The sequence below is a fragment of the Strix uralensis genome, chromosome 4 (genome assembly GCF_047716275.1).
Source record: "Strix uralensis isolate ZFMK-TIS-50842 chromosome 4, bStrUra1, whole genome shotgun sequence".
Lineage (NCBI taxonomy): Eukaryota > Metazoa > Chordata > Aves > Strigiformes > Strigidae > Strix > Strix uralensis.
The window spans coordinates 124,415,391-124,558,648 of NC_133975.1; the positions used below are offsets into that span (position 1 = coordinate 124,415,391).

The 143,258-nt window shown below is 45.6% G+C and overlaps 1 protein-coding gene across 1 annotated transcript; it reads left to right on the top strand.

The window, feature by feature from the left end:
- The first annotated feature begins 1,780 nt into the window (after positions 1-1,780).
- On the top strand, positions 1,781-121,410 carry PRKCH (protein kinase C eta). The gene is made up of 14 exons (XM_074869003.1): positions 1,781-2,277; positions 30,763-30,826; positions 52,225-52,375; positions 53,183-53,217; positions 54,703-54,791; positions 56,443-56,572; positions 57,488-57,615; positions 59,883-60,026; positions 60,767-60,940; positions 74,918-75,072; positions 100,518-100,656; positions 101,614-101,802; positions 118,843-118,986; positions 120,394-121,410. Exons 1-14 carry the CDS (start codon positions 1,918-1,920, stop codon positions 120,538-120,540), a joined length of 2,049 nt encoding a protein of 682 aa, XP_074725104.1. The 5' UTR covers positions 1,781-1,917; the 3' UTR covers positions 120,541-121,410.
- The last annotated feature ends 21,848 nt before the right edge of the window (positions 121,411-143,258 follow it).

Consider the following 143,258-nt stretch of genomic DNA (forward strand, 5'->3'; position numbering starts at 1 on the left):
AGATATGCAGCTGATAAAAATAAATGCTTATTTCTGACAAGCTCACTGCTGTGGGATGGAGGAATCTAAAAAGCTATGAAGATTATAAACAGGGTATCTGTAGGGAAAAGAAAACTACCCAGAATGACCATAGCTAATGCTAAAATGCATTTCAGAAGGAACATCAACCCAACAAAAAAAATTCCTAAATCTTGAAGTCTTTTATAGGAATAGACTAGTCTGTGTGTGCTTGGCCATACCTTCTGTTAAAAGGCCTGGAGCTGGTCACTCCTGGAGACAAGATCCCAGACCCTGTGGTAGCTGGATTTTGTGCAGTTTGGCAATTTCTAAGATTAAGCCTGTGTTCCTTCCTCCCCAGAATGAACCGTCCTAACCAAGCTCAAGAAATTCTTAAACACTTAATTTCTCCAGCTAATAGTGACAGATCAAGGAACTTAAAAGCCTTGGAAAGAGACCTGTCAAAAGTCTGATTTAAGGGTCTACGAGTTTTTCTGGCAGAACTGTTGCTTCCATGTGAGGAATGATCACATTACTGAACCTGTTCCACCTGCTCTCTCCTGAGGAGGCAATAGGAGCCCTGCTCTGTCTGAGGCTGGAAGGAGCCTTCACTTGGTGCTCCTGCAAAATGTGGAGTGTCCAGAAGGAGAAAAGGGCGTGGGGAGGAGGACAAAGAGGAAAGGGAGTGGGAAACCTGAGGTGGTCTGCTAGGCAATGGGTAGAATGTGAAAGATGAAGGGCTGAGAGAAACAGGCTGGAAAAGTAAACAAGAATAAATTATAGAAACACACAAAAAGAGGCTGCACGCTCTCAGCCAGCCTTGGCACCATTGGGTGGTGGTGACCTTCAAATGACCACATCTTCCACTGCGGGGATTGCAACCTAATTCTGACAACGTCGGCCAAACAGTATCACCAGGAAGGCAGAATTTCGCTGCTCCCCTACCCAGTCCACACCGTTTCGCTGTGAACTTGGGAAAAGTAATTAAGAGTATTTAAATTCTGACTTTATTAAGGGCAATGAAAAACCAAAAGAAATCCACCCCAAAACAAACCCGTCACGCCGAGTGCCAAGAATGTTAATTGTATGTAATTAATGCCAAACGGCAGAGTTGTAACAATAAACTTTTCAATAGCAAAATCAACATATCTTTATGTTCCCGGCACACGTCCTCCCAGTTAAATGCGCTGCCCCAGTGTTAGGGCGCTGTCAAACGCCTGCCCGGAGAGCCGAGGCACGATGGCTGGGGGGGTGCTGGGCGGCCTGCCACCTCCCCAGGCACTTGTACCCTCCATACACCGCAGGTAGGACCGGGTGCAGCCTCGGCCCCTCCCCGGGGGTGTGAGGCGGGGCGGGAAGGGGCTGCGGCAGCGCGGGGGGGTGTTTGGGAGCCCCGGGGGGGCCGCGCCGCTGTCCTGCCGGGGAAGGGCGGTGTTTTCCCCGCCGCGCTTCTCACGGCTCGGCCGGGCTCTGCCGGCGGGGGCTGCGGGCTGCTCCCGGCCGCACCTGTGCGAACGGCGGGGGGGCACCGCCCGGCACCGAGCCGAGCCGAGTCTTGCGAGCGCCCGTCCCGCCCGCTCCCCACCCCGAGCCCGCCCTCGCAGCGCGGGTTCGCGGCTCCTCCCCGCCCGGCGCCGTCCCACGCCCCAGGTGTCCCCCGCCGAGCCGAGCCGAGCCGCTCCCTCCCGGCAGGAGAGGCCCGGGCCGGGCGCTGCGGTGGCGGAGCGGCTGCCCGCTGCCGCGGGAGGTGGGCGGTGCGCGGGGGGGCGGCGGTTCCGGGGCCCCGGCATGGCCCGGGGGCGGGCGCGCCGCTGCCGCCCGGCCCCCTGAAGAGGCGCGGCGGGGCTGGCTGCCGGCCCGGCTCCGCGGGAGAGGGGTCTGGCTCTCCTCCGGGCTCCCGGGCGCCCCGGGGGGGCGGTCATGTCCGGAGCCATGAAGTTCAACGGGTACCTGAAGGTGCGGATTGGGGAGGCGGTGGGCCTGCAGCCCACCCGCTGGTCCCTCCGGCACTCGCTCTTCCGCAAGGGCTACCAGCTCTTGGACCCTTATGTCACCGTCAGCGTGGACCAGGTGCGCGTTGGGCAGACCAGCACCAAGCAGAAAACCAACAAACCCACCTACAACGAGGAGTTCTCCGCCACGGTCACCGACGGGCATCAGATCGAGCTGTCCGTCTTCCACGACACCCCCATCGGCTACGATGACTTCGTGGCCAACTGCACCTTGCACTTCCAGGACCTCCTGCGCTCCGCGGGCCCCAGCGACAGCTTCGAAGGCTGGGTGAGTAGCCGTCTCCAGGAGAAGCTGGAGCCGGGCTCTTCTCTGAATGAATGAAGGTGCTCGAAGGTACTTGCGGAGCTGGGGCTTGTCCTTGCACGCCTGTGCTGCAGACGCACGCAGCCCAGCGTGTGTGTCTGTGTTACACAGGTGTAGCTTCATGCATCTGTTTACGCCCCTGTGCTTTAGATTTGCTTAGACTGCTGGTTCAACTGATGCATTTTGGGACTCTAAGAACAAAAAGCCTCAGCTGAGGGTCCAGACGCTGTAGGTGAGGGCTGTGAAGTCTCCTCTTGTAGACTAGCAGAGAAAAGACTTGCGACACACAACCAGCACAGTACACCTGCAGACTCACACAATCGTGCACCATCCTTCTTTTGCTTTGTGCACAGAGACATACTTGGAAACTTGGATACCTGGGGTTGGCTGTATTTCTGCTCAAATCTACACATGCTTGCACAATTGTTTGATGTGTGCATGCAAATGTCTTTGACTTCTTAACAGAATGGCAGGACTAGTCTTGTGTCTATTATGTACGCTGCTGTGCTGGTTTAACACAGTTTCACTCACAGCAAATTCTAGGTTATTTCCAAGTAGATGTCACTTGCATCCGGCCCAGAGAACCTCATTTATACCTTAGTCCTAATGGTAAATTAAAGGAATAGTACAGGCTCTGAAGTTGTGCTTTTGCTTCCAGTACTGTAAAGGAGGAGGAAGTGACTGTATTGATCCAGACAGTAGTTTGCTTGTAAGTGTTAGGTTAAAAAAGAAAAGAGAAGGAAAAAGAGGCATTTCTTCTGCGTAGAGGAGGTGCAGAAGAGCTGAGAATTTCCGAGGTTAAGGTAGGTATGAACTTTTTGAGGCCAGAAGTTCAGCACGCGTGGTCAGGTAGCCACCACAATGAAATCAGACGTGGAGGAAAGAGAGCTGACACTGTAGAGAACAGATAAGCATCTCGATCGATCGTATCGCTGGGGAGAATGCTGGTCCTTTCTGTTCTCAGCCAGTGTCAGTGACTGACATGTGAGACTATACCTCTGGGGTAATTACCGGGAAATACCAGTCACAGGACTGATTAATATGTGTATATTGGTATTATTTTTTTTTTCTTCTTATGGTGTACTTAGGTACCCTATGGATAGGCTTGAGGTTCATGTAGTAAAGGTGGTCTCTCTGACAATCACTGATTTTTGTGTCAGGCAGAGGGATCCAAGCTAGCCTCAAATGAGTTAGCTCAGGTATTGCTGCTGACAGCACAAGCAGAGCAGAGTTCACAGGGGTTTGCTCAGTGGGTGCGTACCCAGCTGTCCAGGCTGGCTGTGCTGCTGGAGAGAAACTGCTCCTGGGACTTGTGCTAAACCAGTTTTAAATACAGAATGGACCCCTGTGGGCCAGGGCAAGGAGCGAGCTCCGGATAGAGAGCTGTGGTTTTGAGGGTTTTCTCTGTGTTTGATTTGCTGGGGGTGTTTCCTCTTGGCTGTTGAAGGGAGCCCTATCCTCTCAGGAGGCTGGAGTCCCAGTCACACTGGGTCTGGCTACACGTGGGATTGGATTGCTCAGTTGCAAAGGTGGTGGCCTTATTTACATTATGAAAATATCTATAATAATACTGCCTCCAGTGTGGATGCATGCATGGCCAGGGGCCCACTGTTTCTTTCATTTCGTCCATCTGGCAGTGCTGAGTTTTTAGGACCAATGCAGTCTGTGGCCTGAAATGCTTGTTTGGTCTTTGGAGAGGGAAAAGTTTCATATCCCTGCTGGGTAGGCATGTGTTTTATGAACTCCCGTACCTGTGTGTTGATGGGTGCAATGGGGTGGGAAATCAGTGAGTTTTTTAACTAGTCTGATGTAAACTGATGTTATATCTGGGCATGTAGACAGAGACTAAGAGCTGCTGCTCTCCTTTTCAGTTAATGTCTAAAAATTACAACTGGGATGGATTTAGCAGGGAGCAAGCAAGTGTTCGTCTTCTGTTCCCTTTCTCCTCTCCCCTCCCTTTTGACTTGCTTTGTTAGCATCTCGCATAGCGTGCAGCCAGGATCACGTGATGACAGGGAACAGCATCTTGCCCTGATAATTTAATATGTCTTGATAAATTCAGCAAGGCTGTCACGGGGTTTTGTGTAATCAGAAGGATCGGAAATGCTGGTTTGTACTAACACAAGGTCCATGAACTGCTGGCACGATACAAGACACCACAAGGGATTTGTAGATGATTTGCAACACCTCCACTTTGAAATCCTTCAAATTGCCCTTTTCCCCTTCCCCAGAGCAAAAGCACATATAGGCAAGGAAGGAGTGAATGGAGTGAGGGGAAAGTTGGTGAATCCTCAAAGTTTAACCTGGCTTACACTTTTGCTTGGCTGTGCACAGTTTTTCATTTTGATTTGAAATAGAATTTTTACATTCACTTTTTGGAGACAAGGCCAGCAATATATTGGTAAACTCCAAATGCTCCTTGGATTGCTAACAGCCGAACAGGGCAGGGCAGCTGGCTGCCTCTGCTCCCTGAGCTCTCCGGAGAGCCAAGCTGCTGGGGTTTACCTGGGACAGTCCCTCAGCTCATGTGCTGGCTTACAAGTTTCAGCATGAGCTCTCAGGCTCATGCTGTTATGTTTATAAACGTGGGTTTTCTCCTGCTGAAAAAAAAAGTGTTTAGTTGTAACATTGGTCACCACCTCTTTGTGAGAACTGTAGGAAGTGTCAGCGAGAGGCAAGTAGGAGCAGTTGGTGTGTAAGCATTGGTGCTTCCCAGATGACTTGCAGGTACATCACTGCAATTATGACCCCAAACACTTATGCAGATGAGTAAGCGTATGGACATGAACTGTCTCATCAGTAATGCTTACACATCTGAGTCATCCCACTGGGTACTGGGACAGAGTTCTCTATTCATGGCTTGCATTAAAATCCGTGTTCCAGAAACTCTTCAAAACTGACCCTTTCTCCTCTAACCATTTTGATTATTTTTGGAAGTCTTTCTAGTAAACACATTGGTATGGTCTGGATATTTTTTTAATTTCCATATTGGTTGTTAAACATATTTGACTAATTTTACACAGATCACATCTGTAAGAGTTTGTTAACTTCAAGACCCTTCTCTCTGTTGCTCATTTCTTATATTTACTTGTCAAGTTGCGGAGCAGTAGTTTTTATTAATATTGTCAGTTAAACGCAGTCTTGCCTTCAGCATGCTTTAATGTAGTTAAAACTGGGCGCGATCTTTCCTGTACCATGTTCTTTCTGGTAGGCATTTTCCTGTGTGGGTGTGAAATTGTGCAAACCTGAATGGTAGCATTTTACACAGGTGCACATGACCCTGCCAGGTGCAACGCAGTAGAGAATTAAACTGGCTGCTATCCGAAAGTTGTTATGATTTACATCAGGACTGAAACTTGTCTTTTAAAGCATTTGATTTTGCACTAGCATGTGCTATGATATTTTTACTCAGCATATGAACCTTTAAAAGGTAGTGTCTGCTCTTTAACTGTCTCTGAGTGCAGTGTGGGAAGCAGTCATATGTCAGGGAAACAACAGAAATAATTTGGAGTACTGAGTTGCAGCTGAAAGGGGCGATGTTTACAATACATAGGATTATTCCTGTGAGTTTTATGTAGTAGTTGAAGTAACTTTTAAGCTTGGGGAAACACTATTTACAGATACTGAATTGCATTGTTACTAGGGAATTATTTAATTACGATTGTAAAAATTGTTAGTCCCTGGGTAGAGATGTCATAATTTCTAGAACTTTAAGAAGGAGTTAAAATTAAACCTTGATCTTGAAGTAGCAAATTATCAGAGTATACCAAAGGAAATTAGATAACAGATGGACTATAAGATTAATGAGCCAGTTGCAACTTCCTGATGAGTTTGTTACCATTTGCTCACGTGTGCAGGAAGAGATTAAAACAATTCTCATGCATTCCTTAGCTTGAGCTCTTTCACCTGTGTATATTTTTTATGAATTTTATTCTTTAAGGCAAAAAGAATTACATTTTACCCATGTTTATATGCAATTGTATTTATTGAATGTTAAATTGAAGAGGTAAAGGAGAATGCAGCTTCTTCCCCATAGCATCATGACCTTGGCAGAGAGCCAGGGTGCTGGAAGTCAAATAGGATATGGTTGATTTTTGTTTTGACTCCCACTTTACTGCAGAGTGTTCTCCAGGTGGGCAAAACTTGTATCAGGAAGCCAAAAATACTTTATAGCTGTTGGCAGGATTTTGCGATGCAGTATTTTGTGTCTGCATCAGCCTATGCCCACCTGTAGTGATGGACTGCAGCTTGTGGAGTGGAAGTAAATGGTGTTTTCTTCCATAGGACATAGCAGGCTGAGATAAAGAGCAATAGCAATCTGTCCACGTGATTTCTGTTTCCATGCACATGGCAACCATGTACATAGCACAGATCTGTGATCTGTGTGAAAGTCATGCTGCACATTAACTGCAAACTAGACTTGAATAAATGAGTGCACCCTCAGTAAGTTTGCAGACGACACCGAGTTGGGTGGGAGTGTTGATCTGCTCGAGGGTAGGGAGGCTCTGCAGAGAGACCTGGACAGGCTGGAGCGATGGGCTAAGGCCAGCTGTAGGAGTTTCAATAAGGCCAAATGCCGGGTGCTGCACTTGGGCCACAACAACCCCCAGCAGTGCTACAGGCTTGGGGAGGAGTGGCTGGAGAGCTGCCAGTCAGAGAGGGACCTGGGGGTGTTGATTGACAGCTGGCTGAACATGAGCCAGCAGTGTGCCCAGGTGGCCAAGAAGGCCAATGGCATCCTGGCTTGTATCAGAAATAGCGTGGCCAGCAGGGACAGGGAAGGGATCTTACCCCTGTACTTGGCACAATCGAGGTGAGGCCGCACCTCGATTACTGTGTTCAGTTTTGGGCCCCTCACTACAAAAAGGACATTGAATTACTTGAGCGTGTCCAGAGAAGGGCAACGAAGCTGGTGAAGGGTCTGGAGCACATGTCGTACGAGGAGCGGCTGAGGGAACTGGGGTTGTTTAGTCTGGAGAAGAGGAGGCTGAGGGGAGACCTCATCACCCTCTACAGCTACCTGAAAGGAGGTTGCAGAGAGCTGGGGATGAGTCTCTTTAACTGAGTAACAAGTGATAGGACAAGAGGTAATGGCCTCAAGTTGCGCCAGGGAAGGTTTAGACTAGATATTAAGAAGTATTTCTTTCCAGAACAGGTTGTTAGGTGTTGGAATGGGCTGCCCAGGGCAGTGGTGGAGTCCCCATCCCTGGAGGGGTTTAAGAATTGGGTTGACATAGCACTTAGGGATATGGTGTAGTTGAGAACTGTCAGTGTGAGGTTAATGGTTGGACTGGATGATCTTCAAGGTCTTTTCCAACCTAGATGATTCCGTGATTCTCTAAGCTCCTTCCCTATTTCTTGATAAGTTTTAAGTAATTTCTGTAATTATTATTACTGATATGCAGTTACTATGTTGAATGGGAATAGAGGAGAGAAACACCCACTGCAGAAGGTAAGATGGCTTTTGAAAGCTACCAGAATTTTGACTTCTGTGTCTTTCCTTTAGCATAGAGCTATCTGTTGGCTCTACGAACAAACCATTCAAAATGCCAGCAGAGTCCCATGCACCAAGGCTACTGAAAAGTGCCCTGCAGCCTAAAACAAAGGCTGTAATAAATAAATAAAGGAAAAATTGGTTGCTATTTGTCAGGTATTAAATAATCCTGGGGCGTGTGATGCTAATAACAGTTTTGCTGATCAAGGCAGTTGAGAACGACTGTGTCACGAAGAGCTGCACAGTTACCTCCCTGTTTCAGCATCTGAAGTTGAGCTAGTTAGGAGTCCTATTTCTCACTCATCCATGAGCTCCTCCCCAGTAAATGGCCTATCTGGCAAGTGTGAGCATCCTTGCAGACAACATAAGCATTTTGCTAAAGAGTGTGTTAGGCTGGAAAGATTTGATCAAAGCATGGGAAGAGCCAATTTCCAGTGGTCAGAGCCACTGGGATGCCAGTAGTGGTCTGTGGGACTGGAGTTCATGCCCTGTCTTCGAACTGGGTACAGCAGAATATGTGTTTGGCTGTCCTTCACGCAGCTGCGTGCCTGGTCCTGCTGCAGTACCGTCTTTCTAGTGTGTTGCTTGGTTTGTTTTTCCACAGCTATGTCTTGAGAACTGTTGCTTTGATGCTGTTGGAGTTGGGAAGGCCTCTGGGATTGCCAGAGAGGTGAGCGGGAGAGGAGCATGCTTTCCCACCCATGGCAGTTTGGCTGGGATAGGCTGTGGAAGTATCACTGCTTCTCTTTCCCTGGCTGCAAGCAGCTGCTGAGCCAAAAGACCCCACTGAAGGTACCCAAGCCTTCTGGTTCCACAACACAGTGGGCACATAGGTTTCTAGCTGGAGCCTGGTCCGCTCCCTGCACAGTTGGCTTGTCAGCCTGCGCTGCCTTTGCCTGCCAGCCCATGCACCAGCGCTTTGGCTCTCTGGCTTGGTGGCAACTTCTTGGCATGGGGTGAAGCGGGCAGCTGGGAGAGGCCCCAGCTCGTATAGTCACACGAGGTTTTCTGGAGTTGTTTGTTGAAGCCATTGCTGATGTGGCTGCTGGGGTGTGGGGTTGACTTTGATGCTAGGGTTAGCTTTCTGTTTCTGCTGCTGCCTGTTGCTCAGCTGGTGGTGTTGCCACTGAATTACCGACAAGCCCTGGTAAGAGGAAGAGGGGGCAGGACAAGGGTTGATGCCTGTGTCTCCTTCAGCAGTGTTAATCATGGCAGAAGAAGCTCCTGAGGGTGTTTGCAGACCCATGGCCCCAGCCCTCGGGTTGTTCTTTTTCCGAGAGATTGCGTGCGAAGGAGGAGGAGGAGTGGGCCAGTGAGGTGACCGCAGCACAAGTGAGCCCAGCACCCCAGGAAGCTCTGTCCCCAGCTCTGCTCTCTGCACCCTGTGGGCCTCACCTCACTCTGTTCATATTTTATATTTAGCTTTTACCACAGGTCTTTCTGTAAAAATGCATTTCATCCAGACTGTCTGAGGCTTTCTGTTTGGAGTATTTTCTGAGTAATGATTTGGTTTCTGGCCATTTTGAGCTTATAGGCAATAAACTGCAGAAAAGATTGTCAAGGGGGCTGTTTAAGCTATTGAAATGCCATTAGAAAGTCTACTGATTTACAGTGTAATTCAATATGAAAGCATATCCCTTACTGAAGTGAATAAGACTCCCACCCTTTCTTTGCAAACTATTAAAGCTCCTTTGATGGTTTAGGCTTGATTGTAGCTATTGTGCTTTGCTAATACAATCAAGAAATTGGGGACCTTTTGCGTAACCATGGAGAAAAAGACGAACAGAAGAGTTATCAAGTGAAATGAGGTTTTGGCAGCTTTTGTAAAGAATCCTGGATTGGGCATTGCACCTTCTTGCCTCCCAAATCTCAGCCTATTTAGGCACGAAGTTAATTTATGTCAAACCATGCTGCAGACTTAATTTCTTCTGGAGACAGTGAGCAATCTTTGTTCTGATTGCTTATTCCACCCCTGCATTATTTGTGGGGCCATGCAGTGAACAAGGCTGGAGTCCTGGATAACTAACCTGGCGTTGTGTCCTGATGGAGCTCACCAGGTGGTTGTTCCTCTCCCGAGCCATGCCCTTGGTTGTGCTGGTACAAGAGGCCCTGGCTGGTTGCGAGGGAAAGACTTGCTTTATAATTATATCAAAGATAGCAAATGTATGTCTAAAACAAAGTGCATCCTGAAGCGTCCAATTAATGTTGCTAAGCCAGTTAGGGTAAGCCAGACAAATGACTTAAATTTCTGCAATGCCTATGACAATTTTTAATTCTTTGATGTCATGAGATGTTCTTATCACTCAGGGAAGTCAATTGCTGAGGAAACCATCATGCTTTATTTTGAAAGCCAGCACAATGAACAGATGTAAGCCAGGTTTCGTTGCGTTAGTGCAGTGCTGTGCAAGAGCAGTGCTACTGATATTCAGTGCTAAAATCTCAGCATTTGTGCTGGGCCCAAGGTGATGGAAGAAACTGCTTTTTCACCGCCTCTCTGAGGCCTTGTGTGCCCTTGTGCTCTTGTTACGCTAGACCAGAGGCATCTAATCGGTGACCAAATCTATCCCACAGGCCTGCCAGAGCAGTTTTACCAGCTGATGGCCTGCTCCCTGCTTTTCTCTTTCCTGGGGGTCCTCAGGTGTGGGGCAGGGGACAGGTTGCAGGCAGAGGAGTTGCTCTGGCAGCTGCCAGCTTGGTTTTGGCTACCGTTTTCCTTGTGGGACCCACTGCATCTCCAGAAGGCCTCGTGCTCTCTAGCCCACCGGTAATCTGTGTCCTGATGGAGGGGTGCAGCCCTCAAGATGGAGAGGTGCATCTGCAGCAGACAGGGGATGTGTCTTGTCTGTGTGACAGATGGATGTCGCACCCAGGGTTGTCTCCTCTGAGTGCCACCTTGCAAAGCAATGAAGCCCAACCTGGGAAGGATGGCAGCCCTGGGCTGCACAGACACAGGGTATTTGTGACTTCAGGTCTGGGATAAGATTTCAGCTTTGTCCACTGTCCCTCCTTGTTGCTGGATGGGAATTTCTGTGCGCCATTATACAGTGTAGACCTGCCCTTCGTGTTGGCACAGCTTGAACTGGAATGAGAGCGTGCTGCTATGACTGCAGATACCCGTGAGCTTTGCCAATACAGAAAAATGTGGACAGGGGAGGAGGGAAGGGAGTGCAAACCTGTAGATGACATTACATAAAGACTTTTTCTTGGTGTTCACCTGCCAAGTTTCGTAAGTATTGAGTTTCATGAGTGAGTTGATTGTATTTGTATCAGTGATACGGTGGCAGCTCTCCAGACTCCTTCCAGGAGAGGTCTCCTTGCTGTTGAACAGACAGGAGATGAAGTACTGGTGCAGAAACAAAAGTTGGGCAGCTTTGGTAGCTGACTTCAGTTCGTGAGATGGGAGATAGATTACTTATTCTATTTTTTTAATGAACATGACAATGCTCTGTAGGCCTTAGTGGAATCTTTTTTGACTTTTTTTTTTTTTACTTTTTATTGCAATACAGATATGTCTGTCAAAAGGAGGAGAGGAGGAAAATACATCCATGCAAGACGTGTTTCTAAACGTGTGATTTGGTGCATAAGTATTACATGTCTGCTGTGCATTTAAAAAAAAAATAAATTGATAAAATCATTTGCAGTGTGAAATCACTTGACGGATCAGCAGAGCCCTGTAACCTCTCAGATGGAGGGGAGTGAGGGAGAGGATGTGAGAATCAGGCTGCGTATCTGTGCTGTCCCAGGACATTACACATAGTAAGAATTACACTGACAGTCTGACAGTGTGCACCTAGGGGCTGAGGAGAGGTTTGAGGTGGTAGCTCCATATCTGAACACTAAGATGTTTTTCCTGCCTTTGTCTCGTATGTTTAGTATCAGCTATCCTCAGAGGCAGGAGTTTGACTTGTCAGCTGGTCTGATTTGATCTGAAAAAGCAGCTCATACTTTCCTACAGCACTTCTGGTTTCTAGCCTTCTCTTTGGTCTGCTCTGTGGTTTCTGTTTTTCCTTTGCTTGTTTCTTATTTTTTTCCTTAGGTCTTTGTCATTAGTCTCCATTTTAGCAAAGTACTGTATTTTGTGTTTTTCTCTTAAGTAAATTTAATTTTACCCTGTCATGTAAGACATCACTTGTAAATTAAAGTCTTCATGTACATCTCCACTTGCTTTAGTATCTTAAACCTCCTGTGGTAGCAATGGGGTCTTAGTTTGGGAATCTTTTTATTGCTTTTGGATAGAAAATATTTGCCATAATTCACAGTTTTATAGATGCTGTAGTAAGTTCAAGCAGTGACCAGTCATAACTATGCCAAGTGCTGTAGGTATGAGTCAGAGAGAGACGTGCACTGTCAGAAAGATCATTTAGGGTTGTGTCAGTCCGCTGGAGCTGGCTGGCTCTATGGTCTGGATAGGAAAGAGGGTGACAGTTTTACTATGACAGTAAAAATCAGCATGGGATGTCTGTAAGTATCTGTAAGTTGCAAATAAATGCTGTCTCTGATAGCATTGGAGTTGGCTTGTCTATGTGTGAGTTAGTTTCTAGAGTGGTTCTCTCCACCTAGACTGGTCAGTGTGCTCATCCTGTACTAAATGTATTAATTCTGGGCTAAGATCCTTCAGAATAACGACAGTCTTCTAGATCAAGAACAATTAATGAAAGACTAACTTAACCTCTTCGAATTCCTACTTTGTCCTGCATTTATTTTCCTTGGTAAATAAGGCCATATAGCTTGTTTTTTTTTCCCGGGATTGGGAAAATGTGTTGTTCGAAGTGGTGAAATTCAGAGATTGATTTACTGAATGTTTTCTTCTATCTCGTGTCCTTTAATTCTTTTAAATTTTTAAAATTTAAATGCCTTAAATCTGAAAAAGAGAGGGAGAAACTTTTCACGCAATGGGGCCCAATTCTTGTCCTTCCCTCACATGTCAACTCTGGCACACTCTGTGTGAAGCTGCTCTCCATACTTCACTTCTTTCTGGCATCTATTTTTAATAACATTGATGTGGAAGTTGTCTTCCTCCTTTCTTACTTGTTGTAGAATGTCACTCTGTAAAAAGTGTGTCTTCTGTGAGAATTCAGCAGAATAAGAGCCTGGTGCTTGCCTCTGCTTTTGCTTGCCAGGTTTACATCAGTGGATTCCCAACAGCATTGATGGAGTTACACTGCCAGCTCTGCACTGGTCTAATTGGGAGAAGAACTGGACACATTTCTTCCCCCCTTCTTGCACGCAAAAAGGGTTTATAATGATGGCTGGGTTGTACATTATTTATTGAGCACAGTGAGTGCTCATGGAGCTCCGAGAAAGAGGAAGGAATTGGCTTCTGCGCAATGAGTTTATTATCTAGGTCATTCACAGACTGAGGCATCTAACATTAATATATTCAATGAAAATTTATTCTGTAAGGCAGTTTGCTCCTGAGACTGGAAGAAAATATAACCATGTGAGGAAAATGTTGCTGTGCGGTCCATATCCATGGTGGGATTTCTTGTCAAAGCTACTCAGTTGGAACACACTATTTAATACAAAAGCTACAGTGGTGTCAAATGTTTAGGGTGATCCTCTATCTCCTAATAGGGCTTTGTGGGAGTATTGCTGTTGATAATCAGTTTGCAAGATGGAGCCCCACGCCTATCACTTCATTATCTGTTTACTTAATAACAGTAAAAAGTAAAAAGGAGCTTTGGGTAGTCCCACAAGAATTGTTCACAAGACTGGCTTGTGAGGGAAGGCGACTTATTGGAGATTGTTGGAAATGACCCTACAGTCAGTTTCCTTTCTTAGAAGTTTCAGCCTCTTATTCCTGCCAGGGACTGATGATAGCTTACAGAACTATGCTAAGAAAAAATACTGGTTTATTAAGTATTTCTTAACATAGTGGGATGTAATTGTGGTGGTTTAGTAGCTACTATACAAGCAACTAAGCCATCTTCCTCTCAAAAATTAGCCCCTATTATAATAACCCCATCAGTACTTAATGATAATAACTCATTTTGACCACATTTGCAAATAATTATCTCAAGTAACATCTCAAGTAACATTTGCCAATAAAGATGAGAAAATCTTTCCCCATTTTCTTGGTTCTAGGAAGGAACATATTTCAGTTTCCTTTGTAAAATCATGCTGAATGGTTTTTGGTCTGAGCCTAGAAGAGCATCAAGTTCATTGTGCTCATGTCCAAGAAAGGAGCAAGTCCTAGAGCTGCGCTAGTGAGCCCAGACAGTAGGGCCTTATTCTTTCCTTTTGAGGGACAAAAGGGGTATGGTGCAGGCAAAAGAAATGGGCAGCAATGTTACAGAAGCAGATGTTGCTTCTCTTGTTCCAGATCTCTGTAGGTTGAGGCTAAGATCTCTAGCTCTCCCTGAAGGACAGTGGGACCCCCACATTTACTGTTATGGTGCTGTCTCTGCAGGCCAGGTCTTGCTGTATCCAAATCCTTAGGGTTTGTCATCATCTTGGAGTGACAGTGTTGAAATGGTGAGGAAACTTGGATTCTGGAGTGTCTGGCAGGCTCTGGAATAACGCATCAAAAAATCAGGGTATGTTGCACATCCTCACAGAATGGTTTTCAGCCCCTTGTAGACAAAATACATTCATGTGCTAGTACAGATGAAACCCTTTTCATTTGGGCTAATGCTTACAAAGTCATCCAGACTAGGAATGGGGTTTGTGTTTAACCACAGCAGGCTTGTGACTTGTGAGCTCTAGCAGCTTGTACAGGGCAGATCTAGGAGGATACCCAGCAGGTTTTTGTCCTTCTCTGTCCCATGGACAGTTGCTGTGCAGCAGGAGAGGTAGAGTGCTTCCTGCTCATGTCTCTGCTTCTCGCCTACCCCATTTCACAGCCAAGCATCCTAAATAAAACATCACTCAAAGACTGAAGGAGTTAATGTGGTGGGCTGTGAACTGTGGTTTTGGAGTCGTGCGAAAGCAGCGTCCATTCTGCTGCGTTTGCAGAGGAGTGGTGATGCCTGGAAGAAAAGTGGGGGGAAGCTTGGGCGGGCGGGGGGGGCTAGGTACAGTAATCTCATTTTGATCAAAGCTTGATACCAAGATGGCTTTTTCCTGTATTTTGTATCTACTGAAGAACTTGGTTAATGATTTATCAGTTCATAACCAATTGTACGCTCTTCCCAGCAGTTAACTACAACCACTGTTGGACATACACAGAACCCCTCTCTGATGTTACCTAAGCTCCACCGAAAGGGTATTGAAAGCTGTGTCTTTTAGCTTGTCTTGGCTGAGCAGTTGCTGCATGTGGCTGCACATCTGCAGGAGTGCAGGATGTTAATGCTCGTGGTGTAGAAATGGCTGTGAACACGTGCATGTTGTAGGACAGACGACATAATGCACACTCAGTTCTCGCTTAGCGCTGTGTGTAATGAGGATAAATCCCTTTAGCTGGTTGTGTTTCCTCTGGTTACTGCTTTGTTGGGTAAAACTTAGAATTAAGAACTTTAGGGCTCCAGAATTTTAGAAGAACCTTAGAATGGAGAATTGTAGCTATATCCAAAATCATCAGGTGGTTCATTTTAGAATTGCACTCTTCTGACTTTATCAAGAATAAAATTGTAGGGTCTGGGTGGATATCTTCAAAGAGAAGCAATGATTGTTCAAGTTGTCACATGTTTTGGCTTATGTGGATGCAATCTCAGAAGGTTTCTGATGTGTCCTTGCAAGCTTGTCATTTCCCTTTGTCATAGAGAAAGGAGTGTGATTAATACGAGGTCAGTGGATTTACTTCTATATATAAATAAGCTTACTGCAAAGAAACTTGCCTCAGCAATGGATGTGCCGTACTCATTGTTTTTAAGCAATTCCACTTCTTATTTTAGTAACATTTTGGAAGCGCCTGTTCCTGTTTTGAACATGAACCTTAGGTGAGAAAAGAGTAACTGAGGCTTGCTGGTTTTAAACAACCTTTGGTGCCCCTGTGCTTGGCTCCTGAAAGTTTGTTCTGAAAGAATCTTCCTGACCTCGAAAAAGCTCATTAACATTTTCTCAGTATAAGTTTTATGGTTCATTTCTAGATTGACTAAACAGTCTTCTTATGTTAATAGTCCTGGGCATATGAAATTTTATTGGCAGAGAAATGTGGGTTTGTTGTTTTTTTTTTTTTTTTAAATTAGTCCAGCTGCACAAAAATACTCTTTAGCCGTGCCTGATAATTTTTTTCACTGTCAACAATTAGAACAGAACCCTTTTTTTTTTCTTTTAAATATATATTTTTTTAGCCAGTAAATGGGTAGTTGCAAAACCCTGTACACCTATAGTATTTATTCTTACTCCATCTCTAACAATATTAAGCAACTATTTCCACAGAAACAGTGCTCTTTACAATAGACAGTGTTGTGGCTTGCTTCAAAGCCACAGTCGGAACATGTAGGTGTTTGAAGAGTACCAGATCTTTCCATCTGTCACTATGAATTTTCCAGTGGGTCATTACTTGTTCAGACTTTCTATCTCAGTATCCGAAACCACCCCAGTGCTTCATATTACCGTGTGTGGTAATGTTGCAGAAGCCTTTCAAGTGCTACTGGGCTGCAAGAGGAGTCTTTTGAATTCATAAATAGCCGAAACTGATGGTGCAGTTGTGGTAATGATCTAGCCAGCAGCTTCAATGCAGTTTAGGATCTAACTCTTCACTTCTGTAATTGTATCTAGGGCTCTTTCAATATCATGCATATTAGGAGAGAACAGCTTTAGGTGTTTTATTATCTTTCCTAGGGGACTGCCTTTGTAAGGGTTCAGTTAATTGGATGTATGGCAGTTATGAGAGGGACTACATCTCTTTCATTTTCTTCCCCCCAAGGTTGTTACTGAGCATCCTGCTTGTACAGAGGAGAGGAACTCTTTGACTGGCTTCTTGGCTTTATATTACAGGGCTTGGTAAACCTTAAAGAAGGGAAGTTATTTGATTTTATTTTGAAAGAAGATAAATGCTATCCAGGGGATTTCAGTCCTTGGCTGGTGAAAACTTTCTGGTTAAGGTTATAAGACGAAAATTGACTAAAAAGACTAAAATTGATGTGACTTTTCCTGGAATGAATAAAATTCTGCTTTGGAAAGTAAGATAGCATATCCCCTGTCAGCAAGGGCTGTTTGTCAACAGGAAGAGGAGCATAAAGTCCACATTAGCAGTACCACCCAGGTAGAGAAGCACTTTTCTCCAGAAGGGAATTTATACTTTTAGGCGTATTAGTTAGTGGATTGGAGTTAAAAGCATGTGTGTTTGTAATATAAAGCACATGCAACACTGGCTGTGGCACAGATGAAATGCCAGGCCAGGCCTTCCATTCACAAAGAAACAAATTATTTATCAACGAGGGAACATGACAGCAGTTGTCCTAAATATGATGGCCTTGTAACAGAGCCTGTCCTGCTCTTGGCTTACCTAGGATTGTCATGTGCTTGGACTTGCACTGATCCCCAGCAAAATCTCTGTTTGAAAAGAACATTTATCTGCAGCTTTGCAGATGTTGATGTTGAGCTTTGGATGGGAAATGTGGTCAGCATCAGGTAACGCTGTCAATTGACATGTGAACAAAACCACTCCAACCATGTTCTGACCTTTTCCTCTACAGACCCTTTCAGGATCCACACTCCCCCCTCCCCACCCACTCTACCCCCCCCGCCCTTTTTTTTTTTTTTTTAATTCAAGGTACATCTTGGCCACATTGGTTAAGAAGTGCTTCTTCATCTTGAAACCACACTTTGGAAGGGGAAAAAGAAATATTAAAAGGGGAAATACGTGACAACGTACTGTTGGTAGATGCCAGCAAGCTGCCTGTCAGCTTGCAGTTGCACGCAAACCCCAGAAGTGCCTTCTCCTTCAGATGGAGGCAGATAGCTGGGTCAGCTGAACAGCATACCCCAGTGGCACGGCATCTTGTCACCCATCCGGTGGACTGGAGAAGGCTGGAGACTGATGTTTTTCAGCTCCTTCCTGTCTCAACTCAATTGCTGGAATCACAGCTATGATTTTATTGTCACAAGCGGGTAGTGAGATCATCTCTCTCATGAGGTAGATGAGGAAAACTGTAATCACAGATTTGGTGGGACTAAAAATTACTTGGTCTTGGACAGTCTGTCTCTTATTGCAGTGCTTGGCTTCAGGATTTTGGGACTTTTTTTTTTCCCTAATCCTTTCTCTAAATATACAACCCAGAGTCCTTCACTATGAAGAACCTCATCTATGCACCCTTTTTTTAAACTGCTGTTTTACAGAAATATTTTTATTGTACTCTGTCCCCTCCCCCCCACCAAAAAACCCCAACCCCCAAACAAAAACAAACCCACAAACAAAAACCACTATACAAATAGGATATGATCTAACTTGGCAAAGCGAGTGTTGGCAATGGGTACTGGGTGTTGTCAGCTGCGTACTGGATCCCAACCTACATTCTTTGTGCTTCATGAAGACTTGACTGTGACTCCCAGCACTGGACCTTGTGGGATTAGAGCGGAGACATGAGCGGTAACATCTGGAGACCAGGAGTAAGCATCATACCTTTAGGAATGCTGGGGGTGTGCATGCCTTGGCACTCCTTTTTTTTTTTGTACCTTTAGAAACATCTAATTGGCTATGTGGCCAGAAACTGCTACTGCTTTTAAATGATGTTCTGGGATGTGTGTACCAGGGATGTTAAACCAATCCCATAAGGTGTTGGCAGGGAATGGGAGAGGGGTTAGTGTGTTGGCTAAAGGACTTTTAACCTTCCTCTCTATCTTTCCCCGTGTCCCAAGCAGATTCTTTCCTGTGAGACAGCACCCATATTTGATAGTTCGCTTTTCATCCTTCAGTCTCAAATAATTTGACAGATCATCTTGCAACATGCAGTGTGAGAGATGCGGTAGATTAATACTGGCTGGATATAAGTGTTAGTCCTTAATAGTTTCAGTGTTAAAGAACTGCCAGGTGAGGAAGTGAGAGTAGGAGGAAAGAAGTCACAGTGATTGATTCAAGATCTGGAAAGAATGGTCAGAGCATAGGTGCTTAGCCTTCTCTGTGGTGTTACAGCCCATGCCAGGATCTGAGTTTCGAAAGTTGCTGGAATTGGTCCCTCCTTTTTGTATCCTCACTAAGGATGAGTAATGCAGTTAAGGCTTTAAATGGGGATATCCATGATGGGAGCTGTAGTTCTAAAGACTGGCATGCCACTGAGACATGTCAGAAATATTGCCAATACTTGATTTTGTGCATAAATTAATTCATTGTGATACTGACAGGAGTGTTTGTGGTGTGTGCACCCCCACCCCTCCATGCACTTGGTGCGAGGTTTTCTAGTCACTGAAAACAACGATGGGTTCTGGTGCAGTGGAGCAATTGACTCTTCTTGATGTCTGGACCACTGTGCAGCCCCAGCATGTGTTGCTTTCATGGGTACTGCAGAGTCCTCCTTGCACTTTTTCAAGGTGGTGTGCCTGCTGTGCTGTGTGCTAGGCCGGGCTTTTGAAGACTACGAGCACTGTTTCTAGCTCTGCTCCTGCCATCCCTATGCTTTCCTTGTCTATAAAATTGATGGTGTAAGGTTTCCTCAGCATCCCAAGGGGCTTTGGGGTCTTTGGTTGAAAAGGTGGAGATGTGTGCGATCTCATATATGCAGATCCTTTCATATGTCACGTTGCCTTTAGGGAAAATACAGCAACACCACTGTAGGAAAGTGATACCAGGGTTGCAACAAAGGGATGGCAGCCTGTGTGGGAAGTTTCCCTGGGTGAAAGCAAGCACTGTGGGCCTTCCTGGCATGGAGTTTCCCTTAGCCCTACCATCCGTGATTTCGGGTTCCAGCTATTCCCAGTGTAGTGTTACAGCAGCTCTGGAAGTCAGGCTGAGATGGGTGAGTGATGATCAGGACAAATAGCTGTTGGCCCCTCATGCAACAAACAAAACATTTGCCAACAGAACAGCATAGCATTGGGTATTGCAAGGCCCTCTACTAAGTACAGATCTTTTTGGCACTCGGTGTCGAAGGGAAGAAGAGAGTAGGTATCTGCAAATCAAGCCCTCTGCAGAGTTTTTGGTTTGCATTTGAATCTCCGTATCACGGAACCCCAGCTTCCTGCCGTCAGGCTGCAGGCATCAAGATGCTTAGTGCATCTCACTCTGGGATCCTTTTTTTTTATTTTACAGCACCCATTAGTAGTGATTAAGCATCATAAATAGCTGGACTCTTCCAGCAGGTTGCCTTTCGCTATACCACCAGAACTTAACTTTTTAACTGTTGTTAAAGAGATGGGATTCAGCTCTTCAAAAGTGAATCTCAGACAGAAATGGTTGGAGTAGCAGAAAGTTGTGACCTTTCCCCTTTCTACCTGGAGTGCTGAGAAATTTGATGGATTATATTTGGAAGACTAATGGATTTTAATGGTTCATGATCTCATCAGCTGTGGCCTGGTTTTAGAAAGAAGAAAGAGCTGTTGGACAAAAATGGAAAAGCAGCAGTACACCAAATGAATTATATGTAGTAGGAAGATATTTTAGAAATAGTGACATACCTAATGGAGACTTGAATAAGAATTTCACAGAAATTTAAGATTATGCTATAAAACCTATGAATAACAAGGAAATATTTCCCAGCACTGAATACTGGAGAACAGTGCAAGTATGTAAATGAGCAAGCTGCTGGGGAGACAACTGCAGCAGGGTTCTTTGCAGAGTATTGCAGCTGGTTTAGGGGTGCACAATTCTGTGGGTTGGATCTATGAACAGGATATTGAGGGCCCTGTCTGACGTTGTACAACCCAGTGGATTTCCCCTAAGTTACATCGTGCTCTCCTGTTGTAGCTGAGCAGTTGACAGTCCTTGGGTGACCAACAAGAGTGTCTTGACCACAGAACCTCAGACAGCAATGCAGACTTTGCTGCTTAATGTGAAGTCATGCATGATTCATAAGTCTGCCTAGATTTGTTAATAAGGTTAATTAAAACTGCAGGTGAATGCTGCGCCTTGGAAGACTTCTGAAGACCAAGAGCATTGTTACTGCTTCTCTGCCTAATCTTTTTGTTTCTCCTTCTGTGTTTCTGCCTGCTGCCTGTTCTGTTCCTCTCTGGGCAAAACTCAGGTCTCTGGTGTACACTGGCTGGTACATGGGCTACCTGGGCTTGCTCACTTGCTAGCACTCACCTGCCCTTTCCTTGTCGGGGAATACTGCATCAGTGTGAAGCCCAGTTATGTCAGTGTTTTACTTTGAGAAAAATCTGCTCACCAACTCATTACTATGGCCCTTGGAGCGTTTTCAAACAGGAAGTGCCACCAACTTGCCTGCTTGGCACCCCTCAGTGATTTATTTCTTTATGACTATAAACAGCAAACCTGGCAAAACTTCCTGGTTTTTCTGCCAAGTTATATTGAGTTAATATATGTGATGGAAAAATATGTTTGTTGATCATCTCCAGAACCTGGAGACAGAAAATGGCATTTCCTGCATTGTATACTTGGTGAGAGACCTAAAATGTGAGCTGTGAGGATCATCCCTTCGCAAGTCATGTGTCCAGAGTGTAATAGCTAAAGTGGTGTCCCAGGGCTTTATAGCTGTTGGAAGATTTTTGTTTTGTTGGTAATAACTGGATGTTGAGGTTTATTGACCTGTTGTTACTGTTCATTGAATGGAAATAGAAAATTTTTATTTATTTGTTTGTCAAAGCTCTAAGTCCTCTCAAGAGCAGAGACCTTGTCCCACCTTCAGCTTCTTTTACCTGCAGTTGCATATATAGGTGTTTGCAGGCAGATTTCCATACATTGCATATGTAAAACCGATAGCTTGATACCAGCTACCAAATGTGTACATGGGCATATTTGCTGTAATTAAATGTTCAAACAGCTGAAAATGAAGCCCTGCATTTGCCATCCTTTAATTTAGTGGTCCTACACTGATGTCCGTATCTGCCTGTTAGAAACTGAGTAATTTGTGATTTTTTTATTTTTTTTTTTTTCCCCCCAATCCTTTAAAAAAAAAAAAATAGCTGTAGGAGGAAGGCAAGAGGAGCTGGGAGGTGAATCGAGTGATGGACTGGCTATGGTGGTGGTATTTGTCATGGTGTTGCAAAGTAAGATACACGTTTAATAACTTGTGTGCAGCAGAGCTAAAGCTCTGCTTGTATGTGCATGTGGTAGGGAAAGGCAGAATGCGTCCTGCCCACGCGATTTTGGTTTCACATAGGCTATGGTGGTACAGGCTGTGGGAGGGAGTCGGGGGAGGTGACACGAAGGTGTCAAGAGGCCACCTGGGGAGTGGTGTCCTGCCCCTGCTCTCTGCAGTTAGCTGGGTTGCAGAGGCTCTTCAGGGAGGCACAGAGCAGCCCTTGCTCTCAGCCTGACGTTTCCCCTGGCTGCCATGTACAGTCACTAGAGAAAATGAGATGCTGTTTGTCAGCCAGGTGGGAAAGCGGAGCCACGGAGCCGAGTTGCCTGCAACTTGATGTCTCCTGGGTGCGAAGCTGGTTCAGAGCAGGCTTTTTGTCGCCTTGCTCCTATCCGTTCCCCAAGGCTTTGCCCAAAAGGGGAGACCTTGGCCTTCCAGGGCTCTGTATCCCAGCAGCACTGCTCCACCAGCTCAGCCCATCTGGCTGTACAGCCCATCTGCTCTGCAGCAGTGGGGGCGGCTGCAGGAGCCACGTAGGACAGGAAGCCATGCACCGCAGCGTGGCTGCGCCCCGGCGATTGCAGAGCCGCCTGCGGTAAGCTCAGGCTCCACGCGCTGCTTCGAGAGCTGCCGACAGCGAGCTGGCAGCAGCCTGCGAGACCACCTTCCTCCCCTGACCGTGGGGAGGGTTGACAACAAACCGCCTCGTTGAAGCTGAGGCGGGAGTTTCAGCACCTGCTTTGCTGTTCGTGGCCAGTGTGCAGAGTTGTCCCACGCTTGGCATGTTCTGTGCCCTCAGAGATTGAACCCTCGCTGCTAGGGTCTGGTCATCTTTCATGTCTTCTTCTCTGCCTGTTTACCACCCTAGCCCTTTCTAGACCCCCGCTTGTCATGGGGTTGTGGATGAAAGCCCCTCCCCTGTTGCAGACGTCGGTGTGTGCATGGGATTCTTAGACTCTCCCCCATCCCCTGTTTCATTCTGAGTTTCACTGACATTTCTGAAGGAATGGGTTCTTGCTCAGCGGTGGTACTGTTGGGGTCAATACTTGGTCTTCGAGAAACTTCAGTACTGTGGGACTGATAAACTGGGCAATTGGATTCCCTCCCTCTGCCACATAACTCAGGAAAGAGAGATCAGAAATCCCTTCAGAGAGTGTTTTTCTTTAAAAATATAAGGAGAACAAAAATACAACATTCCTTGAACCAACTGTGTGTGTGTCTTTTCAGCTTTATAACCCTACAATTTTTTTCAAATATACTAAAGAGCAGCCACCTGCAACTATTACTTATAAATCATTCATTATTTTAGAGGTGGGATTTCTCAAAAGTAATATAAATTGGTGTAACTCCAGTGGAGCAGGCTTTGGCTCATGCTTTTGAAAATTTTATTTTTTGAAAATTTGAAACCTCCTTTTTTTATCTCTATTTTATTTTTTGCCCTTCAAGCAAGTTTTCTTGGTAGAAATTTTCATGGGATAGATAAATTTTGTTGCAGCCCTTGCTCTTCCTATGTGAGCAAATCTGTTGAGGTGGGTAATCTCTTGGATTAAACTAGGTTTAAATTGATTAAAGAGTCCAGGATTGGCTGAGAGTCATTAGTTATGCATGATTGTTCATGGCTGGCGCACAGTTTATAATTATGCTGCTTGACTGAAAACAAAAGTAATATTTTAAACAGCTGTCCTGGAACAAAAAATTAGAATGACAATATTATAGTAATAGCTGGAATAACTGGTTATAGGAGTTGAGAGAGACTAGCTTTCCACCCATTTGTGGGTTTACCTCCAGAGTGTTAAACATACGGCAGTAACAGTTGTTGAAAAGGTTTCTTTTTCCCTTTGAAACTTTGACAGTTACTGTCGGTTGCAGGAGGCAGAAGTTTTGAGCCTTTGTCCCTTAGCAGGGGGTGACCAGGCTGCCCCACAAGGGACCAGGTATCGTTTATAGGTCTAATGGTGCATCTACTGCAGCTGGAATCAGTGAGTTGCGAGGGCTTCAACACTCTGTGAATTCAGCACAGTGCGTGGACCTGCCAGTTAGAGGTGGGATTGGCAGCCTTCACGCAGTGCTGTGTCACCCTGTGCTTGCTCTTTGTTTTGAGAGCTGGCATCAAAATTAGGTATCGATGGGAGCAGGGAAATGCTGCTGTTTGGCAGCATCATATTCAAAGCTTGGGTGGAACAAGAGCTGGGGCCGCTGCTGTTCACCAAATGGCATCTTCTAGGGCCTCTCCTGCACAGAACTTACCATGGGTCATGGAGAAACTGTCCATGTCTGCCCTTGGCATCTGCCGTGGAAATTACTGCCCTAAGCACTTGCTGGCCTTTGCAGGAATGAGAAGATACTTGGGTTTTTTTTTTTAGTCACACAGATTTGAATCTTAAAAATTGCATGCTGTGCATCTGTAGGAAAAATACTTTAATCTGTTGGTCTGGAAATGCAAAATCCCCTTTATACTAGGAAGCCCTAAGGATTTTCCAAAGGTGCTTGACTTGATAAACAAGTGTCTGTCAGCCTCAAAATGTACAAGAGGGACTGATTAATCCAGACACCATGTATTGGCTGAGAAAGTTGCTACTTGACCTGTCCAACAAAGGCATGCTCAGGTGGAGGTGCTACCTTATTAAAATGAAGAAAGATTTGACATTCCATAGGCATGATCTGTTAGGAGCTTTAACAAGAAAGATTAAAAGAAATAACTAGAGGCATGTGAAAAAACAGCTTTAGCTTAACCCAGACTTTCAGCTCTTTTGACTGAACAGAGCCTTGGGAATTGCCTCTACAAATGACTGATTATATGTGCAGTTCTGTTAATTAAATTTAAAAATTGTGTAGGAAGTCAAAAGATATAGCTACTTGTTTAATTAAGCTAATTAAGTCCCCAGGTAGCTTTTATATTTGCTTTATTCACTGCAAGTGTCTGGCTTGTTCTGGTTTTGAAGCCACGTCAGCATTGACATGGCTTAGAAAAAGGTTGTACTTTTAGGATGCTTAGTAATTGTGCCTGTGGGGAAGGAAGGACGGAGCAGCAATGGGAGAAATGATGTTCTGGGCTCCAGGGTAAATGCAGTCGTCTTTTGCATCTGATCCAAAGACAATAAAAAGATTCCCGCTGATTTCAGAATACTTCAGATCAGGCTTCTCAGACTGGATAGGGGAGGGAGGGAAGAAAAAATTTTCTAAACTTGTGTTTGCAAGAATTAATGCTCATGCAGTGTTGAAGATGTCTCTTCATCCTGGAGGTCCACCTTGTCTCCATTTTGGAGAGTGAGCAACTCACAGGCAGGCAGCCACCCTTCGAATCTGCCTCTTCCCATCCACAGTGACTTTTTCAGAGACTTGCCTGGCTCTCTGAGGCTGGCTGACTATACCTGCTCTTCAAGTTCAGTGGATGCTTCAGCTGGGTGTTGATATGTTGCCTGAGAGATTACCCTCCTTCTGAATTTGTTTTCCAAACCTCTTCCATTGATGAATCACGCGTGACCAGTTTTTATTATATGTGTGAAGGCATATGATTAAGGATCCCTGTTTCAGTCTCCCTGAATCTGTTCTCTCATTCACTCCTGGACTATTTTTTTTTTTTGTAACGCAGAGAAGGGGAGTTAATAACGCTTGCCTAGTTGTTGGGAGCAGTGTTAGTACAGTCTTTTTCTGAAGAAGGTGTGTGAGGTTGTTGACTGGGGCCTCTTCTTGTGGGAAACCAATCCCTTGCAGCTCCCTTTGAAGTCACGTGGGAGCTGTGCGATCTCAGCAAGTTCAGGCATGGGGCACCATGTGAGTGGTTTGAATTAGGAGTGAAGTCCTCCTCCGTCCTGTGTTCAGCCTCACTGCCAAAGTGTTGCATCTCACAATGGAAGGGTAATGAAACCGTGGCTGAACTCATCAGTCCTTGCTCATTTCCAACGTGCTTGCCAAAATCCTCCAGTGCTTGTTTTCTCTTAGATACGGCTATGAAGTTCAACAGAAGTTAAAGTGTATGCTTAGCTGTGGGCCAAAATCCTGTATTGTTCTTACAGATACAAAGGGGGTTCCTGAGCTCCTACAGTTGATCTTATCCACCCTTTGTGCTGTGGAGGCACGTGCTGTCTTCCATTTCCTTGAACTAGAAGAGAGCGGCGATTAAAGGCTTTACTACGCTGATAAGCACACTTTCCTCTCCCAGTTAGCTAAAACTTGGCCAAGTCACCTCTAAACGAGCCGGAAAGTCTATGTTTTTCCTCCTAGTTGTTGTCTGGGGGACCAGGGTGAGGATGAAAGTGCTGGAGAGTGAGGAGGGTGATTACTGTTTACAGCTATGCGTGCCAATGGTGTGATGCAGCATGCCACCAGTTTAGTTTGATTTATTCGCAGATCAGTGTACCTCATAGCATTCACAATATCATGCATGCATAAAAATTCAGACTTCTCCTTTGCCTCTCCCAATACAACAGGACTTTTCCCACTGCGGTGCATCTCCTGCTCTGATACTAAACCTTCCAGGCAGAATTCTGCAATTCCCTAAAAGATGTTATCCAGTGCCAAATAGATCTTGGCATTAGGAAACTTTTCTCTGTACTTATTACTATTTGAATATTTTTCTCAAATACATACACATGGTTACATTCCTGTATCATTGATCTCCTATATTACAATATAGGAGTTCTCCCTTAGCATCAGGCTGTTGAGTTTCTCCGAGCTTCTCTTGCATTCTTTGAGAAAGAAGATCAGCATCAGCTGCATTGTTGACCCAAACTGATTTGGTCTGCTTTGGACCTTAATAATTCTGTCAAGAATAATACCGTGGCCCCTGCTTCTCTCTAAAAACATAGTTTTTTGCCTTTAAGCAGCCATGGTCAGTTGTGGGAAGAAAAGAAATGAGAAGCAAAACTTGGCATATGCGTGATACTTGTGTTACACCCGCGCTGGTGTTGTGAGGCTGGATCCCAAGGGTGTTCACTGGGAGGTACTGACGTTGCCGGAGCCTTGCCGGCATGCCGTCAGGGCCTGGGCTGCCAGCCAGCCGTTGCTAGATAAGGTTATTCCTTCCATGGCTGGAGGGCCAGTCCTTTGGCAGCTGCTTCCTTTTCACGTACTCAAATCTTATTAAATAACAGAGCTTAGTGAGAAGTCCTCAGTCTGTGAAAGTAGGTGCTTGTGATATAAGTTCTTTAGAGACTGAAGAGATTGAAGGAGGGCTTATATTCAGAGTTCCTCTTTTGGAGGAGGAAGTAGGGTACCACAGTCCTCATTTGTGGGCATCTGGTTTCAGATGGTTATGGGCATATTTCTGTGTGCCCAAATGTGGCTGCAGTTGCTTGTTGGGTTGGTAAAGCTATCCCGAAGCACATGCTGTTTCTGTAGCTGCACCACAAAGTGTGAAGGCAGTACTGAAGGTGTAAAGCAGTGGCAGGAACGTGGGTAACTGAGCTGCAAGGATGGCTGAGGTTAGCTCCGGGGCCTGGGCTTAGCAACCCGTTGGCTGTGCATGCCAGCGCAGCATGTGAGCATCTCTCTGGCTGCACGGGCATCGCAAGTTGTGGTCCAGCAAATGTGAGGAGCTCACAGGAGTTAACTACCACCAACATGAGGGCCCTCCATGTTGTGTGGCTGTTGTACTGGGGGGCTGTGCTATGGCAAGAGGAAGCAGGTGGGTGTTGGTGTCCGGGAGCTGCTCGATCGTCTGATCTCAGGCAGGCTCATGGGAGGGCAGGTCTGTGGTCAGACATTTTGCTTTCAGTTTTCTAGGTCAGAGATTATTTTCTGTTTCAGGCACATTCCACGTATCTGGGAGTTGATCTCTGATATTGTGTTGGCTGCTACTTAACTGGTCAAATTTCATATTTAAAGGAGATCATAGCAGGTCCAAAAGCCAGACTTTTACCAATGGTCTATTAATTTTAATTACTTAATTTCATTGTATCTTAGCTTTTGTTGTTGCTGTTGCTATCAATTTAAGACCAGAGAAACTCTTAAGACTGTCTGGTTTAACCTCTTGTATAGGACAAGATTTCACTATCAGTCCTGCATCCAGTGAGGTGCCAGTGTGCCAAAGTTTCAGCAGCTCCTGGCATGCTGGGGCTTCAGTCCTCATTTTAGAGCCTTTCAACTGTAACTTTTCATTAGACCCTGCTACCATGTGCTGTGAGATGATCTTGAGTGTAGTTAGATCCTCTTTATTGAGTGCTCTAGAACTTTATAATATGAGCATGGCTGCTTAGTATAGAGGATTTGACTGGTCTTTAGTCTTGGAGTCTGGAGGGGAGAGGGATTGTTTTATAACTCTCATAAATATCCTGCTATTAATTTCAGAATTATTTTGTTTCTGTTTTGTAAGACTATGCTACTCTGGGCAGAGGAATCTCATTTGCAGTGATAGAGAGCAAGGTGTGTCACAGAGTTGGGACCAATTTTTGTTTGTTTCCTGTGTTGAAGATGGGTGATGCTTCTGTTGCGTCTCCTGTTCTCAGCCCAGCTGCTTGCATCTTGACAAGCCTTTGCTTTTAAGACTAAACAAGGAGTGCAGGGTTCGTTCCGTATCCCACCAAAGACCGTGTGTGTTGGAAGAAGGGAAGAAGGATCCTCTTTGTGAATGTGAAAGCAGGAGTCTAACGTATCACTGTGTATGGAGACTGGCAGAAAAATGATAAGCACTGAAGAATGATTTTGGAAACCTAAGTAAGGATTTTCCCATAAAATCTAAAGTTTTGATATCCCCAAAATCCATTTGGGTGACTGTATATGTATATATATTATAGATATTACATATTTTTGAAACAACCATTTCTTTACAAAGCTGCATATCTCATCGGTGAACTGAAATTTAGGAAAAAATGATGCATGCTATAGCTGGAGTTGAAGTTTACTTGGCGAATGTCTTTCATATTAACAGAGGGCTGTTCAAACACAGCTTCCTAAAGCCAGTGTAGTAAGCAGCCCAAGCAAATGCAAAAATTAATATTGAGTCAAAGCTAAATATTTAATTTAAATTTTCCCAGTGAGATTGATTTTTTAAATTTTTAAGTGGAAAATATAGTGACTATAAAATAAACATTTTGGTAGGATTTTCCTAAGCAATTCTAACTTCCCTGTTTTGTATCCTGTTGATAGAGCTGTGTCACTTCTGGACTGTAGCTGGAGTCGTGTGAATAGGATGTTCTCTTGTCCTTTCTCTGAAAATATTTGCTGTGCTCATCCTAATGAATTCCCAACAGTTTAAAAAACAATTTCTCTACCTCTACAACACATTGTAGGCTAGGGAGATGTATGGTGATGGTGTGTGCTGTCTCTGCTTCCCCCTCACTTACCCCAGCAATTGTTTTCTCTCGGCTCATGTTAGTGAAGCTGCAGTTAGCATCCCTAGGAGTGGAGGTGCCAGCAGAAAGCGCTGCTCTACCTTAATGCTGCAGAGCCAGTCCGGCTTGGACACCTTCTTCACCCACCCTGCAGCCCTCTCTGTCCATTTGTAGCATGGCTGTTTGGCTCCTCTGTTAGATACGTAGAGTTCAACTTTCTCTTTCACCTGTATCTTAATGTTATTCCCTTAAAAGGACCAGCTGGTGCATGGCAGGGTTTTGCATGCCACCAACAAATGTTGGCTGGATTAGTGGTGGTGTATACGCTGTTGCTCTGAAAGTTTAGGCTTATGGTTAGAGGTTTATTTGAATGATGTGATGTGTGTTAACACTGGAGAGGAATCAAACTGTTGGCAGGATACATTGTGTATTGCCCAAGAAAAAAGAGGGAGCCTAGGCTCATCATTCTTTGTTGCAGGACTGGGAAATACTTTTCTAATCCACAATGCGCACCAAGGTGTATTAATTCTGGGCACCTCCATGATGAAACTTGGTGCTACTGATGTAGAAGACATGCTTCTATTTCTGCTAGACCAAGGAAAGGTGGCTGTACAAGAGTGGAGAGGGGTTGAACAGTCGTGTTTAGTCATTCCTCCAGAGACCTCTATTTTCAGAATTTCTGTTACGTGCAGATTATCGATACCCACAAGGTGTGAAGCTCCTCTTTGCCAATTTTTACCTAGCAAATTTTGGGGTGTATGGGGGTTGCCTTCTTTTTTTTTTTTTTTAATGTGAGATTTCTGTGTGATAGCCTGGCTTAAACTTCAGGGATCCTTAGCTGTGATTTTTGCTAAAAACTAGCTGGTAAACAAAAAAAAAACCTCACCCCAAAACCAGAAGCAAGACCTTAATTAAAAATGTAACTAAAAAATGTAATGAAAAATCTACTCACCTAAAAATAAATACCTTCTTTCAAGGACAGGTTGACCGACACTGGGATTGAATCTCTGATCCCTAAAATTATGTTCTGTATCTCTATCTAATTTAGATTAAATGACAAGTCCTTAGGTAACAACACTAACAGTTTCCTGTTTTCTATAGTTTAAGGTCAAAAGGTGATTTATGTAAGAAATCAGCATTTACCCCAGCACTGATGGCCTTTTGAGAGACTGAAACAATTTCAATGGGATAAGATATAACAGGGAGGAAATATTCATCTAATTCACCAAACAGATATGCATGGGTCTTTCAAGAGAATTGCATGTGTTAAATGTTACTCCCACTTCATTTATCTGACAAACTGGAACACTATTAACCATATTTTATTTTATTTTTCTTTAATCTCCATTTCTTCTAGCAAGGTTGAGATTGTTCAGCACTTCTAGGAAAAAGAAGGAATCAAGTTCCTTATTTTTTATGGGGCCCTGAATGTTGAACAATTTGAGCCCTGGATGCTTGATTTTTTTTGTAAAATTACGGGTGTGCATGAGAATATATATAGAGCTTCAGATATTATCAAATGTTAGCAAGATTTATCATGCAAAATCCCGAGAAGAGTCTTTGCTTGAAAAACAATCTTCTAACATTTCCTTTACTTTTTCAGGTGGATTTGGAGCCAGAAGGCAAAGTGTTTGTTGTCATAACTCTTACAGGCAGCTTCACAGAAGGTAAGGGTATTATTCTGGCTTGTTTCTGTTAAGAACTGGACTCTGGTGTATATTCTTGCCATCAGTTACCAAGCGATATATATAAGTGGATGGCATTCTTCATGCAGGCCACGTGCTGTTCCATGATTTCTTGAACGATGGGGGAAATCTGGAAGGGGCTGTTCGTAATGGCTCACTGTGTGTGTGTGCCCTCTGCTCCGCTGGTGCTCTGATCCTGGATCCAGGGAGCTGATTTGTGCTTTATCTGGCTTATTTATCTGAAGTTGTCCTTCAGACAGATTGTTTCTGTCACCTGTACTTTTCACCTGGGTGCCTCTTGAAGGGCAAGCTAAGGAGCATGTAGAGCATGTTTAAAATAGAACATGTTTAAAACATCTGGATGATTTTTATTCCATAATGAGTCCCATCTACTTCATGTGCATTTCTGTTTCCCAAGTTCACTTTGCACAGGAAACTTAGAAGTTTTTAGTGTGACAGCTGCCCTAAAAAAGTATCTGGACAGATTTTTTTTTTTTCTTTCTGGAATTATATTTTATAGTGTGATGTTTTTAATTTCCCTGTTGTTTATTGTGATACCAGCTATGAATATGGATGTGAGCTGTGCTGGAGTAACCCAGGAAATCTGCGAGGTGGCACAGAAAAAGCTTATTTTCTTCAGACCTACACCATGGTTCTTATTAGTTTTAGCTGTGGCCTCAAACTACGTTTGTTGGGGAGGTGTTTTCTGTACAGAAGCCAATAATTGAATCAGAATCTGCTCTGCTGTTACCTGCAGCCCGGGGGAGCTGGATTTTTAATGCTTTCTCTTGTTCTGCCCCAGAAAATGATTACTCGGCGCATAGGCTGTGCCTGGGGGCTGCAGCATGGGCAGCCCACCCTGCCATGCTCTGTCTTGGACACAAGGAGGGTGCAAGCTGGAGGGGTGCTTGCTTCAAGGGTTATGGGGGAGCTCTGCTCTCCTGCCTAGCTGTTCCCCTAGCTCCTGCCTTGTGGTGGGTGCCCAGACCTCTCAGTGCCCCTGACTTTTTCAAATACAGGTTTCAAGTACTGGATGCTTTTGGGGAGCTGTCTTGCTCTTGCTGAGCCTGCAGCCTGGTGTGTGCTGGGGCCTGGGAAGTTGCTTGATGGGGAGCTGCTGCATCAGAGGAGCTGGTGAAGCTTTTGGTTTTCTTTGGGTGGTTTACAACCCAGGAGTGCTCTGCTCCTGGCAGGATGGCTGGGGCCTTTTAAAGCATTTGAACTGATCACAGAAGTGATCAGCTGAGCCACACCTGAGGGCCCAGCAAGAGATATGTCCTTCTCCACAGCAACACCCCAAGCCTGTGGCGTGGAAGTGGTGGCAGGGTTTGCAGACATCCTTCCCTGTGTGCCGCTGGGGCTGCTCTTACCCCTAGGGACCATGGGCAGGGCATAGTCCCATTTTCAGAAGGTATGTTAGGAGGGCAACATGAACAGAAAGCCTGACTTTGACTCCTAAAGAAATATATGGTCCTGGAGTCATGGAGAAGATGAGGAGTATCACACCCTGGCACTGCAGCAGGGCAGAGAGGACCAGAATTCCCTTTTCCAGTGACGATCACTTGCCATGTAAAGCTAGGCAGGCCATATAGCATCTCTACAACTTTCAGTTCTTTATCTGTCAAGTAGAAATGCATGTTTTTCTCTGCCCAGGTGTCAACTTTGTAGTCTAGGAATGGCTCTCTCACTTATCCATGCTTAAAAAGATCATTTACCCTTTCTCCTCTAGGGAGATGCTCCCTACAACTGTTCTTTGACAGGGAGACATGAAGATTACTTTTTCAAGTCAATTTGGGAAAAGCTTTCTATTTACGACCAGAGAACAGGGACAGTGCAAAGGTGTGCTAGGAAGGCCTGGAAGACTTTTTTGCAGGCCCAGAGGCCATGGCTCTTGGGGGTGAAAAGGATATTAGAAATAGGCTTTAATTGCCTGTGACAGAGCTGATGATGGAAAGAGGGAAGAAACTAGAGCGCTTTTACTGACCTGCATCCCAGTTTGTATCTGCGTGCAAGTGTGTCGTGCTTGGACATTTAAAGCAGGGTTGAGCAGGGATGGTGGTCTGGAGCATAAATCCAGAGTGTGCTTCAAACTTGCGCTGGTGGCTAAGATGTTAAGGCATGTTGCTAATGAGGTCTCAAAGACGAGAGATGGAGAACTCAAATGTTTGTACTGCTGCTGCTTTCCGAGGAAAATGGGAAATGTTGAAAATAGTTTACTTCTCTTTCCTCTGTCATTTATTGAGGATGTGTGGACTTACAGAACAGGAAGATCAAAGACAGCTCTTGGGGGTTTTTTCTTGACTGGTTAGTCCCATGTGTGGTGACATTTAGAGTTTCCAATAATAGACATAATCCAGGGCAAGCCTGATTGCAGATACTGACTTCTTGCAGTTGTTGGATAGTGGAGGCATCCATCAGGGAGGGGTTTCCTTCTGAAAAATGGTGAGATCTCTTTCATAACATCATGTTTTATTCTATTTTTCTCTCTTTTTGTACTGGACATGTGAAGGCTCAGAACTGTATTTGAAATTTATGTTTTTTTGAAAGAAGCCTGAGAATAACTCACAATTTGAAAGCACAAAAAGTGGCTTCCCACTTGTTTACCCTAATCTGAAGGGCAGCCTCTACCACATCCTCCCTGCTAGTTACGACTGATGTGGCAGAGACCACTTGAAGCCTGTGTGTGTCTATAGGTACACAGAGAACCCAACTATTAGCACATGTTAGACCCCATCAGGGTAGCACATAGACCCACATGGAGTTTCAAGTAATATGATGTTTAGGACTTTTAATCATTTTCTTGTGACTTATGAATGGTTAAGTGTGTAACTCTGGGGTATTTCCTGCTCTGGAAGAGATCAAGCAGTGGTAACATGGTGATGGAAAAAAAAGCCAGACTCCAGCAAGTAAAAAGAGTAACATGGTAGTGTCCATAGACTGACTCTTCAGCCACCCACATGCTTTTTTTTAGCAGTTTTTGCCTCTCCACTTTCAGTAGACCATGGGGACAGAAGGGTAACATAATGGAGTCGGTCTGAACCATGGGGAGCATCTTCCTTTAAAAGGCTTCTGAGAGCTCCACTGAGCAAAGGTGGAGGGTCAGTGCCTACTGCTGGTCTTCACACTGCTGACATGTCATTCATCTCAGAGAGGTTTTATTCCAAGCTAGTTGTTTTGTTTATGGAAATAGCAAAATTCACTGGGTCTCAGCCACCATCGTCTAACTCCAGTAAAGTAAAAGCCCAAAAAGTGGCCAAAGAGGGGGAGGAGAGAGTGGGGATAAAAAGGAAAAAAAATCCCAAAAAAACCCAAAACCAAACCAAGAAAAAGAGACTGAAATGTTAGGTCCACCTGAGACTGTATTATTTTGTTGTCCTAGAAAGCTTACCCAAAATAGACAGCCTCAGTGGTGTTGGCAGCTTGTACTTTCTTTAGCTTCAGGAGTGGTTGTTTTTTTTTTGTTTGATCAAAAGTTCTTTTGACCAAAAATTTAATTTGGTTCTGCTTACCTATGGTGAGGATGGGGAAAAAAGGGTGGCACTCCTGCGAGAGGTGCAGCATGTCCAACAGAAGCACTCGTGTACTGTCAGGATGAGGGCAGTATAGAAAACGTACATCTGGAAAGAGGTTAGTCCTTTGTAGGTTCCCATATGGCTCTTCTGTCCATCAGTGTTAACCTGCTCTTTTGAAGGAGGGAAATATGCCTATTCATGTGTTAAAAATACATGTAATTTTTCAGGAAGAGAAAGGAATGGAGCAATAGGAAGCAAAGGAGATCTAGTGAAATTATCCCTGCCTATATTTTCTCTGCTGGATGTATTTGTTGCTGTGCTAAGCTATATCTGATTATATTAACTCCCTTCATTCAGCTGACATTTCCTCTGTAAAGCGACCAGTGCAAAATTAAAATGAAAATCTCCTTACGTCGGGATGAGATTACCTCTCCAAGCGTGACCGTGTCTCTGCTGGCCCTGCTGGGTCCTGGTGGCCCTGGCACCTGCCTGGCGTGGAGGGAAACACCCTCTCCTCCAGCCAGCTCCCTTGTTGACCCAAGCGCTGTTTCACTCCAGGCTGCTTTATAGAGAAGGTGAGGACTGACTTCCGCCTGCCAGACTTCAGGCATTGCTTAGGGATTGATTTTTCCCCAACACCTCCTTCCCTCCATCAAATGAATTTATTTACTTCGTCCTGGGTTTTCTTTGTTTCACCCTGCCAGATAATAGGATTTTTTTCAAGTGATCAAAATTATGATTTATTTTAAAATTTCCTTATTCTTTTTACTCTGGATATTAATACATTTGTTTTTTCCCCCAGTGGTGTGTTTTGCATTTCTTATGTCTCTCTGTCTCTCTTTGTGTTTCCTTGCACCTTTCTCTCTTAAAAATAAATGTGCCTTCTCTGAGAGGCCTGTCTTTGCCATGGACATGCCTCATCCATGGATGTGAGGCACGTTGTCAGCTGGAGATGGAAGGAGGATGCAGCGTGCTGTGTGTGGGACCAAGCAAAGCCGTAGCTGTCAGAAGGCAGCTCAGCCCTGCCCAGCCCTGGGAACCACAGGAGCTGTGTTTTAGCTGAACCGTTAGTGTCCTGCCTCCCTCCCTCTTTGTGATGATCCATGTGTGTGCCAGGATCTCTGAGATAATCCACAACATCTCAACTCTGTTTTAAGCCTCTTCTAAAGGAAGATTTCTGCTTTATTGCTCTCTAAAACAGGTAGTGATGTGTAGGGTGTAAAGCTCCCTAATGTTGTTCCTCTTCCACACCTTGGCTGCTTCCAGGTGGGCAGCTTCCAAGTAGGGTCATCTTCCTCACCACTCCTGGAAAACACCTGGGAGCACCCTGGCAGGAAGACACCATTGACTGGGGGCCACTGTGGTTCTCCAGCACGCTTTTCTCTGTGCTCTCCTGGGGTGTCATCTAGGTCCCGCTGGCTCTGGTTGAAGGGGAGCTGGTGCTTCTGAGGAGACTGTCTTTGGGGCTTGTGGTGTTCATAGCAAGTGACTCTGATGCTATTGGGGTGCCCCATCAGGTGTTGCACGGTTGGTGTTGGTGGCATGAATTCAGACCTACTCTGCATTACTTGTAGCCCTTTGCTACTGAATACCAGCTTCAGCTGTGAAAGGGCAAGCCATGAATTATTTTCTTCTTGGACAGGGAGTGATTGATTTGAAATAAAAAGCCTTGCAATGAGTGTGGGTCAACTACTCCCATTATTGGTGCTTCTGGACACTTGTGAGAAGTTAGTAGAGATACTCAAGAGCAGATGATTGTGCGTGGGTCAGGGTGTTTGGCTGAAGCGAGGTCAGACTGCATGCTGAGAGGCCCCAGGTATGCGCCTGAAGGGTGGCATGAACCTCTCTTCCTTGCAACACTGGAGTCCCAGAGCAAGCTGAGTCCCCTCCCAGCTTTGCCTGCAAGGTGTGTTGCTCTGCCCTCAGTTTGCCACTCTCCTGCTATTTGGTCTTTTTAATTTTGAGCAAAGCTAATGAAATTAATGCAAATAAATTATTTGACTGAATTAATGAATGAAGCAAGCCCTGTAGAAACTGAAGTGCTTATATTTTTTAGTGCTTCAAACTCTTGCAATTTGCCTTTTTTTTTTTTTTTTTTTTTTACATTGTCACTTAAAGTGATAATTCTATCTTGAAGTTCAATTTTAATTTTGTCATTGTGAGGTAAGTAATGGTTGTTTCTTTTCTTTCAGTGTCAGGAAAGACAAAGACAAATTTGAGTTCTGGGCAAGAAATAGAACAATGAGAATATTGAAAAGCCAAGTGACTTGGTAGAGCAGATATAGCACCCATTGCTAAATATTTAATGCTGGTAGGCTTTGCAGCAGCAAGGAAGCCTGAACTCTAGAGCAGGAAATGCTACTTTAATTAGCAGCTGTCACATCGTGAGTTTGGGGTGGTTTGTTCTCAAGCACAAAGACTCTGAGTCTTTTGCTGTTGTTTTTCTTAGAATACATTTTTCTAACGTGAAGTGACTTTTGTCTTAGGAAATAGCACCAGTAAAGATCTGCAGCCTTAAAGTCTTAAATGATACATAGGCTTTGTGCTAAGAAGATCCTTGTTCTGTACTGTAACATAGCTTCTCAGCCCCACAAAACTTCTATTTGCAGATACGTTACTAGGTTCTTGCATGAGAGTGAGAAAAAGGTGTTTACCAGTACTCTGTAGACTACAATAATGATGTTTTCAGCCTGTTTTTTTATAGTTAAGTGAATAATTATTAGAAAATAGGAACCAGGAATGAAAAATGCCCTCTTCTCATTCCCTGGCTAGTTGGGCCACTCTTCTGTTTTGGGTTACTAGCCCAAGCAGGAGAATTTAAGACACGTAGTAGACATCATTCAGAGAACATTCTGATCTGAATAGGCAGTATCAGTGCAGAAAAGGATAAAGAAAGTTTTTCTATTTGTCGTTCATAGTCTGAGAACATGGAAGTCTTTAATGTCTAGTCCAAAGTTTTATGTGGCAGAGAGCAGCAGGAGATGTGTTTTTCTGTACCCCTGTATTTTTTTTCAATGCTTATGCTTTTTCCAGTGCTTGACACTTGTCACACATGTGCATGCTGCAGGCAAGGGATTTTCAGACACACTCCATGTTGGTTCAACTCTGTATTTCCAGATGGAAATAGATCAAAACAATGACAGGTCCCATGGGGGAGAAAATACACTGTAAATGCACCCTGGAGAAGATTGAGTCCTTGAAGAGACCAGGAATGTCATTCACAGATGTTGTGCATCTCTGCGTGGGAGGCAGGTGAACTTCACTGGATCCCCAACCTTGCTGGAAGATGTCAATCAAGTTAAAAAGTAAAAGGCAATTCTGGAAACTGATCTTGAAGTCCTGATCAGGCATGGCTCTCCTGGAGGACAGACTCTGCAACCCTGCACTCCAATGGAGATGTGTCAGCCAAGCCAATGGGAACAAGAGCGGCTCTATCCTTGTTATGAATCCTCTGTGAGTTAAGCACAAGGATGGTAAAGCTTCTCTGTGACACTGAAGATCTCAGGAGATAATTTAATAAAGAACCTCTTGGAGATCCTTTTCACAGGGAGGATCCTTTGGGTGTTCTGAGAAATGTCCTTTGGGCTAAGAGTTGCCTTTAGGAGAAGGGGCTGTACTGCATCTTCCTGAGCGCTGCCTTTCACTTGCCCTGTTCAAGCTGTCAGTGGCATGAGAAGGGGCCACTGTAGTGAGAGGCAGCCCAACCTTGCAAGATAGACAAAGTGGATGAACTTGGGGATAATGAATAATTTTTACTGTTTGTGGTGGGAGGATAGTGTGAGCAATTTTTTTTTAAAGTGAAGCCTTCAAAATTTATATATTGCATTTCACATTTGAATATTGCAGACATAACCCAAGTATTTTTGCACCCTGGCACTCATATCTCACATATGCCTCTCCTCCATTAAAAAAAAAAAAAAAAAAGAAAAAGAAAAAGAAAGAAATGGCAAGTTTGGTAAATTCTGAATTTTCACAGGAAAAAAGGATTTCAACAGGGAAAACCAAACAAATAAACAAAACTGTTTATTCCTGATAAGATCTAGACCCTGGGAAATGGTTTGCTTTGTGTTATGGAGGGTCTCTAATGCAAAGCCAGGAGATGAACATCCCACTACACATCCACAAGACCACCTTTTATTTCTTGGAAAACCATCCATTTAAGCTCCACAGCTATTGCAGCATGTCTAATACTGAAAGGTTTTTGGCAGTAATTCGTTACTTGCCAAGATCTGCCAACTGCTTAGATATCCAGACGCCGTAAAAATCCAACAAACAGCAATATCAGGGTTAACTTTACTTCCTCAGTGGCCTGTGTTTTGTCTGGGCTCTGAAACCTAGATATAAATATGCAAGCTTGCAATCTGCTCTGGGATTTCAGTGTTCCTGGCTGTAATGAGGAACAGAGATTTTTACTTTATTTTAATGTGATTCCTGGAAGAAATGACGTTGGTTCCAGAGGAGGTTGAATGTATCTACTTTGTCCTTGGAGGACAGCACTGCAGGTGTTCGTGCTGCAGCGAAGCAGGGTGACAAATGTGGCCTGGAAGGAGCAGAGCATGTAGCTGTTAGAAGCCACTGTGAGCCTGTGGCCAGGGATGATGACAGCCCTGTCTCCAGCTGCTGCGCCCTGTGCTGGGGGATGCTGTTTCATGGCCATCTCCCTCTGCACCCATTGTGGTCAAGGGCACCTGGATGATACTCTGACTGGGATGAAGAGGGGGTGCCCCACACACCAGCACACCTCGTGGCTGCGCTTGAATTTCCCCAGACCACAATTTGTGAGGTACCTGACTGATGAAATAGGTGAATTGCTATCCAAAAGCCTCGGTAGTTTAACTAGGGTCATCCTGTAAATCTGTAGGAGAAACTGGAGGAAAAAAATGCCAACAAAACCACATGCTTTTTTTTTTTTTAACCTCACCTCCACCAACTATCAAATTAGGCTGTGTCCCATTTAATATCCAGGTCTGTCAACGCTGGCTGCTGGAGGAGACTCCCAATTTAGGCAGTACCACCACGGGCAAGGGTTTTCCTGGTGTCCCTGTAACCTGGCTGCTGTATGGGGCCGTGCCGGACTCAGTGCATGAGTGGATCTGCTGGGCCTGTTGTCATGAGAGGGTGCACAAGGTAATAAGATGCTGTTGTGTCACAGTGCTTAATTACCTCAATTCACCTGCAAAGTATTCATGCATAGTTAAGTGCTTGTGAGGGGCAAAGTTCCCTCTGGCCCTGCAGACACAAGAAGGACCAGCAGCATCGGTCTGCTCTGTGTTGTGGATGTTGTGGCAGTCGATTCCTGCACCTCACTGGAGTGGGCTAATATGTCAATGATGGCCAAGCAGAATGGGGTTTTCAGCCTTAGGCAAGCTAGCACAGTAAGAAGCAGAGCTTGTCTTCTAGTGGTGCTTCCAGAGGCAAATCCTCATGCTTGCAGTTTATATGCCCCTGTTTTGGGCTGTTCCTGAGTGTGTCCAACATAAAATGCTAAGTTTCCTGCTCTTCAGTGCCAGCTGAAAAAGTTTTTTTTATTTTTGGGAGTGCTTCAGCTGAAATGGTTTGGTTCTTTTCCAGAATGAGATGCTGAATCAAAATACAGCTTTGAACAAAGAGATCCTGATGTTTTTTTGCTAGGGCGACCTCAAGTTTGACAGAGGAGAGGGTGGGAGGGATGAGAGCCTCTGCCAACTCTGTCTGCCTTTTGCTGTCTTTGGGAAAATTTACCCATTTGTGATCTTCTGGGAGAAACTGCATGAGATCAGCCTGGCTTTGAGGGCTGTGGATACCACCTGCACTGAGCAGGTTCCCCTCGGTGACTGTTCCTCCTGAGACTGCTGGCCACTGCAGATATGGGAATGAGGCGGTTTCATAATTGAGGGTAAATCTGTCTGAAAAGGATGCTCTTGGGATTCCCTTGGGCTGGCCTTGCGTGGGGTCAGTTCTGCACTGGCTGGCTGGACTGAGGAGCTGAGCAAATCTGGAGCAGGGGTGTGGGTTGGTTTTTGGGCCAAATTTATCCTCTGGCTGAGCTCAGTGTGGGCTTGGGGTGCTGTGGCAGGGCAGCAGGGAGGAAGACAGGAGGTCTGGCTGAGTGCATGTCCTGCTTTCCGTGCCCTGTCTGCTGGGACACAGGGCAAGGACAGTGAACAGTGAAAACACTGGGAAAACTCCCTTGAGGGGGGTATAGAGCTGTAAGAGTCTGGAAGGAGGACAGAGAAGAAATATAAGGAGAGGTAGAAGGAATTAGGAGACTGGGCTGGGGAGTGGCAATGGGTGGGTGTGGGCAGGAGCTATAAGGAAGAAGCAGCTTAAAGAAGCTCAAAGGGTTAAAGAAGGTGGGAAGGGAAGAATATGGACAGATGGATGATAGAGGGGCTGCAGATGACGAGGAAAGGCTGCAGTAGAAGAGTTGTGATCAGCAAAACCCATTTCTTGCTAGAATCTGGGACTAAGTTTTCAATCCCAGAATCTCAGCTCTTTCCTGCCGTCTAGCTGTCAAACTTGTTGAGCAAGTGTGTTGGTCTGTCGCTACTACTGGATCTGCACAGCAGAGCGTAGTCCTTTTCTGTGAAGTATTCCCCTGTTAGTGCTACCCTCTCTCCCTGGCCCTGTGTGTTTGAGACCACCAGCTGTGCCGGCCAACCAGGACCATGGAGGGGGAAGGCTGCTCCAGTTCCAGTGGATGAACTTATTTCCAATTATAGTTTTCTTTATTTAGAAAACTTAAGAAATTGTCTTAAAACCAGAAACCTTTTCATTTGAAAGATATCGCTAATATTTGAAAATCAAACTCTCAAGAGTTAGGAAATGCTGAATTTTTGTGTCTAAAATTTGTCCTTCCTATATGTTCATGATACAGACTTACAGATCAACAAAAACAGAGGCAGAAAGACTTTTTTTTCTTCCAGTCTGCCCAGCTCAGAGTACTTAAGTGGTAGATGAGGAATCTGGGGCCTCAGTCTGGTCCTATGCAGGTTTTTACCTGCATTGTCTCTGGTCCTGTATTTCACTTGTGAATATGAGGTAAGGCAAGAAAAACAAGTCCTTTCTCTAAAGGCCCCAATGTTGCATCCAAAAGGGCTGATGATAACTTGCACATTAGCCTTACCTTAGTTATAGAGGCACCCTGTGTCCCATGCGGTGGGCACTCAGGGCTGAGTCCGGCAGCACACACAGCTTCGTCCGTGCTGTAAGGAGGAGTGCAGAGCCTGGATGCTAAGGACACAGACACAGCAGATGGCACAAGGAAGTCTGGCTGATTTTTTTTTCCCCCCAGATTGCTTTCATGCCCCCCATTGTGCTAACACAGTTGTTTGTGGGGTGCGTGGCAAACCAGATTAGGGAGCTGGAAAATGGCTGGAAAATGACTGTGTGGAAGGGAGTGCTGGAAGAAAGGCAGGGTGCCTGGTGGGGGTAGAACTGCTTAAATCTGCGCAAGGGCTGTTCTGAGCATCAAACCACAGGCTGGCTTTCATCTTCTGTCATTTGAGCCTAAACAAATTCCCTCCCCCGTGTGTTCCTTCTCCATTGAGGGACTGGGAAAAAAGATGAAAAGAAGTGCAGGTTTTAGGTGTCTCTCACAAGCTGTTGGAGAAAGTGACTTTCTTCCCTCTCACCCACCTCTGCTTGTTCATTAATTGAGAGGAGTGAGATGGAAGAGCCCGCAGGGAGGAGAATACGTAGTTATTACTGCTGCTCTTACACCTGGTGGAAAGGGCCACTTGTTTGCAAGAATCAAATTGGTTGGTGGTGCTGGTGGCCGTTACAGAGCTGGTGAAACCAGTAGGGTCCTTCCTTCTCTCTGCGTATAAAGAGATACTGAGCCAAGGCAAACAACACCCTCTCCATGTGGCACCCGGTGTTTTCAAAGCTGTATTTGTATTGATTTGGGACATCTACTTTTGAAATCATCTCAGAAATGGAGAAATATGTATTGCAGGGTGAAAACGCTGTTGGGGAAAAGATGGGGAAGGGGGATAGATCAGGTCTAGCTGTGTTAGCTGCATGGGAAGCTGTCAGGGACAGCTGTCTTTTCTGAACGTGCCACTCCTCCTGGCCTGCAGCCCTTGGGAAATCCCTCTGGGAAATAATTATAGTCTGCCAGCAGTGGGAGGGGTGCATGGCAGAGCAGTAATGGTCCGTGCCATCCGCGGAAGTGTTTTAGGATGGGCTGTGCAATGAAGCCAAGTGCAACTGCTAGCCTGAGTGCTTGAGCAGTGAGTATTTCCTAGCTGCATTACCAAGGTGGGGACTGTCTTGAGAAGTGCTGCTTTTTTGGCAGATGTCTTCATGGTAGCAATAAGCTTGGAATACAAGAGGCTGAATTTATTTTTTTTGACAGATGCTTTGCTGTGGCAGCGTCTTGCTCAGCCCATGGTGTGTGGGAATCTGCGTGGGAGAGCGACATGGTAAACAACCTGCTTTTTAAGGCTGTTGCAATTAGAGAACTTATTAGCAAGCTGCCACATGGAAATCTCACGAGTACTGGGGATCGGCTGTGTAATCAGAGCTGAGTATGTGGCCGGACTACTTGGACTGGGTCTGTGCAACTGTTGGGTGACCAGTCGACCAGGAGAATCCAGGTGTTACAGGGTGGTGATTCAGGTGTTGGTCATCCTCCCAGGTGAGCACAAGGCCAGTGAGCCTCTAGGGCCTGGGGAAAGGCTAAGGCATTGCACGACAGCAGTCGGAGGCCCTGACAGCAGAAAAAGGGGATTGTTTAACTTGTCCTACTTAATTAGCTCTCCCAATTAATTTGTTCCTGACTAGATTCCTGTTGTGCTTTGGGTTACAATTTGCTTTCCCACTGAGAGGTGCAGTGCCCCTGGTGAGGAAGGCTTAAGGTTTTGTTCTAGGGATGGCTGCTGTGTTGAGGAACATGGTTGCCATTTGTGGAAATTCTGTAAAACTTTGGGTCCCTCTGGACACAAGCTGCTTGATACTCTCATTTCAACTGGCTTTCTGTCGATCCTGGTTTCTTTGTGTGTTTTGTCTCATGTTACATAAAGAATATATTCCTGGCCCTCCTTCGTTGAGACAGATGTTAAGCCCATATCTCTGGAAAATTGCACTGCCTAAACATACAGGTGTGAATTTTAAGCAGATTTAGTTGAGTGTAAAACCTTGTGTGGACACTCTTGTTTTAATACCGAAGTGGCCAATTTTAATTCTGAAGCTGGCCACGTAGCCTAAAAGAAGGATGTCCCTAGAGCATCTACTTAAAAATAGCTTTAAACTGCATCTGGTTAAAAATAGGTTTAACTTGGAGCTTGTGCTTCCCTGTGTGGGTAGGGCCTCCTAATAGATACCCACTACGGAGCCACCTACGAGCATGCGAGTTGCTGATGGTTACAACACACATGAGCCCCAGGCATCAGGAGCAGGGGAGGGTTCAGGATCTCCCTGCTGTTTGCTCAGCCTGCCAATTCTGCTTTTCTCAAGGATTTTGCACAAGTACTGGTAGCTTTGACCTATAAATGCTGTTACTCTGTTAGTGCTAGTTCTGCTCTGTAGCCAGCGTAGTTCAAAATCTTCTAAAACTTTCGGTGCAGAGGGCTTCTGGCGCATGAATTAATCATGGAAAAGATCAAAGTTGCTTTGTTAGTTTTATTTTCCTGTTTTTAATGAATAATGTATTTAAATGGTTTCCTTCCCTAATAAATCACATCTCAACATTTTTCTCTTTAGTTTAATAGGTGGGAAGGACTAACAGGAGGTTTTACAATGGAAATTCACTTGCCTAAGCACAAGGAAATAATAATGATTATAATTGGCAAGGGGAGGAGGGAGAGGAATCAGTTCATTAAGGCTTTAATGAGCAATGCAGTAAGAAGTACGAGGTACTAGTATTATTTGCACATATTAAAGTAAGGAGGAGGATTGTCCCCATCTTATGATAAAATTGAGACTGTAAGCAGATGTGCCGTTCTGCCTGAAGCTGAGGAGGGGAGGCAGTTATTGCTGCCTGTTTCTCACTCTTTGTGTGGGTCAACTTAAATTTTTAATAATAAGGGGTTTCTGTTTTGGGTGGTTTTTGTTGTTGTTGTTGCCTGTCATACACCAGATCAATGTGACAGGAGTGGGTTATGGAGCAGTTGCAGATGGAGTCATGATGGCAGGTCTGAGATGGTAGGGAGGGGACTCCATCATGAGGAGGGAGTAGTAGGGCTGGGATGTCTTTTTGGATCTCTTCTGCTGCTGGAAGCCCATGTTCAGCTACAGCCGAAGGGAAGCACGTATCTGTTATCTCGTTGGTTATGGCCTGACTTATTTATCTTGCTTATCCAAACTGCATGAGTATCGTGTGTCTCCTGCTGGGTATGGGACAGATACAAGGTGGCCTTCCAGTTACAGTGCCAGTCTGGGGCTCTGAAGGGCTCAGTTCAGTGCTCAGGTTTCTGCTGCCTCCCTCAAGTCCCTCCTCTAATTTTAAATATAATGCTTCTCTCTTGGCATCTCCTCTTTGTGCAAGCTGAGACAGTTCTCTGCCATTATCACCCCAGCCTGGTCTCTCTTGCAAGCAGAAGTATCATGAGGTTACCATCTCCAAATGAATGCAAAAACTTGCGTAGATAGAATGATAAAATGAAGCGCAGGTAAAACCTTTCTTGCTTTTGGCAGAGAAACTAGCAGAGGGTGAAAAATGGGGCTGTCCCCTTTCTTCTCTCACAGTGGTGTGGCTGTTAAGAGAAGGGAGAGGGAAGTGCAGGGAAGTGGCTGTTGCCTTCAAACACATCCTTCTTGGCAGCCAGCAGCATTTCTGCAGCCTGTGGCCTGGAAAGCACAACTGGGCTGGCATGCAACATGCTTTGTGTGAGAATCTGGTCTCTTATGGCATGGGGTTGCTCATGTTCACTGAAGTCTTTTGTTATCCTCAGTAACCCATTTGCTCAGTTCATTGTTACTCACTACAGAAATGAATGGAAAGGCGTTTCCATTCATATTCCTCAGCCTTGCGCAACATGCTGCAGTGCCTTGCTTCATAGCTGTCAACATCCACAAGCAGACATCTAAAAAAGTTTTCCCAGAAATAACTTGTAAAAACAGATGTGGGGAATAATATTTGTAAGCTGCCCTGTACTTGTCTGAAAACCTGTGTGACAACCTTAATTAAAACTCTATGCAAAATAACCTGTATGGTATTCACAACTGGTCGGTAGACTGGAAGTGGCAGCAGAATATCTGTTTTAAGAGTTTCTCAAGCTGCCGCCTTCCTCCTCTCTCATGTTCTCATAGACCTTATGCAAACAGATAAAAAGCAGCTACTCCTCTTCAGCCAGAGCACTAGGCTCTACCCTCTGCTTTGCAGCCCTCTTCCCTCCTGCTCACGTGGATGGCTCCCAGCAGCCACGTACTGGTCACTCCAGCTCTGCAGAGCTGTCCTGCTGTCCCTGGCACTGCTGCATCCAAGGGCAAGAGACTGTGAGTGAAGAAAACTGAACCCCCAAAAGGTCCTGGACCCCAGTTCCACACTGGTGAGGTGAATGGTGAGGTTAGCAGTGATGGATGGAGCAGAGCTGTAGGTGGTAAGCCTGGGAAACATGGAGACATGTCCTCTCAGCTTTGCTATCTCACGTCCTGGTGCCACCACAGCTTTGGCATCATTGTGTAATTCTAGAAATAAGCCTATGATGGACTTTTGTAGCAATAGCTGAGCACTGTTATGCTCACTAATACTGTTGTGTGAACTTCATTGATCCTGTTCTTTCTGCTGCTGCACTGAAACATCATTGTCCAGCCTCAGTGCTGCTAAACACTGAGAGCTGAGGGTGACAGCTGAGATGAATTTATGTCCTAGACCTGGCAGGAAAACAAGGAAGATGGATCTGCCCTACTTCAGCACTTGGATGAGAAACGGAGACCTTGCCTCAAGTACGAAGTTCTGTGTGATTTGATGCAGGGCTGATTACATGTTTTTGCATTTCCAAGACTGCTGATAATGCTGATTCATACTCATGGGTAGGAAAACTATTTTTTTTTTGATTCAGAGCATCATTGTTCCTTATTCTTTCAGACAACATTGATGTGTTGGCATCTTAAAAGATGAACTGCCCGTTAACATGGGTTTTCTGTGAAGTCCTAGAAGACAACCTAGTGCTGCCAGCACTAGCTGGCTCTTTTTCTGGTCTTCGTACAAAACTTTATCCAGTTTCAGAGGGGAAAATGGCAACTGGATCAAACATAAGTCCCAGCCTGTGTTTGATGTGCCACATGTTTCCTTTGCAATGAGCCTCTCCTGGGTTTTGAACTACTCTGGTTTCATGCACAGACTGGCAAAAGCAGCAGAAGGACAGAAACTTCAACAGACGTGAAGTGGGAGACAAACCCCATGTGATTAACGTGATCTCTGTGGGTATGGCTGTTTTCCAGCTGGCTGATCCATGCATCTAACTGACTTTTGAGGGGAATTGAAGAAAAAACTTCGCAGTAATTAGGAAAGGCAAGGCTTTCCCTCTTCAGTGCTGATACTAGGGAAGCAGAACAGTCAGCAATGGAAATACCGTTTTGGGTCGTAGTCTTTAAATCCTTTTCCCTTTTCAGAGTCAGGCTGGCAGCCTCTTTTTCAATGCTGTGTTGGGTTTATAATGTTTTAATTAGTCAGGCTTCCTGTGGTTTTGACCATCTGCGGGATTACGGTGATAAAACTCTTGGTTAAAAGATACCAAGCCTTTGTAAGGGATTTTTGTCATAACATACATGTTTTCCAGCTTGGAAAATAAACATCTTGGTGCATCTTGGTTTAGCCTCTGTTTATATTCAGTAGATGTGAGGAAGCCCAATGTTGGGTAAATATTGAGAGAACACCTATATACTGATGGCTGGAGCCAGGGGTGTGTGTGTATTCATTCCCCCACATTTACTTGATTTGTTTTATATACTCTCTTCCTAAAATACCCACCACTACTCACTGTTAGGGCATGGGCTAGATGAGCATTTAACCTGATCTGAAATCGTTGTTCAGTGCTGCGATGCCTGTGAGAGGCGAGGGGTCTGTCTATCCGCTATCTTGCTTTTCACAGTCTGATAAATTCAGTGGTTGGTCTCTGCTCTGAGCCTGTGTATCACTCAGTACAATGGGATCTTGCTTGCTGTGCTCCCAGGGGAGCATGGGAGAACATGTATACTGTTACTGCTACTAATAAAAAAAGGCTTAATTAAATTTTAATCTGTTAGCATTATTGCCTTAAGGCGTTTTACATTGCTTTTTAAATATCTGTATTTCTTTCAAAGGAAAACTCCATTGATGTGTATGGGAGTATACCCCTAGAAAAGGTCATGTATCAGGATGTACCTGAATGACCTTTGCTGTGCTGGTGTTATAGCAGCAGTTGGTAGCACGACGGTGAGATTGATTTCCAATAGATGAGACCTGACAGGCTTTACCTACTTGAGGCAAACAGTTACACGCACATCATCCTGCAGCCATTCCTCTTGTCTTACTGCTGTAGTTATGCCACCACTGTAAAGACCTACCTGAAATTACCCCCCAGAATAAAAACCAGGGGGAGAGAAAGGGGGGATCTCTGGCTGTGAAGGGCAGGATCAGGTAAGCTCAGGGGGCAGGTGTAATCAGTGTAATGAGGCTGTGGAGTGGGTGACTAGTGTACTAGTGCATGCAGATGTCCTCAGATGACTTGGTGGGTTATTTATTCTCCTCTCCCTCAGCGTGCATAATTTCCACTGCCATAAACACGTGTTAGGCATGAGTGGAGAGGAGGAAAGGGGAAGAGGCTTTTTAGTATTTAATTTTGTAGTTACTTTTGCACATAGCCAGGCACAGTAAATACCCCATAGTTACAGACGTCCAAATTTAACCACGGATGTGGAAACTCCCTTCACTGAACAATTGCTTGCCTGTTTTTATAGCAGTATTTGGACATTTGAACCATTCATGGTGGTTGTTGCTTTACCAGAGATTAGAGGCTTTTAAAAGTCTGGATCTCCTGAAGTGGTCTAGAGCTGCTTTGTTTTGTAAAATGCTCTCCACATGCAGAAGGAAAATATATATTCTGTAGGAAACTGGCCAGAATGCAGGACGTGAGCAGGGAAAATGTCTATGTCGACTTTACATCCTCTGACACTAAAGGTGAGAGGCGTGAGGGGCTGCTGCGTTGGCCACCCTGTCCACTAGCAGACTTCAGCCTGCGTTGATGGTTTCTGCACACAACCTCTCACGCAGCAGTGCTGGGAGCCGTTTAGCAGATGTGATGGGTGTGAGCTGAGGAGCTGCTGTCTTGGTGGTTGGGGAGACTGGTGGTTGGGAGGAAGGTGGTTTTGGTAGTGATATGTTCCACCATTTCAAAATCACTTGTGCCTTGTTGAAGGGTTGAACTAGCTTGCTCCATGGTGTGGTGCGTGGGATGGGTGAGCGCCCAAGCCCTCTGAAAGAGGGATTTATTCTGTGGGATATGGCTGTATATGTAGATCCACCAGATCATGTGGTAGATGGTCTCCTGCAGCTATGCCTGGGCCTGAGGTGTGACTGAAGTGGTGCTGTGCACTCTCTCTCTTCTTTTCACTTAAGACAGCATCAGGAAATGGGAAAAGCAGTGCCCAAAAGAGCTGTTTGCTTGTGAAAAGTAATCCAGGCCTTGCTGAAGTCAGTCTCCTGCTTAGTAACACTTAGATTTGTTATAGTGCAATGTGAGGTGAATGTAAGCATGGGTGAGCATATGGAGAAAGTTAGCAGGGTAGTGCAGCCAAGTAGTGTGGGAAAATGTGAAATTTGAGGAATGTTTTAAATATGAATTGTGTTTTTAGGAAAAAAAAAAAAAAAGGACAAAAAGCTTGTGGCATGTGTTTTAATGAAAAGTGGGTCTGTAAGACAGAAGTCGTTGTGCTGTGTGAGATGTCAGTGGCTGGAGAACAGGAGATGGAGGCCAAGTACAGCTCAGAGGAGAAGGCTCAAGGCTGGCTGTGGATGTGATCCACCAGTGCAGGCAGCATGGAGACTTCCCCTACTGCCTATGAAAAAACGAGTGCCTGTCACTTTTTGGTCTTCCTGAACCATTTCAAAACCACAGTCTTTCTGAAGCCAGGCAAACCACAGGGATACCCAGCAGCATCCCACTCTGTGGCTTTGTGGGCTACCTTCAGGTGTCCCCTACTCCTGGTGCAGACGATGGGTTTGCTCATGGCTGCATGTGGGCTTCTCGCTGCATGGGAGAGCACCAGGGAGGCAATTACCCTATGCTGATCCTTCAGGGGAAACCATGACAAAACCAGGAGCTGCATGAGCTAAATTGGGAACATACACTCGAACTCTGGTAAATGTGAGTGCATGAACTTAAAGGGCATCAGCATCAGCTGTTGGGCTTCTAATGGAGCAGCTGGTATGAAGCAAGCTGGTAACCGAACTGCTTCTTTAGGTGATTTACTTATGTGCTCATCACCCACTCACAAACCCTGCTCTTCCCTTTCCATGTCTTGGAAGTTCTCCTGTACACCAAGACAGGATACTTTGCCAGTTGAGGTGTTTGGCCCTGATCCAGGAAAACACTTAAGTATGTGCTTAAACCTAGATCAAGATGTTCTCTTGAATTTAAAGGTGGGCAAATTCTATACTATATACTAATACTATAAGGAATTCTTTTTTTTAATTCTCTAAATTAGTTATTTAATTTTTAATTCCTGTGAAGTTGCAGGAGGCTTGGGCTCAGTGAAGCAACTGGCTCTTGATCTTTCTTTTGGGGAAGAAGCATGAACTGGTTGACCTCTTGAAGTTCTTCTCAGCCATGTTTCCTTTGGTTGATAATGAGACTATTGAAACTGTGCGATGATGATTGAATGTTTGGAAGGGATATTAAACCTCCGCACATCAGCTCTCACTTCTGGAGATCAAAATGACATCTCGTGTGTGGGAAAGAGGCAAATTAGCTCCCAGCTGCAGGGTTCCTCCATCTTGCTGTCATGTGTTTCTGGTTGTCCACTGACAGAGGCAGGATGCTGAACTAGATGGACCAATGTTCTGATTCAGTCTGGCAACTCTATGGTCCCCTGAGTCCTGTTGACTTCAGTGAGAATTAAACACATGTTTAAGCACTTTCCTAGAAAGTCAGGCTTTTCTGTGCCAGTCTCTCTGCCCAGCTGCTTGAAGCTCTGCAGTGAAGGCAGGTTTCTGTTAAGTGCTTGGATCAGCCCTACCACATCCTTTTCTCTGTTTTAATGGGATAATACTAATTTATAGGGTGCACTTCAATTTTAAAAATAAATGCAAGCTTTCTTAAAGTCAAGCCGTGCTCCATGTTGCAGTCATGCCATCGGGTAAGAGGTTTCCATTAGTGCCTGTGGAGGAGATGCATACACAAATGGCTGGGAGAGCACAGCAGAAAAAAAAATAAACCTTGAGCTTTATGACCAGCTTTGCTTCTAAACCTGTGTGGCAAGAGTACTGAGAAGGATACATCGTGTGGCTTGTGGCACTTTGAAGTGGCTGGGTTCAGTACTGACAGGATGGCTTCCCTTATCTCCACTCCTACAAAGGGCACTGGAAGATACGCCTGTGATGTGGGACTCTTACATTTCAAGCCTTGATCAGGTTGACAGCTTTTTCCCCTTTTTTTTTTTTCCCCGCAGCAGTTAATCAACAAAGCTAGTTGAAAGTCAGGAAATGCTCTGCCCCCTTTTTATGGGTAAATGAAGTGGGATGGTAACAGCTGTGTTTGGGTACTGCTGCTGATCCACTGCTTCAGGATGATCGGATGGGTGGGGAGTTTACAGACCGCCTGTCCCTTCCTGTGTCATTATATCTGTGCAGAGGGTTTGGCAATAGCTGGCGTTTGTCTTGCATCCAGTCCACGCTCAAAACAAGAGTCCTGAGTACATACATCAGTGCACAGTCACCTCTAGCAAACTCCAGTGTGTGTCCCCAAATGCATTTGTTAGCAGGGCCTTTACTTTGCAAAGCAACTAACTTGAAAACTGCAAATATCATTTCTTTCTTCTGAGCTGAGTGTGCCCCAGATGAGGCTTTGATCTGGGAAGCTCAGCTGAGTCTGACCTGGTCTGTGCAAGAATCCCAGAGACCAGCTGGCTGTGATTTGCAAGTCAGATGGCTGCTGCTATATGGGAATGGCTTTCTTGATCTAGAGCTCAGTTCTGTCTTTTAAGAATGACTTGTGTGAATTGAACTTTGCTAGGAAACTGTTATATGGCTGAACTAAACTCAGTTAAAGAAAAAAAAATTAATCTTGAGACAATTCAGATTTGAATGCCAGCAATTCTAGGGTTCCTGCTTACCAGAACTTTAAAATATTATCTACCCTTTGAAAAATGAGCCCTTTAAAGAAAACGGAGTGGCACATACCAAAACACTGGCAGTCCCTGAAAAATTAGGCTGTACCTTCTTGTCCAATACAAGAAACAAAATTGCTACAGGTGTGATACAAAGTGTAGCATGAGAATACTGAAGGTGGATAAGCACTATTCACTGAGCAAGGCAACTGCTGTGGCTCAGCAACTGGGGTGCTGGTCAGTTGGTTGCATGCATTCATGTTTTCAGGAGTTACTGCCCAAAAAGCTGTGAGTTGTAAAAACTCATTAGCCTTGAGCTTCTGGTCTGTTTACAGCTTGTGAATTAATGGGTTAGTGACATGTCTCAACGTGGGAGAGGAGCGAGAGGAAGATGGGAAGAGGCAGTTATTTCTAGATGAAGAATGTAATTTTGAGCTAAAGGGGCCTTTGCAATTAACTTCTTTGCCTGTCCCAGGTGCCATTCTCTTTCTTGACCATGGTCCCATGACTCCTAAACCGAGAATGTAATTGTGGCCTTCGAAAGTATTTTGTGCCATAGCAAAAGCAGGAGTAATAATTGTGCTTGATAATGTTAATGTTTTGTTGCTCTTTTTTTTTTTTTCCCTACCCCCTGCACAGGGACCCTCCAGAGGGATCGAATTTTTAAGAACCTCACTCGGAAACGCCAGCGGGCAATGCGAAGGCGAGTGCATCAGGTGAACGGGCACAAATTCATGGCTACCTACCTGCGACAGCCTACGTACTGCTCACACTGCAGGGAGTTCATCTGGTAAGAATGGCTTGAACATGATGGTGTGGAGCTTCCTGTCCCTTTGTGGTTTGAGGACTGACATGCCATCCCCAAACCTGAATCAGTCACCCAGCACTTTACCAAGGGCCAAGGATGGGATTCCCTTTGGCTGTCGGATGTAGCAGGGTATATTTATGCTGCAAACTGGAGTCTACTGCAGAGAGGCCAGAGGTGGTGTGTATCTTGGATGCTGGAAACAATGTGGGATGGTGTGGGGGTGAGGCAATGTTCCTCACTTATAAGCACAGATGTTATTTCGGGGTGGGGGAAAAGTAACTCAGGCAATCTGAAGAAAGACCCCAGATATTAACTTGAGTGGAACTTTGAGATTACAGTGAGAACAAACAGTTGCTTGAAACTAGAGAAAATGCCTGAGAACAGAAAAGCCATCTCAGAGGTGTGAGGTGATACACGTGGGGGAGTAGGCAGAGCAGAGAGAAAAACTTAGATATGTCTCAAAAGAGCATGAAGTGGGAGAGGTAATAACAGGGTGTGGGCTGCTGGGATCAGTCTAATAAGTGTGGTGTGTGTTGTAATAAAACGAGGTATTTCAGAAACTAGAGTGAGGGGGAACATGGGGAATAACGTGCATGTTGACAGCCTGCCCTATAAGCTACTTACGCTCTCACACCCCTGTGCTGAATTGCACCATTATTGCTGGGTAGTTTTGCCCCAGGGATCTGGTCATTTGGGATCCTCTTGCATATTGGCTCTCTCCTCTGCAAACAATCTGCAAGAGGACTGGCTTTCTGATGTTAAATTATGTTCATATTTTGTTTTGGACAGGGGCGTGTTTGGGAAGCAGGGATACCAGTGCCAAGGTAAGGTGCTCTGCTCCTGCGTGGTGTGTCTGTAGGATGTGTTGTTTTGGGAGTGCTTTCCTGTACTGCTGGGACATCCTGCGGTTACAAGTTTCTCTGAAGTCAACGCTTCTCTTCCTCCCCAGCCAGCCAAAGCTGTGCATTTGAGCAGCCGTCAGGCTGACGGCTTGCATGCGTGCGGGAGCGACCACCTACATTCATACAAATACCGAGGGGTCCAGTTGCTGTGCTTCACCCTTTGCAGATCCACTGAATTGTTGAGTACATGCAACTCCCAGCTAGACTTGAGACATCCAGGTCCCTTCAGGACAGTGTTCAGCTGGTATTGGAACACAAAGTACCCTGCTGGAATGGCCACCCTCTTCCTTTCTCTCCCTGTGAAGTTAAAAAAAAATGAAATAAGGGATGTGACTTCAAAGGGCAGCCTTGTGGGCTGGCGCAGCACTTTTGTCTGAATGCGTGTTTTGGCTGAATGGCTGTATAGATGTATGTGGTGCTTGTTTGCACTTAATTATTGTTCTGCCTTTCCCTTTTTCTGTGGTAAGATGACAGAATTACTTGCTTCGCAGGTGCATGGTCATTCAGTATAGCCGCCTAACACAGCCTGTTTCTTGTGCAATATAATAGGGCACTGGTGTCCTCAAATGAAAGGAAGCTGCATGTAAACTAAATGGATATCCTGCATAAAATTTCTGGGTGAAAGTGGACGTTATTGATAGCCCTTCATGAGTACAAGCTTAAGTCAGCAACAAACAGCATAGTGTGGGACCCTGCAACGTATTTGCAGCTTGCAATTTCCATTACAAAAATCTCCTTATGTAGACAGTGGCTACAGCCCTTAGTGGTGTCCACCGTGCACACTGGGTTATGGAGTGGAGGAATCAAAGTTCATTCCAGCCAATACAGCTTCAGACCTGGAGAGAGCCCAGCCCTGCTTTAGGGCTGATTATTCCCCTTGATGGGGACTCACTAATTAGCCTAGACACAGCACAGTATTGCTGCACTTATTCAGTTTCCCAGATGCAGGCATTGCACTGGGCCTTAGTGACAAACTAACCTGGGCAGGACTCACTTGGATATCCAGTGTAAGAAACGTTCTGACACTGAGATGACTCAGACCTGTGTTTTCTAATGTTGTTTGTATATATGTTGTGCGAAATACTCTTCACTGGGTAATTATTTCAACAACAGTTTTTTTAGCTCATTTGAGAAGTTGCACTGTTGTTTCTGTGTGCATCACACATATTTTATATAGGTAGCTGTTTTCCAGGCTATATGAATGGTCCAGTGCAGAATTTCTGTTGCAATGGGTTGGAGATACCTCTCCAGATCTGTTATGAGATTTTGGAAATCTCAAGCCACCAATTATTTTTCACATCTTTACTGTGTCCTGATGGTACATCTGAGCCTTGAAGGACCCAGCTGATGGGTTGATTTGTTCAGTCTTTGAAGAGCTCTTTTCAGCATGCCTTTTTTATTTCCTAGTATGCACCTGTGTTGTACACAAGCGCTGCCATCATCTAATTGTTACAGCTTGCACGTGCCAAAACAATACTAACAAGACCGATCTCAAGGTAAAGTCGTGTTAGTTATTTTGGGTCATCATAATTTGTGAATCTCCAGGGTTGGCTGGGTTGCTGGGGGATGTCCTATAACAATTTATTCTGTTATGTTTATTCATGGATTTAAAAGTGAGAGCGTGATAAGGACGTGTATAAAGGTCATGCAATGTCATCTGGTTGTTCTTCTGTTAATACCAATAACTGTTTGGACTAGCACATAGTTTAGGAAGGCAGGGTGTCTTCATTGAAAGTCATCAAGAAATAGTAAAACCACTGTTTTCCTTGGTAATTTTCTTGTGTGATTAACTGTGTTGTCATCAAAATTTGGTGCCTGGTTCTTAATGTGGATTTCTCTGGCTTTAAAGTCAAACTACTGGTCTTTGTTATGCCTCTTTTTTCTCTTCTGGTAACTTAAAGTGCCCATTTAGTCATTGCTCCACACCTTCACTCCATGAAATTATTTCTGTTGTAATAAAGAACCCTTGCATAACTTGTGTTTCTGAAGGTTTTCTTTCTTGCTAGTTTTGACTGTATTTGATGGGAGTAGCATCCCCACCTAAAACTGCCCTGTGCATTGCATGTCTCATTTCTATAACTGGAAATTGTTTAATAACTGCAAGGAAAATTCAATTGAAATATTTTTAATTGGGATGTAGCTTTTTATGGTGTGCCATACAGAAACCTTCTTTCCAGTGCAGATAAACAATTGCCTTTTCTCGTTATTTCTTGCCTCCAAACTTCTGAGCTAGACTTCTTAAAATGACCCCTTGCCAAACCAGATGAAAATAAGTGCTTAAGGCTAAAGTGCAAGTTAAATGGTGAGTCTCCTCACACCTCTTAGGATTGTGAAGGGTTTATAACACCTCTAAGCTACTTTAAAAGAAGACAAAGGTGAGGAAGTACTGCTCAGTTTAAACTCATTGTTTCAGTTCACCTCTGACTTTTCTTTGTAAAGTGGTGGGTTCCCCCTCAGTCTTCCAGGATCTGCATGTTGAGACACAAAATGGAAAGTAATGAGGAGGTTCAATGGGGATGGGTTTCGTCAGCCGATGTAACATTTTCTGTGGTGTCTTTGAGGTTTGAATGATTCACAGTTGGAAAAGAACAAGGTTAAAAAGGGGATGAGAGCAAGTGATAAAGCAAAACCTGGGCCTGAAATGAAAGACTGTTAATAACAAGGAGGGTGAGAAGAGGAATGAGAATTTTGGGAGGAGCTGGGAAAAGTATTCTATATTAAATTTAGTAAAATCAACAGTTTGACCTAAAGTTACATCTTTGCACATAGTATGCAAGTTAATAATTTGAAAACTGTAGCTGACATAATTTATATGTGGCACTTCAGTGTGATAAGTTTGTGGTGAGGTAATCCACATTTCTAATTCTAACTTGGTTTTAAGAATTTAAAATTGGCTAGGCAGTCTTTTTTTAAAATCTGCTTTGTCAGGTAGTTCAGCCTGCCCATCAAGGAAACCAGAGCAGGCTTGCAGCAGGTGAGGTTGGTCACTGTTCACTTGCAGTAAACCTCAGTGAGGTGATGGATTGGGACATTTTCTGATTGGAATTATTTTCATAGTTCTGCACTTAAATGCCTGTATGTAAATGAACATCAGCTTTTATATATGTATAAGAATTTTAAATCTGTGCTTTTCTTTTGGTGCCTCAGGTGACTGAACAGAGGTTTGGAATCAACATTCCTCATAAGTTCAGCGTCCACAACTACAAAGTCCCGACTTTCTGTGACCACTGCGGTTCCTTGCTCTGGGGAATCATGCGACAGGGCCTACAGTGTAAAAGTGAGCAGCTTCTTTCTGTAGCCTTTTCACAAAATACATATATTTTTAGACTCTTGATGCACTGTGTGGGCTTGATTTGTGCAACCCTCAAGAGAAAACCACACAATGAATATTCATCTTTGCAAGAGTTAAAAAAACCACTGATCTACTTTTTAATCTCTGGCTTCCAGAGGACTCTACTTTGTGCTCTCAGCACAGCTTTGTTTAACTTGCATTATTGAAAATATTCTTGGGTATCTCTGCTTCCTGCATTCATTTTTCCCTTTACCTGAAGGTTTTTCCTTGGCTAATGAGATAAGGCAATGAAAAGGCATCCAAGGGCAAAAGAAGGTCATTGCTTTAGGTTGACTACCCTGTCTGTCATGCTGCTAATTGATGACAAAGCATGTCCTGGTGTTATGATTTTGTTTCAGTGATCCAGACTGTAAAATCGTAACAGTCTCCGTTTGCCTTCATCTCCCACAAGAGGGGGTGTGTGTGTCCATGAGTGAGAGCAAGGAAGATTTTAGTTTCCTACTGAACAATGTCTTTAAAATTAGATGCCTGCAAATGCAGGGGAAGTTTGTTGCAAATTCTGTGGCACTATAAATGCTAATTTTATCTGCAGGCATAGCTGCAATGGTATTTATATACATGACAAGCATGCTAATGAATAGCTTCAGGCAATGTGACATCCTACTTGGAGAGTTTGGGGTATATTCCTGATTTTCAGGAGTTTATTCTCTTATGAGGGTCCTAATTTTGTTTGCTGAGATCAGTGGCAAAAATCTCTCTAGTTTAAAGATGCAGAGTAGATATGGATGGGTATATTTCCTGAAGCAGAATTGCTAAATTATTTCTCAGCAACAAATCCCTCCAAGTTATTTTAATTGTTACTTTGCTTTTACTTTCCATCCTTACCATCACCCCTGTCAGTCTGTAAAATGAATGTCCACATCCGATGCCAAGCAAATGTTGCACCGAACTGTGGGGTGAACTCAGCAGAGCTTGCTAAAACCTTGGCATGCATGGGTCTGCAACCAGGAAGCATTTCCCCAAATTCGGTGAGTCTTTTCTCTCTTTTTTTTTTTTTTTTTCCCCCTCATCTATTTAAAACATTTACAACTGAATCTTTATATGGGTGCAGAAAAAGTCAGAGACTTCAGTTATAGCAGATGACGTTGGGTGGTGGACTGCATGAGTAGGCTGTTGCTGTCTTTGGCTTGTGGCAAAGACTTCACCTGGAAAATGGATGTCTTATATCCAGGTTTACCCTGACAGAGGCTTTAGTCTATAAGTGTTGCTTTGCTGTCCACTTATGTTTCACAGTGGTGTGACTCCATTGACTCTTATCTGTGTGACTCCATTGACTCTTATCTGTGTGACTCCATTGACTCTTATCTGTGTGACTCCATTGACTCTTATCTGTTTGGCATGAATGAGAGGAGAGTAAGAACCCAAACTAATTAATGGTCAATATAATTCATGCCATACCTTTTTTTTTTTTCCTACCTTTCCTGCAAACACAAATGCACTGTCTGCACACATGACTTGGAATAGAGCATAAGAAGAGCTCAGCAAGAGGCCTAGGTTCTCTTCCCCACTTTGTCACTGTTCCTGAGTGATTTTGGGGAAACTGTTTCCGTACAGTTTTCCCAGCTCAACAGGGCCCAGGTCCCTGTCAACACAACATCATCTCTAGTCTGTGCTGAGACAGGGTCCCAGTGAGATTGTTGCCAGGGTTGGGACATGTGTGTACAATTTCTGCTTGTCAGTACCTAAGGCATCCTAAAAATCCAGCTGTTGTATATCTGAGTCTATTCAGACAGTTTAAAACACACTGCAAGAGCTTGAGTGAAAATGCCCGTAAAGGGTAATGAAAATCAGAGCTGTCATTTGATAACAAGTTTTCATCACGTTTCCTTTGTGAGCAGTTTTGAAAAGTGAGTTTGCTTGAAACCACAATAACCCATAATAAAATATTGGTCTATTTACTTTTAATTGACCAAAAAGAAAATATTAAAACCCAAAACATACTTGCCCAGACGTGGTAAATCTTGTCACACAGTTACTCAGCTACATGGGTTGACCTCATGATACTGTATCAGCCTTGCCTGCAAGTTAGACTGTGCTGCCCCTTTTGATTTCAGTTGGTTTGTAGCAAATGAGACTTTCTTATCTTTGCTCTTCATGCTGTAGCAGCAGTTCAGGAGGACAGTTGTCCTGGGAGTTATAGGAAAACACAAGTCCCAGATTCCCTTCTCAGTTCTGTAAAAATCAGCACTTGTTAGCATTTGTTGTCTGCGTAATCTGCACGTCAAAAGGAGATGGAACCAGGAAAATACAAATCTCTGCTTGGTGTTTAACGGTTTCTTCTCGTTATTCATGAACTAAAGGCTCTAGGTAAGTGTTCATACTGTGCTGTAAGCTTAAATCTGTTGGGAGTTTTACTGGGTGCTGTCCTGAATGCTCTTGGTTCTTTCCCCATGGCTGGGATTGCCATTTCTGTGGCAGTCAGACAAGTCTTGTGTGCAGGAAGGATTTTGCTTTACACCAAAGTAGTCACAAGGTGGAGCTCAAGAAGTCCGTGTGACTTTGTTCGGGCTAATAAACTGAATAAAAGTACTCGTGGTTTGTATGCATACTCATGCCTGGAGAGCTGCGAACAGGGGGCACTAGAGGTTTACTTGATCATTCTATACTGCAAATATAGCTCTAGAAATGTGTGCGAATAGTGGTAAAATGCAGACACCTCACCGCTGGCGTGGGAATGAACAGCCTTCCTTACAGCAGTGGAAGAAGCTAGCAGCCCAGTCGTGGGAAAGAAAAATGTTTTGAAGTTTGGGTCCCACTGAACTGGGTTTTGAGTAAGAGTCTTAAAATCAGTCAGAAACCGAAGAGATTCAGATGAAAGCTGCTTGGGTTCTAGATCTCATCAGTACTTCACATATTGCAGAAATGATGCAGTTCTCTTTGCACTGATGTTAGATAGGAGGCTTGGATTTCCACACTCATTGTCTTATTTTTCTGGGAAGTGAGGATGGAGAGAGGCAGGCTTGCCTCTTGGATCTGCTGGGTTTACAGCTTAAAATGCCCAGGTCAGGAACCAGCGATGACATCTCAGCACAGCTCCGTGCAGTGCCGAGGTTGGCCGGTCACACGTAACAGCTATGTGGGGTGGTGGTACCAATGTTCTTTCTGTTCCAGTGGCCCTACAGTGCATCTGAACAGGTCCTAAATGCCCAGGTTGGTAGGTTGACTACTTGTGTACACTTCTGAGGCAAAAGTACAATTTCTATGCAGACTGATACTTATTTACTTTCCTCCACAGAAACTGGTTTCAAGATCTACTTTGAGACATCAGGGAAAAGGCAGCCTTAAAGATGTCAACAATGTTAGTGAAAGTTCAGCAAGCAAACTTGGGATCAAAGACTTAACCTTCCTTCGTGTATTGGGAAAGGGCAGTTTTGGAAAGGTGAGAGTTATTCGTGGCTCTTTTGGGGAAAACCGCATTCCTCATTTAAGAAGCTCCAAGGTAGATGAAGTTATTCTATAACGTGGTACACAGGCTGTCCAGTGGAGTATGCTTTGTGCAGCAAGGCTGGTTACAGAGAGCAGGGCGAAAAGGGAAGAGAAAGAAAGCTGACAGCAAAGTGAAGAATTGGATATCACAAAAAAAGAAAAACATTAGCAACCAGAGGAATAGCTGCATGCCAGGGCCCATACCAGAAATTGCGAGTGTGTGCATTAGCACTCATTTGGGCAGCATCTCTTGGAGCATGTAAAGACTTTTCCTTTAAAGGAAACAAGGCAGTGGTTTTAAATGCAGTGAGATGGGGATTTCGTTTCTCTGCTTTGCCACAAAGCCAATGTGAAATGGTGCGTTTGGATTCGGTCACCGAGGAGGGAAGTGGGATGGATGGCAGCTCAGGGGGTTTGCCCTGACGCAGTGGATGAGCTTTGATCAGCTAGCTCCACAGCAGACGTTGGAGCAATGTGTGGGGGTATTTCTATCTGGAGAAGCCTGCTGCAGGCAGTAACATATGTGTCATCTATTGTACACTGATGCCCATGCTAACAGGCTGACTCACCTGCATCCACAAGCCTGGTCATGAGATAACTGACCTTTCTAGTGTGAGAAGGTGCGAGACATTCTGTGTTGCTCATAGAGACTGAGGGCTCAACACTTGCGATTCATCCTCCCCTTTGATTTAGGTGATGCTTGCCAAGATGAAAGAGAGTGGGCAGCTCTATGCAGTGAAGGTGTTGAAGAAGGACGTCATTCTTCAAGATGACGATGTTGAATGCACCATGACTGAGAAACGCATCCTTTCTTTAGCAAGGAACCACCCGTTCCTCACCAAGCTCTACTGTTGCTTCCAGACTCCTGTAAGTATAGCCCAGGTAGTGGACAGCCTTCCTCCTGACACTGGCTGGCATGTTCAGGACAGAGAGGCGCTCTCCTGTGTATTTGCTCCCTGGCCTGTTATAAATATCTACCTTAGGCACAGGAGAAACCTCTCAGCTCAAGGTTGAACAGAGCACTCTGCTATAATCCACCTCTAACATCTGCTGGCCATTTGGCAAACAAAATCCTGCCTTGTTCTAGGCTCCCTAACAAAATGGTAGTAACAGGGAAGCCTTTCTTTGTGTCTTCCCTAGAAAAATCTTTGTGCCAGTGAACATTTCCAAATGCATGTGCACAAATGTCTACAGACCTGCAGTGTCCTCCAGCTGGTGTGGGATCTCAGGCGCTGCTGTCTGGTTACCTGAATTTTAAAAGGACTGTATTTGCATTGAGTTATCTGCAAACTTAATGAATTGTACTTGGAAGCAAGAGTAGCCTCCTCTATCTACCAGCCATTGTATACTGCTCAGAACTGAATGAAAGATCATTCTGGGGTTACTGGAAAGGATCTTACTGATGTGTGCGGACACTGAATCAGATCTATATACAGTTGGCATTTCTTCTCATGTAGATAAGACAAATGATAGCATTGCTGTCACTTGTGGTATGTACACCTCAGCACATGCGCTGCCTGTCCAGGACTGCACATGCGCTGCCTGTCCAGCTTAGAGCCTCCTCTGGTGTGTGCATGTGGGTGGGAGCTTGTTGCTGATGTGGGTCATGGAGGGAGTAGTGGCTGTGATGGAGGCAGTGACCACAGCCGTGTCCCAGCAAGGTAAGTTTGGGAGTCCCTGAGCTAAGCTGTTGTTAGGAGTAAAGCATTTTCTGCAGCGTAGCTCTTCCAAACTGCCTGGGCTCCTTTCCAGTTGCTTTTTGTCCATTGCTAAATGGTAATAGAGCTTGTTTTCCTCTTCTAAGAGGCAGGAGAAACTTGCCCTTTTAACTGTGGCTTCAGTCCTCCTACATGAGCCCAAAATACTGAAGAAGAAAAAAAAAAAAAGCATCTAGCCACCTACCCATTTCTCTTCTCACTGGGCTGATGCAACAGCCAGCTATGGAGTTTAAGAATTGTGCTCGTTTAGGGTGGAACCCTTGAGTAGACTCACGTAATAGAAATGAGGTGGTTTGGTTTTGTGGGTTTTTTATATACAGCTTACATGGTTCACAGAGCAGCTGTGCTGTATAGAAGAAACAAAACTTAAAGCTCACTGTTGTCACTAGTAACAAAGGAAACTCCTTTTTTATTTCATAATATGAGGACACAGGGCCTGAATTTGAGTGGACTTACTGAAGTTCTCATGTAAAATATCAAAAATGTCCCGTACTGATGTGTGCTGTTTGAGGTCAGATGCGGGATAGCAGTGGTTTTTGTCACTCATTGCTATGTTCTTTGTTATGATTTTGCTTACTGAATTGCAGTGTAGATGTGAAAATAGCAGTTGTGCTCTTCTGGGCTTTGTAGAGTATTTCCCATGAATTTAGGGAAGATTTAAGGTCACCGTGCTAGTACCGTCCATCATGTTCAAAACATGAATGCAATCTACTATGGGTGCAGATGAGGTCTTCTGGGCTCATGAAGTAATTGCAGTCTTTTGCAAAGGGCAAAAAAAGGGAAGAACTTGGCCTGTTTAGACTAGCAAATTGAAAGCAAAAAGAGGATCTGATTGATGTCTGCAGATGTTGAACACTGAGGAGGGAAACAAAACTGTCAAGATGCTGGCTAAGATTAAATGAGTCTAGACTGGCCATGGATACAGTTAGACTGGAAATGAAAAGGAGGTTGCTAAACAGTAGAGCAGCCTGGAACAGGAATTTCTGGACCAGCTTGTCAGAGGAGCGGAGGGAAGAACCCCGCAGCCTTTGCTGCCCTGAACACAGAGCTGGTCAGTCTCTGGAAGGGTGCCAAGGGAGTGGTGCTTGTCATAGGAGGACCCTGCTATTTCCAGTCTTTCCCAGGTTCCTCTTTTACTTGAATCCCACTTTGCTTCATTATCTGGATTGTCAGTAACATAACACCACTTCAATAATAAACAAAACCAAAAAGGGAAGTGTTTACAAAAGAAAAAGTAGATTTCAGCCTAATGTGGTTCATCATGTCTTTTGCCCATGTTCTGCACTCAGTGACACCCACTTCAATCCAGAATAACCAGATTTAAATTGCTTATAAAAGCATAATTAAATCCCTTTGCTATAGTAGAGGAATGATTGCAACAGCAGGGTATTCATTGGACAGAGCCCTTCCAGGAGGGCTTAACCAGGCTGATACAGTACTTAGGGTCTCATTCTTTACATGGCATTGGGTTATCCCCTCCATTAACACAAACTTGACAGAAAAGAATATATATATAAAATGAGTAACCACTTACTCAAAATGTCGGCCTGCAGCCATATTTTAAAATGTTACTTATGTTTGGAGTTGGGGGCAAGGTTACACCAAACAATACCTAGTTTCACAGTTACATGGAAACCACATTTTATGTATTACGCAGCCCACACTCTGAAAATGTGGTTTATGTTATAAAAAACAAAGCATGATTCCAGTCTGCTGTGGAGATCTTGGATAAATAATGTCCTACTGGGCCTGCCTTTAGGAATTTTTCAAGAACTAGTCATTTTGAGGCTTCTTACCATTTGTCAAAGCAAAGTCAGAGCCTGATCCCATAAGATGCATCAAGACAGGCTGGGACTGACTGTCAGGGTAGTAGCCCAGCTGGGAGGTACCTGGGGCTTATGGTAGGTGCCACCAGTACCGTCTCATTGCATGTAAGTTAAATTATGTACTGGGCTGCTTCAGGAGCTCATGGGAAGTCATTATCCCCTCTGCTTGGCATTGGTGAGGCTGCACCTAGAATAGAGGTGTCCAGTTATGGGCCCCGCTCCAGTTTAAGAGGAAATTGTGAAAACTGGAGAGGAAGGACCTTGGAAGTACCTGAAATGCTGCAACAGTTTGAGGACAGAGTGCTCAAAGGGTTTGAGGGTTTGGCTGGATCTAGAACCATTTGAATTCTGACTCTTGTATAGTATTCCACCCAAACCAGCAAACTCTTCCCCTGCCTTAAGCAGCCTGGGGGTAACTTAAACAGCCTGGGGCACGTCTGTGCTGCATGGTGCGATGTTCTGTAGTGCATTAGCTAATGTTAGCTGAGCTGGCACAAGTACAGAAACAGCAGTGCGTTACCTGAGTTCATCTATATTGCTGCTACTTTTGTTTTAGAGCTAGCTGAGGTTTTTCTGTACTTACATTAGTTGCTGATGGTTTTCATAAAGGTTTTCTGTTCTCTTGTGCTGCCTCTGTGCTCAGTGTGGTCCTAATTTAGTCTCACCTGCAGCATAAGTGATACCCGCTAGCAAGGGCTGCTTTATTTGTCCAGGGTGGGCTGAGGCTGCCTGACCTCCAAACAGCCTCCTTGCTCTGTCGCAGAGAAATACTGCAGCCACTAGGTGGTAGGAGCTGCAAGGGTTGTCTCTGCCTGGTATGGGTCACAGTTTTCAGAGCCTAAAGAGGAAATATTAGCTGCACAGCAGGCTGGCAGAGGATGGACCATGGCCCTCTGCGTGCCCGGCGCTGGGCTGGGCAGTTTTAGACTTGCACCTCCAGATTCCTTTCCTGTGAAAGGCAAGGAAGGAGTCCTGCTGCTCCCTTGCGGGGGGGGGGGGTGTGTGGTGTGTGTGTGTGTGCAGTTTAAGTCCCGTTCCAGCTGCATCTGTGTGAGGTCTTCCTTGCTCACCACATCTTTAATTTTTTTTTGTTTGTTTTAAATTGAAAGCCTTGCCTTGGGAACTTTACGCTTTGCCTAAGCCATTTACCTCTGCTTTTTCTAGGGCCTGAGACTCATCCTTTAGTGTCAGAGAGGATTATGCTCCCGCTCCAGTAATCTGTGAGTTGCTGACAGGTGCTGGAGCTGACCTACGGGTAATCGTGGATCCTGCGTTAGGGGTCACAAGCACCAAAAAATGCTTGTTTCCATTTACCTGATCACCTGATCACACCTGAGGTGTGATCCAACACCTCAACAATACTGTCCTAGAATGGGTGAAAGAGGCTATATGTATAAATAGCTAAATCAGTAATTTAATCCTGGGGAATGTGGATCCTGGAATGTTTTAATTAAAATGAGTTTGCAGTAAGTAGGTCCTGTCTTCTTTGGAGTTTAGGAACCATCCTTCCTGCACAGGTGGTTTGCTTTTAAATCCTTTTGTCTCCACTCGTATGCATGAGAATGAAAAGGGCTGGGGGAGATCATCTTCCCATGCAAATAGTGTCAAATAGCTTCTGGGTTTTATGTTTATTGCCCTTATCCTTTTCTCATGACTGCAGGGTGCTTCCAGGGGATTGTCCCCCAGGCAATGCTGTTTCCAGCACTGTCCCTGCTAACCTGATCGTTATATGGATTTGCTTTCCGTGTGGCTCTGCTGACAGTTGCTGAGGCACAGAGCCTAACCATGTTGTTCCAAAAATAGTGAGACACGAGAACTTGGCAGAGGGGGCGTGATTTTCTATAACAAGCGTCCTTCCAAGATAATAGCTAGCAGGGGTGCTACTGAAGCCATTGGGGACTGGCCCAGGGACTCCAGGGCAGCATAATCATTGAACTGGTCCCGTTTTACAAGGACAACCTGCTGTCCGGCACGCAGCTTTCCGCTCCCTTTACAAGCTGCAGGCTGATGTCATGCTCTTGACGTGGAAGGGGGAGGCTTCTCCACGTCTCTGCTGGCTCTTGGGGCACTCAAGCAATTCTCCCAGGGTCAGCATGGGCACTCTATCATGGATCACCCAGGTGGTTAGAGAGATGAGCCTGTAGAAGTGTTAGAGCTAACCTGGAGCCTTTGATGAAGACATAAGTTTCAAGTGAGGGCCCACCAGCCAAAGTGGTGGGACTGAGCAGTGGCAGCTGGCTGGCTGCTTAACCACCCATTGGTCCCCAGATGCCAAAGGAGAGGTCTAGGTGCCCTTGTATGTCCAGGGAAGTCCCTCAGTCAGGGTCCCCCCAGGGGATCTCCAGCATCAGCCTGGTTGTCCATCAACCACTCCACTGTCACCAAATGGGTAGAGCACAGGGCAGCCCTGGGGCAGAGCCTGGCATGGTGGAGGTGAGGAAGGCTGGAAAGGCAGTGGCAGCTTTCCCGGGGCTCTGCTTAGATGAACAAGCATCCTGACACAGGCCTTGGAGACTGCTGGTGGGCGGTAAGGAAGCAGTGAAGCCTCTTTGATGTTCTCTTTGAAAGACGCTGAGAGGGAGCCCTTTGAGAGCAGAGAGGACAGCTTTGATCATCTCCCAGGCTCTAAACCCCCAGCCCTCCCTCTCTGGCATGTCGGGGAGGCATAACTCCATACGTGCTTACACCCGACAGACGAGTGCAATTCTCGGATGCTTTTCTGCAAGCACTGAGACTCCTTCCCCTGTTCTTGAGTGTTGAGACTTGCTAGCCCCAAGCCACCGTGCTGGAAGATCGGTGCACACTTCAGTTTTGTTGCTGCCAGTCAAAATCAAGCAAACATGTTGATGGGGACATCCTGTTTCTAGGCCTGGCATTTTCCAAAGAGCTTGGTACAGTCTAGCATGCCTTCTGGACATAAACACAGGTGCCCTCCTGGGGGCTTGCTGCAGAGTCCTTCCAAAGTCAGGCTTGAAGGACCTTGAGTTGTGCTTTACCTGGGGCCCTGAGGCAGTGAGTTAGGGTTTTTGGGGGGCTGTTGGACAGGGAGGTACAGGGGAATTTCCTTTCCTCACCTTCCCTCTCCGGTGCGGCTTCTGCAGGTGTGTGTCACGGTGCCCTCACGTTGGCTTTGCAACCACGGGAGGGGCAGTCAGTCTCTGCCTTTCTCTGACTCCTGTCCTGTATAACACCAAATAAAGGCAGACTGGTCAAAACCTTGTTTTTCTGTGGTTTTGCAGTGTTCACATCCACCAAAACCCCATGACATCTTTGCTGGCACAAGTTGCCGGTAAACCAGATGTGTGAGGCCTCCAAAGCCCAGTCTGAAAGGCTCGGCTTTTCTCTGACGTGCATACCTTGCGGTGGTCTCTTCATTGCAGGAACATACGGGGTCAGGGTTTTTTTGTAGCCAGAGTGGTTTCACTTGCAGAAGATGAAACAAGATCAGACTGACATTTCTGATTTTATCTGTAAACACTGGGTGCCCACACTTAGGCTGCACATTGAGGTGATATGAGCTGAAGTGAAAATACGAACCAAAGGGTTAGCTGCCATCATCTTCTTGTAGCCCCTGAGCATAACTTTCCCACCCCTGGTTGTTGAGGGACTTTAGATACTTGCATTTTTATGAAGCTGAGAAAATGCCTGTCTCCATCTGCAGTGGCTTATGAGAGAGATCGTAACTGTTAAGCAAAATTATCAAGTTTAGTGCACGGGTAGCTGAAGGAGATGCTGTTGCTTATGGTTAGCCACAGTATGTGAAACTATTTTTCTTTGGACTTCAAATAGGGGAAATTGTGACGTAAAAAGGGGTCAAAGTGGAACCAAGTCACAAACAGCCTGAGCAAGCAGGTGCCAGTCATTATTGGGGGGAGGCAGAAAGGCAGTGTAGCTCAGGGAAGAGGTAACCACCTGAGGTATGACCCAGGGGTGCTTCAGGTTTCAGTCTCTTTGCATCTGTATTGCTTTCCAGGTGATGTTTAAGGTGAGAGGATGGATCCACAAAACCCTCATAGCAAGCTGTTTCCAATTGGCCTTTGGGTGTTTTGGCACTTTTGATTTTCCTGAAGACCTTTGGCGGAGCTTGTAGAGGTCTCTAGCCTTCCCCAGAACAGTCTGAGGCCAGCACATATTTCAGAGTTCAGTATTTTTAAAAACAGGCTAGAGCTGCCTCAGGTTGGTCACTCCAAACAGGAAACAGCAATTCCAGTAGCTTTTTTCTGAACTGAAGGCTGTAAAAAGAGCATGATCTTTTCAGAGCTACTCTCTTCGGAGATACCATGATACCAGCAGCCAGCTGAGGGGTGCAGATGTCCTATAAATCTTTGATTAACAGGTGATGTCTATAGCTTGATACATTCTAGTTCCTTATTCCTCAATTTATTCCCCTCTAAGTTCATCCAACCCTTTGGTTTTTATCTTTCAAGTGGGAAGGAGTGTTTATGTATTTTTCTATGCAATTTTAAAAGGTCTGGAGGGGAAAATTTAATTTTATTTCTTCTTTTAATTTGTTCTGTATTTTTTTGATATTTTGTTTTAATGGTGGCCAAACTGGCTTTTTTTTTTTTTTTAATTTGGATTACACAGACATTTTTTGTACATGATTTAATTGGTTGACCTAGTACCTGAGATTTTTTTTTATTTTTTTTATTTTTTTTCTCCTTCCCCCCGCCAGTTGGGGTTTTTGTTTTGTTTCCAATGAAACAGTTACAAATGAAAGAGTGATAAAAATCAGCCTTTTACATGTAAGTTGAGGAAAAGTTTCTGGTCATAAGATGAGCTAATCATGTAATCCTGCTGTGAATTAGACCGTCTTGAGGGGAGGGGATGAGATGGAAGGATGCATGTATGGTTTACTCGCATATCCCAAAGGATGCATTGTTCCAGAGAAACGATTGAATTTGTGTGTTACAAGAACTGTCCAGCCGGTGAGCTTGAAATTTCAGCCACATGGTTAAGAAAACAGGGGCAGAAATTTGGAGGGTGTAGTTAGATTTGTGATTTTTTTTTTTTTTTTTTTTTTTTTTTTTTTTTTTTCTGGGACAGGTGGGAACCCGCAACTCCCATCAGCTTGCCCTGGGTTGTGGTTGTCATTGTTCAGCTCTTCTGGAATGAGCTCAGCGTTAATACCGTGCTGTGCACACATGCGTGCGGGAGGCAGGCTTTACCCCGAGGGACCCTGCAGAGTTTATTTATGCAAATGGCAAGAGCCAATTTGTTGTTCTCTAGGCGATGTTTACGAAAGCCTGCGTTGTGCCCGCTATCAGCAGCGCCAGATAGGAGAGCGCGCTTGTCAGTGATAACTGGTGGTAACTGCCCCGTTCCCATAGTTGTGACAATGACGCTGGTGGCTCTGTTAAAGGAGCTAAAAATGAGCCTGGTGTGGGGAAGTGACTTGTCCTTCTCAGAAGCGTGCTCACTAGCTGCCCAGCCTGGAGAAGATGGCTCATATGCCTTTACCCCCTTTCTGAGTTTGCTGAATATTCACTGCACTCACTTCTGCCTAAAAACCACCCCAAAACCAGTGGAAGAAAGAAACCTTCCCTTTCTCAGCCTTTCAGATGTGGCGCCATGCACAGTGATCTCCCATCTTGATAGCCCCAGGGCTGTATGTGCCATCTGTGGCACGGTCCCTTGCCACGGCTTGATTTCTCCTAGGCAGAAGTGGTTCCTGAGGCTGGCACCTACTTCTGCAGTCACTGAAGCAGAGAGGTAGAACGGCTAACAGAGCACCAAAAGTCAGCTAGCAGATGGCTGTAAAACCTGCCGCCTTTCTGCTGCCGCCTTGTTCGTCTGGGAGTCGGGCCGTGGCGGCGAGCGGAGCGGTGGCAGGTGCCGTGGCAGAGAGCGCTGCGGCCATGTTTAAGAAGCGTCTCTAACACATCCATGTAATTCCAGCTGAGCAATCGTGGCACGGAGGTGTTTCTTCTCCTCTGCTTGATGTAGTTATTCTGATTTGAAATCAGAGGACCAAATCTTCACGTAGCATAAGTCAGTGTCTTGCTCCATCGCAGTCAGGTGAGCGTGGCTTCGATGGTGTCTGGAAATTTGGGGCTGAGCTAATTACATCTGCTTCAGCTCTTGTGCACACATGTGTGTGTGTGTGCAAAGGTTGTTTTGTCGATTCCCTCTTGGTGAGCCCTTTCTTATGACACCTGTGTTCTTCTCTGGGTTTGAAATGCTGCCACATGTAACCCCCCTGAGCAGCCTGCCCTCCTGTAAACCTCTTAGCTGGGAGCAGCAGGCAGCTCGTGAGGATGCAGCACTGCCTTGTCAAGGGGCTGGGTATGGAGGGGAGGCATTTTGGCACAGGGCAGCGTCTGAAAACGCTTCATGGTTGTGTTACTCCTATGAAGATAAATATTGAGAAACAAACCTGTTTATTACTCTTCCTCCGGGTCCTGTGCTTTGGCATGACTTGACCCAGATACGGATGGCCACTCGCGCTGCTTGGGGAGTTGAACATGTGGCTTTCTGAAGCCCGTACTGAGACAGCACGGTTTATTTGCGTGCTCCCAGCAAGACCTGAGGCAGATTGCTTTGTGTGGGGGTTGTGGACCACGAAGGGAGAACAGGAACATTGGGAGCACGGAGGGAGACTGCCAGCTCTTGTAATTATCTTGTAATAATTTGCTTGCAAGCTTCCTAAGCCCTGCTTCTCTTTTTGGAAACAATAAACTTTCTCTGGGAAGCACTGACACAGCTGTCTCTGTATGGAGATAATTTTGAAAGTCTGCCTTCTGCTCTGCAAAGCATAAACTGCCAAAACAGTGAAAAATGACCGTTTTCTTGGGGAAACTCTTTGGCTTCAGTGAACTCAGATTGAGCCCAAAGCTGATTTTCCAAGGAGTTGTGTGCATGAGTTATTTCCAAAAAGATGAAATTCAAATTTAGCAGAATTCCCAAGCCGGGCTGATTTTTTTTTTTTTTTTTTTTTTTTATTTTTTGAGGGGAGGAGGATGGGGGGAAATTAGACCATTGCTCTAAAGAGCATTTAGCCAGGTCTCCATATCCTCCAGATGCTGCCTTATATGGCAGCTGTCAGCTAAAGAGGAGGCTTGAGTGAAATTACTGCTGAGATGTGTTCTTGGTGGGGCAGCTCAGCCCCTTGTCCTGCAGAGGAATCAGTGTGGGCAGAAGCAGTGTCTGGGAGACCTCTGCTGTGACGGGTGTGTGCAGAGTTTGTCCGAGCCTATCCCTGGTGGTTCTGGAGGCTGGAGAGGCCCCACTGGTGTTGTCCAGTGTGTCTCCTGAGCCTTCACTGATGACTCTCTTGAGAGAAGTCCGCTCTGACCTCCACGCTGCCCTTGGCACAGCAGTTCTTGTAGGGCAGCAGATAAGGGAGGCAGCTTTGCTATTATCTTCTTCCATGTCTGCATGTAGGAAATGCTTGTCTTTCCCCATCTTCTCCCTCCATGCTGCCTGAACCAGGGCGATGGTGCTGCCCAGTCCCATTTACTTAGCACAAAAGCCTGTGATGAGAGATAAGGCTCTCACCCTGGCTGTCTTCAGAGGTCTTCGGTCTTGTGTGAGTTGTACGTGGACATCACCTATGACTCTTAACTAGAAGGGGATGGAAGTTAGCTATCACACTGGCCTTCTGGGGGCATGGGGAGGGAAAGGATGCTCTTTTAATAAAATCTGGATTATTGTTTGTTTTCAGCCTGTGATGATGAAGAGGAAAGGTATGAGGGTTCAAAATAGCTCTTTAGTAGAGCTGGTGAGGACAAAGGGCTAAAGTGAAGTTTTACTTAGATTTCAGTGGGTGCTTGTGTTTGCAAGCAGCAGTAACCAGTATGTGGATAGTCCCACCCAGTGGCTTTTGCAATCAGGGACTCTCTTCAGGCTTCATCAACACCTCACTAGGACAACAAATAAATAAAGGGGGTATATGTAATTGCTATCAAACACTGTCCTTAGGACATAGTACGTTCTTCCAACAGCTCCTGCCCTGCTAGTAGGTGAACAAATACAGACGGCAAACTGAAATTTAAACAAATAGAAAAACCCCAAACAGTTCTCTTGCAGTGAAATTGGCAGGTCTAATCTCTAGATGTAGGCCAGCCTTGAAACGATCTCACCTGATCCCGAAGACTTTATTTGTTTCCTCCAAGTTTTTATTTAATTTACAGTAACAATTGCTCTGCGGCTTTATTCATCTTGATCCCAGTCCAGAAATGGTGCAATGTGATTTCCTCATGTGGCTGCTGCTGCTGCAAAGACTTTCGCGTCAGTATTTCCTGTTGACTCAAATGCTCTTTCTTACTTTTGTCGACGTCAAACAGAGATAACAGATCAGGGAAGACTTCTGAGCAGTGCAAGATAGAAAAATAGAAATGTGAGGATTTCAGCATTAAGCTCTGTGAAAAAACACTCCAGCTTTCAACTCCTCCTAATTCCTGCTGTTAGTCCCCAAGAAAGGTGGCACATAACTCTTAAGTCACGTCAAATTTGCAAGTATCTGAACTATCTGCTGTTTTAAGACTTCTTTTTCCTGGCCCCTTTTTAAGCTATCTCTTCACTCTTACTCTGCCTGCTGCAAATTCCTTTTTTTCATAAAATACCACTGTTTATTTCACTGCTCAATGATTCCTGGGAGAGTGGTTGATCCTTTGCAGTTTGGCAAGCTGATGGCCTTGCTTAAGAGTAAAAATGGAAGACCTTCCTTGGCTTTCAGATCCTGGTCCCCAGAGGGTGGTCATTAGTGCTGATCTTTCTAATAATTGTTGCCAGGTAGTAGCAGGCCAATACACAAATGCTGTATTCCAAACAAGTTGTAATACCCATCCTGCTCTTTTCTTCAGTAACCCCATGGGATTTCTAAGTGTTAGGAAACCAGGCAGATAATTTGCTGGACCTCTTTTTAAAAAAAAATAAATATTGGGTAGTCCAAAGTTCTGTTAGGCCTAAATGGAAGAGTTTCAGTAATTAAATAAGCCATGCTTACGCTTGACGCCTGAAATGAGACCATGGGTGGAGGTGAGGCGTTAGCTGTTACACTTGCGAACATCATGTAACACATGCAATGATACTTGCTCAGGTTTGCAGTTAGTCTGAAGCAAGAGCTGTTTGTTACAAAAAGCTGCTAATTCCCTGTCAGCAGTAATGTGAATTTTAGAGCTTGCTGTTTCTGTGCTCACCTGAACATTTGAGAAAGAAGTAGTGTCTTCCTTTAAGCATCATAGTGCAGACAAGTACATCCAGAAATCTGAGATGGGCCATGGAGTTTTGGCAGCACTGGAGAAGCAGGACATATATGTTTTAAGTTAGGAAGAGTTAACTTTGTTTCCCTGAAACTCACCTTTAAGGAAAGAGTAGAAAATATATGCATGTTCACCTAACTGTATGCATGTTTATACAAGCATATATATTACTTACATAAATACACACACACACACAATCCATCGTCAGGTGGCTGGTAAATTAAATTACTTCCTGTTGGAGATCTGGCAAGAGGGATTTCTTTTTTAAGTACGAGCTTGAAGAGATGCCTGGACAAGCTGGGCTAGATAAGCATGTGACATGTGGAGAGATCAGCGAGGAAGGAGGCAGGAAAGAATAACAAGGAGATGTAAAAGCTGGCCTGACTGGCAAGGCAGAGGCGATATGTGCGCTGCAGCTGGAGGAAGGGTTGCTGAACAGGTAGGCAAAGCATATTTAACCAACTGCAGCAAAGATGTGGTGTTAGAGATCTGATGTGGGCTGAAGAGCCAAGGTTGCTGGTGGATTTGCAGAGTTTGTGCTGCTCTGGCTTAGACTGCTGCCATAGACAAGCCAGCTTGGGTGTTTTTCAGCTGCCCTGTAATAAAGGCAGAGTGAAACAGTGAAGTATTGTTGTTTATGTGGACTGGAGATAGCACGTAAAACGTGGCTTTGTTGCTACATGCAGTGTTATTGTGAGATTGCTGGGAATACATCTATCTTAGCTTCTGGAAGGAGCCCAGAAGGAGCTGTTGAGCAGACCCCAGGATGATGACAAGAGGCAAGCTGTCCTCATGTGTCACAAGCCATTTGCTTTCCTGCTGATGTCCAGAGCGGAATGAAAGGATTTGTGGTTGCTTTTCTTCTGCTGTGTGCATCTCAAGATGTTAATACCAGTAGTCATTTCAAGCTGGCTGGTTGCCAGAAAGCGGAGCATAACAATGCTTATCCTCTTAAACTTAGAGAGGGTTTAAAACTAGCTTGTAGATGACTAACATCAAGACTTGGGAAGGGGTTTGTGGGGAAGGAAGTGCAATAGTAGCATTAAAAGGCTGACTGGTCTCAACTGAATTGTATGCCTCTTTTTTTTCTAGTCTGCTGTTCCTGATATTCAGAGTAAAACTGAAACAATCAATACTGAATGTCCTGAAACAATTACTAGGGGAAATTTCTGAACCAGACTGCAACAATTCTGGGGTTTAGTTTTGTGTCAAATCACTGTGTGTCCTTCCTCTCACAATTAAGTGAGCACTCCTTTTGAGTGCATTAAACTCATACCCAGACTGTTGAGCATGCAGCTTAAGCAAGTGCCTCCCTATCTGTAGACTTTTGCAAAAACCAGAACAAAGCCAAGAAAGAAACCTCAGAGACCAGCAGCTGTGGTTAATGAGGTTAACTTTACTGAACAGGTTGCTTTTCTGCCCAGCAGAAACTTCGGTTTATACTTTATCCTTATCAGTTCCCTCATCACCCAGAGGTCTCTGAACGTTAATCAGAGGAAAGGTGAAATCTGAGGGCCCAGAAGGCAGCTGCTGTGCAAGCGTATGGCAGCAAATCCCATTCTGGAAAACAATGCAGATTCCCCAGGAACAGTGTTGGGATACCCTCGAGACGTCGTGCTGTCATGGTGAAGCTGCAGTGTGTGAACAGTCTGGTTATGCACATTATATTACGGAGCATCTTTCCCTAGAGAGCTGCAGTGTTTAGTACGGAGCAAGTGACTTTTTACAGATTTCTCTTGTGCTCGCTCAGGGGTATCATTTTCTGCTGATTCAGGCTAAGGACAGATTGGGAAACCCTCCCGGAGACAGTTAGTGATGAGCACACACCTACTGATATGCCTAATCCTAATTCATTTCATTACTTGGGGGCGAAATTTTTGGGGGGAGTACAGGGCAAGGAGTTACTAACAGATCTTCCTGATATTGACTTAATCTTTCCTGAAAAAGTCAGGAAATTTTTTTTTTTTTCCACCCCAATGTCTCATGGGTGCTTAATCTGTTTTTGTTTGGGAGATAATAGTTTTACTTAGAATTTTCTAAGCCTGACAGAGGATGTGATTAATGCTGTTCATATCTGTTGTGTTTGCGTGTGTGAAGGATCGCCTGTTCTTTGTGATGGAGTTCGTAAATGGCGGGGACTTGATGTTCCATATTCAGAAGTCGCGTCGCTTCGATGAAGATCGGGCCCGGTTCTATGCTGCAGAAATTATTTCAGCCCTTATGTTTCTCCATGAAAGAGGCATCATTTATCGGTGAGCTCTGCATTCATTCATTCATTCATTCATTCATTCATTCTCTTTGTCTGAACCCCACGGCTGAGATGATAGCTTGAGTTTTCTGCTTGGATAAATAACTGGTGCCCACTAGGAACAAGTTGTCAGCTGGGATTAACAGTACCTCCATTTTCCCCCTGCACATTGTCCAAGGTGCAGCAGCAGCTTCCAGGGAGGAATGAAGTTGCTGGCTGCAGTATTGACTATAGAGAAGGTTTTCCTATGATGTGTGTGCAAGCACATAGAAAAACAGGTTTTCCTTCTGAGGAACAGGGGATAGATTTTGTGTTGGTGTCAATTTATGTAGCTGGTTTATATCAGCCCCAGAACTGCCCCTTGTCTGCACCTCAGGTGCCTGTGTGGCTGCTGGGCATCAGCTGCTGACCGACAGAAGCCTCTGCCGTGCTGCTTTGGGCCTGACCTGCTGCTGGAGAGCATGTGTCAAACTGATGACACAGGGAGGGGCATTAAGTGAAACCTTCCTAGGTTTTCTGGGAGGTAAATGCAAGGAGCTGTTGCTTTTGCCACTGTGTGCCTTGTTATTTAAAGGCTAAGATGTGCTGGTTACACCCAAGCCTCTTTATTTCTCTATTAGGTATGGACCTGTGTTTAAACCCTATCTATTTGACATACCTATCCAGTGCCACACAGCCATGAAAAGTCTTTTCTTTCCTGCCATGATCCTACAGCAGGAGTTTTTCCTTCCTGTCCATGGCTGGCATCTTTTCATTTGTGACAGGATTGGAGCATCATTGCCTCCCTGCGTCAACCTCCACTCCCAGGTCTAAAGGCTGTTCTCAGGAAGCTATTTCCCATACGCAGCTCTCTTTTTATTTGTCATTATTCTGTACTCAGGGGGGCAGTTTGGTTATATTTTTTCCCTTCTGCACTGCCAAAGTGCTCCCCTGTCAGCTCAATCATCAAGGCATAGGCCAGCCAGCATGGATCAGACAGCCAGTCTGCTTTGCAGAGGCCTCCCTGGCCAAGATGACCATTTGACCAGTATCGTCCCATATACGCCAGGGACAGAGCAAGACCTCTTCTGGAGTAGAACAGGACAGCTAGAGCAGGGAGATGTCATCACTGAGACAGTCTGGTTATACAGAAAGGTTTCTTTCTGACATGCTTTGCAGGACACTTCTGGCATCCTCTTGCCCAAAGCACTGGAAAGGAGGAACAGTCAGTTGTTTTCTTTGGAATACTGTGCTTGGGTTCCAGCAGCAAAGCATGCATATGTGGGTATGGTCAGCTGTAGCCCTGCTCAGTCCTGCTTGCAGCATGCCAGCACTGCAAAAAATAATGTCAACTCTCTCTTTTAGCTGCTTGGTTACAGTTGTACAGCCGGGACCCACAACTGGGTTCAGGATGGGACCAGTTCTGATCCCAGTCAGGCTTTGTTAGTACCATTTCAGACTGTGGGTTGGGCCAAATGTCGTTTGGTTTGGGGCTTTGCATAGTTTAACCCAGGTGATGTAGTTCTGTGTTTAGTAGTGCATCCTCCAGTATCAGATAAACCCAGGTTTGAACACGCTAAATCCAGAACAGCTGAAGGCTAAAGTGGCCAAAGGGCTGGGGCCTGTGCAGGGGACACTTTCCTGTCTGATGTTGAGATGATAGGATAAATCAAGTAAAAGCAACTCCTCTTCCTCTTCCTAGCTTGAGCTCCAGTAAGAAACAGATGGTCAGGTGAGGACAGAGACTATTAAATTATTTTTAAGTATGAAATCATATGATATATGTGGTACGGCGAAATAGAGGAGTTTCATTTTAATATTCTCTGGATCCTGAGAGTATGAAAATCGGTAGTGATGTATACCATATGTATTGAGCTTCTAAAGCACAGTGATTGTCTGCATAGAATAACAAATCTACTTACTCTACAGCTGGATTTCAGTCTGATTCTTCCCTTGTGAATAATGCCAGCCGCTGAAGAGAGACCCTGCCAGATAATTACGCAAATGACATTATCCTTAAAATAGTGACATCCAGTAGTTATTGTCAATCATTCAGCAGCAAAACTGTGTCTGTGCATAATGTAATGCCACTGTGCTTACAGCTTGTTCCGTCCCCCCAGCCTGCTGCTTGTCACAGAGCAGGAGTAATCGATCCCTCTGGGTTTTGGCACTCTTCAAGTGCTGCCGTAATTCATGATAGAAACTGGAGGAGTAATTGAAAAGCTCCTTGAACAACTGCATGGTCTTTGAACTTGCTGGAAAACTGTTTGAGCCGTGGAGTCAGGTAGCTTCAGCTGCATGTGGCAGATTTGTGGGGGGATGACTTCGTTTTTTAAAATTAGTTGGAGTGACTGTGTTCTGGAAGTTGTAAGGGGAGAGGGCTGCTGGCTACGGCTGTACTGAGCTGAGGTTGCTTCTGTCAGGTCACGAACACTGGGCTCCAGGAGGGAGTCTGCAGAATGGAAGGAGATACTCAGAAGGGAATCACTGCACTTGTGTAAGAGAGTTCGGAGGTTTCATGATCAGAATGTGAGTGCTTGTTTAGGAAGCTGGGAGCATTGGGGAAGAGACACCAGGAAAAACCTGACCAGAAAGTGTTTTGCCCCAAGCTGTTCAATGTACCTATTCTTTCTGGATTCCCAGTGTCAATGCTGGCCTAGAATATCCTGTTTTCTTCTGGGCTAAACTTAAACATAATAATACTGTATCTTTCCTTGCCCCCTTCAAGATTAAGCACTTCAGGAGAGAGTCTGCATTTACCAACACAATGAGTGTTCTCCCGGTAAGTCAGGTTGCTTTTGCCACAAGTGCTGCCAAAAGCTGGGTCTTCTCAGCTTTGAAATGCCAGAGAGGCTTGAGAGCTGGCACTGAAAGTTTGTTGAGAAGTAGCTGAATTGTGTCGCTTTGGCATGGAGTGACAATGCTGGTAACAGCTAAAATCAGGTGTTTGTTGATTCCTTTTCTGGCCACACATACGCAATTTGAAATAACCATACTGCAGTATTTCTGCAATTGCTACTGTGAGTCTGTGAGAATGGGGTTACCGAGGCAGATGGTGTGTTTTGGTTATATGTGACTTTTTAACATTAAAACCAGGCTTACTGCTGGATTGATGCTCTCATAGGATGGTTTTCATGATGCAACTGAAATTTTCAGTAAGTTTGCTTCACACTTCGAGGAAACTCTGCTTTTTGTTACTAAGCCCTGGCCAGAATAAAAGTCCCATAAACGTATGTCTGTGTATTTGGGGTTTTTTAAAAGAGAGCTTTCAGTTTTACAGAATTTTTTTTTTTTTTTTTTCATTTGCAACACTGCAAATGAGAGATGGCTTTCTGGCCTTATCAAGGAAACATCTCTGTCTTGCCCTAAGCTGAGATTTATCTGTCAACTCAGCAGCGCCTATTTATAGTTGCTTCCTGAAAAAATGTCAACAAGCACAGTGTGGTTCCTTATCCCATCATACAGAGGGTAGGACTAGAATGCATCCAGCCCATGAAAGCAAGCTTTTCAACACGTCAAATCATAGTATGTTGTGCACCCCTAACCCCAGAGGAGTAGGACAAGGACATATTTGGGATCAGCTTATGCTGGATGTTGCCAGGAAAAGGTTAGGTGGTAATCAAGGCTATTGTAGATAAAATCTTTGCTCACAGGGCACTGTTCTTGCACTGCTGCTTTCTTTAAGCTTACCTCTAAAGGAAAATAGTATGCTGGGTCCTGGTGCAGGTAGGGAGGTTGGTTTGTGATTTTTATCTAAAGACTCTATGTGCTATTTTTCTTGAGGCAGCTCTTCCCGACTTTCACTTTCCAGTTCAGCAATTCCCAGGGTAGGGGAAGCATATTTTGGCTTCTGGGCAGGCTGGAAACAAAACAAAACAGTGTGCACATCTGAGCAGTATTAGATTGCATAGTGGCTTACTCAATGCAAGTGAGCTAGTCCACTCAGTCTTCTAAAAAGCAAAGAGCTAGTAAATGATTATAAGGGTTTATTTTGAAAGCAGGACTTTTCCTTCCATGTAGCATTACTGTAAGAATGGCTTACATGGAGTTGGGTAGTAGAGATACCCGCGTGCCCCAGCTCACCGCTTGGCACAGCACCATGACAGATACATCGTTAAGGGCATAGGTAGCGTAGCGTGTAGGTAATGTAGCTGATCAAGTGCCAGGGGAGCTAAAAGGCTGGGCTAGAGAGCTTGGGAGAAGGACTGGTGGTTGGCTGACTGAAGAACCTTGGTTTTGCCCTGAGGGCTTGTTCTAGTTTGCTTATTCTGCTGTCTTTATGTCTGTATTGATAATTTTAATGCAGCTGGCCCTTCTAGAGATGGTCCGGGTCTGCTTGTGCTCCGTTATGCCTCTGAATGTAGGATGGTGTGCACAGAGTCCCCATGCTCTGATGTGGCACCAGCCACCATTAAGTAGGTCCTGTGACTTGATTGTGTTTAATAGGATGTGTGGTCCCTTTGGAAGGCAAAAGATAATTATACAGTTATCCAGATGAGAACAAGGTCTTGCCTTGGGTCTGAACACTAGCTCTTGGGAAAATAGGATAGGCTCATTAACCTGAAGTGTTTACTTTTCTGTGTGTTACCTGAAAGCATCACCTTCATGTGTGTGGTACTTCTTATGACAGGGAAAAGCACCGTCTCCTCTGTGACCAGGTCTGTGAAATCATCACCTTTCCTTAGTGTAGGAGACCCATCAGGTCTGCAGCTGTGTGTCTTATGACTGTTGGCTTTTATAGGGAATGAATTTTTGCAGCAGGTTAATTCCCTGCCAATTCAAACAATAAGCCTGTGACACTTTTAGGAAGGTTTACATAAGTCTTTTACAGAGACCAGTTTTGCTGGAAAGGCTCTTATTAAACTGAAACAACACTAAAGTTTCTTTCAGCAAAATCAATTAAAAATTACATGATGAAAACAGAAGCTGAATGCCTTTCCTAATTACATACAGCCACTGTTAACAGAGCAACTCTTATTAGCGTGCTGTTTGCTTTTTCCATGGGTCAAGACATTGTAGACATGGGATCCCTCATGTTCTCTCTCTGTTGATTTTTTTTTAGGATTTTTTGGCAACTGGTGAATTTGTTTATTCTTATCTCATGCCCTTTTTCACATCTGGAGCCAGATCTTGTTTCCCCTGAGGTCAAGGGGCTTTCCCCAGGGAGGCAGATTAGCAGTTGAACTGGATCTGTGACTGATAGTGCCCTGCAAGGCAAACTGACTGGCTAGGGGGCTATCCAGGGATTACCATTGGTTTGTTTAGGTGCTATGCATAGCTTTGTTTTCTTAGCAAATAAAGATAAGTATTTTTTTTAATGAGATGGTTTTAAGCTTTTCTGAAAGCTTTTTTGCTTGAATGTGCTACAGTAGATGCACCTGTAGGTAGTCTTTGCTGTATTTGATGCCTCCCTCTTGCCCCTGATTTGACAACATGTGAGCAGAGGCAGGTTTGCATCTGAGAGGAAAGGGTGGGAAACAGCTCGGCCAGTGCCAAAACAGGTGTGCGCCTCTGCTCTGTGGAGTACCATAACCTCAGCCGTGGGATCTGGTCCCTATCACCTCGAGACCTCCTAGACTTGGTGCTTTCCTGGATTGGGGCCCTGAAGACAAGAGTAGATATATGTAAGCAGAACAAAATGAAGGATGTGCTGTGTTATGAGAACAGCGGAAAGAATGAAATATAAGCCGATTTTACGGTGAATGAGTGAAGCAAATCAGCTAAAAGCTGCAAATTGGCACAGAATAGCATGCCAACAGCCCCATCCCTACAACAACTGCTTAGTGCAGAAGAGAAGTTTTCATGCTGGAGTCTCTGGAAACACTTCATTCAGCTCTGGAAAATACAAAGGAATGTCTCTAAGGGTCAGGAGTGTAGTAATGTCTGTGGATATCTTATCTGACACTCAACAGCTCGTGTAGACTGGTTTGTGCTTCTAGAAGTGCATCTTCCACATTGTTTTCCACTCAAATGTGGTTGTTGCATGCTTGCAGGCCGGGCTCTTTTACAGCCTCTGGCATGCACTGTTTAAAGTGTTGTTTCTCTGCACTTGATCAAATGGAAAGTGCAGAGAAAAAAACCCAGCCTCTCACGTTTCCATGTCATGTTTAATCAGTCACTGTGGAGGACAGTTTAGTCCTGATTTACAGTTATGCTTACGAAGAGCAGTCCTGTTTTGAGATCCACATATCAGATCTCTGTGCCCCATTGACTCCACTGTATATAGTCTGTGAACTTTAATGCAACTTTCCACATGACTAAGGACTACTGAATAGCCTACAGAAGTTATTGGCTCTGCTAGTGTCTACTTTTCCTTTATGGTTATATAAAAGGATTGATTTGAAACCTGCAAACCCTGCACATAATGAGTTTGTATGAATCATTAAAACCCAGAGCTTGAAGGGGCCTCAAGTTTGTCTAGTTCATCCACCTGCCCCAAGGCTGGATAACCTTTACCTAAATGCAGGTCTCTTGTACTTTCACTCTTCTTCTTTGGTGTAGTTGTTAACATTTGCATGTAATAACTTGTGTGCTACACTCTTACACAGACTCTCATTTACCGAATGTTTGAAATGAGAGCTCAGTGTTAGTTGGGAATTCTGGTACTGGTGCAATAAAAATAAGCAATACTGCTCATCTGTGGAGGGGATAAGTGATTAGATGTGACTTGGGTTCTGTCATTCTTTTCTTGACTAATACATCCTTATGAAGGTATTTCACAATTAAAAAGCATGCAGATGCAATTTCAGAGATAGCTATGTGTAATGATTATAGACAAGTTCTTAAAGAAAGGAGTCCAGAATTAGACACAATCTTTAAGTCCCAAAGCACCTGGGAATATTTAGGTTAGAACTTCTGAAACTAAGAAACTTCTCTACAAAAAGGCCATTTTTCTGCCTTTCCTGCCCTCTTCATTCTTTTTTAAAGGTATGAAGGTCATGAGAAGGAGAAAAAATAAAAATTGAAATAAATTTTAAGATGTTATGTAAAATTTATTTTTAAAAACTACCCCTAAATATTATTGCTACCTTTTTAGTCAGAACTGCTCATCTGACTTTTAACATGTTCCCTGAGATCAAGGGCATTCAGGCCTATGATTTTAAGGACACAATTTTCAAAACTTTTGCTCTGAGATCTTCAGAATTGCCCAGCATTAATCCAGTCATTTTATTGATCTTTGCACTCATCTCGAATTGAGGAAGCTTTCAATATTAATGTCAGAGAATATGACCCCTGAGTTAGCATTAGGGAGGCTGATATATATAGCTGAGGAAAAGGTCTCTGTCAACCTTAATAAATGTTTTGTACAATTTTTTAAAACAAAGATTATGCCAACAAAATACTGTTGCATCTGCTCCCTTTGACTTGCTGAAATGGAAGATTTCTTTCAACATGACATGCTGCAGTGGGTGAAGCTACTATATATGTAAGGGAGACAATGAGAAAATCAGTATTGTTGACACACTTGGCCTGCAGCAACTGCCGTAGCTGTACAGGGAGAATTTGACTTATTCTTTTACCTGTAGCAAGATCAGTGCCTGATGCTTCCTTGGTCAATAATCCCAATGTTTAGATTTTAGTTTTTCTACCAGTGAGCATGTAGGTACTCTGGTTTTATGCAAACAGTGGAATTCTGTAAAGTCACTCAGCAGCTTTTAATATCAGTGGTGCACCATTGTAATGCCTTGTCTTTAGATTCTAGTTCAGAGTCATCAGCTGCCTGTAATGATACAGATATAAACTAGAAATAATAACACAGTAGAAAATTCCAACTGTTACATTACAACACTGCAGTAATAGTTGTGGTTTATAATTCAGAATTTCTGTAGGAGAAAATTCCATCTCCTGCCAGCGGTACGCTGGGCAGGACAGCGGGCACAGCTTTGCTTCTGCCCTCTGCGAGGCAGTGGAGCTGGTGCTGGGGCTTGTAGTTAGGTGCTGGTGCGGGCCAGGATGCAGATTGCGAAGCCTATTCCCATGGAGCAAGGGGAAAGCATTACTCATCATTTGGCCTCTGAGTCATAACACCTTTGCTGTTAATAGGATGAAGAACCTCCCCTTTTATGAGGCTGTGCCTAAAGGCACAATTTAGTCTTGGAATTGTATTACCCGATTATTATTCCACTAAAGCAGGTGGCGGTATTCCAGCTGACAACAATGGAAACGGGAGCAAGCCTTCAAGTCTCAACGGTGTACAAGGTGTGATATATTCAAAGCCGCAGAGATCCTCCATGCTCTGAGCTGACTTCTTCCAAATCAATTTCACAAGCACGATTTATTATTAACATCTAGTGCCACTTTCACAAATCTCTCGGCAGCATAGTAGAGAAGTGCTTCTGGATCAGGAAAATTCCTTCCAGCTAGGAGAAGTTATTTACTAGCTAAATCCCTGATCCAGGCATACTGCCATGGCAAAGTCCATACAATAAGGATGTGAATGTTTGCATCTGAACCATTTCTGATCTACACCGTTTTGGGGAAGGCAGCAGTGTCATGGTGCCTTGCCAAAGTGGGTCATGGCTTCTGTTGATTGTGTTGGAAAAGCAAGGGGGCTGGAGGAGGGGATGGGGTGCCGGGCGGGAAATTGGGAAGAGCAGGGTTAGCTGTGCAAGGTAGCAGGAGGAAATTTTTCCATGTGCAAACCTGTGTGGTAGAAGGGGTGGTAGGAAGTGATCCCTTCAAACTCTTTATGGGCTTTCAAATAAGCCTGCATGTGCCGTTGTAGTGAGGCTGCAGTGTGCAGGCTCTGTGGCACCCATGTTAAAGTGTGTGTGTGTGACATTTAGCATGCAAGCTTTGGGTTTTCTCCTCCCTTCTCTACATCTGGTTACGTTCCTTTTGACATTTACCTGAGTATGAGAATGTAGCAAGGTCCCGTGCCCTTTTTGACTTGTGCCTAAAAGCTGAATCAGTGTCCTTTGTATTTCTGTTTGTCAGTATCTCTTGACCATAAGTTGAGGAATTGTATGCTTATCTATGTTTTGGGGATTTTGACACAATCTTGCAACTTAATGTAGCCTTTGCCATTGCATGCACCTTTTCTTAAATTTTCCCTCTTCTTTTATAACTATTCTTCCCAGCTGGAGCTTCCCATTTCAGTACTTCTCATGTCACTAGTTTGAAACCTGGTGCCCAAAGAGCAGCTTTACAGCCAGAATTTCTACCTTCAGCCACTGTTGAGCACAGAAGGGAGCAAAGATCTTGGCAGCTGGCTCCTGCTTCTTGCTTCTCTGCCCAGCCTTGATAAATGAGAAAGCCAAGGAGCTGCTCTGACTCATGCCAGCTGGCCAAGCTCCCAAAGAGACAGCCCACCCACCGTGAAGGTCAGAGTGTGACACTGCCCGGAGCATGGAGCAAGAGCCGGCCCTGTCAGTGGTGTTCCCGCTGGGGTCTCTTTGGGGCCAGGGCAAACCCCCGCAGGAGAGTTACAGCTCTCCATCTCCTTTGTGCTTCTTGAGATGCAGCAAGCCAGCAAAGCTTCAGCTGGTCCAACTCACGCATTGAATCGCAGAGTTAATTGCAGTGTTGTGATGGCTGATCGATGGCAGCCAATCTGCTGGCGATAGGTTTGAGATGGGACTAGTGTAACTCATACCTGAACTCTCGATTTTTTTTTTTTTTTTTTTTTCTTCCCCCCCCCCCCCCCCCCCCCCTCCACCCCTCCACAAAGAGAAAATGCACAAATAAGCCTTTATTGCACTGTATCTGTTAAATGGATAGCTTTTATCTGTGACTGAGCCACTTGAAACATACTTTTCTGTCTGCTTTCGGAAAGACAATACTAACCTGTGCTTCTTGTTGGAAATCATGATGTTTTGGAAAGGAATCAGAGCAAAGTGAAATAGGCTTTCAAACCTCTAAAGCCACAAGACGTCTGCAGCTCAAGTGGGCTGAAGTCTGATTCATGAGTGGAGAGTCTTTGTGTTGCACATTCCCCTATGCTCTTTTGTCTGTTCTGCTCACTGATGCTCAAATTGGTGACTACCTTGACAGGGATAGCCCCAGGGGGACAGACAGGTATTTATGGATAAAATTAATGGAAAACTGTCTTGCAGTCTGCCCTATTTACTGCACTTCGTCATCTCCAGCCACAGCTGCCTTTGGGGACCTTCAGGACTGACAGCTTTCCCCAAGCCACAGAGCAGTCAGGAGAAGTTCCTGCCAGAGCTGTTGGGTGCTGCATCCCAGCATCAGCTGGTGGCATCTCTGGACCCCCACTGGCCAGGAAGCAAGACAGCAAATTCCAACTGTTGCCATGATCCAGTAAGCTGACATTGGGCTGAGGATGTGTGAAAGGGAGGGGATGTCAAATGACCATTTCTGGAGGCCTAGCTGTTACCTCTGCATAACTTAAATGTGGCATGGAGTATCAGATATCTCCATGTTCTGTCATGTCTAGGACAGGTTAATTGAAGTCACTGTTTGACTGACTGAGAGCCTTCCCTACTTTCTCTTCATTTTCTTACAGCCAGACTCATGCTGAAATTCTCCACCTCTTCTCCAGGGAAGCTCCTAATTTCCAAGTCTTTGCTCTGCTTGTGTCTTCCTTGAGACCTTGCTGTGGTTTGGGGTGGTTCAAGCTGTTCTGTTCCCTGGGGGATGCATCCAGTTAAAAGATGGCTGTCCCTCAATAGAGTTGGCTTATAGATGTGAGCACATAATTCCCATAGGCTCCTGATCCCTAATTCCCTGAAGCCCACACTGAGTATGTGAAGATGCCTGTAGCCACTGTGTATAACACAGGCATCACTCGCTCACTCGTTTGCAGGTTTTTCCTTGGCCTGTGTTGGCAGGGCTGTTCACAGCATTGGCCAAGTGAGTGGCTGTGACCCAGGCACTGTTATGTTAGGAAGAATTTCAACATTAATTACGTGTCTTGGCTTTAGGTAGAATTCTGTCTCTCTGGACACCAGAAGTAGTCTCAGAAGTTTCAGTGTGGCTTCTGCAAACAAAACAAACAAACTTTATTTTACAGGCTTTGGGCTCTATAGGTTTCTCTGGGAGCATCCGCTCTTTTGGGACATTTTTCCTTTGTTTCCCTGCCACTGAGAAGGGACAGCAGTTTTTCTGGAGACGCTGCCGAGCATTGCTAACATGCTAAAGTATTTGAGCTGCAGGAAGGCTGGCACTTCCAGTCAGATAGATTAAAAAGGAAAACTTAACGTTTCCCTTTGCTCTCAGTCACCTTCCTCATTCTGAAGGGCCAGAGGAGGGAGGGATGGATGGATGAACACAATGCACTGTTGCCAGCATGGCTGTAGAGGTTGTCTGGGGCAGAAGTGTGTGCTAGGCGAGAGATGTCTATGTGGATCATGTTCTCGCCCTAATGGCTTTCCTCCCCCTATCCTCCTGCCACTGAAGTCATTAATGCTCGTTTAGCCAGGATGGAAACAAACCCAAACAACAACAGTCTACAAAATAATTCGGTCACTCCAGACTTGTGTTTTTTTCCTCCAGTGAAGCAATTAGTCTCCTGTCATCCCATTTTTAGCTAGACTGGAAACAATTGGCTGGACAATAGCAATTCCTCTCCTGGCAGGGCAGTCACCGGATCCACTCGGTGATGGGAAAGGTGAGGCGCCTTCCCTTGCCTGTCTCTGGGGGAAGAATCTCCCTAAAGAAATTCCTGTGGGCCTTGCTGAAAGCCCTAGTTTTGTGCAGCCCCTCCCGGTGAGTCACAGCCTCTGGCTCCTCTGAGAGCCCTCTGTATGGTTGCATTTTCTCTTGGCCTGCTGCAGGGTTAACCCTTCTGTGGTTTCGCCCAGGCACTTTCATGCGTGTATGACCCATTCCACTCACTAGCTGATGATGTAGATTGTGGGTGCCAGAAAGTCATGAAGTAAACTGTGGTTTATACCAACAGCAGGCCAATATATGGGAGTCTCATGGAGCAGGGGGAAGATTTTTCCAGTCTTGCTAATCTGAGTGGTTCTTGATCCTAGGAATAGCTCAGCCTGTGTAAGGGGACAGTGCTGTGGAGCAGGGGACTGTGTGATGTGAGCAAATGCATTGGAATTTGGCAAAAAGCAGCGGGTGCAATAGGGAGGACGGGGTCCAGCTGAAGTCCTGTGGTAGCACCACAGAGAGCCATGACGCAGCTCAGCCAGAGCAACCTGGGAAATCTCTCAATTCCTATAACTGCTTGCGACACGAGTAATGTGAAGTGCTGTCCTCTGCCAAGGGTGAAGGCTACAGCTGTGCCACGCACAGGGCCTTCCTCTTGCTGCTGTAGGTGGTTGTAGCACGTGGGGAAGTGCTGGTTTCCCCCTCCATCGCAGCACATCCCTGCAGGGCACCATGTCTAGCCAGCACACAGCACCCTTGCTGCCCCCAAAAGCACGGATGGGACAGAGCTTGGAAGGGCAGGTTCAGATAGGAAAGCAGTGTGGCCATGCTGCTGGAGGCGAAGGCTTAAATCACCAGAAAGAGGGACCTTGCTGTCTTTAGCTTCTAAAAAGCAGCCCTGATGGCACCTTAGTGGCTGGCCAGTGCTACACCCGAACACTTTCCTTTAAAGATGCATGAAGAAGCTAAGTCCGAATCCATGTTCTGTCTTGTTTCTGAACATGAGGTAAAAGCCACAGGGTTGCTAGTCAGATGCCAGAAAAAGCTCCAGCTGCCCAGGGTAACTGAGGACAAAGGGGAGCTCTGCTTGCTTGGCTGCTGGTTTAACAGTAAGTCACCTCATGTTTGAGTAATGCGTCACTAGTGCTGGAGCTCTGACATCTGTGGTATGAAGGCGCTGTGTGGGCACCAGAGCCATTGGGCTGTGGAGCACTTCACCTTGAAATAGAAAGCTGGGGTGGAGAAGCACTCGGCGAAAAAATCAGCCATACAGGCTCATCTGGGGATGCGTAGTGGAAGGAGTTTCGGCCTGGTCCCTGAAGCTTGGATTAGCTCTGAGGCAGAGCCTGCTGCATCCAAACATCATAGTGGGTGTCAGCTGCACCCGCTCCGTGTCTGGGCAGAGCCGCTCTGGGAGCATGCTTTGGTTGCTGTGAGGAATGGAAAGGCTGTTCATAAGGGTTGTCTTCTTGTTGGGCGTTTTCTGTTTTGAGTCATTCCAGCCATGGTGAAGGTTGCCAATGATGCCATATGTGACAGCGAGAGCTTGGTCTGGGGGCAGCAGACCAAATGCCAAAGGGTTGAGTTCCTAGCAGGGGTGGGTGTACAGACACAGGCATGAGTGATAGAAGTGCAGAGATTTAAAACCAGTGCTACAAAATTAAGGAATTGGCTGGAAAGGAAGCAAGTTGGGTTTGCATTCATATCACTGTGGTGCTTCCCAAGTCACCACGGGGACGTGTGGGGTGGAAAGTGAAAGTAACCCTGTGTTTAAAAGCTGATTCCCAATGCACATGGATGTAATCTTGATGTGAAAGTGGCTGCTATGTCACAGTGTGGTTGATTTCCTGTTACAGTCTAGCATGAAGTACGCTGCAGCACCCACACCACCATCCCCCACGCAGTGTCCCCTGCTCTCACAACCCTACCATGAAATCATTTCTCATGCGAAATCATGAAGAGGTTTGCAAACCATTTTATAGTAAAGCGCTGTGAAGTCTACTTGAAAACAGAAATGGGCAACAGGTAAACCACATCTGTATGGTGTCCCCAAAGTGCAGAGAGGACACAGGTCATCTATTGCTCCTTGTCTGCGTAGCCTACCTAGAACAGTTCCAGGAATTCACTAGCTTTAATGTATCTTTTGTGGGTGATGCACATCAGCATATTAATATTAAAATAATTCACATTTCGTTCCTTTTTCTCAGGGCAGTAAAGAGTCATTCTGCTCTCCCTGACCCTCTAAGGTCTTCCATTAGTCATCAATCAATTATTTATTCATGGGGAGAGTATCTGAAAACAGCAGTCTGAGAGTAGCAGCACTTGACTGTGTAGATGAGTTTGAAGTGCTTGCTGACTGAACCCACTGGAATCATCAATAACATTAAGAACTGCTTTCCTGCCACAAAATAAAAATACAGCCTTGTAGGTGGAGTGTGCTAAACTTTGATGAGGACATGAGCTAAAAACCAATGCACTTTAGATGTCACCTAAGCGTACCTTTAGCAAGCACAGACAAAGAGTTTTGCCTTCAAGTTGACTAACTTTTTTATTGTGATAGAAAATGTGTGTTGTTGTGCAATTCTGGCCTGTGTAAACACAGGAAGTTTAAATGCAGAATCTTTAATCCTGAGTTTTGATCTGGTTTGGTACCATCACACCTCTCAGCAAAGATTTCTGTCTGGTTTGCCTGTTTCTTGTCTCCCTAGATTAGAAGTAAGTTTCAGTGAGGATGTGTGGTATCTTTTTCCTGCAGAAATGGATTTATGATGAAGACACTCAAGCATATAGTCAAGGCCTGTGTAAGCAAGAGGGACCTGACAACTTCAGATCTTCCCCAGTTAAAATAGTAAAATCTGAGTGTCTTGTAGTCTGTGGTGTTGGCCTGAAAAAGGCTGCCATTAGAACGGTTGTCCCAGGTACCTTGCAGTAAGCAAGGCATCCTGGTCCTGGAAAGAAGAGTGAACACACAGAGTCACAGCGTTGAATTGACTCTGAATCAGCCAACTGAAAGGCACATGCTACTCATGGGTAACACCCTCAAATTTCCATCTTAGCTGGAGCTTGCTGCACGCTAGTGTTAGTCATTATTCCCATTCCTGTCCTGAAGATGCTCCTTGTGCTTCTCTTACACAAACTTCCCAGTTCCTTCCCTGGAGTTGATATTGGGTGATGAAAGGAAAGGGGCACTGGTTCTTCATGTTGCAAAGATGTGACTGTAGTTGCCAATTGAGGGACTGGCTAGTTTTATCAGGGGAAGGACTATAATGTTTGGTTTGGAAAGCAATCTTTTAGTGTGGTGCCACAGAAAACCAAGTCATGCCAGGAGGCATATTCCCAAAGACGCAGACACAGAGTACCACTGGGTATCCTCCTCCATGGTCGCACGTTGTAGAGGCCAATGTGCCCTATGGCACTGGGGAGGTGCCACTGGGGTTGCAGTGACTCTCATGCAGGGACTTGACAGATCTATGTGCTAAAAACTCAAGAGGTGAGCAGTGTAAAGACAGACTTCCCTCATTCAGATCACATTTCTATCCTTTTTCTAGATGAGGTCAGTTGAGACAGTGCTTATTTTCGTTTTCTGATTCATTTGTTTTATATATTACAGAAACAGGGGAGTTGGAAGCTTTTTGTGCATGGTAGCCATATCAGCTGAGCATTGATGGACTTCTGCTCTAAGTTACTTCTGTTTTGCTTGCAGTTGGGCAACCAGCTAAGGCACCTAATTTGGGAACTTAGGTAGCCTTCACAACTGGTGAGACAAATTTGAGAGGGTCTGAACTGCCTTGGGAAAGCCCATGTCTCCCTGTGCTAGCTGGAGAGGGAGCTCTGACCAACGAGACTTGTGGGTTAAGTACCTGATGTGGTGCGGGGACAGCACTGGTTGTGGGCAGTTTGGGGTCTGTTTGCTGCCTGTATGGCATTTGGGGTGATATATGGGATCTAGTCTGCCCCCGTTGGCCTGGCACAAAGCTCAGTGTCGCTGGTTCCTGCAGGCAGGCAGCTTGGGAGGAGTCCCCAGAAGTGGGAGGGGGATTGCAGAAAGCTCAGCATGCCCAGCCAGGAGTTTCACCTGGCTCTGCCCTGCTTATCCAGGATACTTGGGCTTCACACAACCCTGGATGAATCACCTGTAATGAGTGAATAGCAACAGTAATCCACATGAAATGAGAAACTAAATCTTGGGATAATGACCCATTTGCTAGGCTCCTACAAATACCTCTTCCATCTGATTTCACTGCTGCTATTTAAGTGATTGTTGTGGTGAAAAGCAGGGAGATCAGAGCAGTCAGAAAAGCACTTTGTTTGCCCGCAGGTTCTTTGGAGTCTTAGAAAAAAGAGAATCAATGATATCAGTGATGGTCTCAGGTTTTTTTAAGAAACAACTCTCAAGACAGCATCTCCTAGGAAATGTATTTAAACTTTGTTCCAAGGGGAGCTAGGCAGTACCTGCCCCGCAACGTACTGGGGTGCCTGTGTCCTTTGTGCCCACAATGTGTCACTAGCACGGAGACTCTCTTTCGCTGTTTGCATAAAAATTTAATGCAGATGGTGAGATTTTCAAAAGCATCTGTGCTGGCCCAGTGTTGCTCCTTCAAAAGTTAATAGTAAATTTGGCAGCTGAAATCTTACAGGCCAAAGCAAAGTACCTTTAAAAATCCCTCTAAAAATACCGTACTTCTGCCTTCAGCTTTGTTCATTCTATTATAGAAAGGAGATTAGCACCTATAGCCTTAGCTTTATAAATCTGGATCTGTAATTCAGAGCCTTAATAAGGTTAAGGTTGTTTTTTTTTTTTTCTAAAGGCCTACTCCAAAATCGATGGAACTTCAAAGGACTTTTTTCCACTGATTTCCCTGGATTCAGGATCAGGATCAGAGTAGAGAATTTTATCTATATCAGATGAATATGGAGAAGTCTGCCTGACTAGACATACAGGTTCAATGCAGGAGTGTCTTGCCCACAAAGGCCTGGTGGCATTACTAATACTAGCACAGGTTGGTTTGCTGCCCAAGCTGTTGCCAGAGGCAGTCTGCACACATGATTGTGATGGATACGGCCACCTTTATTTTTTTTTTTTCTTTGTTATTTCCTGGAGTGAAACATTCTTCCTAAGACTCTGAGTGTGGGGAAGGTGGATTTCATGGCAGCTGTGAGATCAGCAGTGAGAGCACAGGAGAGTGGCTTTAGTGTGAGCTGCTGTCTAATTCCCTCAGGGCAGGCTTAGTGGCACACAGCGATGAAATGGGGACATGTCACTCTGTGCGGATGGAAAGAGGAGCCTTTTCAGCAACACAGTCCAACCCTGATCCTACCAGCACAGCTTGGATCTGGGACAGGGCCTTCGTACAGCTCTACGGTGGGCTGTGGGCAGTTGGTGATCGTTAACCTTGGGTAACTCTTTCACTCCATCTTGAAGCACTGAGACCATGTTGTACTGTGGGCACAAGCCTGATTTAGTTTTAATTTCTGTATTGGGTTTTGAATCAATGTTGGTCTATTTTTTTTCAAGGTGACATAACAGGGTTATACTTTTTAACCTCTCTTGGCACCATCAGTCATAAATCCACATCTGATTCTTGTTCATGAATTTGGGTCTCGAGTCTGTTGTACGCCTCTTCTCAAGATGTCAGGCAAGGGGACTCACAGAAAGAAGCATTGTGGTTTGGGGTTTTTTTTCCTCTTTCCCTCTTTTTCTGGCAAGGGTAAAATAGGAGCTCTGTTGGGAGCAACTCAGCAAGTGATGTTTCAGGGCCAGCAAATTCCAGTGTCGCTGCCCAGTGGGACCGAGGAGTCTATCACAGGACTAGGCTGGCGGCTCATCCGGAGAGGGAGTGCGTGGCATGCATATCAAGAGCTGGACACGAAGCCTTTTTCTGTCCACCTCTCCCCTTCCCGCAGTAAATGGGAGGACGTTTGCTCTGGGATTCGGGGAAATACCTCAAGTGTAACTCCTCTTTCCTGACTAGAGTCCCACATAAAAGAGCAGCAAATAATATATATATTATATATATGTATATATAAAAAAAAAAGTACGCACACAAATGTGGACATATAAATATATATAGATTGCACCATCTTTGGGATTACTCCAACGTAGCAATCTCCAGCGCGTCTGTGTTTCAGCAGTAATGGCTCCAGCTCTCGGCTGCCCCATTTCACAAGAGTGTCTTTCTGACCTTGTAAAGCTGCCTTTGGAAACTATCATTAGCTCTCTTACAGCTGCTGTGCATGTAATAAAGGGGAAGCTTATAGGTGTGCCTGACCCTGAAGGGACTCGGGGCACCCGTGGGGTCCCACTGGATCTGCACCACTTGGGTTCAGACCCACTAACATGATGGAAGCTTTGTGATAATCTATTGTGGTATGCTGAGGGGTTTTTTATTCTATGCCTATATACTTTAGCCTACCACTCTAATTTAACTGGAAGATGAATCATGCCCATTCATCTCAATAGCAATGAAATCATGTCAGTAATTGTGTTAGCTTCCACAGACGCTTTTCTGAAGGGCCCAGAGGGAGAGTAGGTGGGACTGCTGGCACTTCAAACCATCAGAGAGGTCTTGGATCCTGGGTAATGCCAGCTCCTTTGCTGTAAGAGAAGTCAACGCCTTGGGCACTGCTTCGTCTCTGGAGCAGCAGCCTGGTGAGCGCTGGGAGGGAACCAGTGCTCTGATGTGGTCTGGGAAACCGGCTTCCAGAGAGACCCCGCCAGCAGGAAGGGGTCAGGCAGATGGGGAGCCGGCAGCACTGGGTTCCAGCCCATCTCCACCAAAAAAACCATGGTGCTGCCTTAACCTGGGCAGATGGCTTGCAGAAACTTGTCCTTATGCTTGAAGGGCTGCTTGACTTTAAAATGTAATAACAGCGCTTCTGGATACAAGTGCTTGCCAATCAGAGCTTAGTCTGAAGACCAAGCAACAGAGCAAGAATGTATTTTAAAGCTTAATCTGATTTATCCCTGTGAGTGCGTAAGACTGATACAGAGTGCCTTTGGACATACTGAAGAGCACAGATGCAGGTGGGTGTGAGGATCTCCCTCTGCTTTGCACAAATTCAGACATCCACCTTGCCCTCCAGAGCAGTCCTTGTCTGTGTGCTGTGACACGAGTTTTCAGAAAAGTTCAGCCACACGTTCTGGCTTTGTGTCTGACCCCGGACACGGGTGCATATTGTATCACCCTCTACCATCCTGGTGTCTGCAAGAGAGGTGGAGCCTGCTTTGGAGGCTGTGTGACTGTAATCCATCATGCCTTTGTCCTAGCACATGGGCACAGAACATTTCAAAAGGTTTGTGCTCTGTGTGCCAGTGTGGGTGGGCTAGGTGTGAAGCAGAGGAAAGCCATGAAGCTCTGTTATATTCTGCCACGTTCCCCCTCCACAGCTCTCTGCGGAGTCTGTAGGATGTGCTGCCCTTGGGATGAGGCCATAAAATCCTCAGGAATGGTGCTGGGCTCCTGGCTGAAGAACTGCTCAGGTACTGAGATGCCTGTAGGATCGACCTTCCCCACGAGCCTCCTCTGCCTCCCAGATGCACAAAGCAGCTGGCAAGGACAGGCGGCTGTCTCCTGTTACATGGCCTAGCAACGGGTGTTAATTTGCAGTGGCGTTTCACTCGCCTGTACCACTTATCCTAGGTCTGAGTTGGTTTCTTGAATCATTAAGTCACATTTCTGCTTTTTCCTTGTTTCTGAGAAATGCAGAAGTTCAGTCTGGAGCTGCTGTGGCTGTATTTACAGTCCCTAAACACTTAAGCGTGGTCAGATTTTGAAAACAACTTCTGGTTGTTGGGACAGTGGAGGAGGGCACCTTGCTATGTTTCATTCCTGCTTTCTGGTATTTTTGAACTACAAATACCTGGAGAGATCTTCCTTTCATTTCTGTCCCATTATGTTGCACTGCAAGTTGCAGTACACCTGCTGTAGTCAGGCTGTCTGCATGCACACTGGTGGTCTGAATGGGTCTGCGCCTCAGAAGTTGATTGGAGACTAGAAGGAACATTTTCTTTACCTAGGAGAATGTTTTTCAAGAAAACAAGGAGTTGAAGTTATGTTTTGCAGTCCCTACACTGTATTTCAGTGTTACATCGTGCAGTGCCTGGATGGACAGAGCGCATGGACGAAATCCCACCGGGTTCAGGGGCTGCATTGTGAAGCTTTGGGTGCATAAAGCAGCGCTTTCCATCTCAGCATGTCAGCCCCAAGTGGTGGTGTAAGTAAGTGCCTACATGCTGGTTATGTGCCGTGTAACAGCACTGAGTCTCACCTTTGGTTCTGCGCCCAAGAGAGTGTCCTCTGTAAGCTCCAGCTATCCTGATTTTCCCCTTTAAAGTACGACAGGAGTCAAATTAGAGGAAACCTCTGAGGCTGGAAGAGAGCAACAGCTCGTCCTTTTATTTGGCAGCAAAACACAGGATTTCAAACTGTTTTTCTCCAGCTCAGTGCAGCTTGATCTTTTTCTGATCTCTGTTTTGTTGTTCCCTTTTTCAAAGGCCAGTAACTTGTTTTTTCATTTGTGATTTCAATATTTCCCCCTACCCTAAAGATGTGGTAGTAACTAAGCAGCTCAGCCTGTGTTTTTATGTCTTAGCTCTGATAGAATATATTGCAGGTGTGTTCTTTAGCCCATATTTGCTGCTGCCTGCTGACACTTAGCTTTACCACTGCTTAGGAAATTTGCTTGACTCTTCCTTGATGCTGTAAGTATATGAGTTTTTGGTTATAAAAATTTACTTGACCATAAAAATAAATAATGTTTGGTTGTTAGTAGAAAAATGTGGGAGATGTCAGCATCTCCTGTGAAGGAATTTTTAAGTGAGTTCTCCACAACCCAGGGCACAAGGAACTGGAAATGGCCTTAATTCCCAAAATTGTATGAAATCTTGGGGACAAAATGTGGAGGTCCCTAGTCCAAAGCTGCTGGGAATGGAATTGTGAAAATAATTATTTGCTTTGAGTTTGGTAACTGAGTCTCCAAAATTTGGTGTGGAAAGAAAGATAGGAAATGGTTTCAGATTTTGTGGGCCCAAAATAATTGCTAGAGCTTTTTTAAAGCAACAGTATTTTTTTGCAACTTGAGAGTGCTGGTTTCAAATAAAAGAAAATATTTTGGTTTGGGTGTTATTAATGAATGCAGAGGAAAATGGGAAAAGATATTAGCTTCACATGAGTATTAGGGCTTTACATAAAACTGAGATTTCCATCTGTTCTCCTCCTTATTTAATCAGAATACTGGTTTAAATCTGTTGTCCACTGTAGTTGGAGCAAGGCCTTCAACTTGAAAAATCCTACCTCTTCAGTAAGTATCTTACCAACTGTGCTATCCCGCAGGTTGTACGTCTTCTGTTCTCCTCTGTTGAAGTTGCTTCATTTTGCAAAAAAGTAATTACAATCTCACTGGAACAGGAGCTGGAAATGTGTATTGCTTTGACTACCAGAGCAGGCAATAGAAACACATTTTTCTCCATCGTGATGGAGATTTCAGTATTTCTGTGAAGTAAAATGACTTCAGCAGAAGAGGTGGAGAAAAATCAAAATCTACTCCGTGCTTGCAAAAGGGGTTTGAAAGCACGTTTGCTCACCCAAAGGTGTTTCCAAGGAGTGTCTAAATGGCCTTGCATGCCATGAAAAAGCAAAATGTTTTCCTTTCAGATATGCCAAAATTACTCATATAGCTAATTCCAGGTTTGGGGATTTTATTTTTAATTGTGTGTTTTTTTAAAAACATTTGGCTGGGGTTTTACATTAGTCACACCTACGTTTGTGGCTAGCTCCCACTGTTCTGTATCTACATCTTTCATGAATAAATGATTTGTATTGAGATGGGAACAAAAGGCTTTCATGAGCTTTAAACTGGACCTTTGGGATTACCAAACCTGGGAGAACCTTGAACCGAGGTGGAACTGAGGCAGGAAACCAGTTTCTGCTACCCCTGCTTCTGTGAAGAAGATCCTTACTGCACAGGGTGGTAAAACCAAAGCAGGAAAAAAACAAACCCAAAACTTCATCCTTTCAAATATAGTTTCTATATCACGAGTAAGATGATCGGAGTAGAGTGAGTGGCAGGTATGTGTGTAACGCCTATTCACTGGCAAAACTCCCTGGTGCAGGGAAATTGTATTTGACGGATGTTTCAGGATCATCTGCAATTGTAATTTTGGTTTTCTTACGAATGTTAAACTCAACCAGCAGATGTGTAAAGAATACCTCTTCCAGCGAGTGACGCTGAAGCAGCTCATTTTGTCATTTCTTCTGGGTCTAGACTAAACTGAGGCCGTTAAGTCGATGTGCTGTAGCTGCCTGCAAGGACAAAGGCTGCCTTTTTGAGTCGAGATGAAGCCTGTTTTCCAGTGGAGGTTTGCCAGTGAAAGGCAGAACCTCAGCCGGACCTTAGAAACGCAGCCCTCAGAAAACCTCTCCGCTGTTATTGCTTCATCGAACTGCTAAAAATATTGAATGGAAAATGCAAGTATTAAGGAAATGAGGTAGATTTGGGCTCTCTGAGCTGGATGACTTCCAGTTTCATCAGCTTCCCGGAATCCTTGCTGCAAAAATGAAGAGCTCCTTGTAAATCTCAGAAACCTGTCAGTGTTTTTCCTCTCATGTGGCTGTGCTGGTTCACAGGTTACGGTGCGTGGGGAGACCTGTCAACACTGAGCAGCGAGTACAGAGCTTACGACTGCTGGGATCGCTTGAGACAAATGCTCAAGCACGAGACCAAATCATGACTTTCCCAGAAAATTATCTTACAGTGCAGCTCGAGAGAGCAGGCTTCAAAGGAGCCGCATGGCTGAGCGTACATGACCTGCTCTGAGAGAGACGTGTGGGGCCATCTTCTATGGCCCTGCCAAGCTAAGAGCATTGAGAAGTCTTCTTTGGTCACAGGAGGTTCTCTTCTAAAATGATCTGCACGTAGCCAGAGCACCTGAGCAAGTGAGACCAGATCAATGTCACGTTTCAGGTTATGCGAAAATAAAAATGCAAGTTTTGGGTTTCATGTGACTGGAAAGAAGTCAGGAGAAGCTGGTATCCCAACTGCAGGAGGAGGCAACAGACACTCTTAATGGGTTTAGCGTGCAATGTAGAGAAGCCAAAGGGCTGGAGGTTTGCCTGTGTGGTTAAAACTGTACTCACTCAGAGAGAGACAGACAGTTTAAATTCAATGGCAATTACTTATAGAGATGCTCTCTGGGAGGACGCAGCAAGCGCAGAGTGCGCTTGCACCTGCAGAAGCTCGTGCCATCTTGGTGCTATAGTGAGCATGGTGCGTTATACAGCTAGCTGGGATTTTGGGACTTTTGCAGCATGTCCTGTGGGGCAGAGACTGAGAACTGGCAGAGTGCCTGGTGGTGTGCACTGCAGAACTGGCCCTGCCTCGTAGCCGTGTCTTGCTTCTGCTCCTCTGGCTCTCCATGAGGGACTGTAACCTGCCTCACTCAGTGTGTTTCTGCTGGCTCAGGTATAAGGAAGGTGTATTTTGAGATATTCCCAAAGCGTGCCTGGACGTGGCGGATGTTTTGCGGAGTGGGGGGAGGTTTGCAAGGGGGATCTCCAAGCAAGTTCACCAAAATTCCCCTTCCAGTTGCACCTTTAGGGGCACCCCCAACAGTCAGACCTGCCCAGGACCAAAAAGGTGTTTGCTGGATTTAAAACCGAGCCAAGAATAAACTGCGCATTTCAATCGCATCATTGCAGATTCCTGGAAACAAGGCCTGCCTTCATTCTCGGAGGGCTTCCCTGCTCTGCCAGGAACCACAAGGAAGAGCAACAGGAGCTTTGGCTGTAAACTGCTGCTGAAGGCGTACTGTCATGGGCGAGCACATACAATACCTCTCACTGTGCTCACTTAAAGCCTTTCCAGGATGAGCCTTTGCCCACATGCCTTAACAGCCATTTTTAATTCTCAGAAGGGCAAAAATAAGTGTCTTCTGCTGAACATCCCACCCAGAGTAAACACTGCAGCATGAGACAGGCTTGGGCACTGTCCTCGGCATCCAGATTTCACTGGCCACCGGACAGCTGGTGGGCCTGCTGGGAAGGGCAGAATCATTGCAGAGGACTTTTTGTTGGCTTGTGTTGCCATGCCATGTTAAAGTTGAAGAGAGAGGATGTATGATCTTGCGATTAAGATCTGGAGCTGGAATTCAGAAAGTTGAATCTGTCTTGACTCTGGGGAACACAGGCAAATTTCTTAACCTCTACCCCTCACTTTCCCATCCATTCAAAAGAGGCTAATAATAATTTTTCTTACTTCTTTAGGACAGGATGTGGCTCTGATTGTCCAGCACAATGACTCATTGATCTTTCCACTGCAACGGTGAATTTGAGGGAGAGCTGTCTCAAGCTCCAGAAAGTCTTCCAGTGGTGGTGTGGGGTGTAGAAATGCCAATGCATAACAGAGCAATTGACCACCTTAAGATTTAGTCACTTTAAGATTATAGATGGAGGATGAACAGGATCAAGCTGGATTCATCTCACCCATAGGTTTTCATATTGATATGGAGGTGCCACCACCTATGTTACCACCCTCCCCGCTGCTCCCCCTTTCTGGTGTCCAACCAGAGAGCAAAATGGATCAAGTTCCAGCATGGATTCCATGAAGGGGCCCTGAGACCCTCAAGTGTATGTAGTTATTTGATCCTTAAAGGGGCATCTGAATGACTTTGAAAGTGCCTTTGTCTAGGCCTTTAAGGTGTCCTCCATCTCACTAAAAAGGCAGTGGTAACAATTCCCTGCCTCAGAGCTGCTATGAGGGCGCTGCGCAGTGCTTGGACTGATACCTGAGCCCGTTCAAAAAATGAACTGTGACCTATTTGTACTGCACAGAGCTCTCATCGTAACTCCTTTTCTCCATCTGTGATGGTGCCTAGAGCTTGTCTGGCAGCTGAAAAGCAGAGGTGCTACAAGCTGGTTTGTATTTTTAGGAAGGCATTACCTAATTCTGCAGATGACCCCGTGCTTTCTGGTCATGTTCCTGATGGCGCTTCTGGCTGCAGGCTATTCCCTCAAGCAATCTCAAGGTCAGGCAAGCTGATAAGCTTTGTTAGGGCTCTGTCATTTTGGCAGCTCTGCTTTTGACAAGGAGCTCCAAGGCTGTTAGAGGTGATGTATTGGAAAATGTGCCTTTCTGCAGCTTGTTTGGCTGCAGGTCTCTTGTGACAGTGACAAGGACGTCCCCACCCCAACGAGCACTATGGGGGACACTAATTTCTTACATTAGTGCAGTCCTGCTGGAATTGATAGATCTGGGAAGACTTTAAGACTGCATCCCATGCTGGCCAAAGATTCCCCCTGCCCGTGTGGCATGGTGTTGGCAGGGAGTTTCTTTTCTCAGCTTGGATAACGCTCCAGGTGGTGTTTATCAGTCAGGCTTGCCCTGATACAGGGAAGTCCAGGACTTAACCCCCAACACCTCAGGAGAAGAGGGGATCTGCTGCCCCTCTGCAGAGGCCTTGCATGCCTCCCTGCTTCCTTGCTGTGTGCTCCCAGCGTGGCGCTTTGCTGAATCAGAACATGTCCCGTGCGGTACATTTTGCTGCATCATAACATCGTTACGCAATTTGACAGCTCTGGCAACCTCTGCTCCAGTGAGTCCCAGAGCTAAATGAGCAGGAGCTCTGCCAGCCAGGCTTGTGGTGTGTTTGGAAAGCCATGTGGGCGAACTTATATAGCACCTGCCCATATTAAACGCAGTTCAGTTCGGCAGAATGATGTTTGTTCCTCCCTCCCTTTTGTAAGAGATGAAGCAAAAGAAAACCCCTCCTGTGTGACTTCTGTTTATTTTTTTATGATGATGAGGCTTGTCCAGTTTACAGGTTAAGCTTCTGAGGCCTGGGATGCTGCCTCCGTTTGTGCTGTGGGTGCTCCAAGCACGTAGCGACTTGGTGAATGATTCTCGTTACAGGGACTTGAAGCTGGACAACGTGCTGCTGGACTACGAGGGTCACTGCAAGCTGGCAGACTTTGGAATGTGCAAAGAGGGCATTCATGATGGCATTACCACAGCTACCTTCTGTGGTACACCAGACTACATTGCTCCAGAGGTATAAGAAACCTTTTTCTGGCCAGAAAAACTTGATTACAATATGAAAAACATACGTTAGCTTTGGAACAGCAAGTGTACTCTGATGTCTTTAGCTACACCATTTTTGACTGCTGGGTGCAAGCTTTCCTCCTAGGTGCATGCTTGTATTATCAGTCCCTTGTGCAAGCAAAGCACGAGTAAATCTTCAGGCTGCTGTAAACACCAAGATAAATCTATGTTTTTCTTTAAGAAATGTGAGGTGAAAAATGGAGGCACAGCTGCAAAATCTTGAGAGGCACATACAGATAATACCCAATTTGATTTGAAAGGAGATTGAATTCTCCCTTGTTTCCCAGTTCCTTTTTCTACCTCCTCCCCTTCCCTGTCATTCCCCAATCTCATTACAAAATTACTAAACACCTCTTTAAGGAACAGCTGCCCTCCAGATGTTGCCAGATGTTCTGACAGGGTTTCAGATCCTTCTTCAACACAATTGAATTTTTGTCTGTGATTGGTGTCTGTTCCTTTCTCACACACTCGTGTTCCTTCCCCTCTCCAGCTGAAAGCCTTGCCATTGGAGCTGGGTAAGTATTTCCTTCCCAGAGGCAAGGAAAAAATGGTGTCAACCCACACACATGGCTGCTCTGCCTTTTCGGAGGCTCAGACAGTTTTGCTGAAATGCCCCTTTTCCTCTCGATTAGCCCTAGCATTATTTCTGAGGGCTTGTTTCCCAGGTGACTCTGTGAGCAGCCAAGCTAGTTCAGCCCTTGTTTAATGGATCTGATGTAACTTAGTGCAGATCTGGGGGTTCCCAGTTTGAGATCACCTGTATGTTCCGGGGCGTCCAGCCAGCCTAGCAGAGAGCACTGTTAGGATACAGCAAATACTTCTGCATTAATGTTTCCAAACCCTTCTTCCTCCTCTGCTCAGTTTAAGAAACTTCAGGGTTGATATTTCTTTCCCATCCCTCCTTCAGATCCTGCAGGAGATGCTGTATGGCCCTGATGTTGACTGGTGGGCCATGGGCGTGCTGCTGTACGAGATGCTGTGTGGCCATGCGCCCTTTGAGGCAGAGAATGAGGACGACCTCTTCGAGGCCATTCTGAATGATGAAGTTGTCTATCCAACTTGGCTCCAACAGGACGCAGTGGCAATCCTCAAAGCAGTGAGTTTCTTTGGCTGTTTGCATGGTCTCTGTCCTGGCTTTCTTCAGTCTAAATCTAGCAAAAGAAAACAGGGCTGAGGTATGGCCGCTCAGAAATCACAGTTACCCTGACCCTGACCCTTTTCTTATCTTGGATTGAAGGGTAAACAAAAAAAAAAAAATCCTGCCACACTTAGGTGTGTTTGTATAGTTATGTCCTTTATACAGTTCAGCAGCCAACTTGGCAAGCAAGATGTGTGCATATCTGTGTGTCTGGGCATTTCCCTGCTGACTTAATAATTTGCAACATATGGTCATCTTCCAGAACAGAAGCAGCAGGTATACACAGTATTTAATCAGTAATGACCATATGAATTCCATGAGACTGGAGTGGTGAAGGAATGAAGTCTTTGTGATAATCCTTCATTGTGACTGTTGGTAATGTCAGCCATCCCCCAGGAATTGCTGTCTACCTGCATACAGAGACAGGATTTTTAGTTTTGTGTGTTTGGGGAAAAAAATGAGGCTGGGGAGAGCTGTTGCTGGCTACACTTAGTCCTTGTTCTACCATGTATTCCTGAATTTTCTTAGGAGCAATCTTATCCGCGTGCCTCACATCTTTGCCTGTGACATGGAAATGAAACTTTTTAAGATTTCAGGCTGTGTGTGTACAAACAGTGCCTAGTGCACTAGAACTGCCTGGCTTTACTGTAATGAATCAAAAGGTGATTAAATATCGAGGGTGTTAACATGTGAATCTGGAGACCTAACTTGGCTGTCCTGCTGCTGACTTCTTCCTGCCCCTGATCAAATCACTTAATATCTCTAAGCACACTTTGGAGAGAGAGAGAGAGAGTATTCCCTTTCCTTGCAAAAGCACTGTGAACAAAGATGCATTTAAGACTGGATACTACTAATTATTGAGGTGATAGAGGGATCTAAGAAATAGTTGGGTAAGATAGTAATTCATAGTAACTTGTGGAGTGCTGACTCAAGGAAATGGGGTAATGAATGATGGGACCATGTAAAGGAAAGAGGAGAGTTTGTTTTCATCAGAACTTTAGTAGCAAGAATCTGAAAGGTTTCTGTTATATATAAACTGAGCAACTCCTTTCTGTATCTGAAAATGCATCTAATAAATTCCACAGAAATCAACTGAGAATCAAATCCACTTCTTGAGGAGGCAAAGGGCTGTCCTTTGAAGTCATAGGTTGTGCTTAGGAGTGATCGTTTGTCATGCTGAAGGCCCCCTTGGGTTTTGGAAATAACCTACAACGTATATTTAAAAAAAAAAAAAAAAAAAAGGTTCAGACTCATTGCAGCTTCTGGAGCAGCGTTCATGTTGTTGGATTGGGACTCTTGAATGCCTGAGCCAATTCCTCTTCTGCAGTGACAAGTAATAGCAGAGTGGATTTGTTGCACGTATCTTGCATAAGCATGAGATGGAGGTAAAATGTAGTTAGATGCTTATCATAACAGGAATTTCAGGGTATAATAAAATATGATTTGTGTTTTAGCCTCTTGATGAAATGCTTATTTTCCTAATTCTGATAGGAACCTCATGGAAACAGCCAGGGCAAGATGCAGTCACCCCAGGCTGCTCTAGCCCATGTTCAGAGCCCAACTTTTGACAGCGAGTCCCTTCTGTGATTAACAGGCAAGCAGCATGATGAGAAGCACTAGAGAAAGAGAGCCAGAACTGAGGAGGGAGCTAAGAATTTAAATAAAGATCAGCTGAGTGTCTCCAGAACTGCATAGACAACTTTGCAGTTGCTGGTTACTTGCCTGAAAAAAGGTCTCCTCTCCAGCCATTCTGCTTGTGTGCTGTGAAACCCAAATGGAAGCAAAACTACCTCTCTGAAATGCACGTGTTGCTCAAGAGAAGCACTATGCTGTGTCTGCTTTGAGAAAAAGGTTGAAATTTGGGGCATTAACAAGGAGCCTTGTGATAACTTGTGGGAAGTTGCAACAGAAATTTTTACTGGACCTTCAGTTCTTCGGTGTTTCTGTTCCATGGGTGGCCGCTACCAGGAGGTGACTTTTGCATCTTATTTTACAGGCTACAGCCTGAATTTCTGCAGCTTCATAGCTGCTGCTTTTGGGATCAAGAGCTGTTCACTAGAAGAGCTCCTCATTTCCTTCTCCCTTTCTTATTCTGAGTTTTTAGAGGCATCAGAACATGTTGGTTTTAACAGGAAGAAAACATCCTGTCATAAGATTGTCTGGGGCTCTAGATTAAAATGGAAAAAAACCCACATGTTTTGATTTCTTTAGAATGATAACAAATGTGATCACTGCTGAGGTATTATATTCACAGTGTACTGATAATGTTTGGTCAGTATTCTTAGGTGTCACTATAACACAGAGTGGTGAACCTGGCTTTTTTTGTCCCCTCGTGACTATTTTATGAAGGAGGACAGTAGATTTTCTAGCTGCTAAATGTGTAGTTTTTTTTCTCACAGACTAATATTATTTCTCTTAGATACAGCATTATTGCTGTGTGACCATCTTCTAATCACTGTTGTGTTTACCTCCAGGAAAAAGTGAACTCGAGCTCCCTGATTTACAGCTATGACCGTGCTTTCTAACCCATGATATTAAGAGCTCTGGAAAGTCAGACCACTCAATTACTGCAGTGACATAAATGATTATAAGTAATTACATGGTATGGGAAGCCTATGGAAGACCAGGGAATTAAACCTGGGGTCTCTTGTATTGCAGGCTAAGGCCTTAATAGCCTTAATAACTGGATTATCCCCTCACTAAAAATTCTGGCCTCTAACCTTGAACAGGACTAGTGAGAATTCGCTTAGTCAAGAGTGGTAAAAAGTTCTGAAATGAAAATCAAATTCTTCTTCCAGGAAGACGCAATTAGGTGTAGGTGCTTAGAGATGCTCTACAAATGGATATATCTAGGTTTAGAAAGCACTTGATCTGTTTGCCTTCATGAAGAACTTCATTGTAAACAAGGATAATAGATTTTAGGACCCATTTCATGGATGCTGTTATTTTGGTTTGCTTTCATTTACCTTAATTGTGCTTCACCAATTTCCTCCCATCAGAAACCACGTGCTTTCTGAAGGTTGCATCCTGTTCATCTTTGCAATTTCCTGATAATAACCAAAATATGTCCTTAGGACCTCATTTAGATCACTGGGTGTTCCTGGCGTGTTTTTGAGCACTGGTATCAAGGAAAACAAAACCAATCTCAATGTCCAGAGACCTTGTTTAGTATTGAAAGCAGAAATGTTTGTGCTCTAGAAAAAGAAGTTTTTATCCATTTCCCTTTTTAATGTTGTTTTTTTTTTTTTGTCCTTGATATTTTCCCTTAAGAGCTGGGGAAAGAGTAGGGCAGAGCTAAATCAGTGTAAATCAGCAGGATTTTGCTGGAGTTGATATTCCCAGAGGAGGGAAGTAGAAAATCTCACTCGTGTACCCTGCCCCATCTGAGTGTGTCACTGGGGAATTTAGGTATTGATGGTTCAAGTCAGGCAGAGAGAACTCAAACTGAGGTCTCCCCTGCTTGTGTGAGCAAGTCAAACTGAGCATGTATTTGCTTGTGGGAGTAAAAAAAGTGCAGAAAAGGAGAATTGCCGATGAATGGATTCAGACCACTTCAGCTCATTCTAAATGTAAGTTTTGCTTTGATTTTGATTCCTCCCCAAAAAAAGGTTTCTCCATAGCCCTACCTGAATGCAGTCACAAGGAGTTTATGCCAAAGGAGCTATTGGGTTTGTGTCTGTAAAAGAAATGCTTTGAAATACTCTTTGCCATCAGCTGACAGAGTAGTCAGCAGTGTCTGATGATGAAGAGACTGTGAAAGAGAAACTTTGCGAGCAGGCAGAGAGCAAAGACTGCCACACCATATCTTTTACGGTGAGAGTGCAGCTGGAGTTCGCTTTGTTACAACATGTCAATGTTCTGAATTTGTAAATTGTCACTAGCAAAAAAGGTGGCTTTCCAGGCAGCCAGAGGCTTTGGGATTCAGCTGAGTGAACTGCAAAATGAAATACAATCCTCTCATTTCCCATAAGCGGGGTGGTATTTTGGCAGCATGTTTCACTCGCTTCATGTATGACTTTCTCAAATGCAATTCAGTCACGCTGTCTTGCTCACAGTCAGGCTTAGTGGGAGGAGAGAATGAAAGGACATAGTGAAAATCGGGTCTCAAAAGTCGATGGTGTAATGGGAAGAAAATTCACAAGGAAAGCTGCAGGGATTTTCCTTTCCAAGTCTGGTTTCAGATGAGGAGAGAAGGGCTAAGCCTATTGAGTCGCTCCATGGACTGATGATCTGAAGTAGCAATGGTTGGCCCAAAGGCTTGGAAACTTGGATGAGCAATTGCAGTTTAGATGTTTTCACTCACAGAGCCAGGTAACAGCAAGGGGCTAAAAAGCAGCATCTCCCCAGGAAAGTGGTAGAATTTCTCTGCCTGCTTCACCCTGGATTTCTGAACTCCAGTCACAGCTCAGTCTGCTAAAGCTGAGGATATGTCTTGGCATTTGTGTGCCAACCTACAGTCTTAATGTGAGCTCTGAAACACTTCTGGCCTGGCTGAAATGCTCCTTCCAAAAGTGAGGCTTGGGCAGCCTTGCCTGTAGCTTTGTATTTTGGGGACACAAATGAGACTAAAGCCTGTTCTCCCTCCAGCTGGTTAAAAACATGCATTCTGAAGAAACCATTACTGGAGATAAGAGATGGGGTGGCAAAAATGGTTATGTCCCCCTCCAAGTGGTTTTCATGTGAAAAATAAACTTGAGACAAGAAAACAGTAAGGGGCAGAGGAAATTGGCTCTGGTTTTAGCAGCCTGCACTCCTGCCCAGTGCAGGTGGAACAGCACAAGGGAATCCAAATGCCAGTGGATTAGTGCAAAGAGTTAGAGGTATTGAAAGGTGAGGGAGCTCAGCTGAGAGTAAACATGACCCGTATCTCAGAGAAAAATGATTTGCATCCTTGGCAAAACAGTGCCAAGGATGCAAAAGAAAAGCTTGAAGCTGATCTGTTTTTTCTAGATAACAATAGCCTGGAAGTGACGCTTTCTCAAAAGGTTTAGTGAACGCTCTGCTGCTTCGTGTCACTAAGTTCACTTCCCCCCTACAGATACCTCTGCACCCGCTAACACCACTGAAGTCTTAACACACACACACACACACACACACAGAGACCACCACTTCCCCATCCTCTTTTAGACTTTGCTCTTGCAGACTTGCTTTAAAATGCATTTTGCTCTGCCATGTTAACATCAAGGGGCTGTTGTGTCTGGGAATTACTGCTTCGGACTCAGCCACGGCAATAATGATGCTCTGTGGGCCGGCAGGACCTGTGCTTTATGGACTCATTTTTGACTGTTAGAGTGCAAGGTGAGGGAGTTGGGATTTCCTCCCCAGCTTCTGCCAGCAGCCAGGAGGGAGCATGCATGGCTCTTGGGAGCAGCCAGAGGGAGAATGGTTAAATGTGCCACAGTTTAAATTCAACCCCTTTTGCATCCAGACAGCCTTGAAGCCTGATCAAGAAGTCAAAAAAGCCCTGATCTAGAAAGGAAAAGCCTTTTCTCCCATTCCTGTGAGCCCATGTCACAGACTGAAACCCAGAAACTAGAGTTTTTCAGTTTGTTCCTTAGGGTTTTTTGGTTGTACAGCTAGTTGTTTGTACAGCTAGCACACACTGCAGTATTCAGTACCGAGGGCTCACCAGCCATGTAATTTATCCCCCTTTGCTAGGAGGCAGCACACATTAGTTTTTTTGTAGAGCAAGAAAAGGGCGCAGGAATGTTGCAGTGCAGATGGCAACCAGCGACTTCATCTTCAGCAGGAGAGAGGTATGGCAGCCCTTTCACAACAGCTCAGCCAATTTTCATGTTGTTAATTAAAAAAGCCACTCAAAACTTTCTACAGAAGTTTGTCATTCCTTTGCTGCCCAGAAGAGTGAATATGAGGCTGCCTTAGGTCCCTCAGTCACTCAGGTAACCATCAGACACAAGAGACTTCCCCACAAGGCGCTATAATGAGTAGTGTATTGCTCCACCAGCAATTTCTCTTAAGTTGATGGGGGGGAAGCCTGTGGATATGGTTTCAAAATGTGGCCCAATTCTACCTTAAAACAAGAGGTTAAGTTAGAGGGCACTGATAGTGAATTGTAGAAATGCTTTTTGTATCCATATGCATATGTAGAAATAAATCAGGTAGCGGTTGTGTGTGTATGTTAGGGTTTTCTTCTTCCCTAAATTTGTAGGTGATACTAGATGAGGAAAAACTAAATCAGAAGTGTACCCTCCTCTGCCTCTCCTTCCAGTGAAAATGAGCTCATCGTTTCACAGGAATCCTGAGTGACGGCTCCTAATGAGAGATAAATTTGATTATTATATTTGTGTGTGTGTGTGAGTTAAATTCAGGACCCCTGGGGAGTACAGGGTTCAGGTGGTTATTTCTTGCCATTCCAAAGAAAGTTTGAGGAACTAATGTCCCATGTCTGGCTGGATGCAGGATAACAGCTCCAGCAGAGCCCTTGGAGACTCGGGCTGTGCTGCATGTACTTACCATAACGGGGTCAGATGAAAGAAGGTTGGAGAAATACAAAAAAGAAATTTCCCTAGGGCACTTCACCTGGGCCCAGCTGAAGGAGAGAAAGCAAAGTGATCACTGAGCTGTGCTATGGGAGGAGTAAACTGCCTATCCTAAAGGGATGCCACCATGATTGCCCAAGCCCTTGGTGAGGACCACTTTTGTGTATGCTGTGGCTTATTTTCAGAAAGGCTTTCTGGATGGTGAGTGCTCTGTGCTGAACCAGACTGGCCGCACTGCTGTAAGCAACTTGAAAATGCCATTCATGAGGAGAGAAGGCAGAGGCCAGGGTTTTCACAGCCGAAAGACTTAGAGGCAGATTTTTTTAACGTAATTGAAGTGAACAGTCTGCGGTGACAGAAGAGTGGAGGGGAAAGGGCTGGTTTTGGACTGCTGGCAAGGATGTCTAAGTTCAGGAGAGATGTGGCTGGTCCAAGCTGCCTACTCGCTGTTCACCCTGAATATCAGCACAGAGGGTGAGATCTTCTGAACTGTTCTTTGGAGAAGTTTATTCTTGTCATACACTGCACTTGCTCTGGTTCCAGCACCTCTGGGTACTGGGTGGTCAGAACTAGCTGTCATCAGCTCAGACACTGTGGTAGGTGTCTGCATCCTCCCTGCACGCTACAGCAAGCAACACATGACTCAAAATACCTGTGTTTTGCTTGGCACATCCAAGCACAATGCATATGTGCTTCCTGCTGCCTCTGTACCTCACCTTTTTTCTTACATCCTGGGTGGTCAGTTTGGCCACTGTGTGAGCTAGACCAAACCCCCATGTTTGTGCTCCCCAGTTCTCTCCTGAACAGTTACAAGGTGTGAAAAGAGGCAGCCATATGCTGCTGGTGCAAGGTTGCTTACATTTCCTTTACATCACTCTGCACAAGGCATATGTCTCTCCTTTGCACTTACATCCTACGGATGTGGGCCAGGTTCTTTCTTTCCAACAGACAGAAAAAGGCAGATAATCTGTTTCACATGCAGTGCTGGAACAGCCAGAATGAACTTGTTTCTGAATGAACCAGATGCCGGGAGTATTTTTTAGACAAAGATTAAAAGGAAAAGGAACAACACAATGGTGGACCCACTGAAATCAAAGGGGGAACTAGATGAGTTCACTGCTTTATCCTCAGAGCTGAGGAGCCTGCTAACAAAGGCAGATATTAAAAATGCCTTCAAATGTGCCAGCAAATTATTCTCTTTGGCATCTCTTCAGAGTTGGCAGGCTCCGTAAATCCTCTTGCACAGTTTGATTAAGCTTTGGCTGCCAGAGTCAGGCCAATATTTGAATCTCTCTGTGAAACTCTGCCGGATCTGTGCAAATGTTTTTTTTTCTTGATTTTGTGTTTTAGAAATGCTTTCATCTTGCATTTCCTGGTTGGCTCCGGAGCCTCTGCAGCAAAAGCAGGACTCTGGAGCCTGTCGTTTCCCAGCTGGGGAAGAGTTCTGCAGTTTTAAATGATCTCTTGTCTAGACCATTTTTGCCATAAACACACACTGTGGTGAAGTGACAAGGCTGTGCTCCACCACAGATTGCCTTCTTACCTCTTTTGCCTGAGCTTGCATATCCATCTCTGTAATATGCTGTCTCTTACTCTTTGCTTCCTAATTTTCAAACAACAAACAGCTTTCCCCAGTGATTTTAATCTCTTCTGTTGATTGATCACACCCCTTTCTGAAGTGCTCTTCTTCCCCACAGTAATAGTCCCATGCTTCTGAATAATTCACTGTGAAAGAAAACTAAACCCATCTCTATATAGCTTGCCAAGGCCAAATTCATCTTGAAGTAGTCATTAGGTCTTTTACCTTTCCAATAGGCTGAAATTAGCTTCTTGTTTAAGTCTGCAGCAGTGTGCAGGCTTAGATTTGCTTCATACCAAAAGCTCCTAACCCAGCCTATTGTAATGTCAGGTGTGACTCATCCTCCTCTTTCCTGCCAAGAATGGGGAAAAAAAGTGAAGGAGCATTCACTGTGCTGACTTTGTCTTCCCCCTCTTCTTTTTCTGCTTGCTCCTGGGCGCTCAGGAAGAAGGAATTCCTGTTGCCGAGCCTAGGACTTGTGGCCTGGGCTCCCTTCTCAGCTCTGCCACAGTTAAACAGTGCGATTATAGACCCTCAAAGGCTTTTTGGTGAAGTCAATTCAAATCCAATCTTAGGGGAAGGCCCAAGGATTCCCTTGAGAACCTGGGTCCAACCTGGAGATGGGAGTGATTGCTGAATGATGGGACCAGCTCTTGCTGTGCAGCCCCCAGCGAAGGGGGAAGGTCCATCTAACTGGGAGGTCTCAGCACCACTACAGGGATAACAAATCTCCAACTGTCCGAGCTATTCAGGTCTTACTCGTCCTTCGAGCTTTGAACTTTCTAACCTGCTGTGCCTTTTCAGGAACTTTAAAATTTAAAAGAATCAAAATATAACCAAGACCACAAAAAAGCTCCTTTGAAGTATTTTCCTGTGATTTCTCTTTTTTTCTTAATTGGCCTTTACAGGTTTGTCTAGGCCACTTTAGTCCCCTTTGTACTTGACCCTATGTAAATAGGCCACCCACGGTTGTGTAATAGATTCCTGGTTCCTATTGACAAGGCTATCAGAAAAGGATTAATTGTCTTCCCAGGCAACCCTAGGGAGACTTTACCACTGCTTAAAACAAGTGGGATCATGCCCCCAGTCTGTTAATAAGTGTGATGCTCATTCTCCCTCCATGTTTGTGTTACTCTGATTGATGTATTGATTTTGTAATTGACCTGAATATTCCCATGTTGTACCTATTGTCCAGTTGGGGTAATTTAAAAACAGCAGCCAGAGTTTGATACTGTCTGAGCAGCCTGTGCAGCTGGTGACCCACGTGGGAACTGGGGTTGACTCATCAGTTCTGAAAACACAGATTTCTGGAGTGACATCTTGACCAAAACCTATGTTAAATATTCCATATATCTAATGCCTAAAGTTAATTTCTGCTTATTATTATTTATTACAGGAGTACCAGATATAGAAGTGTCGAAAATCACTAGCTATCATCAGGGGCCAATATGCTTTTGATACTTGTGGCCTTTTCATTCTACATTAGTGTTGATGAGTTATTTGTTGATGAGTGGGGAGAGGCAGGGAAACAGGTAGTTTTCAGCACAGCAAGGAAGTCTGTAGCTATTCAGATAACATTTAATTCCCATATTTTGGGCCAAGTTTTCTCCTGGTGATAGTCAGCAAAGTTACATCAGTTTACACCACCAGGAGATTTGGAGCCAGATTTGTCTGTCCCACACATGAGTTGCTCCATCTACCTTGGTTTATCTTTCTAGTCTCTCTTGCTCAGCACTGTTTGCACTACAGTTAATCCTTCTTGTTCCCTTGAGCTTTAACTGGGCAGCATCAAGCAGCCATTTCTGCACTAGGGGAAAGCGAGATCAAATTTGTCTGCTTAATATCCACTGCACTGACATTTGGTCCTCTTGCCTGCGGCTGGCACATTAAACATGTGACTTCTGTCATGCTTATTGTTACAGTCTTCTGGCTTTTAGGAGCAGGGCTGAAGACTGGTTTTTACTTCCCTTCCTATTCCTTTTTTTATCTGGAAAAGGAAATAATGGAGATCTCTCTCTCTCTCTCTCTTCCTCCCCCCCTCCTTAAAATGCTTTCAGGGCAGTCTTGTACTTCTGAGCCTGGCATTGCACTCACTGGACCTTCTCTGCACTGAAGGATTTCACCTGCTCACAGTTTTCTGTAGCCAGGACCCCAGCACGGGGGTGGAAGCACCCTGTACACACATGGGTCGCATTCTGGCTCAGCATCACAAAGAATTGCACTGGTACAAATCAGGGCTTTTAGCAATCGATCCTGCTGTGTGCAGGGCCAGAAGCTGAAATGCCACGTGGCCTCTAATGGCTGCAATCAGAGTAAATCCCCAGTGTAAAACAGAGGTAGCATTCGAGAGCGCCGCAATGACTCCAAGTCCTATTCTCAGCAGCACATCCTCACTGAAGGTCAGTAGGACTCCGGCTCCCAAGTGCCTGGCTCACACCCACAGCCGAATTGCTGCAGTTTAAGTTACCGGGCACCAGCTGAGCTGCCCTAAGTACCAGGACTTCCGTGGGAGAGCTCTCTGACCACCCTACTCCAAGGGCCGTGGAGCTTCAGCTGACACCATTTAGTGAAATCGGACTGCACTGACTCTCTCGCTCCCTGTAACCCACTTGTGTGTCTGAGCCCAGGATTGCTCTTGTGCAGGGAAGGGAGGCACGCTTGTGAGCATCGCCCCGGCAGTGCTGTGATGGAGGATGATAGGACCCTTGCCTGAGAGAGCAAAAGACAAGACTGGCTCAAAATGAGCAGATTTTTATTAAAAAAAAAAAAAAAAGGAGGAGAAAAAAAAAAAAGTCTTTCTGCTATGCTAATCCCTCCTGGCTTCCAATCATTAAAAATAATACAGACATTAACAGACGGAGCCATAGAGCCATCTTTCTTCTCCTTTGTTTAGGGGTGGATGAAGGCTAATGAAACCCCAGACTGAGAGTTTGTTTGCCTTACATAATAGGCGGCCAAACTGTTTTCAGCAACTGCAGCATTCAGTTGAGAGATTCATGGAGGGAAGCCTTAATTAGAGTAATTGCTCTATTTATATAACGATTCCCTTTTGTCTGAGATCAAATAGATCTTTGAGAAATCTTATTTCCTTTTGAGTTAATTTCTGCCCTGTTAGTTTAGCTCATGAATCTTAATGAAGATGAGCATGTTGGGTATCTCCTGATCTCCCTGCTCTCCCTCATTACTAGAGGGGAGACTGTGGGGCATTAATCTCCTGTGCTGCTGCTGCTTTTCACTTTGGTAGCAACATGGGAGAAACACCAACAGGCAGAAGATGTTAGTACCATGAACAGGGAAATCTTGCGTTCCTTTAACAGTTTGGGCTTGACTATTGCATTGACAGAATCCTGAATAGGTGTCCTCTGTGGCATGTGGTGTGATGGAGGGGAGGTGAGACTGAGGGTCTGCTGTTGTATCCGTGACAGGCTGCTGTTGGGTTCCTGGCAAAATAAAGCAATGAATTTCTCCGGGTCTCTGTTCCCTGCCTGTAAGATGGAGGAGAGCCTCCATCTCTGCCATGTGCTTGCATTTGAAAGACGACCTGCTCAGGGGCACAGCCTTTCTCTAACAAGGTAAATGGACCCTGCCCAAGGCAACAGAGTCCTGATGGGAGCTGGTGCATCTTAAGACTTTCTTTAATACAAGAAATAATGATTTCTTCCTTGTCCAGATAGCTGATGATGTGAAGGAAATGGCTGAGGAGGAAGTTGTATTCCTCTTCCTGAAGTGCATTACTTCTGCGAAGGGGTCTGGGCTTGTGTTTTCTTAGAACACGATGCAATTTTACGTAATCTAGTCACAGTGATGTTACTTATGAAATTAGTTATTCTGATGCAAATAGCACAAACATGAGTTATGTAAAACCTCTCAGGAATTACAGTGCTGAGAAAAGGGTACTTGTAAATTCAAGGAAATTAATGCTTGGTAACATCTGTTTTGTGCAAACATCCCTTCAGCGACTTCCAGGCCGTTAGGCTGATTCGTAAACTCAGCCTCTTGAGACAGAAGTTGCAACGCTGCATGTGAGCAGCACCAGAGAAGTCCAGTACAGCCTTGCCCAGTGGACTGGGAGACCTGGAGCCCTTCCCAGGATGGTCCAAGCCATGTAGTGGGTGAAGGGGAGGACTGGTGCAGGTCCCCTGCTCTCCCTCACCTGCTCGTGGGCTGAGCTCCCAGGGCTGACGCACATTTTTCCTAATGGTTGGCACTGCTGTGTCTGCATTTTTTCCTTGTAACTTCATGGCCCCTTCATGGACTAATCTCCAACTTTTAATTTCTTGTCATGGCTTGCTGCATTTTCTTTTAGTAAATGTTTTCAAATGATCTCGTGAAGTCATGTTTTTGGCTCATTCCAGCTGCTGGTTTTGGCTGCAACGATGCTGAGAGGGTTAGTTGAGGTCAGTGAGAGCCTTGCTCAAGTTTGCTGTTTGTCAAACTGGTGTAGCCCAAAGAAACCCAGTCTGTGGATGCTTCCAAGGGGCTCTTTACACTGGGAATGGGATCGTTCCCCATGGTTGTATGTGATCACAGAGCAATAACTTAATGGCTTGGTTCAGGTTTAAGATTGAATAGTCTTGCTATTGGTTTTGCTTGGGAGGCATCTTGGATTTGGGTGATTACATGTTTCTTTTTGCTGAGGAACATCTCTGGTTTGCCTTGTTGCTGTTGAATTTTTTTCTCTGTGTTTCTTCACTGAGTTCTGTGTGCCAGAGGTTGAGATTCATGCTGCGTTCTGGATTATTATGCAAAATTAGAGATACTCAATAAACATTAGGAGATGACATTTTACCATGAAAAACTTTCTGCTGAACATCTTTTTTCATCACCTGCAAAAGTATTGGAGGGTTGTACTTTGCAGGACATTTAGGGCTATCCAATCTGTGAAGCAGGAGCCAAACGCTGGCCTTCCCGGGGATGCCAGGAACAGTCAACACTGTAAGACATTTTCCAGCTGTTTCTGAATGCAGCTGAAGGGATCAGGTGAAAGATTAGCTGCCCTTCTGAAAACCTTTTCCCTGCACAGCCTGCTTGTGTGCAGAGGGCAGCATCTGTGTGCTCTGGGCACTCAGCTTTATCCCTCCTGCTGCAGAAGTCTCTCTTATATGGTCAGAGACATGGGTATGGGCTCCAGCTACTAATTTCAGAGATGAAGGCTGAGCTTGTAATTAAGTTCCTCAGAAATCCCAAGTTCTTTGTTTGCTTTGCTAGGAGTGCCGTCAGACAGGAGAGGCGGCATGAGAGGGGGCATCAGATGCTACACTGTCGAAGCAGAGAAACATCAGTGCTGCCTAAGGCAGAGAGAGAGGATTCATGGGCTTTTGAGCCTTTGAGAGGTCATTATAGTCTTTTGGGTTTTCCTGCAATACTAGACAACACAAACTGAAACTTCATCTGTTTCTTTGTCAGTGCAATAATTTCTGGTGAATCCAAATAGTGTTTGAGAGGGTTAGTTATTTGTTTGAGTGGAAACTGGCTTAAAAAATTTCATCCTTTAATTTTATATACTTCTCACAGTAAGGCAGGTAACTCTGTTCCAGTGCAAAACATCAGTACTGTCTCTGTTGGAGTACTGTTAGCATGCCTGCTTTTCAGCCCAATTGCCAAATAAAGACTAGAACCGCTTCCCAGAGAAAACACCCCACCTTCACCAGCCTATGATGGATCTGCCGCCTCCAGAATTCACCAGGAGATTTTATGTAAGGGAGGAACAGCAATGGCCAATCTCTTGTTTTCTGTCACAGCCCCCAGGTGCGGAGGTGTGTGTACATCCACAGGCTGAGTAACCTGATGGGATGCTGTGGCTGCCCAGAATACAGGAAGATATTTCACGTACTGCACGATGCGGTTTAAAGGCAACATTTTCAGTGCTGGTTCCCATGCACAGATGCAATTGAGAGGTCTCTGTGCAGCGTACAATACATTTATTAGGGATGTAAATTAATGATAAGAGATTGGCTGTCCTTTGAAATGATATCCTACCCTTTTGCTGAAGACTAATATGAGTTCAACTGCCATGAAAGGCAGGCATCTTCACATTGTGTTGATACTCTTTGTAGAGTGCATGGTTTATATTCACTTTCAAGGTCCTGCTAGCCTGTGTTAGGTGCTCGCAGTATCTGGGAAACAAGCTTAGAGAAACCTGTCCAGAGAGGTGTTGGTGGGTCACTCCAGCCCTTGATACCCTTGTGCTTCAGAGCCCTGATTTTACAGAGCAAGAGAGGCAGCAGCACTGAGCCAGGGGGACATATTCCAGCAGTGGGTGAATTTGAAGCCTCTGCTCTCCTCCTGCCTCCTTTGGGCACACAATGCAGGGTAGATGGTGTCTAGAGTTACCCAACTGAGGTTTCTTAATCTGTGGGTCCAATGCTCAAATTGGAGATGTCTGGTCAAATTTGAACAGACATTTTGTTTTGAATGTAATGTTTTGCTTTTTCAGAGCTCAAAACGGCCCACCTCAAGGGATGGCCCTTGGCTAATCCTCATTGTCCTATCAAAAAGGGTGTTTTAAGCAGCCAGGAATGCATTTACGTTGGCTCTCAGCTTGTTGCATTGGATGCCTTTGCTTGATGCAATTTTGGCATCATGTGGAATAAAGCAAGCAACTAGGAATGTAAACACACTTTTATATCCCAGGGCTCTGAACTGGTCTGGGAATGGGCGGTCCAGTTTAGGTTTTGGTCTTATATGGTTGAACATGAATGGGAACCCAAGCAAATTGTGATACCAGCCCTTTTCAGAGACACTTGCTTTCATGATTTTGTTTTTCCTTTCCACATTTAGCAGAAGCTTCCTGGTATAATGGTGGTGGTGGTAGGTCAGGAGCCAGGAGACATGAGACTTATTCCCAGCTCTCTCTCCTTTTTGTCTTGTCTTTTTGGATTGTTTTGGTCTATACCGCTCCCAGCACCAGTGAGCTCTGATCTTGTTTAAGCTTTCTAGGTGTTCCAGCAATGCAAATAAGAGCTAGAGAGGTGTAGATATCCATCTGTGGGGACAAAGAAGCTGGGCAGGGAATTTCTAGAAAAAGACGGAGCTGCCAGGAGAATTCTGGCCTGTTTTGCAAACCAAAGAAGTTTAGTTCAAGACTTGCAAAAGCTTGTCTGAACCAGGCCTCAGAGATTTTGGCTTGACCCATTTCTTGTTTGGAAACCAAGCTGTTGTCTGGGGATCAGTATCCCACAGAAATTCTGGGGCAGAGTCTCTTGGGAAACAAATTGTGTTTGGGTTCTGCTGGTAAAATGGGAGAAGAAAAGGTTGAAAGAGTTGGGGAGACAGAAAAGTTCTGCTTGTCCTTGGGCCTGACCCTGGAAATGCTGCATAACTGAGGACTGAAGAGTCCAGAGAAGCATGGGGAGACCCCAGCTGCAGAGAGCTGTGTCAGGTTTGCTCCTCTCCTGGTGACTGCTCTTACAAACCTGGATGCACTCAGCAGATCTTTCTATTGATATTTTGGGTGGAATGGTGGAACAGTTCTGCTGTTAGGGAATCCCATGGCAGCACACGTCCTCAAAGAGCACAGGAGATCAGGCTGGAGCTGGAGTTTTTGTGCTAATGTCATCAGAGTCTCAGATCTTGCAAGGTCTCAGCTGCAGATGCCCCATCTACTTTGGCTCTGAAACCCCCTCAGGATGGGGTATTGGGGAGATTTCTAAAATAAATCTGACAGTCATCTTTCTTCTCCCCATCTTCTCTCTAGGTAGGGAATGACTAGACTTTTTATCTGCTCATCCTGGGAGAGTTTGTACCTTCTGAAAAGCTCCTACAGTCAGAATGAAGTTGGTCTTTCGCTGCGCCTCCCCTTCTTTTCATTTCCCCATTGCTGAGATGCAGCAGACTTGGTCATTCCTGAAACAGTGACCGATTGTCTGGTTTAGCTGGTTTAGCTATTTGCTAAACATAATGCTCTTTCATCTTCGAGGAAATCGTCTGGACACCTCCACCAGAGTGGAGCTTGCTTTATGCTGCTGTTTCAATAGGCAAATAAAAGCAGCTATTTTCCCAGTTTAAACATAACCTGGTTTCTCTAATGAATTAGAAATACTTGAGGGGAGGGGAAAGATCGTTTTTTACCGAATTTTTAAGAACTCTAATCCTAAATTAACAAACCAACTAGCTCTTTTCCTGCCTGGGGAAGGGATTCCCCTCCTCCCTCAATATTTCCCTTCCCCTTAAGAAATATCCACAGCACTCACACTTCATCACTCTTGTTGGGACCTAAAGGGCACCCACCAGGGCCCTCTCGTGCTGTGTGCATGTACAGCTTTTCTCATCGCTCCCTGGCAAACCAGGGTGCTTTGTCTGAGGTTTGAGATTTCTTTTCACTGGTAGCAGAGTAAAAATGTTACAAAAAGAAATCCTCTTTTAAAGTTTCACCTGTCTGCTCTCATCTGCTCAGAGTTTGGGGGGGGCTCTAAAAGCCAGCGCCTTGCTCATTTTCCTCTGTTTCCTGAGATGACAGGAAGGAAAGCGTAGGCTTCTGGCTGCACTTCAGCAGGCTGAGGTTTAGGAAAAAGACACAGCTCAGGACTGACTCCAGTCCAAAGCCTGGCTGGCTGGTGAGCAACATTTGAGAACAAGCTTGTATTCCTGAGAAATTAATACGGAAATAAATAACCACCAAACCCACTGTGCAACATTTATAACGTTGCAAATGATGCAATTCAACTTTATATTCTTATTGTGGTAACCAAGGATTTGACCAAAAGAAAAAGGACCAAGGAGAAATACACCCCGACTTTTTCCTCTAGGGAATGAGTCAAGTTCCTTGCATGCAGTTCCAGTAGAATGAAATCGAGAAGTCTGGCCAGCAACTGGGTTCAACAGGAAAGCTGAGGACAAGCTTTTGTGTGACTGCTAATAGGTCCCTCTCCCGTGGCCCTGCCGGATGGGAGGAAACAAACAGCCCTTTTTGTTTTGCAGTTCATGACGAAGAACCCCAACATGCGGCTGGGCAGCCCGGGGCTGGGCGGCGAGAGCGCGATTCTGCGGCACCCCTACTTCAAAGATCTGGACTGGGACCTGCTGAACCAGCGTCAGATGGAGCCACCATTCAGACCCCGAATTGTACGTGGGAAAGAGGGGTGAGGGGAAAGGGATCCCTCTTTTTTTTGGCTTCTTGGCTCTATATGCAGGTTTATTCCTATGAGACAGGAAAGGAGGTGAAGGAAGGGCAACCCTGACACAAAAGCCAGGAGGTGAGGTCTATGGTCTTGGCTGCTGGTTGGCCACCTGATTTTGTACTGGTTGCTTTTCCCCTCCATGCTGGATTTTCAAAGGCAGCTCAGCCAAAAGGTTTGTAAAAGCAACTGCAGCAGATTAGGCACCTAACTACCCTTTGCCTTCCCCTAAATATAAAACAGGGTAAGTAATCCTCATCCTTCCCACTCCACCTACCCCTTCACAACTGGGCTGTCTCTCTCTTGTGTGTCTCTGTACAGCACCCAGTGCAGCATTCTCTGCTCAGGCCACTGTCAGCCGAGTGGTTCAAATGGCAGACAGGCTGAAGAGGACACAGTGCTGCCCCTTTTCCCAGCAGTGCCACACAGCCCTAAGGATGCTCTCTGCTCTCCATGGAGGGCCTTTCCAAGGTTGTGTCTGTGGCTTCCTTGCCTTTGAAATTGTCACCTGAAGTGGCTTTGTCTCATGCACAGACCACAGGTCACTCTGCAAGCTCTTAGTGGTCAACCCAGTCCTGCTCCATGAAGATCACTGGGTGCAGGATCAGGCACTCAGAGGAGCTGTGGCAGCTCAAGATCAGGCTCTTGAGTTGTTTCTTGACCTGAATCAAAGGCTAAGAGAGCCTCCTCAGTCCACCATGAGCTGGACAGGATCTGGGAACATTAGACTTCAGTGTCAATAAAACATCTTGTTCTGGATGCAGGAAAAACACACACCTTGTCAAAATGTGCCACAAACCCAGTTTGTGTGTGTGCATTGTAAACAGTCCCACTTTGTGGCACGCAGTAAGGAATCCAGCACCTGGAGGCAAGCCATTTGTCTTCCCACGGCCCAGTAGTTCATTATTGTGCAAGTTTAACGGCTCGCACATAGAGGAGTGTATGCCCCCCCCCAAAACCCAGCTGAGACACTCTGCAGATAAGGAGGGACTGTGTGGAGTCAGCTAATTGGAAATGTGGCTGATAACTGCTTCAAATGGCTGGGTCTGTGCTGCCACAGGAACTGATTTATGTGCCCTGCCCTGCCAGACGACCCGTCAGAGGTGGTGTCAGTTCAGTCAGAGAGGGGTTTGCCTGTCAGAAGCCTGCAGAGGCTCTGAAAGGGTTTACACTGTAAGAGGCTCTGTGGGGGTGCTCAGCTGCAGCCCAGTCCAACCCTAGAAAAAGCTTTCAGTAAGCTCAGCCTGGGTTGATGGTTTACTGCACTCAAGACTAGACTAAAGATGTTGAGCAAGGATCAAGCAAATAATACATACTTTCGCAATATCTTTCCTTTGTCTTTTCTGTTTGACAGAAGTCCAAGGATGACGTAAGCAACTTTGATCCAGATTTTATAAAAGAGGAGCCCATTCTGACTCCCATTGAAGAAGGAATTCTTCCAATGATAAACCAAGATGAATTTAGAAACTTTTCATTCACAAGCCCAGAACTGCAGCAATAGTTACAGCTCTGGGGAAGGGCTGCTGAGAGGACTGGGGGGAAATGAAAGGAAAATCAAGTTTACCAGAAATTTCATTCTCAAGGAGTAACAGTGCACTGACTTTACACGATACAAGAGCACCACTGTCAATGTTACCTTAATGTGAAATTGAAACCTTCCTGTGTTTGTAGGATTTATGCAGCTCTTGGATCAAATATTGACAGGGGTGGAACAAACATGATATTGTAAGTAGCTGATGCAGACAGAGAATTGAATGCTGAGCTAGTTGGCTCAGCCTGAATGTCACCGCTTGCAATGGATTTGAGGAGTCGGCGTGAGCATCAAACAAGTGTCTTGCAGCTCTGAGCCAAACAGACTTGTTACAATTCTGATTGTTTGCAAGACTATTTTGAGGAGTCCCTGCACTGTCTGGCGTTTTGGAGCCGTGACCCAGCATCCCATGGCCTGACTGAACCAGATGTTCCTACTGACTTTACCTGTTTCTGCAGTATTTATTTCTTTCTGAAGGACAAATGGCTCTCTTTTGCCACTGTTTGGGTTTCCACGTGAAATATTTCATTGTGCTGACTAGCAGAAGGAAAAAACCAAATGCCCTGTGCCCCACACAGATTCTTCCAAATCAAAGGGAAGTCATGTGCTCGTAGTGTTTTACTGTTTGTGCGATATGAAAAGTTTTAGTGTTTGCATTCTGTGAAATGCCTTTTTACATCATGCATCTTCAATGCTCCTTTCTTTGCCTCCCAGCTGTTTTTGACTATAATGTAACTTGTAAAACCTTACTGTTTATTTAGGCCCATTCTATTTAATTATGCTATACAGAGCCCCTTTTGTGGGTTTAGTGCCTCATTAAAATTTTGATCCAAAGTGGTAGCACTTAAATTATTTGTAGCATTATTGCGATGGGAGCTGCAGAGATGGAAAACTGCTTGAAAGCAGAGTTTTTGGCCAATAGGTAACACAAAAGGATGACTTTCTCCCATGAGAATGATAAACCTTATCTAAGGAACAGGGTGACTTGGTTTGGTTTGGATTTAAGGGCTTAATACTCACAGGGCACTTATCAGTTGCAGCCTCAAGCCTCTGCTACAGGCAGACTGGGACAATTTTTCAGTGCAGTTTGTAGAAACCAGACACTCCAGGAGATGGTTGTGTGCCATCCCTGCTCTTCTGGAATTTGGATGATTTTCTGTAGCTCCATGGCACACCTTTGCACTCCTTGCTAGTCTTGAAGGTGTATGTCAGGATTATAGCCTCTTCCTTGGGCAGATATGAATTACTGGAGAAGAAGGATTTCTAACCTCCTGCAAAGCTGATCATGTTTGTATAGTGCTGGTGACATGCTTTAACTTGAGAGAAGGGTGAGGTGCAGCAGAGAGGGACACTTCTGCACAGATCTTGCACCACTCTAACTGTGGAGGTGACGTCAGGGAGCATAAGCCTTTGTCAAGGAAATTATGCAGGTACAACCCCTGTTACAACACAGACCCACCAGTATGTACGTGCTCACCTTCCGTGAGACCAAGATAAAAATAAGAAATCAAAGCTGAGATCCACATACCAGTGATACCCCTTCCCACCCAAGCCCTCTCTCCTCAACTGAGTCCCTTTTACTTCTACCCCTAAACCATCCACTGAACTGTTTGGCAGGTGGGGCAGGGGTTCAGTTACCCTTGGACTCTTGTGCTTGTGTACTGTACCAGTTCTCCCTCTTTCAAGTAAGCACAGCTCCATCCAATGGTCTTCCCTCCCTTCCATGGGCATCTTCTGGCCACATCGCAGCCAGTCATCTCTTTGCTAGTCTGTAGATACCCAGCTCCTTCGAAGGGGGGCAAGAGAGGGGGAAAGACAGGTTGTATAGTGTAAGTGGGAGAAGGAAGAGCGGATATCCAGAAAAATGATCCAAGAACCAGCTAGCTTGAATTGTTTCCCATATGGGAAGAAATGGTACAGGGATGAATGCATTTGCATGAGTGGGCCACTGTGGCATCTTACTCACGTGTGAATTAAGTGGAGTGTTCAGCTGTCTGGTGCAGACATGACCCTAGGCAGCTCCTCACTCAGTTTCCCACTCAGTTTCCCGGTGTTATGACAGCAGTGCTCGCTTGGCAAGGGGTAGGTGCAGCTAAGCTGGCCACCAAGAGTGGGAGCACCAAAACTGTCTATGAATTTTGTGTTTACAGCTTTTGGACTCTCCCACTGTCAAGGATTATGAACGACTTCTCCTTCCCTGGAGATCAGTGCAGAACTTTTTTGTCAGCATGTTGGTATCATCCCAGGGTTTCATTGGTTGTGTTATTCCTTGGGGCTCTGGAGACCTTTTGGAATCATTCCTGCTGGAGAAGTTAGTGCCATAGTGTTGCCTTCAGCATCAAACTGTGATCCTGTCTCCACGGCCCCAGGATCCAAGCAGCTTTGCTTACACCACTGACAGTATGAAGAATGTGCAATAGTCACCTTTGGAGACCTTTACTGGTATAGCAATACCCACCAATCTGTGTCCTGAAAGCTTGGGGAATGGAAACTAAGACACCTGTGTAGGTGCTCTTTTAGGATTTTTGAATCAGAAAGCTTGTAGATCTCTGGAAGATATAAAATGGTGTTTAAGGCCACCCTAGGGAGCAGGAAAAGCTCCTGCCCTGACCAGACAGTACCTGCTTTGGACCAGGGCTTGTAGACTTGATGGGGCAGGGATCAAATATCAAAGGGAGATTCTTCCCCAGCTTCACTTTTCATTGCCAGCTTCGCTTTTCATTGATTTCAAGTGGCGTCATGGTCACTCCACCCTACCATCACCCTCACTGCAAAGCACGTGTGCAGATCTGTGTTTGGACTAGAAGCCTAATGTTCTGCTATAAAGTAATTTCCTTGATTTTCACAATTTCACCTGGATCTTGCTTCATAATTTAGGGCAGTTCTTCCTCTCCATTGCCTGCCTGGAACTCAGATGTCTACGTAATGATTTCAGCCACTCGAGTCAGCAGATCCTGAGTCAGCCACGTTTGGCTGAGATCCCAGAACTCTCCCTTCCTTCTTATGAAAAGCTGCAATTTCAATCGTGTTCCCTCCAGACACTGTCAGCAGCATGGATGAAGATCAGCTCATTAAAAACTATCTATGACATAGCTTTGCTTTTGAAAAAAGCTGAATTAGTGTTTACACTGCCATTGAACATGTAAAGAAATATTGATTTATTTTTTCTTAAACAAAGCAGGGATACAAAAAAAGAGTTCTTCCGTGAGCTAGCCTGCCAGCTCTTTTGGCTTCATTGCTTGCCTGAGTGGATGCAAGATAGTTTTAGTCTATTAATTTGGCCCTACTTTAGGAGTATATTAAGCTGGCAGCCATGGGTTTGTAAGGTTTAAAGCATAAAATGCTTGTATTTGCTCCAGTGTGAAAACTGGCAATAGAGCAAATTATAATTAGTTCCCTTTGCACTGCTTTTGGTGCTTGCATGAAAAGGGAAGGTCTCTTTGATGTCTCTAAATTTGTGTTCTGTGCAATCCTTTCATTTTCAAAGAGGTTCATGAAATTTAGCTATAAAATTCAGTGGCCTACATCTCATTCAAGGCCTTTGAAAGTTGAGGGTGAGAAACAGATGGTCTAGAATGAATAGATGAAAATCATCTCGCACCTACTCAGGCTGGCTGTGCTGCCAAAGACATCATTTTTAATACCACTGCTTGATAGGCAATGGAAAAAAAAATCTCACAGACTCCAAGTGCCTAAGGGATTTTAACGTAAAAAATGCAATCCTAACTGCTGGATGAAGATGCTTTGAATACATTCTCAAAGACTGGCACAGGTTCCTTGCTCCTTGTGAAGTCCTAAATGGTTTGCAACAGTATTTTCCCTTGAAGCTGCGTGCTCCTCCTGCAGAAGTTGCCGTTTCTCCAGTTGGATATGAGAGAGGCTCCAGCAGCTGTGGTATGAGGACTTGATTAGCAATACCCAGAGCCAGGAGAAATGAAGAGGAAAACGTGTCTGGGATCATCTGCTCTGTCCTTTGGCCAGAAAGTAAGGAGCCATTCGCTGCTGCCTGCTCTCTGTTGGTTTGTTCAGCTGTTCAAGTGTGTAGTCAGGAGGCTGCTGCTCCTCCCCAGGGAGACCATTTCACAGCTTTTACAACTCTTGCTGTTAAGTAAATTTCCTGATATTTGGAAATGACGTGAATGAGATGAAAATCTGTCTTATCATGCCATTAGGATTCTCATTGGAAGCTGCAAGTCAGGGTTTGTATTACTAAATATATACAGGGCTGCCAAACCGAAGCATTCAGAAATGATGAGTCAGGTTGTCTGAAAATCATGGCTCACTCAGAAATCAAGAGCTTTCCAAAATAATAAATGTCAAAGTTTTTTTTTTTTTTTAAACATCTGGATTATGAATATTTCGTATTCTGACTTGCACTTCTTCTCCACATCAATAGTAGCTGGAATGTTGTGTAATTATAATTTTTTTAGATGAAAGCTGGGGTCCATGAATTGATGTGAAGCCAGGCTTGGAGGAAAATGCCAAGTGCCAAGAGACGGGTGATAAAACTGTAAGAACAGAGGGCATGGGTTTTATGTATTTTCCCACCTCTTCCTATTCTTTATGTATAGTCACCACAGTGTGGTCCCTTGCCTCCCTGTCTCAAAACCCATGTAACAGGGCACGCAGCATACAGGAGGCACAGGAGTGAAGAAGAAGAAGAGGAAGGCTGGGGAAGGCATTTACACGCTGTATAGTCGCTGTGTGCAGAGCTTGTTCAGCAGCATTTCTGAACTTGTGCATCAGTCCTTGCACAAGCCTGTCACCTTTTGCCTTCTGCAGCCTGTGCTGCTGTTCCCCACCCACACCGCTGCCCGTCCTGCCTTCCCCTGGGCACAGCACTCTGCATCGCCCCTCGGGCCGTTGCCCTCTGGAAGTGTCCTGCTGATGGAGGAAGAACAGAAGGTCAAAAAGCATGGAAGAACGATAAGTAGTATTGGCAGTTGGCTACCTGGGCATCTTCTGGTCCTGAACGAGGTGGTGGGGACTCTGATATAGCCAGTGTCCCAGTGATGTCTATATATGACTGGAAGTTATGGGAGAAGGTCAGGCTATCTCCCCTCTCAGGTCTTGCATCAGAAGCTAGAAAAGAGAGGAGACAGGAGGGTGTTCTCTAAGAAATGGGGTCACAGCTTTGGGCTGTGACCAAGAGGGTGCAGTATATTTTAGAAGTGCCTAAGGACACTTGTAGGCAACTAGTGAAGACATGCGAGAAAGTCACCCTTTCATCTCTGCCCCCATCCACACTGGGGAAGGCAGATGCCTTTGCCTCGATGAGGGTGGTTTGATCAAGGAGACTTGGGGACGACAGATCTCTGGGATGGTGGGAGTTAGAAGCTGTTGTGGCAAAAGGCTGCCAGGCAGAATTGCCAAGGAACATCCCCAAACCCTTTCATCCCAAGAAGGAAGCTTGAAAAAAGCTTGGGTCAGACAGAGACGGAGGCTTTGCTGCGTGGGCTCCCACTGGTAACATGTCAGTATGAAGGTTTTAGCCCTGAAACAGTTTTAACTTGCCTGTGGTGTCAGCTCTCCCACTCCAGCTCTGAGCTCCCACGGCTGTTGTTGGCAACAGGTCTAATAAAAGTGGAGATGAGAGATTTTAGCAGTGAGTTCAGGATTGCTCAAAACTAGTGACTCAGTTCCCCCAGAGCTTTCTTCCCCGCTCCTTCAAATGGGGGGTTTATTCATCACCTGGTTTCTCATTTCCAAACGTTTAACGTGGACTGGGGTCAAAGCCTCAGGTTTTTCTACAACAGTGAGAAATAGAACAGTTTCTTCTTAAATGAAACCTGTTTCACCTTCATCTCACTTGATTCCAGGAACAAGATCTCAAGATCTTCAAACCACTGGAACAACAGCAACACCACCACCGTAGCCACCACATATGCCAAGATAGAACAGTGCAAGAGTTGTCAGTAAAGCCATTTTGGGTGACTAGCCAAGGTGTGCTGTGGTTGGACTGGGAGTGAGAGGCAGTTTTATGTATCTTCATCTTATCTGCCTTTAGACTCAGACAGGAAGCAGTTCCAGACCTCCTAGTCATTACAGGCCTGTCTACTGCCCAGAGGTACCCTCTGCACAGAAGTCTTTCATTGGTTTCCCAAATGCAGAGTCTAGAAGATAGAGGGTGTTAAGAACCTTTATTAGAGTTTGCTGCTAACCACAGATTTCTTCTGAACTAAGACATAGTGTCATATTCACCCTAAGAACTGGGTCGTTGGGTTTGCAAATGCCAACAAGACTCTGGACAATGTCTCCTCTGGCTTCTGGGATGTTGGTGTCTCCCAAACTTGAAGGCTCAGTAGCTCAAACCTTCTGACTTGAGGCGGGAGGACAGTATTACGGGTGAGTAAGTATTTCACCTAGAGCTGAGTCACCATTATATTTAAGCTCTGTGAAGACACTCTGGGGCTTGAGCTTAAGTATTATTATCTGATAGACATATCTGAACATGTTGCTCTCCTTGGGGCAACCTTTCTGTTTGCCACTTCTCAGGCCCTTTATTCTCACTCATCGCTAACCCTTTCTCCAAGGGGAAGACTGGGTGGTGGTTTTGTTCAGCTTGGTGCTCCTGCCACTTCCTTGGAAACTGGAGAAAACCTACCTCCAACTGCTTAACGAAACTGGTCAAGCGAGCCATATGTCACAGGATAATGTTCCCTTTCAAATGCTAATCTCAGTAGCTTAAAATTCAATTTTAACTGGAGGAAAAAAGGCAAGTGTGACCTTTAAACCTGCTCAGTTAGGCCTGAACTTTAGCAAAATCCTTCTACTTGTGGGAACCTTCATCACCAAGTTTCACCAGGGCTCCCTGCAGACCCACGAAAATTGCCACGTAGAGCCTGCATCTAAATTATACCCTGGCAATTGAAGACTGTCTTTTATTTTTGCTTCTAATGAGCAAGAATTTCCCCTGCCAGCTCGGGATGCCTTCTCTAATCTGTTACCCTGATTCCTTTAATTTTCCTTGCACTGCAACAATTTACCATGGCCCCAAGTCTCCTGCCCATGGCAGGCGTTTCTCTCACACACGCAGAGGGGAGCTGTGCTCGTGCTGATCGGGTGAAGATGTTGTAACCCAAAATGGAACTGTCTCTCAGCTATTTTGGTGGGGCCCGGTAATTTGTCTGAGATGGAAAATCCCCAAACTGAAATCAGTGCCTGGGACACTTGAGTGGAAAATGACAAAATTATAACATGGCTCATCTCCCCATGCTGAATTACTCTGTGTCTGTGTATAGACCTATCGGAGCTGGTCCGGACCTGCAAGCATGATCGTAAAGGTATCTGGGTCTTTGTTTTGGCTCTGTAGCCTCTATATTGGGTTAAACATAGAGGAAGTGAAGCACCCATGACCGTGCTGACTACAGAGGGTTGTTAGACCTGGGTGATTGTCTGTTCCTCTTGGGCAAGAAGCTGATGACCTCCTCTTCTCTCCCATTTAGCCAGGCCCAGGCAGAGGGGCTGGGAGGGATGCATGGATGCTCTCTCCTCCCAGCAGGAAGGGACATGCCTCCTAGGCCAGAGGGAGGTTTCCAAGGGGCCTGATGACGGTGGTTAGATTCTGGGGTGACCTTGTGTAGGTGTTTCTCAGTTTTGGTGGAGCATGAGTATATTATGTGGACTCCTGAGCACTAACAAATGGCTAAGGAGACTCCAGCAGCAGCTGGAGTTCAACACCAGGCAGCTGGCCCACGGCATCCTGCTTTGGAGACTGGTTCCTAGGCAGACACAAGGCATGAGCAAGGAGGGGCCTGGACCTACCCAGACCTGGAGTGAAAGCCTAAATGCAGCAAGCTTATTAGTGCTCAGCTGGGCTGAAAGATGCACATGAGGTCACTCAGGGACTTTGCCTTAGTCCTCCACCCACCTGTGTCCTCAGGCTGGGGCTATAGTGAGCAGCTCCTAGGGGAGTGGACCTGATATGCAGGACCTTGCAGCTGGGCATGATGACTGCAGGAAAAGGCACCCCGTCCAGCTGGTTGCTGGAATCAGGAAACTTCTTTTAGACAATATCTAAATGAGCATCCTAGTTGAGAATGGGCAATTGAAGCCTAAGCTGTTGTTTGTGCCAAGACCTTCCCCTGCTCCTTGCTCCCAGCCTCTTTCACTGGGTACTGCTGCCCCTGAGCTGGTTGTTGATGGGGCAATGATCACAGGCAACAAAAGCCCCGCACTGATTTAGGGTCATCAGGCAAAGGTCACACAGGCAGCACCTATGTTTCTAAATCTTGGTGTCCATACAGAAGCAGGATTCTGCAGCTTATTTTTATTACCATCATGAAGTGAATCCTGTAGCTTTCTGAGAGAGGGTACAAGATAAGCCTGCAACAAACCTGAGTAGACAAGTAATTTTCTTTTAATTGCTGTTATAGGGCAGTAGAAATGAACGACCATGTGTCCAAGGGTATACACTCCCTCATCCCCTGATTAGATACATATAATGAGATGGAAAGCTAATCTATCATATTTAGAATCAGTCAATTAGAGGGTTAGGGCTATAGATGCATTTAGCTTTAGCATTAGGGAGATATTTAAACCACATGCTGTACTTAGTCATTACCATGCTAAGTGATAGTAGATGCAGGTCATCCTATATATGGGCTGTAGTAATCAGCTTGAAGTATTACTAATTAAGCCTTTTCACCTTTGGGCTCCCTTCCATGCCACCACACATAAAATGGGCCATCGAGGTCATGGTGAGAGATGCTCTTTAAAACCCAACACCCACTGCTTATTGTGGAGTAGAGAGTGATTGGGCTTTCTAGTTCTGCCTCAGCTGCATGGAGAGAGTTGTAAACAAACAGCTCTCTTTCTTTATCAGATGTTTTGCTTCTTAGTTGCCAGCAAAATAAGTGGTGGCAGATGCTAGCCGGGCACTTCTAGCCCTTCACTCGCCTGTCTGCCTGCCTGCCTGGCATTATTTGAAGCCTGTGGACCATCCAGGTGAATAAACCCCATCAAAGTGAGGGCAGCTCTGGCATCTCCCTCCTGGCAATCCTCGCTCTCCTTTTTGGAGGAAGTCGATGAAAGCTGCAAACGCTGTAGTTACTCTGGAAAGTGGCTTATGCAATTAGGTCAAAGGTCAAGAACAGAAAAGCCCACAAAGGAAGGCCTGAAAAATTGTGGGTGTGATACAGTGATGCCTAGCGATGGCTTTGCTATCTCCGCCCACACCCCCTGAGACACAGCTGGGTGCCCCAAGGTCCTCAGCTGGCTCTGGTACCGGCTGGTTCACCACAAGAGTTCATGGACTCCCTGAGGCCAAAAGCTCTTGATGACTTTATTTTTATATGAAGGGGGTTTGCATCTGCTTTTAAGACTCTGCTGTGTCAGGCTGGTGGCAGAGCCACAGGCCATCCCACTGCAAGAGGCCAGGAGAACAGAGAGCTTTGCAATGCTTCCCAGACCAGGAGAAAGGCAACGGGTGGCAGTGGAGAAGGAGGTGCAGCATCTCTGGGTGCTCTCCAGCCCAAGGGGAGCTACTGTTTTGGACCAGCTTCTCTCTCTCAGTATTACTGAGGCATTCCTGGCAGCACCCGAGCCCCACTTTGCTGAGAAACAACCGCCCTGCCCTTAAACCTTCACCTCTCCATCCTTTCCTCAGAGGCTAATTGCTCCACTTCTGCTTTCATTTCTGGTCTCCCAGGAACCTGAGTAAAATTGTCTTACTTGCAATGGGTAAAGCTGAATATGTGCCCATAACAAGCCTTTCCAGGCACTTGAAAACCCATCAACCCTGTCCCTCTGGGGCAAGTCTTTGCAAGCAGGCAGGAGCTGGCACGGAGGTCTTGAAGGAGGGTGCTCCCTCTTTGTCTCAGGAGAACACCAGGAATGGGCACTGCTCACCAGGAACTGGGAAAAGTCTCAGCTTTGGCATGGCCTGGGACCAGGAAATGATTCAAAACGTTGGGTATTTTCTGGGACACAGAGCAAGCATTGCCCCAGCTCCTCTCAGCTGGCTGGGTGCAGCTGGCGAAGATGCCTCAGGGGAAGCTGCCAGGTTTAGGGCTGATGGAGACCTCCCCCAGGGAGGTGGAGCGAGGATGATGCAATGGGCCACGGCTCTTGCACTGCCAAAGAGCCTGGGCGGCTGTTTGGGGCTGGGGCATGGACAGGGAAAGTGGCCATGGTGGCCGGAGCAGGCACTGGGCAGTCTCGGGGCAGTGTGCGGCATGGCAGCAGCTCTTCACTAGGCTCTGGGGGCGCTGCCAGAGCTATTGGCTTTCTTGGTAGGTCCCAGGTTTCACTATCTGTCTTCCCGTGGACAAGGGACTCTGTCGACGGAGCACAAAATCTCGATGTAGAGTGAATTTAGCAGCAAGTACCCATGGCAAGAAGCCCGTGACAAACATTTTGTGTTTTCCTAACGTGCAGACCAGTGCATTGGTAACACATTCCCAGACTCGCATCATGTCCCACTTATTGCTTTCTTCACTGGAAAAGCCACTGGAGGTGGCTGGGGAGGTATGGTGAGGTGGGAAGCACAGGACTGGAGCAGCAGTGATGAACCCCAGCCACAAAGCAGCACCGTGTATTGCCAGCTGCAGGAGCTGCAGTCGGTCGTGGCTGCCGTAACCCAGATAATATTTGACTTATGCTGACGGGAAAGCTCAAATGGTCAGGCAACAGCGAGGCCGTGCATTTTTGTCGCATGAGCTGTGCTCTTCAGGGGGTTAAAATCGCTGATTTCTTTTTTTCCCCTACTTCTTAGCCAGTGACTGCAGGTCTTGTAGGGACTTTCCATCTCCTACTAATCTGGTTAGCAAGTCAGGTCCAGCTGCATCTTGGCATTCACAGGTTGGTCAATCACTGGACAGGTCTTTGCAAATCCACATTAAGTAATGCCAGCCCGTGGACATGTCTTGCTCAGTACCTGCATGATCTTTGTTTTGTCTTGTTTATCCTTCTTCTCCTTTTGTGTTTTTGCCCACCTGTGATCCTCCAGTGGCATTTTGGCTCCCTGTCTGGGGAGGAGCAGCACTGTACCAAGGAGAAAGTATAAATGTGATCTCTGAGAAGTTGATTTTATAACTATTTGTGCCTGGTTTTTGTTTTGTGGGGATTGTTTGTTGTTCATTTACCCAACTTGCCAAGCTACTCCTGTGCTCAGTCAGAGCTGGAAGCCAGCATAAATAAGCACAGCTCTGCCTGTCTGGGTAGGGATGTGTCTGCTGTGGTTGGACTAGGTGATCTTCAAGGTCTTTTCCAACCTAGATGCTTCTGTGATTCTGTGGGTCCACATCATATGAGCAGAGTTTTGAAATGCCAGCTTTGGCAATGGCATGGCTGGGAGCCCCCTCCACTGCCAGCAGGGACAGCAGGCACTGCCCCTCACTCAGCACCATGGTGGGGCTGGAGATGCTCACCTTTTCCCGTGAAAGGAGGTAGGTGTGCTCAGCCCAGGGAGTTATTCCCACTCTTCCCCATGTTGCTGTGGCAGAGCAGCTTCCAGCCCCTTTGCACACACAGCCCAGCCCTGCCGCAGCACCTCTCTGCTGGGCTCTTCCAACCGCCCGTGCTGGCACAAAGGGTGCAGGGAATGTGGAAAGACCCATGCAATCAGGGAACCTCCTCGATCTCCACCGTATCATGGTGTGGGGATCCATATGATCCACCACCTTTTTTTTTGTTGCTGTTTTGGCTGATTTCCCCCCCTGACTTTGCTGGTGTTCCATAGGCACTAGAGGTGTTCCGCCAGCCTTCCTCCAAGTCATGGCCCATCTGCAGTAGCCAAGAGCAAAGGGGCTGAAGGTGTGGGGGTCTCGCACATCGGAGACCCCCAGCTGTCTGTCTCTGCTCGGAAAGATGAAGATTTCTTTGCCAGATGGGTCTTGTGAAACAACAGCTGTGCTGTGAGCGAGAGGGTGGAGCCAGCAGGAAGCTCGGTTGTGTTTTATATATGGGGTGACAGCTTGGATTTTCAGAAGTAAACTTTGGGTCATGGTTTTGGGAAGTGCTGGGGTTGGGTTGCTTTTTTTTCCCTGTTTTCTTTCTTCCATTGCAGCTCTAGGTCTCATTCAATAGGTCTGAATTTCTGAACGGGGGGGTGCTTAGCCTGGGCTCCAAGCCTGTATTCCTGGTGAAGGTGATAGAAAGCCCACCCATGACCTCAAGCACCATTGGATTTTTAAAGACTGAGCCCAGCAAAGCCCTACATGGAGCATTATGTGACACCTCCCGGTGCCTCCCCAGGGAAGAGAGCGAGCAAGCCTTCTCCTAACTACCTGCAGGGATTTGGGGTAAATAAAAGGCAATAGCCAGGCTGGGCACTGACCCAGCTGCTGAGCCAAGCTGAGGTGGTGTGAGCATCATGGGTACCGCACCCCAGCACTGTGAAATGAGGGCTAAGGACAGACCTCCCCCATGTGAGCAAATATCACAGGCTGTTGGGCCATTTAGTTGCCGCTTGGCCATTCGCCCCTGTTACAAGGCTTGGCTAGGCGGGGATTATGTTTCCTGCAACATCTCCCAGTGAGGTAATGTGGGTTGCCAGCAGTATTTGTCTACCGGGACATGCAGCGAACAACCCGGCTGTTTGTCCTGGCCTCCTGCCCCGGCAGCCAGTGCCGAGCACTGCTGCCATTTCTGTGGGACAGGGACCCACACTTGCCACAGGAGGAGGCATCTTTTCAGCTGAAGGAAGCCCAGAGGCCATTTTTTGGGGGCCCCTGCTACAAAAGCTGAGCAGGTGCCACAGCAAAGGGGGGAGCTGCCTGCTCCCCACATTTGCTGCTTTGCTTCATCTGAGGCTGTTGCAGCCAGCAAATCAAACATTGAAAGAAGGATACTTTACTCCTTCCTTGATCAGCTGCTGTTGAATCACTCGGTATTTGTTCTGACTACAAGGCCCTTCTTATCTCAGCTTTTTACTACTTTGCCCCTCTGTTTCCTCCTTCCCAGCACACTGTGGTTCATCTCCTGACCTGCCAGGCATTTCCGAGCTCTGTTTGCAAACGGCCGGGGTTTCCATCCTGGCCCTGTTAGCGGGGCAGGCTCGGCATTCCCACCGCCTTCCCGTGGTGTGTGTTAGAGCTGGCTCCACCGTTCCAGGGGGATTTAGCCACAGAACCCAGCATGTTTCTGGCTCCTGCCCATCCACCCTGCGTGTTGGCATTGCCACTCCCGTGGTGCTCTAATCCTTCTTGCCCCTGGTTTGCAGACCCAGGTTATTAGTGCAAAATGCCACTGATCCCAATGGCAATGCCTTGCCGACTGGGAGGCTGGCAGCTGCCCAGTGCAGAGCCAGCACCTTCGGCATTGCAGCGGGCAGACAGCGAGGCAGCAAGGGCTTGGGTGAAATCCACCCTCCGGTGTGAGTCACGGCCCTCTGCACCCACTGAGTCAGCTTGACCTCTTCAACACCCCCCTCAGCTTGGACTGGCACATCAGTCACCGCTGTTTTGGAACAGGAATAGGGCAAATCAGGCAACTAGAGTTGCTCAAGAAGCTGAGAATGGGTGCAGACAGGAGACTGCAGAATACATGTTTTTTCCAGTTAAGTCTCTCCTGGGACATTTCTGCCCTCCACTGCATCCTGGATGCCCCTCAGTGTGCTCTGCCAGCAAAATATGTCTGGGGTGTAAGGTGAGAGTATCCCAGAGGCTCAACCCACCCTGAAATGGGCCCAAACACCAAGCATGTGGACATGTCCAGTGTCTCATTTTTTCTCCCCTCCACAGGGCAAAAGGGATAGGGTCCTCAGGAGCATGATTCATGGCTGCCCTTCTTGGGATGGAAGACCTCAGCTGGTTCACAGGCCGTCCCAGCAGGAGTGTGCCCAGATTTCAGATGTGGCCCTAACCCAGGTGAAACCGCATGGAGCGTTTCCCCCCTTGGGGATGGTGGGTGGGAACAGCCATTGCCATATGCTGAAGAGGCTGGTGTGTAGAGCAGATGTTTCCACAGCCACGGTCGCATCCCTGCAGCATCCAAGAGGGGTGCAACTCTCCCCCCCTGCCCCACCATAGTGATGGCTACTACACAGCCCCTTTTCTCCTCCCCACCATCAGGGAGCCTGAGCAAGGTGAGGCTGCCTCCCTGGTGGCATCAGTTTACTGCGCCCATGTATTTATGCTGCAGCTGATTAAAGCTCCGAGCGAGGCAATTACAGGGTGCAGGATGTATAAATAGGAGGTGCTGGGGTGTCGCAGGCTGGGGAGAGGAGCTGCTTGACCTTGTTGGAGAGTATCTGGGGGTGCATTCGGGGTTTGTTTCTGCCTTTCTCACACCAACTCGTACCCAGCCTGAGCTGCTGGGTCACCTTCATGGGACGGTGATTTCCAGTAGTGGTTCGTGGTGGTCCGCACTGGACTTGAGGGATTTTTTGTGTCCCTGACTTAGAGGTGTCTTCCCTCCCTGGCAAGGATGCTTGAAGCCTCCAGAGAGCCTGGCCCTCCTCGTGTAGGCATCCAGGCAGAAGTGGACCATGGAAAACCATGGCCAAGTGGGCTTTGCTCTTAGAGTTTAAGAGTTCACTCCGATTTTATTTTCAAGGACTTTTTCTCAAATTGCAATAGTGAACTAATAAAATATAATCTCAAAGAAGGAAAGGTGACCCCACCCCAGCACCAGGGCACTGAGCATCCCTCTCACATCTTAGGGCTTTTTTTTATTTTTGATATTGGTTTTATTTGGCTTTTTCTTTTTTTTTTTTTTTTTTTTTTCTCCTCAGAAGTCAACTGTCTGTGTGCTGTACTGGCTTCCATCTAGATGAATCCAGTTTTTCTGACTGCTGCCCCACCTTCCTATCTCCTGGAGCTAGAGAGCAGTTGAGACATGGTATTCATGTGCATATACATGTTGTATATGGAGAGATTCTCTATTAATCTTAAATGCACTTTGATCAGAAAAGTAATGACTTGCTGACATGAATTATTTTACAAATTTTGCTTTTGTGGAGGGAAGCTCTTTGGCTTGAGCTTTTCCTTCCTAACAGAAACAAGTTATATCTGACGAACTAACCTTGCTGCTTTCACTCACAAAGCAGTAATTTACTCTTCAGGTGGTGGCATCACAACTTATCATCCCTGCAGCACCACTTATTCAGCAGCGCAGTCAAGCCGGGAGGATAACATGGGGTGCAAGCAATGGGGTTACTATCTACTCTGCACTGTCTGGCATGACTTTCTCCTTCTTGATATATTTTAGGACACATAAACTAGGGGGGAAATGTTTTTCTTCATGTGAGGAAGTTCAGGTCACCACAGGACCAAATTTATCCCACAGAGTAGCAGCTATAGCTCCCAGTAGATCCAGTGGAAAATAGCTGTAGTCCAGCAAATTCCACTTTGGCCCATACAGCTGCGGAGCTGTAAAACACTTGGATATTTCCCTGCACAAAGCTCCTGTAAAGGCTTCCTGCAGCTTTGACTCCTTGCCAGTCCAGCCTCCAGGGCCACCTGAGCCCAGCCAGGACCTTCCAAAGAAAATCCTGTCAAAACCTCCCCAATTTCTCTGGTTTGGGTTCTGTGCAGTGCTCTGATGTGAAAATATTGATTCTGGACTTTAAGGCAGCTGCTTTGTATATTTGACCAAATCAACAGTAACAAAGTTTGGCCTGAATGTCCTTGTCTGGTTCCTTTTTTATCTTTTTAATGCAGCCTTAAAAGTGCAGTAGGTATTGACATTAGGAAGAGCCAAATATAACAATGATGCAGCATAAATCCTATAGCCAGCCAATATTGTCAATCTTGGTTACAAGCAGATTTTTTTTTTCTTTTACCCTCCAGATTGTGTTTAAAATGGAAAATTTTAAAAGGCCATTTCAGGAGAATTTTAAGCATTTATGCAGAAACAGGGAAAAGCCAGGCTGAGCTGTTCGCTGATTGAAAAAATACGAAAACCCAAGGAGTGTTTGCAGTCCTGTGGTGTTTCTATAGGCAATCTGGGAGGTGCTGAGCTTTGCTCAAACCGGAGCCGATTGCTCTCCTGGACACTGAAGGAGCTTTGCCCAAGGCCAGGACCCTGCTTCACCCCTCGGTGCTGATGCACTGCTGCTACATCTGCAGCCAACAGTGAGGGACTGGGTACAGAGGCTTCAAAAACATGGAGCCAAATCCCTGTTAGTGTGAATTAACACTCTGTGAGCATCGGCCCCTCTCTAGCAAGGCATAACTCATCCTGTGGCAGGGGGCTGCAGCTCCAGCACCAGCGCCAGCTCCAGCTATTGCTTTGTTTCTTCCAGGATCATTACAAAGGGCACATCCCAGTCTCTGTTATCTTGTAGGGACCAAGGGCTTGATGCTGCGGAGCACCGTCAGGCGGTGGTTTTCAGTCTGTCCCCAGAGGTCTCAGAGGTGTAACAGGCCAGCCAGGAGGTTGGGGAACTGCATCTCTGCTTTGCATCTCTGACAACAACCTTTAGCTGTTTTAATTGTACTGTCTGCCTCCCTTCTTCCCAGCCTTGCAATCAGCAAATGAAGGCAAGTGAAAGGCGTAATCAGCTGTGTGTGGCTTTATAGTCTTCTGTTCTGCCTTTCGGGCTGGCTGCAGCTCAGGAGCCACGCACAGGGAGATGGGAGCCTGCTCCTGCACCCTCACCGCCTCTGCCTTTCTCAGGGTCTGATCCAGCCAGGGCATGGTTTCACTCCCATATCCCCCGCAGGACTGAGTTTTAATATTCTCTAATATCTGCTAACAACTTGAAGAAATGAGACTCAAAGCACGCTGGTCACAGATGGACTTGCCCATGAATTTCTGTGCCTTGTTTTTTTTTCTGCAGTTTTTGTGAGAGCAAACCTTTCTGAAGGATTGAACCTGAAATGGTTTGTTACAAGGAGCTGAAGTGCATTCCTCACTTGCCGTTCGCTAGGCCCCTGTCAAAACTCTTTTTGTTTGGTTAACATTGTCTCAGCTTGTACCTGTGCCTGCTCCAACTGTGATTCGAGTGGGAGCAGTGTTTGGAGGTGGTCTGGTCCCATCCTCTGCACCCCACGCTCCACAGCACGGTGCTGCCTCCTGCCAAGCAGCCCCAAGAGCGACTCTGGTGATGAACTGCTTTGTCAAAGCTGCAAATGATCCCACCTGCAACTCCAAAGCCCTGCAGCAAAGAGATCTGTGCACCAAAACCCACTTTGCCCTCACTCAGTGGTGTCCGAGTGAGGTGCCATGCTGAGCTAAGCTAAAAATTCAACCCTTGGATGAGGGATCATTAAAGATACCTTTGCTTTAACTTAGAAGTGGTTTGGCATCTCTGAATCAAAAACTTTCCAGAGCTTGGTCCCACTTGAAACTGGGCATGTTGTGCAAATTTTCCTGACAACTGGGCGCCCATGCTGACCCATGGGCATCTCCCACTGTTGCACTGCCCACCACTGCTCTGCACTGATAAAGGAGACCCACTGCATGAGGGCAGATGAAGATCCAGTGTGCATTTTCTCTTCTAGCAATCCACCTGCCATATCAGCACAAGCCAGCCCATAATTTTGCTGCCAGCCTTGAGAACAAGGCGTCCACAGTGCCTGACGTGAGGTCCAGCTGGGGACAGAACGTCTCCTCTCCCTGGAGTGGGACTGCAAGTGTCTGGGTGGCGTGGGAAGGCAGCCTGACCTGCCCCCCCAGCTCCATGCCTGCTTGATATTAGAGGAAAAAAGTATTGTCCCTTGCCACCTGCAGCCTGCTCTTATCTCCACTTGCCAGCATCCTGTCCCCTTACTTGGTCCAAGTCTTTTTATATGGTCAAAAAGCAAAGTGGGAGGATAAAGGGTGGGGGATTTCCTCCCGGGCATGGCTCAGTGATGCCGTGGGCTGCGCACCCGAGTGTAGCTATTTTGGACACAAAGCAGACAGAGCGAGCAGTAAAGGGATGGCTCCTTTTGGTGACACAGCCACGTGTGCCTGGACCCAGCAAGGGGCACTGGGGATATCTCTGTCACCATCATTGGGGTTCATGGGGACACACTGGAGCTAGGGTTGAGGTGGGGGTCTGTGGTGTCCCCCTCACCAATTTTAGATTGGTGAAATCCAAAAATTTTCTGGATCACATCCCAGTGTCTTATGCAGTTTTGTAAGAGGGCAGGATTGAGGAGGTACTGAAGGCGGATTGTAGCATTCCTGCTGAGCCCGGTGGCAGCTTTGTGAAGCTGGTGGGTCTTGTGAGGCCGCACCCCACCTCTGCATTTGCAGGAGAGGGAGGCGAAGAGATCCAACGTTCTGTTTCCAGCCTCTTCGGCTTTCTCACAGAGCTGGAAAACATGCAAAAGAAAGTGTGGGGGAGAGGTAAGGAAAATCTTGTATGTGAGACACATGGCATGGCCTCTGAAGTTGGGAGCTGTTGTCTCAGTCTCGTGGGAAGCTGCTGCTGCAGCGGGACCGAGTCTGATGGACGCCAGGCGGCTTTGCAAAAGTGTCCTCAGGAGAATCACAGGACAACTTTACTCTCTCCAGCTTGTCTTAAAAGGTGAGAAGCTGATAAGAACCTGCCTAGCACAGCTCTTCACAAACAACAGGATGGTGTGCTGTGGGCAGCCAGGCGTGGCTGTGATTTAGGGCAGGTATCACACTATGTTCAGTTCACACAGGGTCGGGGAGCGGGAAGGGGGGAGAGCTGAACTTCAGATAACCTGGTAAGACTAAAGCAAGATCAGCTGAGAAAATTAGCCTGGCTTTTGACTGCTGCCAGTCCCAGCAAAAGCCAGAGACCGAGCAGTCCTGGCTCAGACAAAACAGCTCGCTGGGCTTTGTTGCCGGCTTTTGTCTGTCTGTGGGCAGTTTTCCGCAAGGCTGGTTCCCCGCTCCCTGTAAAGCTGTGCAAAACTTGCATATTGCCACAAAACATGAAGGGGTGAGCTAAGAACCAGAGATCACAGGTCGCTTGAACTCAACTTAAAGCAAAGGTGAGGGCTGTTCCCATCCCCCCACGGGGATTTATCTTCCTGGGGGCTACATGAATACCCTGAAGTGATGAGAGCAGGGAAAAAAGTCTTCAAATTGAAGAGCTTCTGGAGAAATCCCAGGGGTTCCAGGTTACTTGCTTAGGACAGAGGAGCAGGAGAGCGCTAGGGGGCACTTACTTACACTCAGAAAAGAGGCAAAAAATTAAACTCATCACAGTATCTGAAGTTATTCATGCTCTATCTGAGTTAGTGCTCTTGATGGCTGTCTTCCTTATGGCATTTGGTGAAAGAACATCTGAAGCTTGCTTAGACTGCCAGTCTATCCGGGCAGTTTATTTTTATCTGAGACGGCTTGTGACAGTGCAATGGTGTTGCAACACTGCAGTTCTTATGTGTGGTTCCCCTGTACTTTGGTACTGGAGTAAGTGAAAACTCCTGACAGGGGCTCATTGTGCTAGAAAATGCAGAGATGTTGCAAGAGATGGTTCCCTCCCAAGGAGGCAGGGTCTAAGAGAAAAGACTTGCTAAAGCAGAAAGGAGTTGACCTCGTGTGCAGCCTTCTGCAAAGCAATGCTGCCATGGATCTGGGTCTTTGTTCCAGCCCCATAGACCCACTGTGGCATGAGCCATCAACCCCAACACCACATGCCCCAGCACTGCCACATGCTGCCCAAGAGACCTGTGGACCTTCTCCTTCGAGGGGATGGTGATGAGAGGCTCCTGCCAGGGGTTACGCGTCCTTCCAGCTCTCCTTCCAGGCTTGCTGTTTCTTGCAACCACTAAGGGCTTGCACAACTGTGTAGCTTTCCCCTCCATCCCCTCCACGAGCATGAACCACACCTCTAAAATAGTTTTGCTAACTCCAGCAGTGTGATCACGACTGTTTGAAGTGACAGCAAGGGGAGCCACACAGGCCCAGGAAAGAGACAAAGATGAGCTCTGAGGGCCAAAAGGAAATCTAAACCTACAACTCAACACTAGCTAAACCTGTCTGCAAAAATCAAACTTCACAGTCCAGCTTCTTACCTGGTATAAGAGATGAAACATCAAAGGAATAAGGATCTGGCCTCCTTGGTTACGCTCCGTTCACTTGCACGTGCTTTATGCCCATGTAAGTCCATTAACTTCTGCCCAGGGTAATACAGAGCAGAATGAGGTACCTGATTTGCCTCTTTTTAGGCAACACAACCTGAGATTATAGCTGTGCTAGCTTGGTACGCTGCGCTGTAAATCCCTACATGTTGATTCCCTGTCTCCTCCTCAAGTTTTACAGGATGCCGACAGCTTTCTGCTTGTTTTATGATTTCATGGCAGTTGCTCGACACATCAGTATGAGAATTAATTAATCTTGGCTACAGGGTAGGCAGCAGCTTAGGCAGCCCAAGAGCAAACAAGGTCAGGATTTCAGCAACAGCCCATTTAGAGAACTTGCTGGGGCTCAAGCATAGCAGCCTCATCTCTCTGATTTCTATTTGGATTGCTGCTCTCTTGCCTTGTTTGCAAGTTCTGTCCTGTTGGCAAGGCCGATGTAAAGCCAAACCCAGAAGACTATGGCAGATGACTCTGCTCCATACAGGGAGCGAGGATTAGGGCAGGGGCAGCATTTGGCTCACAAACATACAGTCACTACAAAACAACTATTGACTTAAAATCCCTTTGCTGATGTCCCAACTTCCATTTGATGATGTTAAAAGGTCAGAAGGAAAATTAGAGCTTTTTTGCCCTAATCCCTTTAAGTGCTAAATTCATGGAAAGCAATTGAACCAACAATTTAGATTAAGGCAATAGCTTCAGATGATGGAGAAATTCTGATCCTCAAAGGATGCCTGAATGAAATGCGGCTTTTCAGTATGGGATTGGAATTGCCCTTGGCCTCCTGTTACAAAGATCCTCCCTGTTGGCTCAGTAAGTGAATAATCCAAGACTACCATGCTTATTGCAGTGCTCAGCTCTGCAACATGCCCTTAGATCACACTGAAAGACTCTGAGCAGTAACAATAAATACAGGGGAAAAGAAAGATCCGTGTCAGACTGGCTCCAAATTAATCTGTTTCCCAAACAAATCATTACTGCGACTAGTGAATAGCATTTATCAATGCTATTATTTTTCTTTTTTTCCTCCTTGTCTAGTCTTTTTCCAAACTTTCTCTGGATCTTCAGGGTGCAGAGTGAGGATGCCCTCATGGAAAGAAGGGATGCCCTGCCTCCATGGAAAGGAGCCCAGGGAGTACAAAGCATGGGAAGATGGCAGATGCAAAGTCAAATCCAGAAGAGAGCTTGAGGGCAGCGTGGCTCCTTTCTTCCCTGACTCCTAGTCCCAGACCCTGCTCCAGCTGAACACCCTCAGTGCAAGCAGGCAATAATCCAACAGGCCCCGAGATGGTAGATAGGATCTTGTACAGTTTAGCTGGTTTTTAGCCAGCTCGTTTCCTTGGTGCCTCTGTTGATAGAAGGGCTTTTACTGCACATACAAGCCTTAGCAGAGACAAAACTCATGTCTCCTCTTTTAATAGAAGAATTGACAGATATGACACTGTCAGCAAAGTATATTTTCCATGTATGGCTCTGGGTAGGGAAAGAGCCCGTCCCTGCAGCTATGCTTAGCTGCTATGCAGCTAAGCAAGGAAAGGTCCAGGAGACAGGGAGGGTGGCAGGGAGCAGCCAGTCAGCCTATGTGGGGAGTGCATGTCAAGGGAGATGCCTGGCTGTACTCCTAAAACCAGAGCACCCCTAAGGACTAAGCTGATGACATGTCCCGTTACCTTTCCGGAGTGGTGCCTGTGCCAAGGGCCCACTGGCAGGGCCACTTCTGCCCACCCAGCTGGAGCAGAAGGCACTGGGATGGAGAAGTGACTTCTGCTCCAAAGCCCTTCTCAGGACTGGAGAGGTGACCATGCAAAGAGAAAACCATCCCGGCTTTCACACCGAGCCCGAGGGGTGCTGGATATTGCTGTGTGGATTTCTGTGGCACAACCCCTATAAAACAATAGTTTTACTGTTGTTATTCCTATGTGAGATGACCCTTTGTAATCTAAAGCACAACAGTTAGCCATCCCAGTGAAGGAGAAAAACCCTCTTATTAGCAGCAGCAACGTGTTAAATTCCCATGTACAACTCCTGAAGGGCATTTCCTGCCATTCCTCTATCCCGACCCCTTGGTTTCAATTTTCCTGCTTTTTTCCCTCAAGTTTTAGATTTTCCTAAGAAATTTCTTGTCCTGAGAACAGTTCTGAGAAACATGTTTTCCATGACTGGTTTCTTCAGAAATGTTATTCCTGGCCTGGGATAATTCTTCTACAATGAGATTAAGTTTCTCTTGCTGGAAGATTCAAACACTACAAATTTTTAATATCAAAAACCAAACAAGTAATAACAAGTAATTTCCTAAGAACTCACACAATCTGGGGTTGGTAGTCTTTCATGGGAAAATGCTTCATTCCAGTATGTATGTCTATTTTTAAGGAAACTAATGGCAAATGGGGTGAAAGGAAAAACACACAGAATAATTACAAACCCCCACTTATCAACCTGCTTCTAATCATTCTTTGGAGTGGTAGGTAAACATGCAAAACACTGAACCGCTCTGTATTTTTATGCTGCTTTGAAGTGTGAGTTCCAAAGAAATTTTAACTCGCATCACTTCAGCATTTCCATAACTGACTAGTGCCGGTGTCTTTGGGTCCAGACACCATTTGGCTTTCCAGAAAGAAGTCCAAAACAGATGACCCAGTTGGAGATACCATGTCCTTAACCAAGACAAGAGATGGGCAAAGGAGGGCACTGTCAGTCTTGCCAGGCAAGTCCCACCTCAGTCCTTCTCGTGCACTACAGGATATTCCCACCATGGTGATC

Bases quoted from the DNA above. Each gene is read 5' to 3' on its own strand.
- PRKCH (XM_074869003.1), top strand. From the start codon at position 1,918: ATGTCCGGAGCCATGAAGTTCAACGGGTACCTGAAGGTGCGGATTGGG. The intron at 2,278-30,762 runs GTGAGTAGCCGT...TTACTTTTTCAG, and splicing joins GCGACAGCTTCGAAGGCTGG to GTGGATTTGGAGCCAGAAGG. The intron at 100,657-101,613 runs GTATAAGAAACC...TCCCTCCTTCAG, and splicing joins CAGACTACATTGCTCCAGAG to ATCCTGCAGGAGATGCTGTA.